The sequence below is a fragment of the Pelodiscus sinensis genome, chromosome 19 (assembly GCF_049634645.1).
Source record: "Pelodiscus sinensis isolate JC-2024 chromosome 19, ASM4963464v1, whole genome shotgun sequence".
Taxonomy (NCBI): domain Eukaryota; kingdom Metazoa; phylum Chordata; order Testudines; family Trionychidae; genus Pelodiscus; species Pelodiscus sinensis.
In genome coordinates this window covers 22,921,487-23,043,382 of record NC_134729.1, presented here as the reverse complement: position 1 = coordinate 23,043,382, position 121,896 = coordinate 22,921,487, and the positions used below count along the sequence as shown (strand labels likewise).

At 53.0% G+C, this 121,896-nt stretch overlaps 4 protein-coding genes, 1 long non-coding RNA gene and 2 other non-coding genes across 11 annotated transcripts; 4 read left to right on the top strand and 3 right to left on the bottom strand.

Moving 5' to 3' along the window:
• The first annotated feature begins 12,943 nt into the window (after nt 1–12,943).
• TRNAV-CAC (transfer RNA valine (anticodon CAC)) lies at nt 12,944–13,016 on the top strand. The gene has a single exon. It is a non-coding gene; the product is annotated as a tRNA-Val (tRNA).
• Nucleotides 13,017–13,238: 222 nt separating this feature from the next.
• Nucleotides 13,239–13,310, bottom strand: TRNAG-UCC (transfer RNA glycine (anticodon UCC)). Its single transcript has one exon. It is a non-coding gene; the product is annotated as a tRNA-Gly (tRNA).
• Nucleotides 13,311–13,693: 383 nt separating this feature from the next.
• DPP9 (dipeptidyl peptidase 9) lies at nt 13,694–43,947 on the top strand. Of its 3 annotated transcripts, XM_075903055.1 has the most exons (22): nt 13,695–13,883; nt 14,605–14,697; nt 15,732–15,821; nt 19,413–19,666; nt 28,105–28,217; nt 29,240–29,413; nt 29,685–29,853; nt 30,037–30,150; nt 30,408–30,536; nt 31,346–31,407; nt 31,688–31,788; nt 34,528–34,705; nt 35,709–35,874; nt 36,016–36,095; nt 38,182–38,334; nt 38,800–38,935; nt 39,573–39,718; nt 40,114–40,260; nt 40,417–40,569; nt 41,246–41,388; nt 42,037–42,148; nt 42,641–43,947. In XM_075903055.1, the coding sequence occupies exons 3-22, from the start codon at nt 15,766–15,768 to the stop codon at nt 42,731–42,733; spliced, it is 2,679 nt and encodes an 892-aa protein (XP_075759170.1). In that variant the 5' UTR covers nt 13,695–13,883; nt 14,605–14,697; nt 15,732–15,765; the 3' UTR covers nt 42,734–43,947. The 3 variants fall into 3 exon arrangements, with proteins under 3 accessions (XP_075759171.1, XP_075759170.1, XP_075759169.1); XM_075903056.1 differs by lacking the exon at nt 14,605–14,697 and having other exon boundaries at nt 13,694–13,883; nt 29,363–29,413; XM_075903054.1 differs by lacking the exon at nt 14,605–14,697.
• Nucleotides 43,948–44,127: 180 nt separating this feature from the next.
• Nucleotides 44,128–59,382, top strand: LOC102463027 (procathepsin L-like). Its single transcript, XM_075903061.1, has 8 exons — nt 44,128–44,563; nt 52,139–52,271; nt 53,043–53,165; nt 53,896–54,054; nt 55,731–55,955; nt 56,044–56,212; nt 57,727–57,841; nt 58,976–59,382. The coding sequence occupies exons 2-8, from the start codon at nt 52,149–52,151 to the stop codon at nt 59,073–59,075; spliced, it is 1,014 nt and encodes a 337-aa protein (XP_075759176.1). The 5' UTR covers nt 44,128–44,563; nt 52,139–52,148; the 3' UTR covers nt 59,076–59,382.
• LOC112544295 (uncharacterized) lies at nt 58,650–63,882 on the bottom strand. Its single transcript, XR_003087632.2, has 2 exons — nt 63,744–63,882; nt 58,650–59,753 (listed from the first exon to the last, which is right to left on the bottom strand). It is a non-coding gene; the product is annotated as an uncharacterized LOC112544295 (long non-coding RNA).
• On the top strand, nt 63,787–72,639 carry MYDGF (myeloid derived growth factor). The gene is made up of 6 exons (XM_006110521.4): nt 63,787–63,960; nt 65,535–65,585; nt 67,949–68,010; nt 69,694–69,775; nt 71,217–71,289; nt 71,771–72,639. The coding sequence occupies exons 1-6, from the start codon at nt 63,811–63,813 to the stop codon at nt 71,848–71,850; spliced, it is 498 nt and encodes a 165-aa protein (XP_006110583.2). The 5' UTR covers nt 63,787–63,810; the 3' UTR covers nt 71,851–72,639.
• Nucleotides 72,640–82,744: 10,105 nt separating this feature from the next.
• TNFAIP8L1 (TNF alpha induced protein 8 like 1) lies at nt 82,745–105,419 on the bottom strand. Of its 3 annotated transcripts, none has more exons than XM_075903062.1 (2): nt 105,261–105,419; nt 82,745–86,624 (listed from the first exon to the last, which is right to left on the bottom strand). In XM_075903062.1, exon 2 carries the CDS (start codon nt 86,617–86,619, stop codon nt 86,059–86,061), a length of 561 nt encoding a protein of 186 aa, XP_075759177.1. In that variant the 5' UTR covers nt 86,620–86,624; nt 105,261–105,419; the 3' UTR covers nt 82,745–86,058. The 3 variants fall into 3 exon arrangements, with proteins under 3 accessions (XP_075759177.1, XP_006110584.3, XP_006110585.2); XM_006110522.4 differs by lacking the exon at nt 105,261–105,419 and adding an exon at nt 93,940–94,110; XM_006110523.4 differs by lacking the exon at nt 105,261–105,419 and adding an exon at nt 93,756–93,901.
• Between the last annotated feature and the right edge of the window lie 16,477 nt (nt 105,420–121,896).

Here is a 121,896-nt window from a genome sequence, read left to right as displayed (position 1 = left end):
CCTCGTTCCACGAGGAGTACAGCTAGTTCGGATTAGGAAGCCTAATCCAAACTAGCTACTCCGTGCCGCGTGTAGCCGCGCGGCACGGGGTTCGAACTGCCGGCATTTAAAAATGGCACCGGCCGGCTTCATGCAAATGAAGCCCGGGAAATTCAAATCCCGGGCTTCATTTGCAAGTGCGGTATGCCTACATTACCCTCCTAGTTCGAATTAGGAGGGTAGTGTAGACATACCCTCTAGGATTAAACTCACAACCCTGGGTTTAGCAGGCCAATGCTCAAACCACTGAGTTATCCCTTCCCCTCAGGGGCTATAGGGACATGCCGGATGCTTCCGGGAGCAGCATGGTACAGAGGCAGGGAGGCACAACAGGCTGGGAGCCGCCTTAGCCCTGCTTGCAAGGAAGGAGGGCAGCGAGTCTCCAGGCACTGCTGCCACCATCAGACAACGCTGTCTCCGGATCCGCTTTAGACCCAACTAGACTCTCCTTAAGATGGGGAGGTTTGGGGGCAGGGGATGCACTAGAGCTCTCCGCTTAATTAGTAGCAATAGCTGAAGCACTTGAGAGACAAAGGCTCATCTCTCTCTGCCCCACTTTCACCAGCACTTGGGAGTCAGGGGTGGGGAGCAAAACGGCTCGGCAGCCAGAAAGCGCCCTGGATTCCGTCACCATGGCTGCACAAACAGCCTCCCTTGTCTGCCGAGCGAGGAACAAAACCCTCCTCCCGCCCCCTTCCTGTCTCAGCTGCAGCTGATAAAAGAAAGAGAAATAAACTAAAACATCAGGAAACAAACACGCAGGGAATAAATCAGCCTTGTTCAACGCACGTCCTATTTACATGAAGGGCCTTGGACCCACTGGGCGCGCCTGATGCAGGCTGTCTAGCCAGACTTGCCAGTCACTGGCATTTCAACAGGCTGCAGCCAGGCCCCCCCAAAATCATGAAATTGGCGTAAACTCAGGAGGGTTTTTAAAAAATACATACATGGGGTCATTTTTATTTGATGTCCAGTTTTGCAACCTTTGGGGTTCACATTTGTCTCCACAACCCCAAGGGATAGAAACGTGCTTGAAAAGCAAAAATGAGATTTTTGGTGAATTCATGTGACACCAGGGCTCCAAGAAAATCTCCAAATATTGCCTGGCTGGAGATAAAGCCGTGAAAACCAGCAACATTAGGGGGCTGGAGCATGTGACCTACGAGGAGAGGCTGAGGGAGTTGGGTCTATTTAGTCTGCAGAAGAGAAGAGTGAAGGGGGATTGATAACAGCCTTCAACTTCCTGAAGGGGGGTTCCAAAAAGGCTGGAGAGAGGCTGTTCTCAGTAGTGACAGACGGCAGAACAAGGAGAAATGGTCTCAAGTTGCGGTGGAAGAGGTCTAGGTTGGATATTAGGAAAAACTATTTCCCTAGGAGGGCGGTGAAGCACTGGAATGGGTTACCAAGGGAAGTAGTGGAGTCTCCATCCCTAGAGGTGTTTAAGTCTCGGCTTGACAAAGCCCTGGCTGGGTTGATTTAATTGGGATTGGTCCTGCCTCGGGCAGGGGGCTGGACTTGATGGCCTTCTAAGGTCTCTTCCAGCTCTACGGTTCTATGACTCTATGACACAGTTGCATCCAGTAACTCATGCTCCAAATTTAGCTTCTGGTTGAACTTAATCTAGCGCAGCTTTTAGTCTAGTCTCAAGAATTTGAGTGATGCAGGATCCACCAAATCCCAATGGCTTTCTTATGTTTAGTCTGTATGTCCTGACTCCGCCTAGGTATATTGACTCGCACTTCCATTACCTACCCTGAACGTCTAGCTATGAGATCCTTGCACATGTTAGACACCAGGATCGAGCCTTCCTGGGGTGAGAAGCCCCCTCCCTCCATGCGCACCTTCCCTTGGCTCAGCTAGTAATGCAACTTTTACCCCTGCTGTTCCAATCTGGAGCATGAGAGGCATCTCCTGGGAGATGTATTAATAGAGGTCACACGGGAGTGAGTGCATGGCTCTTCAAACTCCCCACTAGGAAGTGGACTCACCTACATGCACTTGTTTAGTTTGCAGATTTCAGATCACGATAGCAGCTCCCCCAGGCCAGGCAGCCTTCACGGATCAGGTTCTTGTAAATATCTCTGACTGCCTTGATATTGCCACAGAAACGGCCCCATTCTCTACCACCGGATAAACAGCCACAAAGGCATGGAACCACTAATAACACTCATTATTTGGTAACCGTGTCCGGGGCTGGAACCAAATTTCCAAGGCCCAAAAGCTGGATTCATGAGGCTATTTCAGGCCCATACATGGGGGGAAGGGGTGCGAACCCCCTCCGCCATAGTCCCCCAAGTAAGCATGCTCCGTCAGGCCAGGGGAAGGCAGGAGCAGTGTGTTGCCTGAGCCTCTGTTCCTCATGCTGAGCCGGCCGGTGGAAGGCTGGGGCTGATTCCCCCGCTTACTTGGGGGACCATGGAGGTGCATTCACACCCTTGTGGTCCACATTTACAAAAAAGCAACCCCCCCCCAAATTCCTGTGTATGGGCCTGTATTTTCACTGGATTGCTGATTCTCTCCAATGTCAGATGAGGTGGAAGACATCCCTGTACAGCGGGACCAGAACAAGATCTATCTATGGTCCAGATCCTCAAAGGCACCTCGCTCTCCCTGTTTTCAAAACACCTCTGAGGACCTGTCTGCTTGATTCATGGGAGACATGTACTTTGGTGCTTTTCTCCATACCACAACCATCTGCCAGTCAAGGCTGCACTGTGTGGCCATCTGTAGAGACTCAAAAGGTCCAGAGGGGAAGCCAAGTTATTCTGTAACTGGAAAAACTTAAAAAACAATGAATAGCCTAGCACAGTGGTTCCCAAACTTTTCGGCATCATGCCCCCTTTTTGATTTTTGAGAAACTTGTTGAGCAAAAAAAAAAAAAAAAAGTTGCCCTTTTAAGAGCAGGCATTGCCCTTTTAAGTTGGCCATTTTGAAGTCTGCCCAGGCTGCTCCATCCTCTCCCCCACCCCAGCCAGCCTGAGCTGCAGGGACGGGGCTCTTTCTTGGGCAGGGGATTGACTGGGGGGGGAGCTGGGTTGCCTTGTACCCCCCTGGAATTTCTTAATGCCACCCCAGGAGGGTGCGCCCTCCAGTTTGCGAATCTATGGTCTAGCAGCACCGTAAAGGCTAACAAAACATGTAGATGCCATCATGAACTTTCGTGGGCACAACCCACTTAGAATCATAGAATCATAGAGCTGGAAGAGACCTCAGAAGGTCACTTCTTCAGATGAATGGCACATTAAAAGTCCAGATGCAAGAATAAATAAGGGAAGGCGGGGGGAGAAGGGGGAAAATTAAAAAAATAAATAAAAAAGAGTGAATTAGATTGTTCAATTAGATTCTATTGACTCAGTTAGTCCTTGGCTACGCATGGGGAGGCGTGGGGTTGGCTTATCAAGGCACAGGGTGTATTTCTCACTAGCCTGTTTTGCGCAGTCCATGAAACCCCTTTTCTTCCTGTTAGAATGTTTTTTTTATTTCAGTATCTCCCCCACGAACCTCCTGCCCCTTGCCGCTTGCCGGGTCTTCTTCCCTTTGCCTGCCCCTCTGTGGTTGCGCATCTGCTTCTGGGCAGCCCCTGCCACTCAAAAGCCAGCCTGACCTAATTGGAATCAGGGCTGTTGAATCTTTTCTTGCTTTATCTCCCTGCACAAGGGATGTGCTCTCTGTTCCAGGGGCAGGCCGAATGAATGGCTAATGGGGGGTATTGTGAAGACAGCTTTGTCTTTCAGCCCCGGCTGTCAACATCTCTGCTTGATGGGGCTCTGAGCTCCCCTGAATGTCTCTCCACTCTCTTGTCACAAATCATGTTAGGAGTGTTGGGGAGGGCAGCGATTTTGGACCCATTAGGGTTTGTCACCTAAACAAAGCAGAGCATGACACCCCTCATTTCAAAAAGCCAATTTAGAAGGGGGTAATTCAGTCCCTGCAGTGACTGGAGCAATACACGGGGTCATTACCCCTCACACTTAGCCCCTGCCTGCTCTTTTACTGTTGTTTATGCAACATTGAGAGGCTTGCAATATAAACAGGCCAAAGGCGGAGGGGGAACCACCTGCCCATGGTCACAGACAGCTGGAATAGATTCTAGGTCCCCTGATTGCCACGCCAATGCCCTAACCACTGGGCAGCACCACCCTCTCTATCTTACTCTTTACCGCCTAAGTTGTGAAACTGACCAGAGCGAAGCCTCTTTATGGAATGTGGCAACAATGTGGTGTTGGTCTTTGTGGTCATCTTGTGCTACTCTGGGGTTTTGGGGGGGGAGGGAGGGCCTGATTCTGGTCTTACGATGGCTGCCGGGGTCCACTTGCACCCTGCTGTTATCCGGGCTGCGTGAAGCGCAGCACAGACTCCGCCGTGTCCCTCCTCCAAAGTGTTCATTTATTCGTGGTGTTAATATGGCTTTGGCGGTCAGGTCACAATTCTCCACCTGTGGTCTAGTGCTGTTGCGGCTGTGCTGGGGCGGGCAATGGGGGGAACACTCATGTAGACCGGTCTCTGGTTTTTCACCCCAAGGGACATGTCTACACTGGGGATTTACTTCGAAATAACAAGCGGAGCCTCCACACTGCCAAGCCCGTTATTTCGAAATAGTAACTCCTGCTTGTGAAGACGAAGAAGCTTATTTTGAAATAGTTATTTGGGGAGTTATTATTTCGAAATATCCTGGAAATGTAGAGGTAGCCTAGATGGGCTACGCCAGAGACACCTGACACCCATCGGGGTTCTGTGTGCGGATCAGATTCCGCTGCTTTCTGTCCACCAGAGGCGTAGCGAGGGTGTTATGCGCCCGGGGGCAAAAGCAAAATTTGTGCCCCCTCCCTGCCGCTGCTGCCATATGGTGGGGCCCCAAACCCGGCGCACGGCTGAGCCCCACCCTTGGGAGGAGAGGGAGAGCTTATACCGTGTCTTCCTCCTCCCCCTCCAGTTTGGGGTCAGGTCCCCACACGCACTAACCTGTGGTGGAGGTGGAGGAGGGTGGGGTTGGAGAAGAGGCTCCAGCCAGCGGCGGAGGGCAGAGGAGGAGCAGCCAAGCCAAGAGATGACAAGGGCAGCAGAGGGGGACTAAATTGGTGCCCCACAGCGTGGCACCCGGGGGCAAAATTTGCGCCTCCCCCCTCCTCTCCTCGCTACACCCCTGCTGTTCACGCAGGTTTTCCTACCGGATTTGGTAAAGTGACCCGCACGTTAAGCAAGGGCATGTGAAGGGAGGTGCGTGCTGATTGCTCACAACATGGACTGTGAGGGCCGGGCTCCGCCTTCGCAGCCAATCAAAGTGCCGCTGCGGTGCAATCGGCCACCCCTGCATGCGCAGTGGGCAAAACTACTCTCCCCCGGGAGAGTATCTTGGTTACGATGGCCTAGCAGCCCATTGAGAGGGAGGAGGGCTGTTCCTGCCACCCACTCACTAGCCTAGGTTGCCCATCGCTGGCCCGCACTGTCGCTCTGACTGCTGTTTGCCCGGGGGGGGGGGGGAGAGGCTATGTAGGCAGAGCAGTGGAATGCTGGGACATTTTAACAACGATGCCAATGCAGACAAGATCCCATGACTTGAATTGAAGATTGAGAGCACACTGCAGCTATCCGCCAACCCCCGTCCCTCCCAGATGTAGGGAACGCTGTAATCTATCAGCTCTGTGTTCTTGGGGAACCAGGGTTTAGTATCCAAAGCTTGTCTGATTCATGAAAGACCCTCCCCCCCACATACACCTCCCTCAGCCTCTACTTGAACCAAAGTCAAAGCAATGCAAAGGCAGGGGAAGACACATGTAAACCCTCCGGACACGGGTGATAGGGTTAAGGAAACACCCCCTAGCCTCATCTGCATCAAATATGGGACAGGGCGGAATTTCCATTAACGGAGGTTCCAAGAACCGCACTGAACTCTGGGACACAGAAAGCAGGAAAGCACTGCCTGATGGGAAATCTCTGTTCCTGATGGTAATGAGTCCATGCCTGCCTACCCCCAGATCAGTAATTATCAGACCAATGCTTGTAATTTATCCTCGGTTGGTATGTAAAATACTACAACAGCCTAATTGCTTTATGAGCTCCCTGGAAGGAACACCGCCAGCAATGATCAGTCTCTACTGTCTAGCCTAAACAAAACAACTTTGAAATAGTCTCTTGAACCATTGGTTTACCCATAAACCAGTCCAGTGTCCCCTCTTTCCCAAACCATTGTGGCTTCCTTACAAAACACCCTACCCATGCTCAGGTGTTCTGGTTTTTGTTTGGCTTTCCCCTGGCATGGTTACTCTCTGGAAGTAAATTCCTTTCCCAGTTAAGCTGACGGCGTCTCTCTCTCTCAGCCCCCTTTGGGGGTGTTGTTTGTTGGCTTCCCCATTCGCTCTGCAATAACGTTCCTTGCACCTAAGCTAAAGGTCCCTGTAGCACCCAGAAATCCTGTGGGGTTTGCTCATGAAGCGGTCACTGGCAGAGCGGTTGTGGGGTGGAAGGGGGGATAGGGAGGTGCTGAACTTGGGCTGGCAGCTTAAAGTGCTGTTTAAACCCAGCCTACTGAGTCCAGAGCAGGCCTGCCGATGGGGGGAGGAGGGAACAGCCTGGGGGCCCCGTGATTCAAAGCGGCCCAGGACTCCCGGCCGTTGCTGCTACTGTGGCAATGGCGGAAGCCCAGGGCTCTTTAAATCGCTCCTGGAACGCTACGCGATCTGGGGGAGTGGGGGAGGAGCCACAGTGAGGGACTGAGAGCTGACTGCTCAGGCTCCACCCTTTCTGCTTAAGGCTCCGCCCCTTTTGGGAGTGCATTGCTCCTCCCCCCCCATACATCATGCTCAAGGGCCTGCGGAGGCTGTTGACACCCCTGAGGGGGATCAGCTTGAGAGTGCTGATAACTGGTCCTCTCAGCTCGTGAGTGCTGATAACCGGTCCTCTCAGATGTGCTCTGGGAATGAGTGTGAGCGTGTCTGTGTTCTTCTGATGCTAGGATGGGAAGAGCCCTGGGGAACCTACATCCTGCAGGAGAGCTCCATTGGAAGAGAGCTAGCCGAAGGGAGAAGTAAAGCCCCATATGAGAACACAAGTACCGCGAACAGCACACCGATAGAACTATCACTCCCACCTCCAGAAGAGTAATCCTCATCAATGAGCATACCCCAAAGTAATGGGCAAATGTGGTAACAATTCATGAGCCAGCCAGCACCCCCAAAATCGCAAGATTGGCTTAAAAATCATGAGATTTTAAAATAAACACTTGGGGGGCTCTTTGGATTTCCCTTGGGATACGCTTGCCTGCCATTTGCAGCTTTTCTCAGCAGCCACCAGGGCGAGAAACGTAACTTCTTTTTTTTTAAACAGGGAAGCCAAGATCCTTATGTAACCCCAGGGCTCCAGGAGCGGAGGCGGCAAGAAAACCTCCAAATATGTGGTGAGACTCACCGTGAACTCATGAGAGCTGGTAAGGCTGGGTGTGTCACCGGCTCAGGGACCACGCCGGGTGACTGAGCTCCAGGACAAAGTCGTATTTATTGCCAGGTCCTTAGAGAATGGAGCTTTCTTCAGAAAAATTGTTCAGGACAATGGGAGGGCAGCCCTGATGGCGGCACAGGCTCTGGTTTGGCCCTGGGCAGACCTAGTCATTTGGCCTCAGACCCAGCCAGGAACATAAGGCATATTCAGCACATGAATAACCCCCCCTCAGCTCCTAGGGGACTGCCTGCATGTTTGGAGTCATGCAAGTGTAAGTGTGTCCCTGGATCAGGGGGACTGAGGTGACTGTATGAGCCCAGGTACCATGGTGCCAGGTGAGACAGAAAAGCCTTGATAGACACATGGACATGTGAGTCTCTCTGATGAGTCACTTTCCAGCATATGGTTTTCTTTTCTAAAACCGTGCTGGCACTGGCTTCCTGCGCACATCGGAACATGTCCTTGAGGCGCAGAAAGCACAGAGACTGCCTGAGCTCCCATCTCACCCAGACCTCCCTGAATAGCTGTCCCTGGAGCTGGGTTCACGTTGAGATTACTGCTGGAAGGTGTTCAGATCTCCCGTCTGCTCTGCAGGAAGAGCTGCACTTCCCTGCAGAGACACAGACCCCCTTCCTCCCTCAGTCTTACAACAAGAGCTGGGTTCCTTGTCTTGCCATAACTGTGTCCGCCTGCCGACTGTGTGTGTGCCCCGCATCACTTAGGGGTGCGGGTGTATGCTGCACATGCAGTGCGCTGTTTTGTGCACTCGCTGACTTCCAGCAGCAGGGATAGTTCTTGCGATGGATTGAGAGTCCAGAAGAGATCAAACTGACCGTGATGGGGTTGTGCCTACTTACACCCCGCACTGCGGCTGGTCCTTTGAACTATCAGCATTGATGGAGGTCGGAGTGGGCTGGATCTCAGCAATTCAGTGAGCTATTACTTTTCCTGGGATGGGGCTTCCCCTGGTGCACCAGAATCCAAGCTTAAATTATTATTAATAGCTTAATAATTAATACTAATATATTGGAAGGGCTAGCTCAGTGGTTTGAGCACTGGTCTGCTGAACTGATGGTTATGAACTTACTCTTTGAGGTGGCCATTTAGGGATCTGGGGCAAATCTCTCAGGAATGGTACTTGGTCCTGCTGGGAGGGCAGGGGACTGGACGCGATGACTTCTCAAGGTCCCTTCCAGCTCTCTGAGTTAGGGATATCTCCATATATCATAAGGGACCTCTCCCAACTTGGTATCATCCACAGCCTCGCCCAGCTTGGTATCATCCACCTGCCTCAAAATAAGCTGGGCAAATTGAGCTACGTCAACTGTGCATCTTATTTCAAAATAGCTTATTTTGAAATCGGGCTTGTCTACACAGCACTTATTTCGAAATCGAGCTCTCTTCCGCCGACTTCCCTTACTCCTCGTACAATGAGGGTTACAGGCGTCGGAGTAAGAAGTCCTCCAGCTTGACAGTATTTCAACATTATTTCGAAATAACGGCCTGCTGTGTAGATGCAGACTAAGTTATTTCGAAACAACGTTTCTGTGTAGACGTACCCATAGCGTTCTCTTGATGCCATTGTCTAAATCAGTGGTTCCCAATCTTTTTTATATCGCAGACTGGCAAACCCATTCACAAACTTTTGGCGGACCGGTAGCATTTCATGTGCATATTTGCATATTCATTATGTAATAATGAATATGCAAACATGCACATCAAATGTTACCGGTCCACCAAGGGGCCACCGTGAACAGCCGTGAATTTGGTGGGGCCCTCGTTATGAAGAATGAATGACCTCTTGTTTTGGCCAGTTGAGTGGGCAGAGTTGGGCTGTGGGCGGAGCTTGGGAAAACACCTCCCCTTAGCACATGTTCCACGCTCAGTACTGCTAACTCCTTTAAACATGGATCCCCTTCCCCGCCCGACTAGAAGCATGAGGATTGACTTGAAAATAAATCATGAGATTTAAAAATTAAAATAACCTAAACAGTTGTAGTCCTTTAATTTCTCTTCAGATTTCTGAGCCTTTAGTTTCTGCAAGGGTGGTGATTTTGTTGTCAAGTAGCTAGCACACTAGTCTGGGATGCAGAGCCATGGTTCTTTTCTTGGCTTAACAGGGTGACCTTGGGTAAGTGATTGCCCTTCTCTGCCTCAGTTTCCCTATCTGTAAAACGTGGATAATGATGCCAAGCTGCTTGATGCTGCAATTTGAGATCTACTGATAGAAGGCACTATAGAAGAGCAAAGTTCAGTTTTTATTATTCACACTTTTCTTTGCAGCCATGAGGGCTAGGAACATCGTTTTGTTTATATATGGAAGTTGAGAGTCTCATATAGTTACATGATTCCAGCAGCTGGGGCTTTAATAGAAACATCAATTATCGTGAGACATGGTAAATGAATATGACAAGAGAGCTGGCAACGTTACACGTGCAACCCTGGGTGTACGAATAACCTGTTGGGTGACCTCTCTCAGCCTCAGTCTTCCCATCTGTAGAATGGGGATAGTGACAGTGACAAAAGCGCTTTGAGAACTACTGCTTGTGCTGAGGATCCCCCTTGTGGTGCTGTGTGGTGGCCACAGAGAGCAGATTCCCCCCCCCCCCCCCAAACACACACACCTGGTGTATCACAGCAGTTCTTGCCTGCAGGCAGGGACTTCTGCCTAAGAGTCTTGGAGCAGGCAAAGGACTTGGCTCAGCCCTCACTTTGATGCTCATGCCTGCTGAGTCTCAGATCTGGGGCACCACCTCCCCTATTCACCCCTCTGCAAGTCTTGCTCGGAAGTCCACGCCCAGCTCTCTTGTTGCTGCTGCTGTCCCTTGCTTGGAACACTCGTTCCTGGGCAACAGGGTCCCTGCTGTGCAAGGGGAGGCAGGAGGCCTGGCCTTATTTCTGCTCTTCTGCTGACACCTGGTGGCAGCTGCAACCACACTAGCCACGGCTTGGAGACAGACGGCTGGGGTAGCACCCAGGAGCTATACAGAATGCAAGTCAATCAAAGGCAATGCAAAGCTGAGACCCGCACCTCCCTCGGGCTGTCAGGCAAATTAATCCAGCTGCTGGAATAACATAATGGTCACCTCTTCTCGGGATGTTCACTCTCTCCTGACTGGCTCAGTGTGCGACTCCCAGGCCTAAGGCAAGGAGCTGGGGCCGATAGCGGAGTGGAGGATATGCATGGAAGATGCCTACTCCGGCCAAATTTACAAAGTGACCACTTACCCTCATTTTCAGAGGAGCCCAGCACGACGCAGCTCCCGGTTGCTTCCGTTGGAGCTTCTTTATTCTCAGCCATTCTGAAAATCGGGAGTCCCAGTGGGTGACTAGGGCTGAGGAAGCAAGCCGCCAGCCCCGTCCTGTGGCCCGAGCCCCCCCCCCGGAGTCAAATCTCCCCCACACTGTAGGGACAGGCCACCCACTGGTGGGAGGCATGTGGCCCTAGCCCTCCCTGGCCCCAAGAGAAGAATATGCAGACCCAGTCTTCCCCGGCCCTGGGAGCACAGGGAGGGTGTGCGATCCCAACCTTCCCGGCCCTGGGAGCGAGGGAAGGAGGGCGGCATGCGGCCCCAGGCTCCCTGGCTCCAGGAGAACTAGCAGCACAGCCCCAGCCTTGACAGAGCTAGGAGGCTGCGGGAGCCACACTGAAGGGGGAGTCTGGGGGCAGAGTGTGGGCAGAGCCAGGCAGGCTGTTTGGGAAGGCATTACCTTCCCCTTCCTCTTATATCCGCCACCCATGGGTGGGACACCACAAATATGGAAGCACACCAAATCATTGTCCTCTGTCACTGGCCTCCAGGAGGGGGACAGACGCCTCTCTTCCTCCGCAGGTCAGCCTCCTCCCTTTAGGGTTAGTCACAAAGGGCCAAAAGGGAGATAGGCTGCCTTTGATCTGTGCATGGATCTGCAGATAACCGGCATTTTAACTCTTCTGCAACTGAGCAGTATTGGGTATTGAAATCTCCTGTGTAAACGTACGATCTGCCAATACCATGGGATGGATCCTGCAACACGTTGGTTTCCATTGATGTCAATGGGGATGGAATCCACACTGCACAAGGATATATTGCACTTTGTATTTGTTACTAACCTTTAATAGATGATACTACTAATTAATTGAGATGTAATTACGATGGCCCTGATTCAACCAAACACTTACCCAAGTGCCTAGTGTTAAGCACGTGCTGTGTTGCCCACCATTGCAATTTTATCATGAGTCTTTGCAGTATTTGGTGGTGCTTATTTTTAAAGCACCCCCAGGTCCTGAAGACTCTTCGTTTTCATTTGAAAAAAATATAAGTTTCTAGCTCTCCTGATTGCAAAGGAAATCTGGAAACGTGAAGCAAGAACTCCCTAAAGGTTCTGAAATAAGAAGAAAATAACACCCGCCCCCAAGTTTTTTACTTTCTCTTTTTAATCTCATGATTTTGAGAGCCTATCTCATACATTTTCAGTGCTTAGGGTTGGCAAACAAGTGACATGAATCCGATACATGAATTAATACATGACTGGAAGGCCCTCAGGCCCAGATCCTTAAAAGTATTGAAGCTCATAACTGCCACTGAACATAGAAGCACCCATGGAGTAGAATAAGAATGAACAGAAAATACACTGAAATTCATCCCTTGGCCCTGATCCTGCAATTTTCTATATATATATATATATATATATATGGACATAATTAAATTCATTATTTTAGTAAATTCACACTCTTGAAATTAAAACACAAACATTAGTGTTTGCTGGATTAGGGTTTCTTTTTCAGCAAACCAATATGAGATAAGCACATGCTTATGCTTAAGTACATGCTTAAGTACTTTGTAACATTGGTTCCAATAATACTTAGGACTTGGACTTCACTTTATAATATGTTCAAAGTGTTTTACTAACACTGACTAACAACCAAGCTAAGAGTGTAGTTTAATTGTTACTGATAATTAACATTTATTTTAATAATCAGTAATGAATTTATAAACTTAATATTTAGGAGCCATGAAATTTCATTGCAGTGTTGAGATATTGTATTACTTTTAGTTATTTCCAAAGTGATTTGTGAATTTTTTACATACTATATTAACAGATTCACAGTTTTTGTATTTTATACAATTCATAATGAACATATTTTGGAATCAATCACAAATCTATACTATTTAGCATTGATATTACATCCTGTTTTCATTTTGTGAACTTAAACTTACGGTAAAAACATTAATATTAATGTGGTGTTAATTAATAACAAACCAACCATTAATTACTAAATTAAAAATAATTAGGGCTTACATTGCACATCACATTCCTAAAGTGATGCTGGCTTGTTCTTCTGTGTTTGCTCTGAGCAAAATAAATATCAAAACAACCTGTAAATTCTAATATTTGTATTAAATCTTATTAGTAAAAAAAAACAAAAAAACCCCATTTGATACAACTTGTTATAGAAATATATTTATGTAAACTCTTACTGAGATAGGTTTCCGTAGTGTAGCGGTTATCACGTTCGCCTCACACGCGAAAGGTCCCCGGTTCGATCCCGGGCGGGAACAACATGGCTTTTTGAATTTAATATTCATCACATTTTATTAATCTATAAAAAAGTTGATTTTCATTTAAAATTAAATGCCATGACTCTGCAGAGAGAGATTCCTACCGGCTGCCCCTAGTGTTAAGCATTATTCATTCTTATTCAACTAAGGGTAGATGATTTAAAACAATTTACTAAAACAAATAATACAATTAAAAGGAATTTTAAAAATTAGCCAGACAGCTGCGTTGGCCGGGAATCGAACCCGGGTCAACTGCTTGGAAGGCAGCTATGCTAACCACTATACCACCAACGCGCTTGTGTGTACAAAATTCTCAGATCCCTATAGGAGAGTTCCAGGGAGGTGGGACTGTACCATTTCTCGACAATTAGAAGGGGGTACTTCCTACGAAAGGTATTCTGAGATGTAAACCAGTGTCAGTGTTGGAGAGAGGGAGGGCTGGTAGAGAGATCACCCAAGCTCCAGGAAGAGGACAGAACCCTCTCTTTCTCCGTGGCTCACCCTCCTCTCATTAGGGTTAATTCCCTTCATGGACCCTCCCTTTCCCTGTCGAATGGTTCCTTCCCTTCTGGGATAGCGACTACCCCTTCCCGACCGTGCAGTAGTTCCTCCCACGCCCCCCTATCCTCGAGAGTGGTTCCTCCTCAGCTCTTCTCCCTGATGCCCCTCCCGCGGGCGGGCTGGTCCTCTCGCCCAGACCGGGCACTTCCGCCTCCGGGTTAAAGGTCGCGCGCGAGCAGGCTGCCCCCCCTTTCCCCCTCCCCGTTTCCGGGGCTGCTGTCTGAGTGTCCGGGACATGGAAGCAGCCGCTGCCCCCCCTCCCCGCTGAGGAGCCGCCCCGGCCGGGGGAGGACGCCGAGCCCCGGGGTGAGTGGGGGGAGCCCCTTCCCCAGCCTGAGGCAGCGGGGGGGGCAACACCCCTGTGAGGGGCGGGGTCACGTCCCCTCCCGCAGGGACCCATGGCGCGCGGGGGGGAGGGGGAGCATCTCTGGCGCGAGCCTGGGTCCCCACCGCCCGGGGGGGGCGGCTCCCCCTCCCCGAATGTCCCCGGGGTGATGGGGAGCCGCGACCCAGTCGCCTTGCAGTGGGGGAGGGGGGACATGTCGCTGCCCCCCCCATTCTGCAGGGAGGGGGAGTCAGCTCCCCTGGGCTGCGGGTGGGGTGGGGGCGCCAGGGAGGGGCCGGAGTCGGCTCACGCTGCTGGCAGCCGGGGCGGAGGTTACGGCGACACACGCTGGGGCTTGGCATCGCCTGGGAGGCAGCCGGCTCCCTCTGACACAGGCCAACAGCCGCCTCCTGGGCCTTGCCCGTGACAGGCGCTCGGGCAGGGCTGCTCCCCCTCTGCGCTCAGGCCGGTGGCGGCTGCCAAACCGCTTCTCTCTCTGCACCAATTCTTACTGATTTGCCTGTTTGGGGGAGACGGGTCTGGGAGCTTCCAGCTCACGGCAGGTTAACATTTAAGGCTGTTGGGCCTGGAGGTGACTGCATCCTTGTGGGGCTTGTAAGCACAGCGGTAGTTGAGGATCTTGCTGACAGGACTAGAATTGTCCATGTCCTCCGCCTCTCAGTCAGGTTTCTGATTCCTTAGGTGCCATTAGTTTGGGTCATCTCCATGGGCACAGCTGTGTTTCTTCTGCATAGAATTTGGCCCTCTAAGGCAGTGATGTTCAGACTGCGGCTTGTAAGTAGCAAGTGGCTCTTTAAATGCCTCTCCTGCAGCTTTTTGCAGCAAAACATTGTATGGTTTAATTATTAACCAATCAGGATGCTTTTACTGTGTTATTAATCAGTTACGGTATCAAGTTTTTAATTTATTTGCTGTGAAAATTCTATAGCTATATGACCTAAGCATTTCCTCTTCAATAATGCTGTTAGAAATGAAACAATGAATTCACGCTACTGTGACTTTTTTGGGTAATGTTGATCCCTAATTTGGCTTTTGAAGCATGGAGGTCTGAGCATCACTGCCCTAAGAAATTGTAAAGGGGTATCCCTTAGGTCATTACCCAACGCCAATCATGGGGCGGTTCATGTCACAAAATTACTGGATGTTTCTGCCTAGCCCCACTTTTGAGTTTTCGAGAACTGAGGGAACATTACTGCCTGCAGCTCTCCCTGATAGAGGGGGCAAATGAAATAGCCTTGGTACCTACTCTCCCCTGATGTACTGTTGGGTGGATAAATGGTGGTTGTTTGGATGGGCTCAGGGGTCTGTTAATGAAGGCTATTAATGCTCCAGATGTGGGGTGTGTCCACAATCCAAAGCTCTCTGAGGGCATGGGAAATGAGGGAGGTCCCACTGCACTTTGAGGATTTTGAGTGTAAGAGGAGTTAGGCATCAAGGACACATTCCACCTTATGGTCTTAAGGAACAAGAACATCTTGTAAAGGCCAGTGACCCTGGCCGTTCTGTCATCTCAGAAATCTGGGGATTAAAGATTGAGATCCCTCAGAAGAATTTAACTGGAAATTTGGCAGAAGAAAAAGCTACCGATTACCTGCATGGTTCACTGAGCTTCAGTGCTGAGGAACTAGGAAATCCACCTCTTAAAAATACCTTGATATGAATGTTCCCATATGTTAATTGGGGATGGAACTGGGCTGCTCAATAGGTCCCAGGCTGTGCTGGCAATATGATTGATGGAGGACTCTTAATGCCCATGGCTGGGGAAACTGTGGTTACATGAGGTCTGTTTTTTCTCTCTCCTCCTCTAGTTTTCTGTCCTGCCCAAGGTTTGCTGAGCAGTTAATGCAGAAGATAAAGAGGGTTCGTCTGGAAAACGAGACTGCAGGAAGTTGGAGAAGGTAACTTTCCTAGTCTCTATCTTGGCACATACGGCCTTTGGGGCTGAGTAATCAGAGGGCCACAATCAACATTATGAATGAGTGATGGTTGTGATAAACCAACACCTGTTAATTCTGCCCATGAAGTCCTAAATCCAGCTGTATCCATAGAGCCTGAAACACTGGAAGAAAACTAGCTCTTTGCTACTGAATTTAGATTCCAGGCTTTTAAATGCCTTTCTGTCTGCATTTTTTAAAATCCTAAATCCTTTTTGCTTCCGACCATTGCTGTCCTCTTCAGCCTAAATCTATTACATTTCCCTGCCCTTCCCAAAACCTGCAGCCATGTAACCTTGTCAGATGTAGTGGACTAGGCATGATGGTAAAAGAACATCTGGACATCTTCAGAGTTTTCTGTGTTGTGGTTGCAAAATTCTGAATGCAAGATTAAAGGTGGCCTGTTCTGCTTCTACTGTCATCATTTTGGACCATGTCTGTACAGCAGGGACTAGAGTAGGGATGTAACTGGTTAACCAGTACCTGGGAGCAGCCTGTGGCTTGCCACAGGTGGAAAGCTGCTCAGCCCCAGGATGAGGGCCAGCAGCACTGCGCACAAGGAGTAGAGGAGTAGGAGTGAGAGCCTGCTTAATCAGTTAACCAGTTAAACAGATTAACTGGGATTTTACATCCCTAGAGCAACGTATCTATGGTGCCATTCCATTGCCAGTTTAACCTCATTGTGTAGACACGTTCTGCGGTGATGGAAGGGTATTTCCTTTGCTGTGGGAAAACCACATTCCCCCAGTGACTGTAGTGAGTTTGACAGATACATTCTTCCATGGATCTAGCTGCAGCTATGCCAGGGGTTTGCTGTGGTTCTTGGGAATCTGGATTTTTCTTACCCCCGAATAGTATAGCTATGTCAACCTAAATTTTAAGTGTAGACCAGGCTGCAATCACTGTGTGTTCTCCAGACAAGATTCATCAGGCAGCAGATAAACCCAGGATCTTTTTGAGTGTCTTTTTCTACCCTCCTATTGTTAGCAGTGGTTTACTGTGGGTAGGGTGGCTGCAAATATGTATTTTCTGGGTGTGAATGGACTGTCCTGAATTTAGGTCACTGAAATCTGATCTGGCCTTGAAAGCCCTTCTTGTGAGGAGCAGTATTGTTTGAAGGATCATGTCACTAACCTTGAAGAGATTTCACCAATTGGATGGGAATTAGCTAAAGGGTGGAATGTGTTCAGTTGCATGAAAGTTGTTTCATTTTTCTAGCTGAATAAACTCTTAAGACCCAAGCTGCAGTGAGATTTGGGAAGGAAGGAGTGGGCCCAAATCACTGCTCTTTCTGGTTTTATATCCTGTGATGTGTTTTTGATAGGCAGCTGTTTGCCTTGAAACACAGTATTAGTTGTTTTGAAGGAGAAGGACATTAGACTGAATTTAATTCCTCCTGCCTGGTCCTGGGTGCATACACTGGATGGACTCAAGATCATTGACACATTGCAAAGTCTTAGGAGAATGTTCCTCAAATCTCGTTCCAATGTTTATGTGCTCCGCTGTCTCTGCTTCTGTGGCTTTCCTTGGGCTGCCTGCCGTGGTCTGATTGGAATGTACTTTTCTCTGTTTAATTTTCAAGCTGTGGTTTGTTTTGTTGTTTGGCTTCTGGAGCATGGATCTTAGGAGTCTTGGGAAGAGCTTTATTTTGAGACCCCCTTTCTGTAGCCTCTACGTTGTATTTTATGTTCTCTGCACTACTGAGAAACTCAGGAATTAGAAGCAGCCATTATATGCTCTATAGCTGTAACTAAAGGGAGCCATGCTGTATTTTAGTTCAGTTTTTGTGGCCTCATGTACTGTGGCCTGGTTTGGTAGTTATGCAGAGTCCATTCCACCCACTGGATCTCATGTTGCAGATTCTGTGTTACGTTTGGATTGTTACTTGCCTAATCTCAGGTCTGAGGATGAAATGAGGAAAATAACATTGGAGGAAGAACTGTGAAGACTCTTTCCCTTTGGTTACAGGAAAAGAGGTTTCTGTGTTTGACATCACGAGGTATTGTATTCACAAAGAAGGGAACTTGAGTTCTCATTGTGCTTCACCGTTGAAAGGCATAATTCTCTAGGATAGAATACATGTTTAATTGATGGATGAGATATCAAGACATAGGAAAGAGAACATTCTGAAAAGGCTATTGGTAGGTGTCAGGGAATTCTCCAGGTGTGTGTAGAGATTTCCTGGCAGATTCATTTGAGAGAGACATTGGATTGAGATGAAATGATCTAACACTGGTTTATACATTAACCACCCAACTGCTGCTGGAATCAAACTGAGAGAAGGGGCTTTTTGCAGTTCTGTATGGTACTAAAGCTGCACGGTCAGAGATTTAGTGTCTATTTCATGCAAATTAAATATTCCAGTCTGACAGGCATGTCTGTTCCGTCTGCATTCTGACAGCAGATCTCTAAATGGAAAGCTGCATTCATTCATTTAGAAATATGACTTTAAAATTGAAGCCTTGGTTAACTCAGGGGCCTCATTCTTTAATCCTATATAGACCTTATTTGCTACATTGCTATATTGATACAGAGTCCAAGATGGGGATTCTCTCAAGGTGATGAGATCCCTCTGGTTTCATTTATTTTCCAGCAAACTGAAATGTCCCAGAGGAGGAGCCGTAACTCCGTAAGATGACCATGAAGAAGAATGGTCCAGCGGTTAGGTTGCTAGGGGCTAGTGCTGCAGTGACTTGAGGGAGCCATTACAAGAATGTCAGCTTTTAGAAGAAAAACTCATCTTGCAAATTAACTTACTCTTGGCTCACCTGGATCTGTGCTCCCTGGGCCCGGGTTCCACTGAGAGTAAAGTCCCAACTCAAACTTGTGGGCCTTTGCCTCATCTGGAATAAGTCTGATCCAGGGTAGTGCAGTCTCCTTCATATACCAATGTTGGACTCATATGTTGTATACTTCATATTCAAACAGGCTGTGTGTTGTGGCTGTGCAGTTTTCCATTAGCCAACTCAGTGGCACTGGCATCTTCTTAATTTGTCATCTGTGCCACTTCACTCCTGGTTACTGCAGCACTTCCAGCAAGCCATGTCATGCCTTTACTTAGCCTGTTTAAGATGCTGATCTGATCTGTTTGCAAGACAGAAAGGAGACTTTGCTTCTGTATTCCCACAGGTCAGAAGTTTTTCCATGTGCTCACCTATACATTTGTTACCTTTGAATCAGCACCTATCCTATCTAAATGCCTGGAGTGTGTTTCAGTTAGATTAAATGATTAAGTAACTTGCTACAACAGATGTTCTCCTGCCCTGATTGATTCTAACACTTGGTCTTTTTTCTGGAAGAAGTCCTGGAGGTAAGTTTTGGGCTCAGCATCCTTTACTGAGCTGGGTGTTGTGGATGAAGTATTGCTTTCCATCTTGTACTGCTTATGTTTAATTCATAACCTTTATGAATGTGTTGGTAGCTTTAGGATCTGTGCATTCTCAAAGGGCTCTTGTCCTTAGACATCAGCTAACTGGTCAGAGCTCCCTGCGAGCAGCTGGAATGTGCCTAATCAGATCCCCCACATTAATTCACCTCCCCCACTTTCTTTCCCAGTTTCTTGACCAGTTCCGAGGGGGAAGAGAGGATGACTGCAGTGGACGAGCAGTCGGACAACACGGAAGTGATCGAGATGGAGGACGTGCCTTCCCAGTTCCTGGTGGAGAAGCATTCCTGGGATGGGCTGCGTGACATTATTCACAGCAGCAGGAAGTATTCAGGCATGATAGTGAATAAGGCTCCCCACGACTTCCAATTTGTCCAGAAAACAGAAGAGTCCAGTCCACATTCTCATCGCCTTTACTATCTGGGTAAGCCTTGCTTTAGTCAGCCACCTTGCTTAGTGGGTCACCTTGGTAGGCTTGGCTGTGCCAAAGAACTGTCTTTGTGGCAGTAGTATAATCTTTGTTCACTGATGTCTTTGTTGATCACTAGGTATCTAGGTGCCGGAGAAGAAGTGAAAAAGAAAGGATACTCTTGTGGCTAACGTGCTAGCTTGGGACTCAGGGGGTCTGGGTTCAGTTCCTGGCTCTAGCATGGGCTTCTTATATGATCTTGGCTTAGTTACTTAATTTCTTTGTTTCCTGGGTGTTAAATGGAGATAATCCTGCCTCTCTCCTACTTTTTTGGTTTTGGTTTATTTAGACTGGAAGTTATTCAGGGCAAGGAATGTCTGACCCAAGAGGGCCCCATCTCAGAATCTTTGAGTGCCACTGTGATGCAAATAATCATCACAGAACACTAGAACTGAAAGGGACCAGAAGAGGTCATCAAGTCCTAGTCCCCTGCCCTCATGGTAGGGCCAAGCACCATATGGATCATCCCTGACAGGTGTCTGTCTAACCTCCTCTTAAATATCTCCAATGCTGGAGATTCCACAACCTTCCTAGGCAATTTATTCAAGTGCTTAACCACCCTGATGGTTAGGATCTTTTTCCTAGTATAGCAAGGGAGGTTTAGATGGGACAACTTAAGCCCATTGTTTCTTGTCCTATTATCAGAGGTTGAGGAGAATATTTTTTTCTCCCTCTGCCTTGTGACACACTTTTAGGTGCTTGAAGGATTCTATCACGTCCCCTTTCAGCCTTCTGTTTTCCAAACCAAACAAATTGAATTCTTGCAGTCTTCCCTGATAGGTCTAGAGAACATGACCTTTCATCATTTTTGTTGCTCTTCTCTGGACCCTCTCCAATTTCTCCACATCTTTGCTGAAATGTGGTGCCCAGAACTGGATACACTACTCCAGTTGAGGTCTAATCAACACAGAGTAGAGGAGAAGAATTACTTTTCATGTCTTACAACATTCCTATTAATGCACCCCAGATTAATGTGTGTTTTTTCGTTGTTGGTGGGTTTTTTTGCAACAGTATCAAACTATTGACTCTCATTTAGCTTGTGGTCCACTATGACCCCTAGATCCCTTTCTGCAGTACTTCGTCCTAGACAGTCATTTCCTATTTTGTATGTGTGCAACTGATTGTTCCTTTATAAGTGGAGAACTTTGCCTTTGTTCTTATTGAACTTATTTACCTCAGATCCTTTCTCTAGTTTGTCCGGATTGTTTTGAATTGTGACCCTATCCTGCAAAGCATTTGCAAAACCTCCCAGCTTGGTATCATCTGCAAACTTAATGGCATAGGGAGTATGCTTATTATCTAAATTGTTGATGAAGATATTAAACAGAACCATTCCCAGAACTGACACTTGCGGAACCGCACTTGTTATGCCCTTTTAGTGTGACTGTGAACCATTCATAACTACTCTCTGAGAATGATTATCCAACAGGTTATTCACCTACTTTATAGTAGCCCCATCTACATTGTGTTTCCCTAGTTTATTGATAAAGTAAAGTGAGACTGTATCATGCTTTACTAAAGTCTAGGTATATCACATCTACCTCTTCCCCCTTCACCACAAACCTTGTTATCTTGTCAAAGAAAGCTATCAGGTTGGTTTGACATGATTTGTTCTTGACAAATCCATGCTGACTGTTACTTATCACCTTATCACTTATCTTTCAAATGTTTGCAGATGGATTCCTTAACTATTTCTCCATTGTCTTTCCTGGCACAGAAGTTAAGCTCGCTGGTGTGTACTTTCCTGAGTTGTCCTTGTTTCCCTATTTATAGATGGGCACTAGATTTGCCCTTTTCCAGTCTTCTGGCGACTCTCCTATCTTCCATAACTTTTCAGAGATGCCTCCTTAGTCAGCTCCTTGAAGATCTCTAACTTTTCCTAAGTAATTTTTAACTTGTTCTTTTCGTATTTTAACTTCTGAATCTACCCCATATTCACTGTGTTAGGTGCAAGGGATGTAAAATCCTGTTGAATTATTAACCAGTTAAACATTAAGTTTAACTGATTTACTGATTAAATGGGGGAAGGGGGAGCACTCCAGCCAGGCTGCTCTCGGCCCCTTGCAAGGCTGCCAGCTCCCGGCCGCATACGCAGGGAGCCAGCAGCCCCGCGGAAGGGCCCGGTGTTGCTGAAGCAGCCCTCCAGGTACTGGTTAACCATTGCCCCATAAGCATCACTCTGCCATTTCCACGCTTTCTGTTGTTTTTCCTTCACTGAGCAATGGCCCTAACCTGTCCTTGGTCTTCCTCTTGCTTCTAATGTATTTGTAGAATGTTTTATTTTATCACTTATGCCTGTAGCTAGATTGAGCTTGTTTTGTGCCTTTTCCTTTCTAATTTTGTCCCCTAAATACTTGTGGTGTTTATGTTCATCCTTTTTGCTTTGACCCAGTTTCCATTTTTATAGGATTCCATTTTGATTTTTAGATCATTCAAAATCTCCTGGCTAAGCCAAGGTGGTCTCTTCCTACCTTTTCTATGCGATGGATTGGTGTGCTCTTGAGCCCTTCATGCCTCTTTGAAAAACTGCCAACTATCTTCAATTGTTTTTCCTCTTAGTCTTGCTTCCCATGGGACCTTACCTACCAGCTCCCTGAGTTTACTAAAGTCTGCTTCCTTGAAATCCATTGTCTTTATTTTGCTGTTCTCTCTTCTACCATTCCTTAGAATCATGAACTCTATGATTTCATGATTGCTTTCACTCAAGCTGCCTTCCACTTTCAAACGCTCAGGCAGTTCCTCCCTATTTGCTAAAATCAAATCTAGAACAGCTTTCCCCCCTCCCCCAGTAGCTTTCTTCACCTTCTGAAGTAAAAAATTCTCCAGTACATACCAAAAACTTGTTGAATAATCTGTGTCCTGCTGTGTTGTTTTCCCCAACATATGTCTGGATAATGGAAGTCCCACATCATCACCAAGTCCTGTGCTTTGGATGATTTTGTTAGTTGGTTAAAAAAAAGCTTCATCCACCTCTTCTGCCTGACTAGGTGGTCTGTAGTAGACCCCTAGCATAACATCACCCTTGTTTTACCCCTTTTAACTTTACCCAGAGACTCTCAACAAGTCTCCTATGTCCATCTGTATCTCAATCCAAGTATATACATTTTAATATATAAGGCAACACCTCCTCTCTGTTTTCCCTGCCTATCCTTCCTGAGCAAGCTGTACCCTTCTATGCCAATATTCCAATCATGTGTATTATCCCACCAAGTCTCTGTGATACTGTCATGGTTGTGTTTGTTTATTAGCACTTCAAGTTCTTTCTGCTTATTCCCCTTACTGCTTGCATTTGTATACAGACAAATAAGATATTGATTTGATTTTGCCCCCCAGTTCTGCTTTGTCTCCCCTTTATCCCTACCACTATAACCCATGCTCCCCCCAGTTTCTGATCCATCTCCTTTACCTGTGGACTTTGATCACCAGTCTGCATCAAACCTAGTTTAAAGCCCTCCCCACTAGGTGAGCCAGTTTGTATCCAAATACTCTCTTCCCCTTCCTCAATAGGTGGACCCCATCTCTGTTTAGCAGCCCTTCTTCCAAGAGGAGCATCCTGTGGTGAAGGAAGCCAAAGATCTACTGGCAACACCATCTTTGCAGCCAGGCATTCACCTCCAGGATGCATCTGTCTCTGCCTGGGCCCCCTCTACCTTTTGACTGGAAGGATCAAAGAGAACCCCACCAAAGCCCTAAGCTACCTCACCCACACTCCCAGAGCCCTGTAGTCACTTTTGATCTGCTCAGGGTCACACCTTGTAGTTTCATGAGTGCCCACATTGGGGAATAGAATAGCATGGGCAGTCGTCAGAGGGCTGGATAATCCTTGACAATCCCTTCATAATGTCTTGGATACTGGCCCCTGGCAGGCAGCATGCCTCCTGGGATGTTGTGTAAGTGTGACAGATGGGTGCCTCTGTCCCCCTCAGAGATTTTCCTATCACCACTACCCTATGTTTCTTCTTCACCGTGGTGGCTGCAGGCCTCCTAGTATTGGGGGTACATGGCTCCTCCCCCTTAGAGGGTGATTCCTGATCTCTCGTATCCAGGGCAGCATAACTGTTCTCCAAAACTGTGGTGGGTGGGTTGGGAGCAGGGGTGGAGTACTGTCTGCTGCCAGAAGTAACCACCTTCCAGTGTGGTTCTTCCCCCCTCCTCCCCCCAAATCTCTCGTGTGGACTTGGTTGAGTCAGGTCTCCTATCTGGAGTATTACCTCAAAAAGAGCGGATGATTTGGTTCTTTTAAGGGACCTGATGATTCTACTTATGGTTATTCTATCCTTGCAAGCCCAATGCATATGATTGATTGGCCAGGTGAACAAATTTTTTTCACGGAGCAGCACATCAGTGAACTTTAAAAAAACGTGTTGCTGTTTTTCCCAATAAACTGGAAGAGTCTTACCTCAATGCAGGTTGTGAGGATACTTGTAAAAAGAAAACAGTACTTGTAAATACTTTGCCAAGGGGAAAAATAACTGGATAAGTGTTGGGTATTAATGATTAACGATGGTTCCTAGAGAAATATTCTCTTCCTTGCTGGAGACATGAGAGAAGGCCAATTTTTGTGTTGTACCAGTTTATAGTTATAGACAGAACCGTGATGTCACTAGTAAGCAACAGTTAAATATAGTGGCTGGGTTTTAGAAGGGCTGGATAATTTTATGGTCAGTAATACTTAGCTGTACATACTGTGAAAGGGAACTATGTCCTGCACCAAGGCAAAGGCTGATCATTGCAGGATTTATTAAAGAAATTCCCTGTGTATGATATGCCACACAGCTGGCTGGGTTTCCTGCAGTGGCCCCTTTTTCTTTTTAACCATTGGATATTGGGTTTGATGTGCTCTTTTGTGCCGGTCACTGCTATTTATTGGAGAAAGTAATGCACCAGATGTGTTTGGGGGTAGGGGAGAGGAAAGTATGTGGGTTCCTTAATGAGAGCATATGGACCATAATGGTTCTTCATTAATGAAGCTTGTCCATGTATGGAGCAGAATAGACAAGTTAGACCCCTTTGGTGTAAGTGATAAAAGGTAGCCAGATATTTATGTACAATAGAATCTCAGAGTTATGAATACAGGAGTTCTGGACTAACCAATGAACCATGCATTTCACTTGGCTTAGGAAGTACACAATCAGGCAGCGGCACGTGCACACACGACATACACGCACACAACACACAGTACAGTACTATGTTAAATGTGTAAACTACTTTAAAAATGGGAAGGTTTAAATATTTTTGACAAGCTAAGCAAACTTTCTGTACTTTCATTTAAGTGGCTAAAAGCAGCATTTTTGTTCTGTTTATTGAAGATTCAAAGTTGTTTTAAGTCAGTGTTCAAATGTAAACTTTTTTTGAAATAACAACCGTGCCATTTGATTCAGAGTTATGAACAGTTTAGGAAAAACGAGAGTTCCTGTAGCACTTTAGAGACCAACGTATTTATTGGAGCATAAGCAAATAAATTATAGTCTCTAAGGTGCCACAGGACTCCTCATTGTTCTTGCAGATACAGACTAACATAGCTACCCTTTTGGAACATTTTAGAGTTATGAATAACCTCCATTCCCAAGGTGTTTGTAAACCTAGGTTCTAGTATGAGGAGACTCTGATTCATCTTCCTGGTAGGGATGTTAAAGTGTTTGGGTTTTTTGTTTGTTTTGCACATGCGTAACTGCTGACATTTTCAGTGGTTACACGTTTACACACGGGGTGAGGAGGTGGCTCCCACGCCCGCAGCCGCTGCTGCCTCTCATGCAATCCACTTGCATGTAACTGGCGGTTAATGGATGAGTCTAGGATCATCTGTTAACCATTTAATTGTGTCCCCTATCACATCCCTACTTCCTAGCTGAAGTTATGCAGTAGAATGACAATGACTTGTCAGATGATGTTGAGCTTTTATTGCTCCAACAAAATGTGTGGAACACAGAGGCAGATAATAGTTGGTGTTGTCTATTAATAATATTCCTAATCCATTACAGCCCCATTAAGCTGGTGTTGAGTTGCCCCTTCAGTTGTGAAGAATTTGGTTCTCAGTTCAGGAATGTGCCTGATGATGTTTCACTTACATGCTTAAAAGCAGCGTGCCAGTTTTTTCCCAAGTTTTAAGTATTGCTTTCCAAGCTTCGATGTGGATCTTCTAGGTAGAGCCCTGTGTGGATACAAAATTTTGTATTCACATCCACAACTGTATACACAAAAATGAGTTGCAATGCACAAATACAAATATCCACAAATTTGCAGATTTCTAGGTGCGAAATTTGTATCCGAATCTGTATCAGCAAAAATGAGCTGTGAATATCTGCATCTTCAGATATGGACATCCTTGGTATAAAGTGGATATCTGCAAATTTGCAGGGCTCTACTTTTAGAGAGAGGGGAGAGAGAGTACTTTTTTTTTTTTCTTAACCTTTCAAAATCTTTGATAGCAGATTTTGGGCATTTTTTCTACTTCACTTAGGGACCAAAATATAAAGTACTGAAAACCAGGGGACAATTCTTTTGCAGCTAGTTGTCATAGGCAATACGAGTACAGTACAAGAATATCCGTAGATGGATTATTGTAATCATGGCCTTAAGACTACATCTGTAGTAACATCTGTGTGTCTGACTGTAGCCTGTTTGTGTTTTGAACATGTTAGATCTTTCCTGGGCTGTTCTCATTGACTCTCATGTATCATGGCAGATGCTGCTTATATAAAACACCACATGCTCACCATTTCGTTGTCTCTGCGTCTCTGAAAATTGTATGCTTATATGTTGCTTTGATTCTTGAGTACTTATAAATACATTTAAATGTTAATTGTAGTAAAGTGAATTTGATAGGTTAACAGGCTTGGAGATGGAAGACTTTTTTTCCTGCACAGAATACATGAAAGAGGGGCAGTAGCATGGTCAGCCCCTCCCCCCGACACTCCATCCCATCAACGTACTGCAGCCTTGATCTAGAGCGCTCCTGCCAGCAAGGGTGAAAGACGAGTTCATTGTCTTGGGTACTTCTGCTGAATCTGCCAACAAACTTGCCTGCTGTGTTGGGGTTTTGATGTTACTACTGGAAACTGGACTGGCAGCAATAACTCATTTTACCACGGCCACTGAACAGCCATCCTGTAGCAATGCCTTTGGCCACCGTTAAACTTAGTCACATTCAAACCTGGTCTCTCGCACCAAAGACTTTGCATCCCTCCTAGTAGACTTACCGGCGTTCCCTGGTCCTTCCCCTTCTGCCCATTCCCCCACCCACCTAGAGCCATTTCTCTCTCTCTCCCCTAGCCTTGTTCTCTCCCCTCCCCCGCCCCCATCCTCCAGGCTAACAGCCCACTTGGGGCCTATTCTTGCCCCCCTGCCATCCCACTTGGACCTGTTCTCTCCCCCATTTCGGCGCTGTGGCCAGGGTTCGGGTAGGGGGCAGGTTTTGAGGCAGGAGGGGCTATTAGTGTGCTGGCAGGCAGGAAGCAGAGCCCCAGCCCTGCTGGGCACCCCTTGGTGGTACGAGTGCCCCAGTGGATAATCCACAGGATGGCTCTCCCCTGCAGGCTCACTGCCTCTGACGGCCATCTCATAATGCGTCCCTCGGAACAGGAGCCCCTCGCTTTGCATGTTCTGGAAAACTGTCCCTTTCCCGGGGCTTCTGGTTCTCCTGGCACAACTGAACTTGCTTTAATTTAGGAGAAGAGGACACTGCTTACCAAATTTGGTGGCCCTAGCTCTTATGTTTAGGAGGTGTTCTTGAACAAATGGACTTGCAGTCGGACGCATTCTAGTACATATAGATAAGTGTGTGTGTGTGTGTGTGTGTTGGAATGCACTATCTTGTTAGCAATGCTGCTAATGCAATCGTATGCTTCTACAGGGGTCAGTTCTCTGGAGTGTGGCTCTAGGGTGGGGGCTGAGCAGAGTGTTTGAGGGACCCTAGGAGCAGCCAAATGTGGAGAAAGCTCGAGTACATCTTAATCCTGTTGAAAAATGTTGATGTTAATAAAATTTAAGTGTTTGGAGTAGGTGGATGGACTGTGTGAGTAGGTTGAGAAGCACCCTTAAAACGCCCCTGAGCCATTTAGTCTTCCTGAATAGTTAATAAATGGCCTTATCTGCCTTTACCTGGATTAGTCCTGGCTGATTGGCAGAGGCCCTGGAGGTTTTTTGCCTTCCTCTGTAGCATGGGGCACAGATCACAGCTGGAGGATTCTCTGCATCTTGGGGCCTTCAAAGTATTTGAAGGCTTCAATATCTGAGATATAGGTGAGAGGATTATTCTAAGAGGGGTGGGTGAGATTCTGTGGCCTGCACTGTGCAGGGGGTCAGACTAGATGATTATAATGGTCCCTTCTGACTTTAAAGTCTATGAGACTTCTCTGAAATTGCCATTTTTTTTGGCTTTGTTTTTCCAACAGGGATGCCGTATGGTAGCCGGGAGAATTCCCTTCTTTACTCAGAGATTCCCAAAAAGGTACGGAAAGAGGCCCTGCTACTCTTGTCATGGAAGCAGATGCTGGATCATTTTCAGGTGAGGAGAAGCAACATACCCTTTGCTGTGGTGATGCTTGGGGTCCCAGACTGACAGTCAGATGTTGGAGTGGTTGCTGGTATGTTGACTGCCACTCTGGGCTGTTGTAGAGGGGTGACGTGGCATGTAAGGCAGGAAAGTTGTGCCATGCTCATGGCACTGATGGAATAGCCATGTAGGGAGATCTCTTTGAAAGCAGCTGCCAAGTATGGTGGGGCACTGAGTATCAACCAACAGCTGATGGGGCAGGAACAGGTTTCACTGTACATAAATGTTCTGTAGCCGACAGTCGACCTCCAGGTATAAAAGAGTAAAATTAAACTGTTGTGGTCAGACTCCCTTTCCTCTCCCCCCCTCTCCGCCCTCCTTCCATTTATACCTTGATTACCATGTTTATTTTTGATAACTTTGTTTTTATCACGTGTGGAATATGGATCGATCTGCTGCCTACATTGCCAGTTACTTTCATAAACCGGATGGAATTAGGAAGAGGAACAGATTTCCCCCTTCCCTTTTTTCATAGTAGGTTGGTGTTCCGGTGCCATTAAGAATTAGCCAGCCTCAGCAACAAGAGGATGGAGGGTATTGGACTGACTTGTCACATCCCAGACCTTCTGTTAAGCAGATTTCAAGAGCTTGGAAGTACGCTTGGATCCTCTGAGTCCCTTTGAAACAAGCTCAAGATCCCTGGAATAGCAGTTGTTTGTGCTATCTGACTTGTAAGCTGTATGTGAAAAGACATGGATAATGTCATTAGGTTAATTGGCATATGCGTGTGGCAGTTGTTCCTCAGTTTTAAGATGGAGGTGCCATTTATAGACGATAGGTCCAAGCCTTTGGCTCCGATCTCATTGGGGGCAGTGCAGTTGGTCACAGGTCTTCGGGGCTACGCTTTCGCACTAAGAGGATGGTGGCTGCATTTGGCCAGTGCATTACATTCTGGTCAGTCCTGTATTAGCTGGTGTCATTTGTCGCCGTTCCTTCAGATATGCAGATTGTGTCTCTGTGTCCTTCACCACCAGGCTACGCCTCACCATGGGATGTACTCTAGGGAAGAGGAGCTCCTGAGGGAACGCAAGCGTCTTGGGGTCTTTGGAATCACGTCCTATGATTTTCACAGTGAGAGCGGCCTCTTTCTTTTCCAGGCCAGCAACAGCCTTTTCCACTGTCGAGATGGGGGCAAGAATGGCTTCATGGTAGGTCTGCTGGTGGCTGTGTGGGAGGTGTGTGTGTTTGGGGGGGGGGGGGGTCTCCAGCTGTGTGTGATGTTCGCATAGCAAAAGGCTTCATGTTTGATACTGTTTCATGCTTCTTGAGTTGGACTTTAGCAGTGGTCTGCCAATAAGTCCTGTTTGCTTGGGCTTGATTCCCTTGTGTGTGGGCTGGTTCCATTGAGAACTATGTGGCTTCGATTAGCAGGAAGTTGAAAACAGAATAGGGGGCACATAATGGGCTTTATTTCCCCAGGTCTCTCCAATGAAGCCGCTAGAGATCAAGACCCAGTGCACAGGACCTCGAATGGATCCCAAAATCTGTCCTGCTGATCCCTCCGTTTTTTCATTCATCAATAACAATGATCTGTGGGTAGCGAATATCGAGACAGGAGAGGAGAGACGGATGACTTATTGCCATAAAGGTAACCAGAGTTGCTCCTTCACATCTGGAGGAGACTCCTCTTACAGCTAGAGTCTGACCCAAAGGATTTACTCCTGTGTTGCTCTTCTCCCTCTCCCACCCCCCGCCCCATCTGAGTCTCATTCCCTTTCTGGATCAGCCTTTGCAGCAACTTCAACCGTTCTCTGCTCTCTTTCCTCTTCAGGTTTATCCAACGTGTTAGATGATCCCAAATCGGCAGGTGTAGCCACGTTTGTCATTCAGGAGGAGTTTGATCGATTCACAGGGTACTGGTGGTGCCCCACAGCCACCCTAGATGGTTAGTGTTCTGCTTGGCCATGCTGTGTTGTAACATAATTATTGGCCCCTTTAGGATGCTGAGTTCCAGGTTATTCATTAGGGGATGTGAGCTGCGTGCTGGTGAATATTTGTGTGAATGGTTAGGAGGTGCTGCCGGCCCTTAAAGGAAATGTGGAAAACTAGTCGGCCCATTATGTGCTGCTGAGGTGGTCCTGGCAGGCTGATACAGTTGGGAAACAGCGTGATGGCAAACCTACCTACCATGTCTTGTCCTAGGGTCAGAGGGTTGGAAAACGCTGCGGATCTTGTATGAGGAAGTGGACGAGTCTGAAGTGGAGATAATTCATGTTCCTTCACCTGCCCTGGAGGAGAGAAAAACGGATTCCTATCGGTACCCCAGGACAGGTCAGTGAGGTGCAAGGGAGTGACCTAAATGTAGCTGCTGCCTCATGCAGGCTGAAGCAGCATCTGGTCACCATCGGCTTTACATTTTTAATCTAGACACGTCCCAGGATTTAGGAGAAGGTCCATAAATATTCAGGGCAATTTCAGAATCTGTTGGCACCAAGTTGATTGCAGGAAGACTGTCCAAAGTCACAAATTAAACCCCAGAAAGGCCAATACAGGTCTGTAGGAAGATGAAGGCCTAAAACATAAGCCAACTCAGCACAGGCCTGTCAGACCGACGGACCAACAAGCCCAGTATCCTGTCTTCTGACAGTGGCTAGTGCCAGGTGCCTCGGGGGGATGAACAGACCAGGTGATCATCAAGTGATTCATCCTCTGCTGCTCATTCCCAGCTTCTGGCAAACAGAGGCTAACCTTATGGAAGGGATTGCTGTTGTGAAATGGAGAAAGAGTAGCCCTTTGACACATTGCTCAATACGCTCGGAATCCCACCTTCTCCATGCTGGAAATGCTTGCACATGCATAGAGCCCTGCCCAAATACAGAGTTTGTATCGGCACCAGCACGGTTGTGGATGTCCAGTGGATAGCCACGAATTTGCAGAGCTCTACACCTGCATTCATTTGCATGGGCGAACCTATTTCCCCACCCATTGAATCTCTTGCATCCACGCCACCAACCTCTTCATTGCCATTCCACAGATCGCAGCAGGCTCAGACTCTGGTTCTTTGCAAATGTGGGAAGCACAGACCACTTGCCATCTGATAATGGCATTTTCTCTCTCTCTCTCTGCTGTTTCCTCTGCAGGTAGCAAAAATCCCAAAATCTCGTTAAAACTGGCAGAGTTTAAAATGGACAGCCAGGGAAAGGTGAGTATTGATCACTATAACGCCATGACTGCAGTAGGAGAGTTCTCCCCTGGGCATAAGTCATCCACCTCCCCACCGGGCAGTAGCTAGGTCAACAGAATTCTTCTTTCGTGAACCTAACTCTTGCCTAAACCCAGCATGTGTTTGGCATAACTCGGGGATGTGGGGTTTTCACACCCCAAGAGACATGGCTGTGCTGATACCAATTTTCATTGTAGGCCAGCCCACAGTGTTGGAACATCCTGGGTTTTTAAAATTCTCTTTTGGTCTTTGATTGCAGATTGTGTGCGCTCAGGACAAGGAGCTGGTACAGCCTTTTTCCTCATTGTTCCCTACGGTGGAGTACATCGCACGTGCTGGTTGGACCAGAGATGGCAAATAGTACATAGGTTTTTCTACCTTGCCTCACCCCCACCTAACCTGCCAGTTTACGGAGCTATTGCAGCCACTAAATGAAGCCCCACACTTTTCACAGTAGAGGCCTGGCTTTAAACTGAACAAAAGCCAGAAGTCTTGGCTGCACATGACTCAGCCCCTGCAGTAATACGACCTTATATAGCACATCTAGTAATTGCCCAAGTGGAGTACAGAGCAAGGGGCTTCACCTTTTCTGTCTTTTTTTGTGACTTTTGAGCAGTGTTCCCTCCAACTTTTTTATGTCCATGTACGGAAGGACTTTCATTATGTGCACCAATACGAAGGGAATGTAACATATAACAAGTCATCCTGCACATGAACATTGTGTGGTGGTGCTGAGAGGTTGGGGTGCAGGATGGAGCTCAGGGCAGGGGTAGAGGGTTGGGAATGAGAGGTTTGGGGTGCAAGCTGTCCCAGGGAGAGTGCTGTTTCTAGATCCCTCTCTCAGCAGCAGCTTGAGGACTAGGTGAGAGGCACTTCTCCGTGGCCGTCACAACTCCAGCAAGCACAGCCAGGGGGAGGTCCAGGCTGGGCTGGGGAAGGGACGCCTGTCCCCTGGCAGCAGCAGCTCCAGATTGGGCACTGTGGCTATGGGGGAGGTGCTCTCCTCCAGCCCTGGCATGGAGCTACTGCAGCTGTGGGAATAGGCGTCCCTTTCCTGGCTGTTGCCCAGCCTAGTTTGGACCTCCTCCCTGGCTGTGCTCGCTAGCCCTGTGGCAGCCATGGAGTGATGCCTCTCACTCGATCCTGACTAGGTGCAGTATGGGAGCTTTCCACCTTCCTCTATTGCATCCAGCATTGGTCAGAGGCAGGACAAATCCAGCCCCGGCGCAGAGCAGCTTAGCGGGCACGCAGGTTTTGAGCCAGAACCATGACGCTGCTGCAGTGTAAATGACATTGGTGCATGAAATGTATTTCCTCTCCCTCGGGGAATTCAATTAAAATGCACTGACTAGGACAGCCGGCCCCTGGGCACATGGACAAGACACTCCTGATAGGAAATGAAGACTTGATACAAGCTTACGCTGTTCAATGGAACAGTGATTTGCCCTGACCCGTCTGCGCCCAATGCCAGATGCATTAGAGGAAGATGGAAAATTCCCACAATAGTTTTGTGTGCGTTCTGTACATCGGGAGAATCCCGTTGTCCCCGTGAGGGCCCGGCAGCCACCTTCGGAACTTGAAGAGCTATAGAAGTTATTAATGATGGTCATAGCAGCCAGCTCTGAAGGACTGAGTGAATCCGCATTGGAGACCTTGTTGCTTGGCTCAGTGTAAGGGGCTCCTCTGCTAGGGTGTGTGCGTTTTCCATGGGATGCATGGTGGACTTAGCTACATGGTCCCTGACATGCGTTCCCTTGACAGTATATCTTTGTTTCCAAGGACAGCAGAAAAATCGTCCAGAGACCTTGGAGGGGAAGGTCCCAGCTTAGTGATTTGCTTTTCCAAGTACAAGAACCACGTCATGTTCATTTCCCCTTCCTTCACGCAAACCTGGATGATTCTCAGATGTGTTTTGATTTTTTTTTCTTTAAAATTGTTACAGGACCCCAAAATAGCTTCTGAAAAATCTTTCCTACTAAAATCTCTTTATTTGTGCTTGAAAAGCTTATTACGATTTTGGCAGGCATCAGTCCAGAGCATTTCTGTTTTGACTGTTGATAAATTGTTTTCAGAAGACCTAATTTTGTGGCTGATCAGTAAGTGGACTATGATGCTGCACTTTTCTTTGGGCCCGAGCACTGGGTTTACCCAGCTTTACATAGGATCCACAAGGCAGCCGTCCATTTAATGACACAACTGCCATGCATGAAGGCTCATGTAGGTAGATAGCATGTTCCATGTAAGCTGAGCACTTGTGTGGCCACCCAGGAGAGAGAAAAATGTCACCCAACAGAGCTCCCATGGCACCCATTGCCGGCAGCTTGTGTTTCTATGGGGTGGTGCACATCCGTCCATGCATCTGTACACATAACAAAATTTATTCTGCATGTGAATGGAAAAAGTTAGAGGGAACATTGGGAGACAAAGCTCATTAGTTTATGAAATCAGGTCATGGTCGGCAGCGTATTGGGTGTGTGTGTCCTGCTTCTACAAGTTTCCTGGTTTTATAAACCTCTTCTGCTATGTGCACTGTCCTGAGGGGTGTCCAGACCACGCTGTGGTAACTTGCTTCCTCTGTAGCCAGGAGAGTTGCAATAGGGCACCACTCCTGATGAATCAGGTGTCTCCCTTGAGGGACATGAAGCTGAGACTGGAGCGACTCCTTCAGTTTGTGCTGATCTTGGGCCTTTTCCATTCCCCAATAGTCAGGCAACAAGGAACCTGCAAAGTGGCCATTTCAATTTCTTTTGTTTTAGGAGCTCGTAATGAAACAATTGGCCCTTGCTACCCGAGGAGAGGGCCTGCCCAATGAAAAGTAACATTCTAAAAGGCGAGCTCTGCTAATTGCGTGTATCTTTGTAAATGGCTGTTCTAGCAAATCTCCCAAGCAACCCGCCTGTATGTTATCCATGCACGTAGCATGGATGCCTTGGGACATATTTATTGGAAAGACTCCATGCAAGTATGAAAGGCAAGGATGGGGGAGGGGGGTCTAAATCCCTTCTTCAGCAGAGGGAAAGCAAGGATATTCTTGGCACAAGGAACCTTCTGTCTGCCATGCTGTCAGTTTCACCTTTGCTAACTTTCTTTTTTTCCCAGTGCCTGGGCCATGTTCCTAGACAGACCTCAGCAACGGCTCCAGCTAGTCCTCCTGCCTCCCGCACTCTTTATCCCAGCACCAGAAAGTGAGGAGCAACGTATCGAATTTGCCAAAGCCGTGCCAGAAAACATCCAGCCATATGTGATCTATGAAGAAGTCACAGATGTGTGGATAAATGTAAGGCCATGGAGCCGTCCAAAGTTAGGAACAGGACTCTGGGTTTTTCCCCATTTTCGAGTGTGGCTTGTGTATCTAGGTTGGCCTGTGGAGAAGCAGGTTGCCTAGGAGACGGTTAATGTCCATGGTTACTTTGGTGAGAGGACTGGTAGTGGAATCATCACAAACTTTTTCTTCTGGGTTACTGGTTTGAGCCTAGTTTGGAAGAGACATTTCGTGGCAATTCAGTGGTCAGAGTGAAATGAGTTAGTGGGTGTGAATAGGGACCCTTCCATGGAGCTGGAGCAGGGGGGAACCGGCTTTTAAGATGGTTCTGCCCAGGACCCCCTCTTCTTCCCCCCCCCCGCCTCATTGTGATAGTCGGTAAGGGGGGGAAAACAACTAGTCGACTAGCCTTTCCTTTTGCATTTGCTTATCGGATAGTCAATTAGTCACTTACACCCCTAGGTCTGAATCTTAGTAGACACAGCTCCAAGGTGGGTGCCTTAACTGTAGTGCTAATTGACTTCCTCGTGATGGCCTGAGCAGAGGGGTCAAGCAGTGAATGGATCTTGGAACATTAATTGTCCTCAGCCCTAGACTTGGTTCCCCTCTCAGGGTCTCGATAGTTGATGGACAGAGTTTGCTCTACCTGTGCTATGCTTGGTCTGTGGATAAACAGGACTTCAGTCCCTGCGGCTGCTGGTCTGATGCATCTTGGTTCCAAAAATGATGTGGGAGTCGTCTGGACATGGGCATTGTATGTTCACTTGTGTCCTGTGTTCTGTGGTTGGACGAAAAAGCTTCTGTGCCTGTTTTTTTTGAGCACTCTGGGCTTTCTTTGGTGAAACTGATAAGCGAGGACCGGGCTTTTCTCCATCTCTCATTTAGATTTCCCATGAAATCACGTGAGTTAGTGTTGACCCCCTAAGCTATGTCTCTGCTGCTCCAGCATTGATTGGCATACGGGCCTTGCAGGGGCGCTGCCTTGCTCATGGTGCTTTTGTCCGTCTCTTTCTGCTAGGTCCATGATATTTTTTATCCTTTTGCCCAACGGGCGGGTGAGGAAGAAGAGTTCTGCTTCATCCGAGCCAACGAATGCAAGACCGGTTTCTGTCACTTGTACAGAGTCACAGCCGTCCTAGGGCAGAGCAGCTACGACTGGACTCAGCCATATGTCTTTAGCGAGGGTGAGTGCAATCCCCTCCCGACTCTGAGGAATGTTCCCTGCCCTTTCTGCCTCACCCTGGTTAGGAGGGCATTTCTGAGTGTACTAGTCTTGTACGCTGTCGGGGGATCGGTGTCTCATCCTTGCACTCCCCCTTTTCTAGAAGATTTCAAATGTCCTATCAAAGAGGAGGTCGCCCTGACCAGTGGGGAATGGGAAGTGTTGGCGAGGCATGGATCCAAGGTACTGGCTACTTTTATTGTCTCTTTATTGCTCTGCTTCTGTACTTGCTGTCCACAGTCCTGGCATGTGCCTTGTGCTACAGGCTCTTGGGACCAGCTAAAACCACTTAGGCTTCATTTTATTTCTAGTTTCTTATTTTATTGCTGCCTTCGCTTTCCCCAGGAGCATTGTAGCTGGTTGCACAGGCAGCCGATTGCCTTCAGACGGGTCTCATATTGCTCCTTTCTGGGAAACCACGTGGGGCAGGCCATAAAAAGGTTCTGAGTCTGAGGTGCCGTAGCCACAAGAAGACCTTCTGTGCCAACCCAAGAGGCATTTGAGAATCGGGGACATGACCTCGTGCTTGGAATGATCTGCTTCCGTCCAGCTCTAGCTGATCCCTCTGCAGTGTCTGAGGGGTAGACGTGTTAGGCTGTAAATTCAAAAACTGCCACGTGTTTAGAACCATTCTCGGCCTGGGCGTCATGAGCGATCAACCTTCACCTCCAGTGTTTATCAACTTACAATGTCTATCTTTATAAGAGGGGGTGTCCCCCTCCATGGCTTGCTCTGTGAAAGGGGTCACCGAAACAAAAATGTGAGAACCCACGTTTAGAGGTACTGTCTGGGGGATTTAGCGTAATGGGAACGTGGGGAGGAGGGACCTGTGGATCGCTTGCCAACAGAACAGCCAAAGCGTGGTGGTGGTAGCCTGCTATGGACTTGTGGCTGCCCAGTCCCTTTCTGCTTTAAGAATGAGGTGCCCTCAGCCTAATTTCTCTCACTTTGTCTGTTTCGGTGTTAATAACGAGCCCCTCTGCTCGGCTCCAATTAACTTGCATTTTCTCTCACCTCCAACTCTTGAGGGCAAGCAGCTTTTCTCCACTTGGGACTCAATCTTCTGTCCATCCCATGTGGATTCTCTGTTTGGCCACAGTACTGCTCCATCAAGCTATGGTTCACATTGTATTCGCGGCAATTATGTGCATGCATTTGTTACTCTGCAAGGTTCTATGCCGTTGTCTTGGCCAGTGTATGGGGATTTATTCTTTCCTGAGAGCCATGCTGGTCAAACTCAGCTGCAGACCCCCAACTACCGGGCTAGGAGCATCATTCACAGTTGAGGAATCTTCCATTCCACATGAAGTTTCTAAAACTGGCTAGCTAAGCTCTGCAGAACTACGCTTAAAAGTCCTATTCTGTCTAGTGTTACAGCTCTAACGTGGTGTGACCTCATCCATGCTGGCTGGCCCTGGAGAGTTTAAAAACTGCTTGAGCTGAACCTATGTTTAAACAGAGAGCTGCAGTTGAGTGGAATTTGGGACTCTGTCATGGGGTAGTGGCTATAGTCTCCCCTCCCCCTCCTCCCTCCCCCTCTGAGTCCAGAGCATGAATGTTTGCATGGTTGTTAGAGATGTGTGTGGCCTCTCATCAGGGAAGCAGTATTGGAATGGGGGAGATGCATCTGTGGTTTTTGCTATAATGAACAGAGCCAGAATATCCTTTGTCTTGGCTTTATGCTCCTTAGCCAGCAGTCTAGTCTGTGCCTACGTGCTGTCTCCTCCAGCGGGAAGGGCTTGGCTTTGTCCTGCCCTTAACACACCAGATCAACAGACGTTGTATCTAAAAACCACAAGCACTTTGACGTGCTCCAACCTTTTTAAGCACAAGATCACCTTTTGAATTTGTCAGTCCAGGATCTACATCAAACCCAAATACCCTTGCGCCACCCCTTCGCTGAGGCCTTGCCCGCCTCACTCTGTGAAGATGGGATACAGGAGAGGGACAGACACATCAGTGCCCCCCTTTCTCTGCCTCCCCCATCCTGCAAAACAAGCAGGAGGCTCCCAGGAGCAGCTCTAAGGCTCTGGGCAGGAGCCAGCATGGCAGTGTGGAGAGGGGCAGATGAAGTGCCAGCACTTGACAACCTCCCAGCCAAACCAGTCAGGATCCCCTGTCAGAGGCTCCAAGATCTACCGGTTGATCCTGATCGACTGGTTGGTACCACTGATCTAAGCTGACTTTGCCTGGTGACAGATGGTTGGAGTGGGGGGAGGGAGCAGTCAGCTGTTTTCCTTTGGCACCGAGCCTTCTGTTCTCCTGGCAGATCTGGGTGAGCGAGGAGACGAAGCTGGTGTACTTCCAAGGCACGAAGGACACCCCATTGGAGCACCACCTCTATGTGGTCAGTTACGAGGCCCCTGGCGAGATTGTACGGCTCACCACACTGGGCTTCTCTCACAGCTGCTCGATGAGCCAGGTCTGTTTGCCCCGTCCATGTGGGCTTCCGACTAGTATGGGTCCTGTCAAGTAATGGTCCAGGAGGGCTCCCTTAGATGTCACGGCTACTGGGGACTCTGCTCTGCTGGACTCTGAGCCCTGAGGGGAGTGATCTAGTGCCTGCTGGGATCTCCTGATGGGACTCCAGAGGTGCCATCATGGGGAGTTGAGATCCAGGGCTGGGTGCATCGGGACAGCTTTGCAATGCACTTACTGCTCTGGAGGAGTAGTGTGATGTTAACAGGCTCCAGAGAGCCGTCCTGTCTGGCTCATGTGGCAGGGTGGGGACTGGACCATGAAGGTTTTGGAGCGAGGGGGTTTGGGATGGGGGGGAATAAGGCTTGGTTAGTTCTCAAGGCCCTGATAGAGATACAGAGCCCCCGCTGAAGCAGCTTGAGGGACTAGCCCTCTTCATGTACCCACACCATCTGTTTCTTGCCTCTAGAACTTTGACATGTTCATCAGCCACTACAGCAGCGTCAGCACCCCACCCTGCGTGCACGTCTATAAACTCAACGGCTCGGACGACGACCCACTCCACAAACAGCCCAAGTTCTGGGCCAGCATGATGGAGGCAGCCAGTAAGTCTTTCTCAGTCCCCTCTGAGCCAGGCGAGCGAGCCAAGAGAGCATCGCACGTGCCAGTAACTGCCCGGGATGGAAGGGGCAAGGTGAAGACCATCAGACAGCAAATTGCTGAATTCCACCCTGCTTGGTGAAGTTGCGAAGTCCTTGGGGGGGGATCTCTTCAGTGGGTTGCATGTTTTAGTGGGATTCTTTACTGCGCTGGTCTGCAGAGATGGGATGGGTGGGGATTCACTGACTGCTTCACCCAAGGAATGTGCAGCTCCTGCTTTGGGTGCCCATAAGGAATTATTTTCAGCCAGCAGCTGTAGCACCCTGCTGGGAAGGCTTTCTGCTTCCTCTTCCCTAGCAGGGTCGCACTAGAGTGACAGTGGGCTGTGCATTGCACAAGGCGCTTGGCATGCAACTTGGTGGGGTTTTAGTGAGCTGTGGGAGGCTCACTTCCCACGTAGCTTCTAGCGAGAGGGGCTCCTGTAGAGGAGAGTTTGCTGAGATCTAGGTTGGTCCCTGTATCCTGGGAAGGAAGGAAGGGAGGGAGGAACTGCAGGGCTGAGTCAGGGCTGTGGCTGGAGGGATTATGAAAGCATGTTGTCCTTAGCTTGGTAGCGAGCGTCTGAACTCGTTTCTCCCTCAGGCTGCCCTGCAGATTACATCCCCCCTGAGATCTTTCACTTCCAGACCCAGTCGGACGTTGAGCTCTACGGGATGGTCTACAAACCTCATCACGTCCAGCCGGGGAAGAAACACCCCACGGTGCTGTTTGTCTACGGAGGCCCTCAGGTAACGGCCCAGAGCCAACAGCTGATTGGCTGGTGCCTTGCAGGACAGAGTGCTCCATAGCTCAGCGCTGCCTGGGGCCCGGCACGCTGCATGGCAGGCACTCGACAGCACTGCCTGGAGTTTGGTAAACCTGCTTTGGTGAACTGCGGCTGGCTTCTCCCATTTAGCCCAACCGGCATGCACCGTGGACTTCCGAGTCAGCGGCTTTTTCCCATCCGGCAAACTCAGTAGCCCCGCTCAGGACCCGGTGGAATGGCCGAGTCTGCTTTCTGCCAGCGCAGAACTCAGCCGTGCTCAGTTGCTACTGCGGGTGGCCTCTGCTAGCATGTGTAAGGTAAAAAGCAAAAGTTTCACCGGGGGACGTACCAGGTGACTTGCCCTTTCTCCTGTGCTAGGTGCAGTTAGTGAATAACTCCTTCAAAGGCATTAAATACCTCCGGCTCAACACGCTAGCGTCGCTAGGCTACGCTGTGGTGGTGATTGATGGAAGGGGGTCTTGCCAGCGAGGACTCAAATTCGAAGGGGCTCTTAAAAACCAGATGGTAATATTTCTCTTTTGCCTTGTCTCCCTTCGCGTCCTTTCCTCTTCCCCTTTCTTAACGCAGCTCGACTGCATTTGTGTCTATTTCCCTCGCTGCCTTGTTGGGTGACTCTTCAATGACCAAACCAACTCATGCGTTCCTGATCCCTCCTTCTAGGGTCAGGTGGAGATAGAGGACCAGGTGGAAGGTTTACATTATGTAGCAGAAAAATACGGGTTCATCGACCTGAGTCGGGTGGCCATACATGGCTGGTCTTACGGGGGCTTCCTCTCCCTCATGGGCCTTATCTGTAAGCCCCACATATTCAAGGTGAGTGTGGCGTGGGTCGGTGTCCTTCTCTAAGCCCCTGTTGTGTCGATGAGAATAATGCCGGGCAGGAAGGATGAGGGGTCTGCACTTAGCAGCCTTCGCTACAGCCTGGATCCCCAAGCCACTTAGGGCAAAAAGCCCCCTTGCTCGGGCAGTTGCTGCCCAGAATCAAGCAGGCACCTCACGCCGTCTGGGTTTGAGACCCGGCGTGGCATGCGGGGACCCAAGCAGACAGGGTTTAGGCACCGCGTAGAGGGAGACTCGTGTTTGGAGCCTGCCGAGCATGTCAGTTGAATGGTGCGATCGGGGCACGTAGGAGCCCCAGTCCCAGGCCGGGATCCCGTTGTGCCAGTTGCTGCACAAGCACAGAACATAGACCGTCCCTGTCCCAAAGAGGTGAATGAGTTTTGCATCCACCCTACACCTGACTGGAGCCTACCTTCCCGTGGGACGGGTACCACCAGCACTGCAGAGTGCTTTGAGGAGTTGAATGGGAAGGCAAATAGGAAATGGGGGAAGAAATGCACCAACTATCCAGACCTCTCAGTCCCTGCCTCCCTGGCTGTGGGATACTCCAGTGCATATGACCAGGGCTGGAAGGAGAGAAAGGCCATATGCAGGCACAAGTGGGCTGGTCCAAGAAAGAGAGCTTAACCCCCCCATACCTGTTTGGCAGGTTGCTATAGCAGGTGCCCCTGTCACCGTTTGGATGGCGTACGATACAGGATACACCGAGCGGTACATGGACGTCCCAGAGAACAACCAGCAAGGTTACGAGGCCGGCTCTGTGGCGCTGCATGTAGAAAAGCTCCCCAACGAGTGAGTACTGTGGGTTGGATTTTATAAGTAGGCCTTTGCGGTGTGAGGCATGATAGGGACTCTGTAGTGTAATGCTTTCTTTGGTGGGGGGGGGGGGTGCACGGGTGTGGTTGACATTGTTAAAAAGCTTACGGGAATAATCCTTCCTGCTCTGTTGATTGGGCCTTGGATTCTCCTCCCTGGTTCCCGAAGCACAGCCAGCGCTGGCCTGCAGACGGCATGTCAGGGTGCTAGCCAGCAGTTAGCACGGTGGGGCCTAAGTCCTCCTGGGAGAAGAGTCCTGGCCAGAGCAAGGTACATCTGATGGTTGCCAGCCACCTGCCCTACTGGGCCGAGCTGCCTCACTGAGAAGGCAGATGAAGGTGCCAGAAGGAGAGTAAGGGGAGAAGGAGAGCAAGGGGGGCTGGTTGGGGAGGAGCCTGTTCAGCGCAGAGAACATCCGTCTGAATGTGGGGGTAGTTCCAGGCTCTGGGTAGCCTGATTGCTGCTCGGCTTATCTGCCTTCTGCAGGTGGCCTTGTGCTCGCTGACCCTCCTCGCCCCTGCCTGGCAGAGCTCCCTGCCAAGTGGGCGAGGTGCTGGCTGGCAGCTCCCTGCTAAAGGGCTTCTGCTGGGCTTTGCTCTGACTCTCCTCCTGTCTCATCTCCAGGCCAAACCGCTTACTGATCCTCCATGGGTTCCTGGATGAAAATGTGCACTTTTTTCACACCAACTTCTTGGTCTCCCAGCTAATCCGGGCTGGAAAGCCTTACCAGCTGCAGGTAGGGGGCACTGGCTTGACGGGGGAGGGGGAGGTCTCGTTAGCCTGGAGGCAGTGGGAAAACTTCCCCCTCCCTGACACGTGGAGTGTGGATGTTGCTAAACCTGGAGAAGCCGTTCCTGCCTGTGGGAGACTTTGGCAGCTGACGGCACAGGCCCGGCCAGTAGGTGGCGCTCTGACACCGCTTGAGCGGCCCTGTGTTCCCATACGGAAGAGTGGTTTGCAATCTGGACTCACCCTCTTGCCTCCTGTTCGGCCTCCTCTGCTGGGGAATTATTTCCCCAGGTGGCCTCTGCCCCCTGGCTGCTCTGACCACTGAGTGGGCTTCTCAGGCCTTTGGCTTGCAGCTAGCCTGCCGCAGTAAGGGAGCGCGGGGTCTCTCCAGACCTTCTCCTCCAATGGACTCAGCCCTGAGCATCGAGAGGCAGGCTGACGGGGGGAAGTCACAAACGCCGTGTTCCTAGCTAACTGCCGCACCTTTGCTTCTGCGCAGATCTACCCCAACGAGAGACACAGTATTCGGTGCCCCGAGTCCGGAGAGCATTATGAAATCACGCTGCTGCACTTTCTACAAGAATACCTCTGAGCGCACAGGCCTCTGCAAACTGGACACTGACAGTTCAGCTCTGCCCTGCCACTCCCCTCCGAAAGCCTCCTCATCCGGGGCACGTACCACCGAGTGCCCATCTCCAACGAGGGGGGAAGGGGAGGGCACCCAACCTATTTCCTCTGGACAGTGTCCCCTTCCTTCACTTTCCAGGTTGGAGCTCTGCTCAGCCACTCACCTCTCTGGCCTGGCTGTTAATTGCTTTTTTTTGCTGCTACTCCCCCTCTGCTGGGATTTCAGCGGACAGTGGCCTGTCTCTGGAGGCAGAGCTCTGCGTCTCTCCCTTTTCCTTCCGCCGCACCTCAGCTGACCCTGTGCACTCACCTGCGAGCCCTCCAGACCTGGGCTGGAGATGGAAGAGCCGCATCAACCAGCTGCCTTAAGCCAGGAGGGAGAGGGGAGAGAATTACCCACTGCCACGTCCTACGGGGTTTGATCGCTGCTGCTGCTTCGTGGCCCGTATGTGATGAGCGTAGGAGCTCTGGGATCTGAGGAGAGCGCCGCGGAAGCATGCAACACTAGTCGTTCGTTGTTGGTTTTTTATTTAATTTTTTTGCAGAGCAGATAGGAGGAAGCAGCCGGGGCTGGCAACAGCATCCTCTGGCACCTTTCTCCGCTGCTCCTGGGCAGAGTTGTGCCAACAGGTAGCATGGCAGCCGAAGCAGCTGGCTACAACCAGATCAGCACTCTCCTGTACAGAAACTGCAGCGTCTGGATTTTGCCCCCCACGATGGATATTTATGCAACTATTTACTCCCCCTTCTCCCTCCTTCCCTCCCCTCTACCCTTCTTTGTGCTGTGTCCCCGCCCCTGCTTTCCTCCCCAGTGCCCTGAGCTTTCAGACATGCACTGAAATTGGCTGTGCTTCAGTTCTCTGCGGGTCAGTGACTGTTTCCCTCGCGCATCTATTTGGCGAACACTCTCCTCTGGTTTTTATTTTCCTGCTCAACAGGAACTGCAGTTCCAGAGAGAGGGGGTCGAGCAATTGCACCTCAGGGGAGCCACCCTCCCTCCCCCACGCCAAGGGTTCTGTCAGGGGCAAAGCAAAAGAGAAACCCACCCTAATGAACCACATGGATTTGCCCTCGAGTATTTTAAGTGCGTATTATGAAAAGAAAATATTTTTATGGATTCTTATTCTTTTATAATTATGAGTGTACGAGGTAGCGACTCATTAAAATATTGGAAGCAGACCCAGCTGTGCTCTCTCTGGTCTTTGAGCTCCCCGGAAGGGGGAGCAGCAGGGTCTCGCCTCCTCTGGCCTGACTGCAAGAGGAGCTCAGCCCCCGGCATCTCCCACCGATGGCTGTTCGCAGGCCATGTAAGCACTTCCCATTTGATATCTGAGGCCTGGTACTGCCATGAGAGGTGGGCAGATGGGGAGCACGGGCCTGTCTCTGCTCATCTCGCTGCGCAATTGGGGCAGCGAGTCTGAGAAGGCGGCCCTTCATCCCTCAGTCTGACCCTCTGTTCAAGGGAGCAGCGGGTTAATTAACCTGAGAGCGCGAGCCACAGCTCCTGGGTAAGTGCGAAGCATCATCTGCCTGAGCTTTGAAGCACCTCCTGCCCATGGCTATTCACCCGTTGTTCCCCTTTGCTTCTGCCTTGCCTGCCTGTGCTGTAATCACGTTCTCGCTGCTCCCGGAAGTCCTGTTGGGTAAGAGGCTGAGCAGCACTGGTGGGGGAGGGTGGTGTGATGAAGGAAGTTGCACACATCTACACTTCTCGGAGTGAAGGCGCTGGCTGCCTCCTAGCGCAGTGAGAAGAGGACTGGAGTTGCTTGCTTTCTCCTAGCCGCCGGAGACCCAGGTACGTGAGAGTCCATCGAGAACAAAGCCCTTGTGCACTGCCAGGATAGTTCCTTTCCCCTCTTTAATCCGAACAGCTTCCTCACTCTTGAAAGAGCAACAGATTGCAGAACACTTTGGATTGGTCCTGCCTTGGGCAGGGGCTCTGGACTTGATGACCTGCTGAGGTCTCTTCCAGCTCTGATTCTATGACAGATCCGAGCCCGTCAGGCCCTTATTCCCAGCCTGCTGCATCCTTTCCTTTTCCTCCTGACTCTTTAGACTGTGTGGTAGGAAACCAGCAATGTCCAACCTGCCTCGTAAGCTCTCTAGCGCTCAGAGCCCAAGGCAGTTTGTCATATTGTGCGCTAAGTGGACTTAATGCTTCTGCAGCATTTTTTTTTAAAGTCCTTCTGCAGCGTTTCCAAATCTCTCCGCTGTTGTGATCATCCAAGTTCACTCCTTGAATTTGTAAGATTCTTCCATGCCATGAAGAGGGGCTCGTGTGTGCTCTCTCTCTCTCTCTCTCTACAAGAGGGATTGAGAACTTGCAGTAGCTGGGAGATTGACCGTCTCCAATCTGTTACTAGAGCCTATTGGGCTCTATGGACAAATTAGGTAGCGTTCCCACCGTATTCCTCTCAGCGGCCCCTCACCTCATCCCTACCTCTGTGATGCTGAGGTTGTGCCTCTCTTCCTGTATCTCATGAGGTGTGGCTGGCGTGTTCAAATGAATTGCACCTGGAAGCACGTGGTACTCGTGGACCGAGTGTGGATAATATTCCACGAGAACAGAACTGCTCTCCAGAGCTGGTTGGGAAAGGAATTATTTCCTTATGGGAAAAATAGGAAAGTCCTTTTCTCCCTGTTTTTTCTTTCTTTGTTTAAAATGTTCTGCTCTGAGGGGCCAGAATGTTGGTTTTTAAAATCACACTTTTTTGTTCCAGTGTTGGGGTTTGAAAAGTATCTACTGGGGAGGAGTTCACAAAAAATTCAGCTTAATCCAAAAGCCACTTTCTGCCCACCCCCCCCATGGAAAACTTTCTAGCATCTCCCTTGATTACTGCACCGTGTTTTATTAGTCTCAAGTGATGGGCAGCCATGAGGGTCCCTAGAGATTGAGACAAGCTGCGTGAGATAATGAAATCTCGAAAGATTACATCTTCCATCTTGACTCTAATGCTTAGTGGCCCGACGGTGATGGGTCTTTGAAAGCCATTAGACAATGCTACGTTAATGGGAGGGTGTGTGTGTGTTCAGGGGCTAGAAACTGTCTGTCTGTTTTCTTTCAGGGGCTAAAAACTTTGTGCCCTTTGCTTACTCTTTCATGACTGAGCTATGTTGGAACAATATTGCCACATTCTGAAGAGCTGTGTTGCTGTGACGCACAACCCCCAGCGCTGCATTATTTACAACACTGCAGTAGTTTAAGGGGGAAAGAAAAGGGCCCTCAGTGTGGTGTCTGGAAGACAGATGCCTAGGGGCAGAGCTCTTGTTGCATCGTTGGGGAAAATTATAAAGTATCAAATGCACCAGAAAATTCTCCCAAAGGGAGTTCGCCGAAACCTACCTGCCAGCTTCTAACGTTCAGCGAGCCCCCTCCCACCCACGGCACAGCTATGTTTAGCCCTCACATTTGTTCTCCATTAACACAGTGGCATTACAGTGCCTTATAGTTCCTCCCCCCTAACTGGTAACCCTTCCACTCTTTCTAGGCTGTTAGGCTGGCAGCCTTTGTCCGATAGACTCACTGTTTTGTAGAAATTCTGCCGCAGCCCCAGATCTAACCTACGAACTCGATGGCTGATGTGGCTGCTGCAGCTGTCCTAGCCAGACACGTGGCCTCACACACCTGTTGCAGCCTTCGCTTGCTTCAGGGTGTAGGCTCCTTCAGGCCGAGGGGCTGGACTGGCCAGCACATGCAGTCATTTGCCCAGTGCCACACGTGTATCCTCATTCTGAGCTGGTGCCATCTTACACTGGCTTGGCCTTGGGGTAAAGGATGCACAGAGGGAAATGGAGAATCGAACCCACTTCCCAAAGGGCGTGCTATGGAGTCGTGTGTGTTGTTTCCGCCCACCAACAGCAACACTTACATAGATCAAGGGGCAGAACCAATTCAGGGAGGGCAGCTTGCTGGAGTGACAGATCCAGGGTGTCCCTGACCAGCCCAGCCGTATATGCTCTGGGAGGAAGTGGGAGAGGAAATCCTGTTCCTGTGAAGCTGACACAGGAGTAATGGGCTCTTGGGGGGTGTCGGTACTAAAGATCAGAGGGGTAGCCGTGTTAGTCTGAATCTGCAAAAGCGACGAGGAGTCCTGCGGCACCTTATAGACTAACTGAAGTGTAGGTACTAAAGATGCATCACATGGGGTAGGGGGAGAGGTGGGAGAGCTGGATTTTAGCTCTGTCACGGGCTTCCCAGTGTGAGATGTGCCTCAGTTTCCTCTCTCTGAAATGGGCCTCACTGATATTGCAACAAAGCCAGGAGGCCTCCAGCTAGGGAACAGGCTTGGAGCTGTAGGCAGGATGGTCTTCCAGATCCTTTGCCTGCTTAAGTAATTGGAGGGAGGGGACTGTTCGATCTGCCTCCTCTTAACCCTAGGCATTAGCCACCACCTTCCTGCTCTCCTGAGCTCCTGTGGGAAGGGCCCTGAGCTTAGAACCCAAGGAGCAGTGCCTCACACACAGCTCTGCGATCGCCCACGCCTTGCGATAAACCTTGATGCAAAGTAACAGCCTTCTCTCTTCCTCCCCCGGTTTCTCTGACCTTATCCATCACACATGCGATTTCTGCCTCCCGTCATGCTGCTCACAAACAGCTCTACTTATCAGCACTGCGGGAGGATGTGTGAGAGTCTGCGGCAGCCACAGCCCAGGGAGAGAAGGGAGGGGCTGAATGCTGAGAGAAGACGCCTGCAATATTTTCAGTCATTTTCAAATGGGTCTTGAGGTTGGGCTGGACTGTGGCTTACTGGCCAACAGGAAAACCAGCTTCCTAGAGAAACAAGAACATAATGGCCGTACTGGGTCAGACCAAAGGTCCATCTAGCCCAGGAGCCTGTCTGCCGACAGTGGCCAGCACCAGGTGCCCCAGAGAGGGTGGATCGAAGATAATGATCAAGCGATTTGTTTCCTGACATCCCTCTCCAGCCTCTGACAAATAGAGGCCAAGGACACCATTTTATCCCCTGGCTAATAGCCTTTTATGGACCTAACCTCTACGAAATTATCTAGCTTCTCTTTGAACTCTATTATAGTCCTAGCCTTCACAGCCTCCTCTGGCAAGGAGTTCCACAGGTTGACTACACGGTGTGTGAAGAAGAACTTTCTTTTATTAGTTTTAAACCTGCTACCCATTAATTTCATTTGGTGTCCTCTAGTTCTTCTATTTAGGGAACTCATAAATAACTTTTCTTTATCTGCCCTCGCCACTCCACTCATGATTTTATAGATCTCTATCATATCCCCCCTCAGTCGCCTCTTTTCTAAACTGAAAAGTCCCAGTCGCTTTAACCTCTCCTCATATGGGACCCGTTCCAAACCCCTAATCATTTTAGTTGCCCTTTTCTGAACCCTTTCCAAGGCCAAAATATCTTTTTTGAGGTGAGGAGACCACATCTGTACACAGTATTCAAGATGTGGGCGTACCATAGTTTTATACAGGGGCAGTAAGATATTCTGGGTCTTATTTTCTATCCCTTTCTTAATAATTCCTAGCATACTATTTGCTTTTTTGACCACCGCTGCACACTGTGTGGAAGTTTTCAGAGAACTGTCCACGATAACTCCAAGATCTCTTTTCTGATTTGTCGTAGCCAAATTAGCCCCCATCATACTGTACGTATAGTTGGGGTTATTTTTCCCGATGTGCATTACTTTACACTTATCCACATTAAATTTCATTTGCCATTTTGTTGCCCAATCACTCAGTTTGGTGAGATCTTCTTGGAGTCCCTCACAGTCTGCTTCTGTCTTGACTATCCTAAACAGTTTGGTATCATCTGCAAACTTTACTACCTCACTGCTTACCCCTTTCTCCAGATCATTTATGAATAAGTTGAAAAGGATTGGTCCCAGGACTGACCCTTGGGGTACACCACTAGTTACCCCTCTCCAATCTGAAAATTTACCATTTATTCCTACCCTTTGTTTTCTGTCTTTTAACCAGTTCTCAATCCAAGAAAGGACCTTCCCTCTTATCCCATGGCCATGTAATTTATATAAGAGCCTTTGGTGAGGGACCTTGTCAAAGGCTTTCTGAAAATCCAAGTATACTATATCTACTGGATCCCTCTTGTCTGCATGTTTGTTAATCCCTTCAAAGAACTCCAAGGCTATGTCTAGACCGGCATGATTTTCCGGAAATGCTTTTAACAGAAAAGTTTTCCGTTAAAAGCATTTTCGGAAAAGAGCGTCTAGATTGGCACGGATGCTTTTCTGCAAAAGCACCGTGGCCAATCTAGACACGCTTTTCTGCAAAAATGCCCCGATCGCCATTTTCATGATCGGGGCTTTTTTGCAGAAAACAAATCTGAGCTGTCTACACTGGCCCTTCTGTGCAAAAGGGACTTTTGCCCGAATGGGTGCAGCATAGTATTTCCGCAAGAAGCACTGATTTCTTACAGTAGGAAGTCAGTGCTTTTGCGGAAATTCAAGCGGCCAGTGTAGACAGCTGGCAAGCTTTTCCAGAAAAGCGGCTGATTTTCCGGAAAAACTGGCCAGTCTAGACACAGTCCAATAGATTAGTAAGACAGGATTTCCCTTTACAGAAACCGCGTTAACTTTTGTCCAACAAATTTATGTTCTTCTACATGCTTCACAATTTTATTCTCTACTATTGTTTCGACTAATTTGCCCGGTACTGAAGTTACTTACGGGTCTGTAATTGCCAGGATCGCCTCTAGAGCCCTTTTTAAATATTGGTGTCATAGACATTTGTCCATGATGCGTCTAGACTCTTGCTCATGAGGAGGCTTGGAAAGGTACATTAATAAATGTCGGTAATTGTAGATTTCATCCCAGACACACACTGATCCAAAACCATCCCACAGATGATGATGGAGATGGACAAAGCTTGTTCGTGTCTCAGCACAGAAAGCTCTTGACTTTGGGTATCATTTCACAGGTCTTGTTGCCACTGGGTGTTTGAACGGTTCTAAGAACATAGCTGCCATGCGGGTCAGATTATCCTGTCTTCTAGCAGTGGCCAGTGCTTTGTGGCCCAGAAAGGACGAGTAGAACAAGCAATAAGTGATCCAACACCTGGTGCCCATTCCTAGCGTCTTGCGAACGGAGGTGGGCGCATGTCATCCCTGCCCATGCTGGCTAATAGCCATTGAGGGACCAGCCTCCATGAACTTGTCTGGCTCTTTTTATGAAGCGTTCACTTGTGGAAGCTTAAGTTATCGGTTGAGGGAAACAAAGCGAGTGGTACGAGCTGAGTTGTGACCTCTGCAGTTTGCAGCATCAGGCCCTGGGAGGCCAGTACTGAACCCCCAACCTCTTTGTAACCAACAGAGCTGCCAGTGCAGGCTGTGGGGCAGGGACTGTGCCCCTAGAAGCTGCTGCAGCGGAACGGGAGTGCCTCTCCCCCGAGCTTGGATCCCAGCGGGCAAACAGGCTTGGCCGCTCAAGCTAAGTGAGTGGGAGTTCGGCTGCTCGCCCTGGGAAGCCTGCCCCTCCTCCATGCAGTGTAGACATACCCTTCGAGTTTGGCCAAAGGAGCTGGTCCTAGAGGGGAACCAAGGTCAAGGCTTCTGTGACACCTCCCAGCAGCCTGGGCAAGAAGTGAGAGTGCTAGTTGGGCAGCTGACCCGAAGGAGGCAGCCCCAAGATCAAAGAACTGTTGGTAAGAAGGGGTGCAGAGGAGAGCCAAGGCACTGGCGTAGCGATGTGTGTTAAAGATGAGGCAGAAACGAGGAGTGATGGGATGCATGAAACAGTCGGGGCTGAAATCCCTTGGGGAAAGCAAGCTACTCGAGGTTCCTCTGCACTGGTGGCTCCAGGATCTGCATTGGACATGGCAGTGAAATCAAGACCGCCGGGAATTGTGTGTTTCTGGGCGATTTTAACTTCCCAGACAAGTGCTAGCAGGGCCCATGTTTACCTGGGTGTGATCGCTGACCTTCACCAAGTAGGCCCTGAGCCAACAGCAGGAGAAGCCTTTTCCAGCTTGGTCTTGGTGAGCAGTGAGGACCTCCGAGAAGAACTGGTTGTAGGGGACCGCCTCGGTTGCTGCTGAAACTAAATGGAAGGATCCACCAAGCTGGACCTGCAAGTAGGCTCCTTGATTTCCAAAGGGCTAACTTGAGCAAATGAAGGGGGTTAGGGCAGTGGATCGGACTGAGCAGCTCCAGGATCGGAGACCCACTAAATGGAACTCGGGAAGATCCAGCGCGGCAGCATCGATTTTCCACGTAGTGAAGAAAACAACACGGCTGCTGTCTATGGGGGCAGTAAGGAAAGAGCTGGGAGAGGCAGAACCTCCTAGAGTGGGGAAAGAGGGTCTCTGTTTCCTACCTGCTCCCAGCCCCTCAAGGGGCCTTGCCCCTGCTCCCACCCATCTGGCTCCCACTGTTGCCTCTGCATCCCGCCCCCCAGCTGTGCCCAAGCTTACATGGGGGCAGAGCCCCCTGAACAGTCCCATTGCTGCTTTGCTTCCCGCTCTCTTCCGACTGCTGCCACTGCCCTGGGCTGCAGCTGTGGCAGCAGCGACCCTGCCTGGCCGGCACCTCGCTTTGGCAGCCGCGTTTCCTGTTGATCTCGGGCAGTGGGGAGGTGCCCATCGCTGGGCAGCCCTGGTGCTACGGTGTCCGCACAAACCGGGCTAGCCCCGGGAAGAGCTACCGGGCAGTGCGGCGTTGCCAGAGTGGATCAGGCGGTCCTGTCTCCCAGCTCTGATGATGGTCAGTGAGCGCCGGCCCCACGCTGGACCCTGGAGAAAGCCAAAGTGCAAATGCAGCTCCGGGCCCAGGGAGCCTGAAGTGCAAAGGGCACGTGGACAGGGCCGGCGGCCCCCACGCTCTGCTGTGATGCAGGGCGGCGACGCCGTGCTGGAGAGCCAGAGCTCCAGCCTGCTGCACCGCGCTGTCTAACCCTGGGTTGAATACGGGGCAGGCAGGGGCCCAGGTGCAATCAGTAACCTTGCAGCTGGTGCAGGGGTGAGGGAAAGGGCTCAGCTCTTGGCCCTGAGCTTGGATTCCCGTCTGCCCGCCAGACCTCAGCAGGACCGGCCGACCTGGGGGAGGGCTTGGTTATGGGTTTGCTGAGACGGCACGCAAGGGGATCCTGGGCAACGGCTCCATCGCTGAGGTGTAACCAGCTAGGAGCTGGACCGAGAGCCCCCACTGCCTCCTGGGAGCCACTCGGTGGCTGTTCCAGCGCCAGCACTTTTCAGCCTGGCCTGGAGAGGAGCTGCCGGGCAGAGGGGGCTTTTAAATGAGTTTCCTGGGATTCGGTTGCCAGGATCGCGGGAAGGGGAGGGACGTCCTGGCCCATGTTACACCGGGGACTGAAGGCAACTTGCTGCTGCGGAGCCAGGAGCCAGGAAGAGCAGCCGGGATTAAACTCTAACGGGCGCGTTTTAACCCACCAGCCTGGGAGCGATGCAGCCACCGCTGCTGCTGGGGGCCCTGGCGGTCCTGCTGGGCGTGGTTGGGGCACTGGATCCGGCCCTGGAGGAAATCTGGAGGGGCTGGAAGAGCTTCCATGGGAAGCAGTATCCTGATGTAAGTCCCGCAGCCCTGGTGGCTCCGACCACAGAGAACGGCTCCAGCCGGCAGTCTGGAGGTTGGGGGGAGGGAATTAGCCAGCAGGGCCCCCTTGCAATCCCATGCACCCAGCCTCAGCTGCCTGAGAGCAGCAGCCGCCGCCGGGCCATGGGGCGAGGCCGGGGTGCAGCCAGGCTGCCTGTGAGTCGGCTTGGCCAAGAGGCTCTGGGTCTGGCTGCCGATTGCCCCTGTGGGAGTGTGTGTGTGTGTGGGGGGGGGTTTTCTTCTTTCCTTCCTTGCTGGGTGGTGGGTTGAGCCTCAACAGGTGCAGGACTGTGGTCCCCTCCCCTCTCCTCCCCCCCTGGCTCCTGGAGGGATTTGTGCCCCTCGGGGGGATCCAGCCTCTTTGGCTAGATTTTGCCACAGCTGCTCCCAGCTGGAAATAGGGAGACTTGGGGGTTAATGGAGACGGGGAAGGGGGCGTTTTCAGGGGTGCCCTGTTTCGCCAGGCCTGGGAGAGGAGGGGACGTCGGCCCCTGGAAGCAGCGGTGGAGAATTGGTGAGGGCTGGCGGGGGGGGGGGAAGCCCCACGTTTCCCAGCACCTCACACCACACGCTTGAGGTGACGGGGTCGCTGCGATCCCCTAACCTCACTGCTCTGCCCTCCCCGCCCCGGTCAGGCTGGTACCAAGAACAGCTCCCATCGCGGCCCACCCCGCTGGGCGTCGGCTTCCAGGGAGCTGGGGCCGCGGCCACGCGTAACCACGCTGTCGCTCTGTCCCCGGGCAGGAGGCGGAAGCTTTCCGCAGGGCCGTCTGGGAGAAGAACCTGCGGCGGATTGAGCACCACAACCTAGAGGAGGCTCTGGGCAAACACGGCTACCGCCTGGAAATGAACCACTTCGGGGACCTGGTAACCTGCCCCCGGTGCAGAGTCTGGGGCTGGGCTGCAGGGCAAGGCACCCGCAGGGCCAAACCCGAATCTTCCTCCCCTGCCTCGTGCGGCTCCTTGCTGGGCCTGGCACATGCTACGTCGCAGCCTCCCTCCTTCCCAGGATGCCCACTTGTGACCCTGCTCCTCTGGCCCCACCCCCCTCCATACCCACTGCTGCCCCCACTGGCTCCAGAGCCCCACGGTTTTATAACTTGCCCTCCTTCCGCACCTGCCTCTTCATCCCCCTCCTGGCTGCTGTCGGTGCAAGAGCCGCCTCCTGTGCAGCTCCCTGCTCATGGGCCTGGCTCCCCTCTGAGCACCATTGACTGTCCTCTCTGTCTGTCCTCCCAGGGGTCAGGTACCAGGGGCAGGCCTGGTTTGCAATGGGTCCGGGACCTACCCCTGCTGCAGTTCTGCATTTAAAGTGTCTTAGGAGCCGGGTGGGCAGGCAGCCCGGCTCAGTTCTGGCTCATGCTGGGTCGGGGAGCTCAAACCGCCCCCCAGACGGGCTGCTGCCACCCCACCGTGCTGCCTCTTTCTCCAAGGCAGCAGCACAGGGCAAGAGGCAGCCGGTCCGCAGGGGGAGCTGTTTTTTCAACCGGCTCCCCTCACAGATGCAGGTCTCCTGTCGGCCAAGTGGTTCTCCGTGACACTGGCTAGGCGTTCTGTCACCCGCCTTCCAGATTGAAGTTTTCCTTGCTCCCTGCAGACGGACGAAGAGTTTAACCAGCAGCTGAACGGTTTCCTCGCCGACGCCCCCGAGCGACACGGCGGGAAGGCGGCTCTTTTCCACGAGTCGGCTGCTCGGGAGACTCCTAAGGAGGTGGACTGGCGTGCCAAAGGTTACGTCACGCCTGTGAAAAACCAGGTGGGCGGAGCAGAGAGCACCCTGATGGAGACCTAACTCCTCCTCCCAGCCTCCAGCCATAGCAACCCCCTAGCCCTGAGCTCCTGGCCGTTGGCCCCCGAGGCCGGGACACGACAACCCTCAGGCAGGCCTGGCCACTGTCAGGACGGCACCGCTGCCTGCGGCTTGCACCTGCCCCTCTGGAAAACGAGCTCAGCCCAGGGCCCTAGTGCCCAGCCAGGCTGACGGGGCAGGGATGTAACAGTGTAACCGTCGATTAACCGAGAAGTAAAAGTTTATAGGCTAATGCTATAGACTCCATGTATTTCCCTCCCCTTCCCCCCCACCAGTACATTTTTTAGCAGGCTGGCCCCCTCCTAGCTGCTGTCGGTGCAAGAGCCTCCTCCTATGCAGTTCCCTGCACATGGGCCTGTCTCAGCTCTGAGCACCATTGATTGTCCCCTCTGTTTGTCCTCTCAGGGGTTGGGTACCAGGGGCAGGCCTGGCTCAGCCCCGGTTTGCAATGGATCCCGGACCTACCCCTGCTGCGGCTCTGCATTTGAAGTGTCTTAGGAGCCGGGCAGGCAGCCTGGCTCGATTCTGGCTCATGCTGGGTCCGGGAGCTCAAACCGCCCCCCAGACGGGCGGCAGGCAGCCAGTCCGCGAGGGGAGCTGGTTTTGAAACCGGCTCCCTTCACAGACCAGCTCCCGCCTGGCGCCCTGAGGCAGAGGCGGCAGCACGGAGTGGCGGGGGCCCCGTGGGAGTGAGGCCGGAGCGCGCTGGCTGCCAGCCCCACCCCCAGGGCCTATAGACGAGTTGACTAACCAATAAGAATTCATGAGGTTACTCGACTGTTCAATTAACCGAGATTTAACATCCCTCCGACGGGGCGGTGGCAACTAGCCTGCGTGGAGCTGGTCGGCCCTTGGCCTGCCCCAGTTTTCATGAAGTGCCCTGGAATGAGCCTTCGCCCCCCTGCTTCTTCCGGGGTGCAGGCAGCCCCAAGTGCCACGCCCGGTCGAGCAGCAACCCCCAGAGGGAGGCGAAGTGAGTCCCCCGCCCCCGCTCTGCCACACCAGAGCACCCCGGCTGCTCCCTGCGGGTGCTGCAGCTACTCCAGTGTCCCTGGTGCGAGACCCCGACGATTCTCTAGCCCGCCCTCCTGCACCACGTTGCCTCCCGGAGACTCCTGCACTTCATCTGGAGCAGGGGTTCTCTGCTGGCCGGCCAGTCAGCACACAGCACCTGCCCGTGGGACACCCTTAGGCCACACACTTTGGCTATGTCTACACAGCTTCCCTCTTCTGCAAAAGCCTATGCAAATGAAGCACAGATTCGCATATTACTGCACTTCATTTGCATAATTAATTAGGAGCCGCTTTTGCATAAAAAGGTGCCATCTACACAGAGCCTTTTTGCGCAAAAAGCCCCTCCTGCGCGTGAGCCGTTCTTTTGTAAAAAAGAGGAAGAACGGTTCTTGTGCAAGAGGGTTTTTGCACAAAAAGGGCTCCTAATTAATTATGCAAAATGACGTGTGGCAATATGCTAATTTGTGCTTCATTTGCATAGGCTTTTGCGGAAGAGGAAAGCTGTGTAGACATAGCCATTGTGTGGCTACGGCCCAGGTCACGCAGCGAGCGGTAAACAGGTTCCAGCTGAGCGATTCTCCACCTCTCCCCGCCTCCCTCCCCTGCAGGGCCACTGCGGGTCCTGCTGGGCTTTCAGCGCCACTGGAGCCCTGGAGGGCTTGGTCTTCAAGAAGATGGGCAAACTGGTGTCGCTGAGCGAGCAGAACCTCATGGACTGCTCCCGGAGGCTGGGGAACAGCGGCTGCCACGGGGGCTACATCACCCGGGCCTTCCAGTACGTGCGGGACAACGGGGGCATCAACTCGGAGCTCGTCTACCCCTACCTGGAGAAGGTAACATAGGCAAGCGCGGGCTGCGGGGCTGGGCAGCTCCCGGGAGCAGTGCGGGAGCTCCCGTGTCGTCCTCTTTCTGTCCACGCAGGATGTATTCAGCTGCCATTACAACCCCCAGGACAAAGCCGCCAACTGCACCTCTTTCCTGCTGGTCCCTCAGGGCAACGAGACGGCTCTGGAGCAGGCGGTGGGCACCGTCGGCCCTGTCTCTGTTGCCGTGGATGCCAACAACTTCGCCTTCCACTTCTACAAGTCAGGTGCCAGAGGGCCTCAGGGGGCTGTGGCTAGAAAGCGTCGCTGCGATGATCGAGTTCAGTGCCTTCCAACCTGGTTTCGTTCGCAGACTCTGAACCTTTTGAAGGGAGGCCCCTTTGGAAATCGAAGGCCTAGTCTGCAGACCGCATGTTGGAAACCACTGACCTAATCTTCTGTCATAAGAACGGGTCGCACTGGGTCAGACCAAAGGTCCATCTAGCCTCTATCCTGTCTTCTGACAGCAGCCCATGCCAGATGGCCCAGAGGGTGTGAACAGACCCAGGGAATCAAGCGACCCCTCCCCTGTCATCCATTTCTAGCCTCTGACAGAGGCGAGGGACACCATTCCTATCCACCCTGGCTAATAGCCCTGGATGGATCTAACCTCTGTGAATGGATCTAGTTCCTGTTTGAACCCTGTTAAAGTCCTGACCTTCACAGCATCCCCTGGCAAGGAGTTCCACAGGTTGACTGTACACTGTATGAAGAAAAACTTCCTTTTGTTTGTTTTAAGCCTGCTACCTATTAATTTCATTCGGTGACCCCTAGTTCTTATGCTATGGGAGAACACAGGCTGAATGAATTGCTAGCACGGCTCTTTTAAGAAACCTTGATTTTAAAAAAAACTGCCAGTGAGGGAGAATCCACTGTGACTCCTGATTAAAACTGTCCCAATGGTTAATTGCCCTCCCTGGGAAAAGTCTCCCCCTTATTTCCAGTCCAAATTTGTTTAACTTTCTCTCCCAGCCATTAGCTTGTGTTATGCCTCTGTCGACTAGACTCGGGCGCCCATTATCAAATATTCATTCCCATATAGGTACTTAGCTTGCACTTGAAGCTAAATAAATTGAGCTCCTTGAGTTGATTGCCCCGGGAAAGTGTAATCTCTCTCACCTCCCCTCTGCCATATGGGGGCCTGACTATGGGGCAGGTTTTCTGCGCAGCGGCGTTATATCAACATAGCCCCCAGCATACCCAGCGCTGCCCCGACAGGAGGGCTTCTCCCATTGACAGGGCTGCCACGTCCCAGGGAGGAGGAGTGCCTACGCCAGCGGAGAGCCTCTCCCAGGGACATGGGAAGTGTCTTTGCAAAGAGCTGCAGTGGCAGAGCTGGAGACAAGCCCCAATTCTTTTATCGTGGTGACGGCTCTTCTCTGAGCCCTCCAGATCGACATCCCTCTGGGACAGTGGGCACAGAATTCCAGCCCTTCGGCTCAGGGCTTTTTCACTGAGCCGGAGCTGGGCTGTCCGGATTCCCACCCAGAACAACTCGCCTCGCCTCCCAGGGGGCCTTTATTTCCTCCTTCCACAGCTGGGCATGCTGAGAGCTCCTGGGACCTCGTGTCTCACAGCCTGCAGGGACAAAGCAGCCCTGGCGGCATCAGTCCAGTGCCCTGCGGGAGTTTTCCCCTCTTAGCTTCTGGGACCTTCCTCCAGAGTCTGTTTCTACTCCGAGGGGGAGCGACACCGCCTCCCCCCCCCCCAGTCCATCTCACTCCTGCTTTGCTCTTCCCAGGTGTCTTCGCCAGCAGCCAGTGCAGCAACATCGTGAACCATGCGATGCTCGCTGTTGGCTACGGCACGTCCCAGGAGAATGGGAAGAGCGTTGCCTACTGGCTCCTAAAGAACAGGTGAGGGGGAGGAGCTGGGCGAGAGAGAACTCTTCCCGAGACACTGTTGGGGCACACGCACGTCGGGCTGCACCTGACCTGCTCCCACTGTGACTGTGCTCACCCCGCTCCCATCCCACCCCCAACTGTGTGCGCAAAGGCATCAAAACGCCCTCCCCGGATGTGCTGAACAAGCCTCAGTACTACCGTGCCACTTAGCTACTTTCTCTGCCTGCTCCCTGGCCACTCCTGAAAGGAGAAGGCCAGGCTTGCTAGACAGGTCATTCTGGAGCAAGGTCTTGGTGGAAGCTGCCAGATTTAGTCCATCTGGGTACATCTACACAGCAGGGCTAAAGCTGGAATAAGCTGAGCCACTTGCGTGACGTCAATGGCGCCGCTTAAGTCAAAATAGCTTTTATTGACTTTCGGCGCTGTCTACACAGCAGGAAGTCTGAGAGCTGCTGCAGCCGGCCTCGGGCCACTCCTGGTTACAGGAATCGGTGTACGAAATCCTCTGGCTCACCGTTATTTTGACATTATGTTGAAAGAACTGCTTGTAGTGTAGACGTGGACTTTATTTCGGAATAACGTCAGTTATTCTGAAGTAACACTGCTGTGTAGCCAGACCCTTTGTGACCAAGGCAGAGGGCAATTCAAAACGACAGAAGGGAAAGACCCAATGCATATCTGCCCAATGCAGCCATGTTTGGCCCTGCCAGGCCAGCCAATAAAGAGACCAGATTAAGTCCTGTTGAGGCCCTAAGCTATGTCAAGTTTTAAGAGGCTCCATAGCATTACCAAAAAAAGTATTGTAATAAAAAAGACAATGAACATAGAAATAATAAAGCTTTATATTTGCATAGATACTGGTACGCAGGCGAGGCTGCAACTAAAGACTAGTGATAGTTTGTATTCAGAGGTCCCTAATAATCTGAGGTCCTCAGATAAACAAGCTTCCTTGGCTTGTGCATAAATCCGGCACGATAGCCTGGAGGTCCCAAAATCAGTTGGGTAGGACAGCTGCCCGATGCATCCTTGCCGCTGGCCTCTAGCATATTGGGGCAACTCTTTGGGTTTTTTTTTTCCTCGTGACAATGTTCAAAATTCCTTCTGTTCCCACCCAGATTCTCTCACTTTGACTTTATCTTCCCGCAGCTGGTCTGAGCAATGGGGCGAAAAAGGTTACATCCGCCTGGCGAAAGGAGTCGACAATCACTGTGGCGTGGCCAATCAAGCAAGCTACCCTGTCTGGTAGCCAGTGCTGGGTTTTCCTCCTGCCGCAGGCCTACATGCCCGACGGGCTCACGTGTGTGGTTTTGGTTTTTTTTTCTTGATCTTCATCTGCCGGCTGGAGATTCTTCTGCTTCCTGGCAGTAGTTTCTAGGCCTTTCCTTAGCTGCCAAGGACTATGATTTACCTGGGTTTAGAAGCCATTAAAAATGGTGCAGCAAATTGCTCTTGCACGCCTGGGTAAGTCATGCTCAGGTCACGCAGCAGCATGGTGGAAGGTGGCTCAGTGCCCTGTCCAAAGTGTTCCTAAAATAAAGAATGTTTTCCTCTCAGTGGGAAAAGCAGACTTCTTGGGGGTTTGAAAGACTATTTTAAAGACACTTCTCCAGAGGAGCTTGCTATAGATCTTACAAGTTTAGCTCCTGCGCTCTGTCCCATTCATCTCTTTAACTGAAGCCTTCGGAGCCGGTGCCAAATGGGCTGGTGCCAAACCACAGTGACAGGCCTGAGAGGTGTAGCAGTATCTGTGACCTGAGTCGGTCGCTATTATCTGAGCACTGGCTTAAGGGCAGGCCCTGTCCCACATGCCCTGCGGAGCTGGCTTTCCTGAAAAGATGCATTTACATAGCAACCAAAGGGGAACAAATCAAGAAGCAGCATAATAGCCTCCGTTATGTGTACTCTTGGGCTGCGTGTGCTGTAGCTGTGGAGAAAGGAAGTGATTAGAAGCCCATCACATTCGCTCTCTAATTTTTCATTTGCTTTGTGGGGGACAGGGTAGTTTGCAGTGCAAGTCTACCCCATGCACACAGTGTGGCAGGGCTACTCGGGTCTAGGGTTGCCAGGTGTTCTGTATTCACGTCCCCCATCCAGTAACCCCCCCCCCCCCCCACAGAAAATACCAAATACAGGACTATGCAGCACTTTAAAGACTAACAAGATGGTTTATTAGATGATGAGCTTTCGTGGGCCAGACCCACTTCCTCAGATCAAATAGTGGAAGAAAATAGTCACAACCATGTATACCAAAGGACTATTTTCTTTTTTTTTTATTGTTACTATTTTCTTCTGGCCCACGAAAGCTCATCATCTAATAAACCATCTTGTTAGTCTTTAAAGTGCTACATAGTCCTGTATTTTGTTTCAGCTACCCTAGACTAACACGGCTACATTTCTATCACCAGAAAATACCAGACATGTAAAATGTCCGGTATTTCCTGTTTCCCTAGGACAGAAGCCTGGTGGGGACAATTTTTTTTCCCTGCTGTGTTGGGGAAGAGCAGGGGAATGAAGCGCGTGGGGTCATTTAAAGGCGCAGCGTGGTTATGTTGGCTTTTTTTTTTGTTGCTCAACTTTAGTCCCCCACTCCTTTTTTCCTCAACAGAATTTTGTGTGTGTGAGAGAGCGAGAGAGAGCGAGAGCGAGCACACTGGCAGGCCAAAGTTGAGGGAGCGGCATTACCGCTTTGTCTGCCAGCCTGCAATGCTAGTGGCTTAGATTTAGCTCACCTGCTTCCTGCAACAGCCGGACAGAGGAACGGCAGGGCCCAGCCTGAGTGCTGCTGCCACAGGGTCCCCTGGCTCAGTGCTGCAAGCAGTAGCTGCCATGGTGTGTGGGGGAGGAAGGCGAGGGGTGGTTGTTTTACACTGTGTTTTTACCTAGCAATGGTAATGTCTGAGTAAGGCAAAAGGAGAGTGCTGTCCGTGGCTGGAACTGGAAGGCAGGAGACCAGAGCACCTTGGGCTGGTCAGAGACTTGTTCTATGCCTCAGTTTCCCGTCCCCAGCAGGTGGATGCTAATACTGGCCAAACTCCCCCCAGCTCCTGTTGCAGTGAGGTCTCATGCTCAGATCCCTTTCCCATCAGCCTCCTGTCACTCCCCACCCATTGATTGTGCTTGGGCCGAGGCCAGAGATGCCTCTGTTCGAGAGAGAAAGTTCTTGGCCGAAAGCTGGACTCGGGGAAGGAGCCCCCCGGGGAGGGCAGTGCCAGGGAACACCAACGAAGCCAGCAAGTCTAGTGCTGTGTGCCTGAGCCTGTTCCTGGCTGTCAGTGCCCCCAAGGAGCAAACGGCTGTCACCCTCCGCACCCGCCCATGCAAACGGCAGCTGTCCGCCAGGATCCAGGCAATCTGAACAGCATCAGCATGTGTGAAGGGCAAGGGGAGCCACACTGCTGCTCAATGAGCCTTTTTATGGCTGTGAAGTTGTTCCAGCCCATTCTCAGGCCGCGGTCTAAGCTGCCCTGCTCCTCCGCAGCCGCGTTGGACAATTTGCTTTTGCAGCACGACTCTCAGCCCAGCTGGTGTCCTTCATGCTAAGCCTCCGGAGATTTATGAGCGAATTAGCAGCTCCTTCAGCTTTATTTGCCCCGCACTCTATGAAATCGCAAGCTGCACTTTGGGTATAAATCAAGCATTGCGCAGCTGGCGGCAGGAACAGCGAGGAGATTGATTTCTGCGCTTCCAGCCAGGAGAGCTACTCTCCACCGCACCTCTGTCAAAGAGCAGCCAGTCCTGCAGGTTTAGCAGGGGGCCTGGGCTAGTTAAGCTTGTTGTATGAGCTGGAGCCAATGGACAGTCACCTGAAAGCGGTGAAGGGGAATGGAGGGAAGAGAGAGGTTTTTTTTATGATTGTTTTATGGCTTTGGGACAGTTGTGGAAATGTAGTGTCAGCCTATTTGACAGCCCTGCAGAATGAAAGCTTCTCTTTACAAAACACTAGAGCAGGGGTTCCCAACCTTTTTCGGTCCCCGTACCACCTTGGCTTTTAGTAAACCTGCCCGTACGCTCCATTCAATTTGAAAGGAAATACATTCTAGACTCTAGAATCCACAACTTTTTTCACTAACACTACTACTTTTGGACTAATTCAATTAGGATAATTAGTTATTTACCAAATATTCCCCGTACCCCCTTGACAAGCTTCTCGTACCCCCTGGGGGTACGCGTAGCCCAGGTTGGGAACCCCTGCACTTGAGGATTTACCCGGCTTTGCGTCCTTAGTAGGGATGTTAAATTGTGAGTAAACAGCTAATGGAGTAGCTCATGGAATTTCCATCAACTACTCAATTAGTTGATAAGGGGGAAAACTGCAGCACCGCAGAGGGGTTAGCTCCCGGCCCGGGTGCTGACCCTGCTGTGGCTCTGCCTTTTAAATGTATTAAGAGCTGCCAGGCGGCTCTTAATACATTTAAAAAGCAGACGTGCAGCGAGGGGACTGGGAGCTAGCTGGGAATCAGCTGATTCCCAGCTCATGCCTGGTCCCCTGCTACACCTCTGCCTCCCGTGTCAGCCCGGAGACGGTGCTGGGGGGAGCCGGCTTGTCCCCTGCTTTCCCCCCCCCCCCTTGTTGCCTCTCGGATAGAGACAGCAAGGGCGGGGGAAGTGACTAGTATATGCTTATCGGCTAGTCGCTTACTTCCCTAGTCGTTGGAAAAAAAGCAAAGCTTATTTAGCTATTTCAATCATTGCACTAGGGTGGGGCTGAGGATTTCAGTGGGGGAGAGAACAACCCCAGCCCTCCCACTGCAACGGTTCGGGGACTACTGAGAAGTGCCTGTCCATTACCACTGCAGCGGGTACAGCCGGGGCAGAGGGACATGTCCCCTAGCTGGGAGACAGTCAAACTCTCTTGCCAGACCCCTTCCTTTCCATGTTATGAGCAACATACCATGGTCCTGGGCCAACCAAACCCTGACCTTGCTTTAAGTTATGCAAAGAGGAAAGCGGCACACAGAATTTGGTGGTCCTAGCTCGTACTGTTTAGGAGGAGGTTTTTAAACAAAGGACTCAGAGACAGATACACATTTCTAAAATCTACAGTAAGAAGCTTCTCTTCTGGTGTATGGCCAACATCCTGACCTGCGGGGTGAAAAGGTATGCAGTTCAATCCCCGCATGTAGTGTTTTCATAGCTGTATTGGTCTCAGAAAATTAGGGCGAGAAGCTGGGTGAGGTAATATTTATTGGACTTCTGTTTGTCCAGAATCTCACCCATTCATGCCCTGATATCTTGCAGGTCCTGTGACATTCCCGAAGGGCATCATGGCACTGACTAAACCCGTGGCATTCCTATGGTATTGTTCCTAGAATAAGATCAATGTCACGATGCCCCAGGCCACCTCCTGTGTGCTTGGTGCCAGTGCTGGCAAAGAAAGCAGTCACTGTGGCAGACGGAAAACGCCGTCCCTGCTGCACGTAGGGTGCCGCTGCTCTACAATGGCGCACGCATTGCTGAAGAAAAGCTGTCCCCATGTCTCCGCTTCACACCAGGCAAACATTGTGGCCATGCTGGTGCTGCACAAGCCCTTCATGGTGCCGCTAAGCAAACAGCGCCCCACCCCCATAGCCCCTTCCAATGTGCTACTACAAGCGGCCATTACTGCTGCAGAACCACACCGAAGTGCCTCCGTGCAAACACTGCTGTGCAAAGTCGCACACCTGCCACACTGCAGTGTCAGTTGTGCACCTAGTGTGCAAACGCCACCACCCTTGTGCTTGCCCTGGGTCACCACCCTCATGCACACGTAATCCCCCTCACACCACGCAGATGGGGATTGTGGGAGGGGGCCCTGGCCTCCCCTTGCTCCCCTGAGGCCTGCAGGGAGTAGAGAGAGAAGATCCCCCAAAGGGTTAATCTGCCACCCTGGCACCTCTGCCCACATCCAAGATGGCGGCTTGGGGATGCTGCTCACGTGGTCAGGCTCGCCCTCGTTCTGAATTGACCCCTCCGGCTTGCCGTAGGCAGGCTGCTCTTCCAAGATGGCGGCGCCCACCGGAGCAGGCACCCGGTGGCTCTGGGCCGGGCTGGTCCCCGTTCTCTTCCTGTTCGCCGCGGCCGACGAGGGGCCCAGCACGGCCGAGTTCGACGTGCGGCCCGGCGGGATGGTCCATTCCTTCTCCCGGAGCCTGGTGAGGGGGAGGCGGGTGGGCGCGGCGGCCTGATTGGCTGAGCCCCACGTCGTTCAAACAGTCCGCCGCTTGGATTGGCTGAGAACCAGGGCGGGATGATGAGGCGATGTGAGGGACACGAGGGCGGGGCGGGCCGCTTCCGGCCAAGTGGCGCCCAGGAGGCAGGCTGAAGGGGGCGGGGCATGGGGCTTGTAGCCCCGCCCCCATGCCTTAGTCTGCAGCCCCTCCCCCAACTCCAGTGGAGGGGTTTGCTGCATGCCCCCCCACAGGGGATGCTGGCACTGGGGGTGCTGAGGGGGGGCAGCTGCACCCCTTGATTGACGTGGCTTCCATCCTAGAGGGGTTCACACTCAGCACCCCACTTAGCGTTGCCCCGACAACCAAACACGCGGCCCCTGCCCTTTCCCCGCAGTCCCAGCCCTGCCTGGGCTCCTCGTCCGAGTCCCCTGGTGCCCCTGCACCCGCCCTGCTGCTCGGCAGCGTCTCTGCTCCGATCGCCAACCACCAGCAAGGGCCTGTCCCCACTCACATCCTCCTGTGGCTGAGCCCTGCAGGGGCTGGGGGGGCCCAGCCTGCAGAGCGGAACTCCCACTGCATGGAATGGTAGAACCCCAGGGCTGGAAGAGACCTCGGGAGTCCTACCCCAAAGCAGGACCTACCCCAAATCAATCAGCAGAGTCGCCACGTTGAACTGGACTATGCAAATCAGCTGCAGCGCCCAGATGACTTGCAGTAAGGCCCCTGCTTGGGCATAAACCCAAATAATCTTAATCTTGTACATGTGGGAAACGGGGACAATGCCACGATTAACTGATAACCAGTAAGCCTAGGCTTAATCTTGTTGACACACATCCGCCCCTTGCTGCCTCAGTATCTAATAGAGGCAGCAGCATGGGGGGAAGCTACCAGGAAGACGCCTCTGTCCGTTGTGGGCCCGAGCTCTACACAAACAGAGGCTGCTCCGCAGTTCACGGAGCAGCAGTCCGAGGTCCCCGTGGACAGAAGCTGCTCCACAGTAGGGGCTTCTGCTGCTGCAGAGCAGTCTCTCAGACCCTCCTAGCCCCCCGTGGACAGGGACTGCTGCCACCCTGTACTGCTGCCTCTATATCGGAGACAGCAGTGCGGCGTGGCAAACAGCCGAAGCTGGTTTTGAAACTGGCTCCCTTTGCAGACCAGCTCTTGCCTCTGTATCAGAGACAGCAGCGCAGGGTGGCAGGGGGCTCCCTGGGAGTGGGGCCAGGAGCTCACTGGCTGCCAGCCCCGAGGAACTATCGAATAGTTGTGTAACTGATAAGATTTCATGCAGTTTTGCAGCTATTCAATTACATGATATCTTACATCCCTAGAAACAATTATAGCCACGTTCGGGGGGAACTGTAAGTACTTCACGACTTCTCACGCTTGGAAAGAAAATGTAAGGGCTTTTGGCAGCTCGGAACCTAAATTCCCCCAGCTTCCTCAAGTGAGATACGTTTTGTACAAAGCCAAGCAAATTGCTTATGCTCTACAAATAGCTAGTAACATCGTATATCCTGTTTGAGAGAGACTGCTGACTTTTCTCTGCTGTTTTCAAGGGGGATTACACCTGCTCATTCACATATGCTTCTCAGGGAGGGACCAATGAGGTGAGTTATTTGAACACTTGGTTTAAGAAATCCTGACACAGACTCCATGACAGTAGAACAAGAAACCTCCCAAGAGGTCTGTATGTCAAATGACTTTGTTCATCATTTTTCGGAGACTCTAGTGAATAGTAGATTTTGTCTACGCTTGTAAGTTTGAAGCGCAGCCGCGGCAGCACTTTAACGTGGCAGTGTAGTCACAGCACTTGGGCTGGGAGAGAGTTCTCCCAGCACTGTGGGTAAATCACCACTACGGGGGGAGCAGCTAACAGTGCTGGGAGCCTGTTTATACTGGCGCTTTCCAGCGTTCACAACCCTAAGCAAGAAAGTTACAGCCTGGTAAAGTGGCAGTGTAGACAAGCCCTGGTGTATTTAGATTCCTAGATCTTACAGTGTAGGAATAAGGAACGATTGCATCTCTCTTCCTGTATGTAGAAACTCTCTTATAAGAAACCTGTATCACAGCAACCCAAAGTGTTTAAAAATCTTGAGAAGCCCTGTGAAGAAATTACAGGCGTAAATTAATAAGTGTTGGGCCTTTTTCATTGCCTTCTGGTGGTTGTGCCTTTAGGATTTGGCTTTTCTCCACAACCACAAGGACTAGACACTTGCCTAAAAAAAAGAAAAAGCCAAGAATCTCTGGTAATTCCCTGACTCAAGGAGCTGGAGCTTTAAAAGATCAAACAAATATCATGAGTTAGAAACACTGCATGTCTGCATGAGAGGTTTGTCTGTTTTAGCCTCACCTACGGACGAGGGCTGGGTGTGCTACACTAAGGCTTTGTTTAGTAAGTCCTGGCTACCTATAAAGCTTATATCACTTGTTGTTTGTTTTTCTATTTTTGGATAACGGTTGGTGTCTCCCTAGAATAGCATGGCATTTTCAACCTCCTTACTGGTGCTGGGGGAAGCTATGTGCAAATAACCAGCAAGCTCCCTGCTCTTAAAGGGCATGTCAATGCTAGGAAACTCTTTTGAAATAACTACATTTGAAATAACGTGTGATTTAACAACATAGAAATAGCGTGTCCCTACTATGGGAGAGCCTCAACATGAGTCCGAGGCAGGCTCTGTTATTGTGGACACGCTACCTTGACTTAGAGACCCAGGAAGCACTGGGGAGTAATTACTTCAAATGACTCTGGGGAGTTATTTTGAAATAGCAGCAGCAGAGCGTCTACATTACCGCCATTTTGAAATAACTATTTCAAAGTAAGCGTTATTCCCCAAGGAAAGCGGGAGTACAGATTTTGAAATGACCAACTTGTTATTTCGAAATAACGGGCTTGGTAGTGTGGACGCTCCGCTTATTATTTCAAAATGGGGGTTATTTCAGAATCACTCCCTAGTGTAGATCAGAGTAAAGAGACTTGAAGACTTTGTGATTGTTTATATTGCAGTAGTACATAGGCCTAACTCAGATCAAGGCCCCATTGTGCTAGGTCCTGTACAAACAGAACAAAATGACTTTCAATTCGTGTGCAGCTTCCTCTGGAGAAGGATCAGCCCCAGGCCCTCTTCCTGTAGCATGAACAGGGTCGTTGCTTTTTCAAAGGGGGGAGGCTTCTGCTGCTCCATCCAATTATTGGTTCTGATAAGCAGCGGAGCTAGAGGAAAGAGTGTTTCCTGAGCCATGGGCAGTTAAATGGCAAACGGTGTGTAATTGTGTATGTGCTGTTGTATATGTTGAATTTGTAATGAACAAGATGTCGGGGCTCACGCAATTTTACTTTCATATCTGATGTTCATAGCCCAGAGGTATCAGGGCTGTGAACTGCCAGGCCCAGAAGTGCCTTGGCTGAAGCACAAAGTAAGCACGGTCTTTTGTTTGACAATCATATTGGGCCCTTCTCAAGTTTTTTCTCCTCATGCAATAAAATTGCAATCTGAAGAAAGTGACTTTCAAGTTTACAAGGTTCACCTTTCTAATGAGATCCCTCCCCTGGAATGTCGGTTGTGTTGGTGAAACAAAAGACAGGACTATGTAGCACTTTAAAGACTAACAAGATGGTTTATTAGATGATGAGCTTTCGTGGGCCAGACCCACTTCCTCAGATCAAATAGTGGAAGAAAATAGTCACAACCATATATACCAAAGGATACAATTACAAAAAATGAACACATGTGAAAAGGACAAATCAAATTTCAGAACAGAAGGAGGATGGGGGGGTGGGGAGGCAAATGTCTGTGAGCTATAGAGGTGATAATTGGGGAAGCTATCTTTGTAATGGGTAAGATAACTAGATCCTTTGTTCAGACTCAGGTGTAAAGTAGAGAGGCTTGTGATGTGCTTAGCTAGTACCATTGCTTTGGGCATGACTGTAACTGCCACCCAGGTTTACTGTTCAGACCTCTTCTCTCCACAGCGGTGGCAGATGAGCACTGGAGTCAGTGAAGACAACAAGCTCTTCTCCTGTTCAGTGTGGAGGTGTGTGGAGCCTTTTAAGAGTGTGCCTTGTTCTCTGTACCTCAGCCCTTGAATTCCCTCGGCTCTCCGTCTTCAGTTCTCCACAGACCCGCTCTGTTTGGAAGACTCGTTCCCACTTTACACTCTCGTGCAGAAGTCTGAAGGTTTGGGGGTAGTTAGGTAACAGGTTTGCATCTGTTAGGGCCTATTTTAATGCCAACTGTGGCCCTTCTCGTGCGGTAGCTGGGATCGTCTGTGCCAAGGCCTGGTTTACACTAAAAAGTTAAGTCAACCTAGTTACATTGCTCAGGGCCCGTAGCAACTTAGCTATGCAGACCTAACCCCCAGTGCAGAGATGCTGGAAGTAGGGGTGCTGCAGCACCCCCTGGCTTGAAGTGGTGTCCGTTAAGTACATGGTTTATAGTTTAGTTCAAGGGCTCTCAGCACCCCCACTACGCACATTGTTCCAGCACCCCTGCCCCAGCGTAGACACTGCTAAGCCGACAGAAGAATTCTTTTGTCGACCTAGCTGCTGTCTCTCGAGATGGATTGCCTATCCCCTCCCCTCGGCACAGGTAACATCTGCACTGAAGCACTCAAGTCCACATGAGCCTTCAGACTTATCTGGGAGCCAGTATTCAAGGTGTAGATAAACCAGTCTGGAGATCACACACTTTCATGCCAGATGGTATTTCCCCTTTTCAGTCCCTCCCTAGTGTGATGAGGCCATGAACCCCTGGATATTACTGTCCCGGTTAAATAAATACACTGGTAGCTGGTAGGGATGTTACATATCGGTTAACTGAATAGTCGAGTAACCTCATGAATTCTTATTGGTTAGTCAACTATTCTATAGTCCTGGGGGACAGGGCTGGCAGCCAGTGTGCGCCGGCTCCACTCCCGAGGAGCCCTCTGCCAGTCTGTGCGGGGTACCAGGCGAGAGCTGGTCCTCGAGGAGAGCCAGTTTAAAAACCAGCTCCCCCCATGGATCGGCTGCCTGTCACCCTGTGCTACTGCCTCTGATACAGAGGCAGCAGTGCAGGTGTCCAGGGGAGTGGGGGGTGGAAATGGGTGTAGTCTATAGCATTAACCTATACGCTTTTGCTTATGGGATAATCGGTTAATCGACTACACTAGTACATCCCTAGTAGCTGGTTTGCAGAATGACCATTCTTGGAGTCCTTGGTCCCAGATTAGCCTCGCTGGATTCAGGTCAAACCCTGTGCCCGTTATTAAGGGGCTTTTGTTCCCAAAGGAATCTGCGGGCTTCCAGCAGCCTCCTTAGATTGGGGGCAGTTTGTAAACTCCACCATCTCCCAGCCTTTTCCCACTCGCCGAGATACAGGAGAAAGGTGAGGTCCCTTCCTGAAGGGACAGTACATGCTGTGATCACTCTCCTCGTATCTCTGTCCTTTCTTGTGCTGTCCCAATTCACATCAGGGACAACCAGCCCCCAGCAGACTGCTGCTTCCTTTCAGAGCCCCGATTGGCCGGTAAGAGAGACACCCTTGTCCGGGAGCCTGAGCGTGATGTCTGTAATGCTCCCACCTTGTGCTAGCTGCGAAAGCCGCAAACACAATTCCGATCCCTGTGCCCCCAAGTGTCAGTGATGGTCTAATCGCCGGGCCAGCAGCGTGCTCCTGTTCTGTCTCTGCATGACCTTTTCCTTCTTTCAAAGTCAAAGACTGTGCTCTTCCTTTGCAGGCCCCAGGGAAAGTCTTATCTCTTCTTTACCCAGTTTAAAGCTGAAGTGAAAGGAGCAAAGATAGAGTACGGCATGGCTTATGTAAGTCCTGGCTGATTACTTTGAATGGGCATGTGGGAGAGGGGCTGCAAAATAAGAACGATCAGACAGCTGTCCTATAAAATGTGTGCGACGAGGTCATTGCTCTGTGGTGCACTTAAAGCGAGGGTCTGGTCAGAAACATGGCTACAAAGGGGCCCTCGCACAGCGTAAAGTACCTGCTCCCGGAATGGTTTTGTCCGGTTGCTGGACGCCAGTTGGCACTTTTGTCAGTAGCTCAGAAGCACTGCTCTTCTGCATAGGGAGGGGGAGGGGACTTGTGAGCCAATCCATCCACTCATCCATTGTGCAGTAGGTAAAGCCTCTGATGGACCCGCTAAAAGATGCAGACGGTTTCTAGGGAACCATAGAAATTAGAGCGAGAAAAGACCTTTCAGTTCTGTGATTTGCAGTTGCTCCGATATTGGCAGCCCATTCTCCAACAGAAACAAAGTTCCTTCCCTCCCCCGCCTCTTTTTAGGCAGCCATAGAGCAGTGGCCTTTTTAAGCAGGAGATCACTTTTTGAATTTAAGTGCAATCCAGGATCTACCTCAGTCCCAATACCCCTGCCCCGCCTCCTTCCCGCCCCGTCTCCGAGGCCCCGCCCCTGCTCACTCCTCCCCCAGCCTCACTCACTTTTATCAGGCTGGGGACAGGAATTTGGGGTGCAGGAGGGGTTCAGGACTGGGGCCGGGGTTCGGAATGCAGGCTCCAGCTGGGTACCACTTATCACAGGAGGATTCTGGGTGGTGATGCAGGGGGCTAAGGCAGGCTTACTCCTACCCTGCCACTGCACCACTCACAAAAGCAGCCAGCAAACTCTTTCTATTCCTGCCCTCCTCTGGTCTATGGAGATGGGGTACAAGGTGGAGGGAAGGGCACCCTGTGATCAGCACCCCCCCTTCCTCCTGCACAGCAAGCAGGAGGCTCCCACGGGTGGGGGGCAGCTCCAAGGCAGAGGGCAGGAGCAGCATGGCAGTGCTGAGAGGGGCAGATGAAGTGCCGGCACTTAATAGTCTCCCGGCCAAACCTATAGGATCACCTGACAAAGGCTCCAAGATCTACCAGTAGAGCCCGATCTACTGGTTGGTGACCCCTGCCATAGAGAAAGGAAGGGTGTGCATGACCCCCCTGTCCAGTCCATTCCTCACAGCGCACTCCTGGCCAGGCAGAATTGTCCCTCTCCCAGTTCTCAATGACTCAAATCACGCGGCTTCCCATCGCCTCCCCAAGGGGAAAATTGTAATAGGAGCGAGGACAGATTCCCAGAGATTGGCCTTTAAATGTGCTTTGCCAATGTAATCCCTTTCCTCTAGTTGTTATAAGCTGCAAGAGCCCAGGCAGTCTTTGGCAGCGAAGCCGGTTGATGGGCTTGTTTGTTTGTTTAACATGGTTGCTCTCTGGATTAGCTCATAGGGTAAAAATTCTTCCTTCCCATTTCAGTCCCAGGCTGCAACCGGTGGGCAGAGCGACGTTCCCTTAAAGGCAGAGGAATTTGAAATCACGGAAACCACAGGTCTGTAGCATCTAAAGAGAAGAGTGTGAGAGGGATTCCTGTGGGGGATGAGATCACTTAGCCAACAGGAGAGAAAGCTCTGTGTCTTTGGGGAACGGGCATCTAGACTAAATGCAAATAGGCAGCAGGAGTCGGGAAAGAATGCCTCCGCTACCCAGGTGGATGGGAAGTCACCCGACTCCTGGAGGATTCAGAGTCCCAGGTGGTGTATTAATAGCAACAGTGGATCATGAACTCTTTGGGGAAGGAACAGTCTTTTTGGTGGTTGGCTGTCTGGCAACTAACAAAACGAGACCCCGACCCGTAGCTGGATCACTCTCTGTATGTGCCGTGGGACTGATTTATTAATAACCTCTGGCACTCTCCACATGTTGAAGGTGATCAGTGCAGCTCAGTTTTCGATTTACCCCTCGATCTCTTGGAAGGAAGCAGGGATTCAAACCGTCCACTGACTCCCTGCTTGTGTGTTTTCTCTTTCTAGTGGCTCACAAAGAAGGCAAGTTCCGCTCCGAACTGTCCAAACTAGTGATTGTAGCGAAAACGCTCCATGACGAGTTGTGATCCGGAGACCAAGAGATGGGGCTTGTCTTTCGGCTGGAGATGTGTGATGGATAAAGGGGACTTTTTTCTTAATTGCTGGGTGTCTAGGGTGTTCTTTCCTCTTTCCCACCTAGGAGTATGTCAGGGTCCAAATATGAGCTGGACTCGGAGGTGTTAAGATAGACACCCTCTGTCTTGTGTCAGAGTAACCATGTGCCTGAGGTGCTGGAGGGCTTTGCAGCTGGAGACCTCCGATATTCTTGATTTGTAGCCAGCCATTCTGTTGCCTGCTTTCTGCTCCAATGATTAGCTGAATACGGCAAAGCTCTCCTCCAGCAGTGTCTTCTTATCTTCCTCGCTAAGCAGAGCAATGCAGAAAGATAAGGAGCGGGATTTAAGCAAGACTTGCTCAAGGAAAGTAGTTAACGCTTTGGATTTCTGTCCAGGAGTGGGACAAGGACTGATTCAAGGGGTAGCAGGAGGGGGGGTGCAGAACCAGCCAACCCCATTCACTTTCCTGCTTTGGTCACCAAAGAATAGCATTTGGTGAGCTGAAAAGGAAACTGTCCCTGTTGCCCGGGTCTGAATTTGGCACCTTGGCATAAGAAAAGCAGAGCTGTGGAGGCCACATGGGCCTTGTTTATTCTGATATGACACGGATATCCATCCAGTGAGGCAGCCGTTATTCTGTACAGTTCCAGGCCTATTTTCGTATCTACTGAAGTGATTTTCTTATTTAGTCTAATAACTGTGAAGGAATCGAGAATTCCCTTCATGTGTATAAAAACCAATAAAGCATCATGTCTCCAAGTTGGCTTTGATCTGTCCCTCCTGCTGTTCCAGCTTCTTACTGTCTCTGAGTAGGAGCCCAGAGTGTGGAATAGCTTTTGCTCTTCAGTTTGACATCCAATCAGCAGACGCCTGCAGATCCTTATGCTGGATCTCCGTGGTTGGGAGAACATAAGAACGGCCACGCTGAGTCAGAGCTAAGGTCCATCTAGCCCAGGGGTGGGCAATAATGTTTTACCGGGGGCCACTTTAGAAATTTTTGAAGTGGCTCTGGGCTGCACAGGATGGGGCGGGGCCTCAGGCGGAAGGGGCGGGGCAAGGACACTTCCCTGGTTCCCCACCCACAGACCATAATTGGTCTGGCGGTGGGGGAGCACGAGAAGTCTTTGCCCCCCCCACAAGTTCCCCCTAGGCGCCCATGCCCCTGGTGGTGGGAGGAGACTTCGTGCACTCTCCCTTCAGCCCTCAAGCCAATCAGTGCTTAGAGGTGGGAGAGCGTGCAAAGTCTTCTCCTGCCCTGCCAGGAGCGCGTGAAGTGCCACGCTCTCCTTGTGGGGCAGAGAAAACTTCATGTGCTTCCCCCCCACCCCCAGACCCTGATTGGCTTGGAGGCAGGGGAGTGGCAGGGCCTCTGCAGGCTGGATGCACCTGCTTGGGACGGATCCAGCCCACGGAGGCCCTTTTGCCCACCCCTCTCTAGCCCAGTATCCTGTCCTCCGACAGCGGCCAGTGCCAGCTGCCCCAGAGGGAGGGACCGAATAGGCCACCATCAAGCGATCCCTCCCGCCGCTCATTCCCCGATTCTCACACCCTCCCTGCCCATCCTGATTAATAGCCATTGATGGGCCTAACCGCCACAATCCTATCTAGGGAGCGGCTGATGTGTCACAAGAGAAAGGCCACTGAAGATCACCTGCTTCTATGCCCAAGGAGCCCAGCAGTTAGCAATGCAGGGCATCTATTGCAGCCCCAAATCCATCCTCCTGCGAGAAGCTGTATCTGACATTTTGTCCTCTGTTGTAGTCCCCAGCCGTGCTGCCGACGATCTATGAATTTGCTCCATCCTTCTAGTAACTGTTGCTGGCTCACTTGTCTGTTGGGCAATAGTTAGGGGCTGGTTGGCCTACCTTCTGTAGAGTCCACGTGGCCTTTGGAAGTCTGTTGCTCCTTGCACTTGAGGTTTTTAGACGCCGGCCTGATTTCCAGAGGTGCTGGGAACCCATGGCTCTTAGAGACAGAAAAGGGAAAATTTGGGGGGGCAAAGGGAGGTTTCAGGCAAGGCCCAGGTCTGAGAGGAACCTCCTTGTATGGTTCCTCCAGATACTTTCCTGTTGCATTCTGAGGTCTGCTACCTCACGCGCTCTGACTCATGCTTAAGGACACTTGCTGGGTCCCGAGAACGTTACACCAGAGATGTGCCAGGTACTCTCATAAATGGTGCCAAGACCAGAGCAGCAAAGCATTTCTCTGTCAGCGCTGCAGCCCTCCGCGGCCACATCCGTCGGACCTGTTCTGCTTTGGTTTTTGGATATCGACAGGCTGTTCCAGGCCTGGGCCGCTCGTCAGCGCAGACTGGCCGGGGCCGGAAGGTAGAATAAGAGGGATTCAGCTTCTACAACTTGAACTGCAGTCCCGGGAGTTCTCAGCAGGCTCTGGGCTGTCTCTTCTACTCTGCAGCTGTAGCCACCACTTTCCGCTGCATCCCCTGCGGCTTCCTGCAATTGAATTAGCTGCGCTAGTTTGGAATAAGACCAATTGAACACAGGAGACTGGGGCTTTGCAATTTTAAAAGGCTGAAGCTTATCAGCACCTCGACCCACCAGCAGCAGAGCTGGTATCAGAGGGGCACAGAAGCTCTCTGCTCTCAGGCTACAGGGTTCGCAAGCCCCGACAGCCAGAGCTGCTGCTCCTGGGGATGTCCCTCCGAAGCGGAGGCACGCGGGCAGCGAGAGAAGGCACGGCTGCCTTTTGGGAGGCTTAAAGGACAATTTTCAAAGCACAACACAGCATCCGGAGTGTGGGAGCCAGGCCCTGAGCGCGCGCTCCGAGAGAACGGTGCGCTCACCCTCCACCTTTATTCCAGCCTTGCAGCGAGACAGCAGCGTTCAGGGGCTGCGCTCTCAGCTCACGCATCCAGGCAGAGTTCCAGTGGCGGGGTCTGCTGGCTCTCGGCCCCGGCGAGGGGCAGTGGGCGCTATCTGGGGCGCTCTGCGTGGTGTCCCTGTCCAGTTCCCTCGTTCCTTTGACCCTCGCACCTACCCCTGTTTTGCTTTGATTTGTCCCCTGGAATTACAGTAAAACTCCAATTGTCCGGCATCCAGTGGTCCGGCACTCCTGATAGTCCGGCACCAACAACCCAGAATGCTCCAGCCAGCCGGACAATTGGAGCTGCTCTGCTCCTGGCTTCCCAAAGGCTACCGCTGGTCAGTTTCAGCAGCGGTGGACTTGGGGAAGCCCTGGGGCAGAGCACCCCTGCTTCCCCCAGTCCACTGTTGCTGAAACTGACCTGCGGCAGACTTGGGGAAGCCGGGGGCAGAGCTGCTGGGGTGCTGCCAGGTTGGTCCCACAGTGCTGCCCTCTCCCACGCTTCATAGTTCCCCGCCAAGCCCTCCACCCCCACCTCAGACCCCTCATAGCTCCCTTTCCGGTACTCCAGCATATCTGATAATCCAGCACCCTCCTGGGTCCTAAAGATGCCGGATTATTGGAAGTTTACTGTATTTGGTGTCTGGGGCTCTGTGACTTCTCTCTGTAGGTTGGGGTGGGGCCTTCAGGCATGGACAGGTTTATGCCGGCCCACCTGGACCCCAATAGGATGAGGGGCTGTGCTCGATCTCTTCTGGGGCATGGCAGCGGGACTCCGGCAATACCACTGCAGAAGGCAGGCCCTGTAATGCCTCCCCCTGCTCCCAGAACCCCTCTGCCGAAATGTTCTCGTTTGCACTGAAAGTCCAGCCCCTGAGTCGTTGCTGGCAGCATGACCAACGCTGCCAAACTTTACTTCAAGGAAGAAGGGTGGCTGGCTGGCAACGGGATTATGGAATCCCCTAATTAACTGGAATGCAATGGCCTGTGCCCAACAAACTGGTGTCAGGGCTAATTGCCCAGTTATTAGGTGACCAGCTCACCCCCCCCCACACACAACTGGAATCATTTTTGCATGTTTAACCAGTTAGCAGGGGGTGAAGACCCCACTACCTCTCCCCCCAGAACCAGCCCCTCCTCATTGGGTGGCAGTGGAAGGACAAAGGAAGCTCGCCCTGCCACGGCCCACCAGCTACCTGCTCTGTGGACACCCGTGGATGGTTAAGGGCTGGTGCGATGGGAGGGACTGTGGCTTTATGAATAGCGCAGTGGCCTGGGATGCAGTAGAGCTGGGCTCTTGTCTCAGCTCTGTTGGTGCCTTTGGGCAGTTCACGTCCCAGTCCGTTGCCTCAGTTTCCCTGTCTCTAACATACTAACAGTGATACTGACCTCCTTTGAAGACATGCAGCCAAAAAGTGCGAGGTGGAAGACTAGGCGTTGTCAGCAGGGTTGTGGTTCAGTTTCACACATGCCCTGGAGGGGAGGGGTCAGCAGTGACCCAAGAAAAGCCTGATCTCAGCTCCTGTGGGGGGATTAAATGCCCTCCACTCACATGAACTAGAACTGCACCGTGGTCACCTGCAGGTCACCTGGGGTACAACTTTATTTCAGTAACTCACCAGGGCTACATGGCTGTGTGATGAACTGTGGGTTTTATTTACCTTGTTATGTTGCATGTGAGTTCCACTGTCCTTTAGTAACCCTCTCTCTGTGCCTCAGTTTCCCAAGGCACTGCACCAACACCTAGGGCAGGGGTGGGCAACCCGTTACAGACAAAGAGCCAAAATAGTGATAGATACAGTGCAAAGAGCCAGGGGAAAGAAGTTGTTGAGACCCCCCCGCTGTCCCTTTAAGAGCTGCATGTGGCCCAAGCAGGCTTCTGTAGGCCGCAGTGTCAGATCTCTTTGTCCCAACAGGCATGCTGACCAGACAAAGTAAAAAGGTCAGCGCAGGGGAACGCAGAACAGGTGCGGGAGCTGAACTGCGGGCGGGGGAGCCACAATTTTTCCTTTGAAGAGCCGCATGTGGCTTGTGAGCCGCGGGTTGGCCACCCTTGACCTAGAGGGTGATGGGAATTTTGGGTGCGACGCGCATGGAGGGAAGCCACCCCAGCAGCCTGCACGTACACACTGGCCGATGCTCTTTGTAACCAGCGTGGGGGGGTTCGGCCAGGTGACACCTTTTGCTTGGGAAGCAAGACAAAGGCTGGAGAAGGGGCCTGGGACGAGGCTGCTGGGGGGTGGGTGGGTTAGTCTTGGCTGGCTTGGGATACAGGGAGGGGGTCGGAGCGCTGGCTCTGGGTCCCTCCTCGCCCAAGGATGGACTGTACTGACTGCTTCTGGTTACTGTGCTGACAAGTCTTCTATGCTGTTTCTGTCGACTAATAAACCTTCTCTTCCACCTGCTAGCTGAGCGTCTCCTCAGACTGCGGATGGGTTTGCCGGGCCCAGGGATTCCCCCATACTTCAGTGACGCTGGTGGCAGCAGTGGGATATGCCCCATGGCTGGCGCAGTAAGTGACTGGGGTGCAGTAGAAAGAAGGGGAACTAGCAAGAGCCAGGTATATGGAAGCCCAATGAGGTGCAGTTCCAAGAGGTGGAGGAGTCTGTGGCTTAACCTGAGTGAAAATGTGGTCCTCGAGAATGGCGGAGGGGTTCACATCCAAGGAGGGTTCCTCCTGGGGGCCATGGGAATCGGTCCCAGGAGGCAGAGGGGCCTACGATCTAACCTCCAGGAGGGGCCGTGACTCTCAAGGAGGCTGGCAGACTGAAGGGATTTTTCCTGGGGTACTACAAGCACAGGCCTGTGAGGCTGCAGGCCCTGGGGAGCAGCAGGGAGATGGCCTATAACCATGGCCTATAAGGAGGACATTGTTGAAATGTGCAAGGAGAATGGGCTAACTGGGAAGTTCACCAGACCCCAATTAATTGCCCATCAGGAAGAGAACGATCACTCCACAGAGCTGATTCCTGTCCCAAAGGGGAGCCACTAGACAGCCCCTGAGGGCACCTCAGGCTCCCACCTGGCTGAGGATGGGGAAGGGGCTAAAGGCAACCAGCTGATCCTATGGACCACTAGGACCCACTTGGCCAGCAGAGGCTCATCACGGCCGCGTTTCCCCTTGGGGAAGCAGAGGCGGCTGCAAATCAGAAGAGAGCAAAGGGTAAAGGAACGGGAAGATTCTGAGAAGGGTTGTCAGAGACAGCGGCAGCATGAGCTGGCCATGGTGGAGCTGAGAGGCAAAAATACCCCCTGCTGAGTGGGAAGGGAGTGCATGGAATGGGGGGGGGGGGGAAGGAGGTGCATAAATGCATTCCTTTCTACCTTTGAGAGAGCCTGCAGGCTGCACCCGATTGGCCCTGCAGACAGACTCCAGCATCTCACCCTCCTATTGGATCCCAAGGCCACAGGGATGCTCAGCAAGACGGACAGGGTGGATGCGGGGAAATATGCAGAGGTCATTGCGGAGAAACTAAATGAATTCTTTGCTTGGGTCCTCACGGCTGAGAATGTCGAGGAGATTCCCAAACCTGAGTCATTCTTTTTAGGTGACAAATCTGAGGACTTGTCACAGATTGAAGTGTCATTAGGAGGAGGTTTTGGAATTAACTGATAAACTTAACAGTAATAAGTCACCAGGACCAGATGGCCTTCACACAAGAGTTCTGAAAGAACTTAAATGTGAAATTGCAGACCTATTAACTATGGTTTGTAACCCAGCCTTTAAATCAGCTGCTGTACCAAATAACTGGAAGATAGCTAACATGACTAGAAAGGGCTCTAGAGGTGATCCTGGCAATTACAGACCGGTAAGTCTAATGTCAGTACCGGGCAAATTACTTGAAACTATAGTAAAGAATAAAATTGTTAGACACACAGACAAACAATTTATTGGGAAAAAGTCAACATGGTTTCTGTATAGAGAAATCATGCCTTACTAATCTACTAGTTTTTTGAGGGGAGTCAACAAACATGTGGACAAAGAGGATCCAGTGGATACAGTGTACTTAGATTTAGAATCATAGAATACTAGGACTGGAAGGGACCTCGAGAGGTCATTGAGTCCAGTCCCCTGCCCTCATGGCAGGACCAAATACTGTCTAAACCATCCCTGATAGACATTTATCTAACCTCCTCTTAAATATCTCCAGAGATGGAGATTCCTCCCTGGGCAATTTATTCCAGTGTTTGACCACCCTGACAGTTAGGAAGTTTTTCCTAATGTCCAACCTAAACCTCCCTTGCTGCAGTTTAAGCCCATTGCTTCTTGTTCGATCCCCAGAGGCCAAGATGAACAAGTTTTCTCCCTCTTCCTTATGACACCCTTTTAGATACCTGAAAACTGCTATCATGTCCCCTCTTAATCTTCTCTTTTCTAAACTAAACAGACCCAATAACTTCAGCCTTCCCTCAGGTCATGTTCTCTAGATCTTTAATCATTCTCATTGCTCTTCTCTGGACCCTCTCCAATTTCTCCACAGAAATGTGGTGCCCAGAACTGGACACAATACTCCAGTTGAGGTCTAACCAGTGCAGAGTAGAGCGGAAGAATGACTTCTCATGTCTTGCTCACAATACACCTGTTAATGCATCCCAGAATCATGTTTGCTTTCTTTGCAACAGCATCACACTGCTGACTCATATTTAACTTGTGGTCCACTATAACCCCTAGATCCCTTTCTGCCGTACTCCTTCCTAGACAGTCGCTTCCCATTCTGTATGTGTGAAACTGATTGTTCCTTCCTAAGTGGAGCACTTTGCATTTGTCTTTATTAAACTTCATCCTGTTTACCTCAGGCCATTTCTCCAATTTGTCCAGGTCATTTTGAATTATGACCCTATCCTTCAGATTAGTCACAACCCCTCCCAGCTTGGTGGTATCTGCAAACTTCATACACATATTTTCTATACCACTATCTAAATTGTTGATTTCCAGAAAGCCTTTGACAGGGTCCCTCACAAAAGGCTCTTAAGTAAAGTAAGTTGCCATGGGATAAGAGGGAAGGTCCTTTCATGGACTGAGAACTGGTTAAAAGACAGGAAACAATTGTAGGAATAAATGGTCAGTTTTCAGAATGGAGAGGTAACTAGTGATGTCTCCCAAGGGACCAATCTTATTCAACCTATTTATAAATGATCTAGAGAAAGGGGTAAAAAGTGAGGTGGCAAAATTTGCTGATGATACTAAACTGCTCAAGGTAGTTAAGACCAAAGCAGACTGTGAAGAGCTTCAAAAAGATCTCGCCAAACTACGTCTACACTGGCATGATTTTCCGCAAATACTTTTAACGGAAAAGTTTTCTGTTAAAAGCATTTGCGGAAAAGAGCGTCTAGATTGGCACGGACGCTTTTCCGCAAAAGCACTTTTTGAGGAAAAGCGTCCATGCCAATCTAGATGCGCTTTTGCACAAAAAAGCCCCGATCGCCAGTTTCGTGATTGGGGCTTTTTTGTGCAAAACAAATCTGAGCCGTCTACACTGGCCCTTTTGCGCTAAAGCATTTCTGGAAAAGGGCTTTTGCCTGAATGGGAGCAACATAGCATTTCCGCAAGAAGCGCTGATTTCTTACATGAGATCGTCATGTTCTTGCGGAAATTCAAGCGGCCAGTGTAGACAGCTGGCAAGTTTTTTGCTTTTGCGGAAAAACTTGCCAGTCTAGACACAGCCCCTGATTGGGCAACAAAATGGGAAATTAAATGTAATGTTGAAAATATAAAGTAATGCACATTGGAAAAAATATACATACAAACGAATGGGGACTAATTTAGCTATAACTACTCAAGAGCGCGGTCTTGGAGTCATTGTGGATAGTTCTTTGAAAACATCCACTCAATGTGCAGCAGCAGTCAAAAAAGCAAACAATGTTGAGAATCATTAAAAAAAGGATAGAGAATAAGACCAAAAGTATCTCATTGCTTCTATATAAATCCATGGTGCGCCCACATTTTGAACACTGTGTACAGATGTGGTCACCTCATCTCAAAAAAGATACATTGGCATTGGAAAAGGTTCAGAAAAGAGCAACAAAAATGATTGGGTGTTTGGAAGCGGACCCGTATGAAGAGATTAAAAAGACTGGGACTTTTCAACTTAGAAAAGAGAAGACTAAGGGAGAATATGACAGAGGTCTATAAAATCATGACTAGTGTGGAAAAAGCGAATAAGGAAAAGTTATTTACTTGTTCCCATCACATAAGAACTAAGGGGTCACCAATGAAATTAAAAGGCAGCAGGTTTAAAACAAACAAAAGGAAGTTTTTCATCACACAGCGCACAGGCAACCTGTGGAACTCCTCGCCAGAGGATGTTTTGAAGACCAGGACTTTAATAGGGTTCAAAAAAGAATTAGCTAAATTCATGGAGGATAGGTCCATCAATGGCTATTAGCCAGAATGGGTAGGGATGTGTCCCTAGCCCCTGTTTATCAGAAGCTGGAAATGGGTGACAGGAGAGGGATCACTTGATGTTTCCCTGTTCTGCTCATTCCCTCTGGAGTTGCATTGGCCACTGTTGGAAGACAGGATACTGGGTTAGATGGACCTTTGGTCTGACCCAAAGTGGCCATTCTTATGAGCTGGGCAAACAAGCCGTGCTGCACAAATTTGGGGGGATCCCCCAAGGCAAACAGGAGAAAGCGCAAGAGTTTGCAGAAGGCCCCAGGGGAGATGTGCCTGGAACTGGCCCTCGAGGGGCGGGGGGGGGGGGGGGGCTGACAAGCCTGCAAGTGGGCAGATGGGGCAGGGGGTCCAGCCCAAGGAGGAAACGGTTGAGCTGATGATGCTGGACCAGCTGTATGAATGCTGCCCCCATGACCCGAGAATGAGTCTGGGGGACAAGAAGCCAAAAGCCACAGGGCAGCTGGCTGACAAGTTTACAGACAGCTGGGCCAGGTGTGGAGGGGAATCCCAGAGGGACCGGCTCACAACAGCGCAGAAAGGGGACTCCAGGAGAGGACAGCCAATGCCAGGGCAGACCAACCAGGCCAAGGGACCCAACAGGACCTGACTGGTCATTCCTGCCAGTGGAGGGGCCACAAGTGGGCCCAGTGCCCCAAGACCCAGGACAGGCGGAGCAAACCGAGACCTCACAAGGTTAACTGGGTGGGGCCCAGCTGGAGGAGGGACAGGCTGAGCGGGTGCCTCATTCCCTTGCCGGTGGCTGGGAGGAAGGCCACAGCGCTGAGGTGACGCCGGCCCGTCCTGAAGTGGTGGCACTAGACCGGAAAGTGCCCAACACCCACCTGACCCTGATGGGCATAGACAGGGCCCTATTCAAGGAGCCTGTGATGAGTACATCTGAAATGAGGGGGCCCTCCCGGGACATGGTGGAACAGGGATACTGAGGGGGGTGACTTGGAGGATTGGTCAGCTGGACCCCGAAGCCAGAGCCAGCAAGGGGCACTCTGCCGTGGCCTGGGGAGGGCTGCGTGCAGGGCCCTAGCTTGGCAGACAGCTTGTTCCCAAGGGCCAGCTTGGCTGGGCTATCCCTCCAGATCCAGGCAGTCCCCACCCCTTCCCCGGCTGCTGACTTCCAGGCCACGTTGCAGAACGTTCCCTCCTTGCAGAAGCTGAGGGACGTGGCTGGCCCCAGAGCAACCCCACCCCGGGGGGGAGGCTGCCAGGAGAGGTTCCTGTGGGAGAAGAGATTCCTGTACCGGGACTGGGTCCCCCCAGGGACAGTGGAGTTGCGGGGGTGGGGTGGGGGGCTGGAGGCAGCTGGTGGTTCCTCAAAAGTACCACTGCAGGTCTTTGATGCCGTCCAACACCACGGCAGGGCCTGGCCCCCGGCCAGAAGGTGGGGAAGGCTCAGGACAAGGGGAAAGCCACCTTGAAACCACTGCCCACCATAAAGGAGCCTTCCCGGAAGGTGCCTATGGATATAGTGGGGCCCAATCTGGGAAGCAATACATCCCGGTGGCGGTAGATTTTGCTACTTTCTACCCCTGGGGGCTCTGTCCTCTATTGAGGCAGACCAAGTGCAAGGTGGGGATGACAGAGGTGTCTTGCCTAAGTCATACTGTGGGGAGTGGTGTTTAAAGCTGACCAAAGTGGAGCCCATGGGAGATTGGCCAGTCCCCCAGAGGAAGCAGCGGGCGCAGGCCTTCATTGGGATGGCGGGGAACGACCGGAGGGTTGTGCCTCTCTTCAGCTCCATCACTGAGCTGTCAGAGGGGTGAGCCAGGCATGACGGTCTGGACCGAGCAGTGCTCCATGGTCGGGCCCCTGTGCCGGTAAACCCAGCCTGCGACAAGCCCTTTAGGGACTTCCCGGATAAACACGGCTGGGCGCGGTGCTAGTGCAGGGACAAGGGGAGCGACACCCCATTGTGCACTGGAGCAAGACGCTGCTCCCTCAGGAAGAGCGCCGCCGCCTGAGGGGAGGATTCCCGGCTCTGGTGCGGGCCCGTAGGAAGCTGGGGGACACTGACCCCTCTCCCCTGAGCTGGCTGCCCCAAACGGAAGGGCCAATGCCCAGCTCTGGAGGTGGAGCCTGCTCCTAAAGGTATACCACACGGAGGTAGGTCCATGTTAAGGGGAGCGCTGCTGAGACAGCCCACACCTCATCACGGAGCAGAGTCCAGAGGCCACCGGCTAAACGGGAGAGAGGTGACAAACTAGGGGCGTTTATTCACCTTGTTGTGCTGCATGTGAGTTCTACTAGCCCAGAGTAACCCTCCCTCCCACCCCCTGTGCCTCAGTTTCCCAGGGCACTGCACCAACTCCTAGATGGCGATGGGAGCTTTGGGTGCGACTCTCCCTGAGGGGGGCTATCCCAGCTAGCGGCCCGTCCACATTGGCTGATGCCTGTTGCAACCTGCACAGGGAGGGGGTGCAGCCAGGTGACACCTTTTGGCTGGGAAACAGGACTAAAGCCAGGGAGGGGCCAGGCTGGCAACTAGGATGAGCCTCCTGCGGAGAGTTCTTGGGGGGGGGGGGAAGGGCAGGGCGCTGGCTCTGAGCCCCCACCCCCCAAGACGGGCTGAACTGACTACTGCTGGTTCCGGTGCGGACAAGCCTGTTCCATGCTGTGTCCCCGTCTAATGCGCCCTGTGTTCTACCTGCTGGCTGAGAATCCCCTGACTGCAGAAGGGGGGGCCTGGCGACCCCCCCCCAGTTACCGAGTTGGTTTTGTGTTTTGTTTTTTAATGTAAATGAATCCAAGACATTTCACGCCTACAACACGCGCGCCAGCCTCTGAGGGCCACAGCTGGCCGAGTCCAGTGATGTGAGCGGCCGGAGCAGCCGGGGACAGAGAAATTCAGCGTGGCTGTCAGCGGCGGAGGAAAGTGCACATCTGGTTTGAAACTACACAGCCACGCACGCCCCACGCCTCTCTGCTGGGGGAGGGGGAGAGGCTGCCTCTAAGTGGCCCACACTGCCCACTGGGCTGAGCGGGTTAGCGGTACCTGGCGCACACCCACCTCGCTCCTGCCCTGGGTTAGGCCTGACTCGCATTAGGCGTCAAACTACACTGGGATCGCCCTCTCTGCCGCCTCTCCGCCATTCAGGAGTCCCCCTTGGGAGCTGGTGGATGGAGCCGGCAAATCGACAGTGGGACCGTATTTGCGGATGCAGGTACAAAGTTTGTATCGGTGCAAGGCTCAGGTTCTGGGATGATCCATCCATAGGGGGAGCCTATTTCTCTATGCCCAATACGGGACCAAGGTGGGTAGCTGCCGGCACTCAGGGCTTCAGCCCCATATTCGGGGGGGAAGGGGGAAATGGGATGCCAAGCTTTAGTCCCAAGGCAAGGGACACCCCAGACCAGGGATGAGCTCCATGGTGGGGCCACCCTGGAATGGGGCTTCAGCCCCCCACTGAGGGCTGCCCAGGAACGGGCTGATCATCACAAGCAGGGGGAGGGAGTCCGAGAATGGGGCTGAGCCCCATGACAGGTGGGGGTCGCCCGGGACCAAGGCTGTTTGCTGCAGGAGGGTGGAGGTGGGGAGAGCTGGAGACTGAGAATGGGGCTGGTGGGGGCTGCCCAGGAACAGAGCTTGAGCCCTGCCACAGGTGGGGGCTGCCCAGGAACCAGTCTGAGCCCCATGGCGGGTGGGGGCTGCCCAGGATCGGGGCTTCAGCCCCACGGGGAGGGTCGCTGGGGAACGAGGCTGCAGCCCGCAGTGGGGGCGCTTGAGAAAGGGCTTTCAGCCCAAGGGGAGGGGTACCAGCAGGGGCTTTAGCCCCATATTCCTGGAAGGCTGGCAGACACCCCTCCTTCTTTAGGGTGCACAGGGAGGGACATTACTACCTGGTTTCTCTCTCAGCTTCCTGCCTGACTCCACCCAACACACCACCGGGGCCGGGGCCTGCTTCACTGCCAGCCACACAGAGGAGGCTGCTGCAGCTGCACTTGGCTGGGGGACTCGAGGACCAGCAGGGGGCGTGCAAATATGGGACATTTTGCCCCTTTTAAGAAAAAAATGTCAGGACACCTGGGAGACCACTTAAATACGGGTCAGACCCGGTTAAAACGGGACAGATGGTCACCCTATACAGTACGCTGTACAGTTCCTGGCCTCCAAGGAGACAACAAATATTAGTAACCTCCGCTATCCAATTCTTGCTTGCAAGGGACGAATATACTTTCCCTGGCCTAGGGGGCGCTAGACCATGCTAGACGCGGGCCAGAGAAACTAGATTTAAACACAGCCATCCTGGATTGACCTCAGGCTAGACCGCCTTGTATCTTGGCAGAGGCAGAGCATCTAAACGACTCTTCCATGCTCTCGGCTTGAGTCCATCTCACTCGAGAAAATTAAAAGTTACACACAAAGAGGTAGTGGGTTCCCCCTGCCAGGATTAAGATAGATTTAGGAGCGAGAGACATTTACAAGTGGGTTTAAGAGCACTTGGTGGTTAAGAATATATACAGCAAGCCCAAGGAACTTTAAACAGCGAGCTCATGGATTCAGAGGGGCTGGCCTGCGCTGAGTTAGACGCTGGATTGGCTTCCGAAGCGGAGCTATCACGCTGGGGCTCAGCGGGAGCATTTTCTCCAGTCTCGCTCCTACAAACAAGCCCTCCTTCGGTGGGATGGTGCCCCAGCAGGGTAGAGACGGAAGCGGCTTGCCTCATTTTAATTTCTGGAGGGAGCTAACGCGAGGGGAAGAGATTCCAGCTACCAAGACAAGCAGCAGATTGCAAAATCGTGTAGCCAGAAATGTCCCAGGTCTTTATGAAAAGAGAAGGGAACCAGAAGTTTAGCACCGTGGAGAGAGCGTAAGGCCAGGTCCTACTGACAGCGGACATCTTGCTGTTGAATTCACGGCTAGCAGAATGCAGCCTGGGCAGTCCCGGTGGAAGAGAACCATGCGAAGAGCCAAACAGTTGCTCTCAGACCTTGTCTTTGCGGGTTCATATGTTGTCCTCATCTAGCATTTTGTTGACCCCTTCGCAGATCCTCTGCAGGTGGGTGCGATAGGGCTCGGAAGGTCCGTACAGTGCCGAGAGGAACTCGTAGTCCGCAAAGTGGTTGAAGACGTGGTTGATCCGGGAGTGGGACTTGGCCGTCAAGTGGGTGTTGATGGCCTGGTGGAGCAGGTCCCGGCACTCGTTGAGCACGCTGGACATGACCCTGCGGTCGAAGGTGAAGTCTATCTGGTAGAAGCTGACGGCGGTCATGGCCAAGGTGTGCACTTTCTTGCGGAAGAGCTCCATCAGCCGCAGCTCGTCGGCATTGAACTGCCGGTTGCGGTACAGCACCCCCAGCTTCATGACGATCTTGATCAGGTTCTTGATGATCTTCTGGGCCTCCCTGCGGTTGCGGGTGAACTCTTTGGTGACCCGGTACAGCTCATCCAGGACCTCGCTGCTGGTGTCATCGATGAAGACGCTGGCCATGGTCTTGGAGGCCATCTTGCTCAGGAGCTTCTTCTGAGCCTGCAGAACCAAGTTCTTGGTGCTGAAGGTGTCCATCTTCTCTGGAAGGGGGGGGAAGAGAACATGACAATGTGATTCAGCCCTGGCCATGCAGTCATGAGCCCTCCCCTCCCGGGCGCACACCTGCCAAAAAGCACCCTGCTCTAACAGGGCCTGGGAGCCAAGACTCCTGGGTTCACAGAATCATAGGGCTTAGAAGGCCATCAAGTCCAGCCCCCTGCCCAAGGCAGGACCAATCCCAACTAAATCAACCCGGCCAGGGCTTGGTCAAGCCGGGACTTAAACACCTCTAGGGATGGAGATTCCAACGCCTCCCTAGGGAACCCATCCCAGTGCTTCACCATCCTCTTAGGGAAGTAATTTTTCCTAATATCCAACCTGGACCTCTCCCACCCCAACTTGAGCCCATTGCTCCTTGTTCTGCCATCTGTCACCACTGAGAACAGCCTCGCTCCATCCTCTTTGGAACCTCCCTTCAGGAAGTTGAAGGCTGCTCCCAAATCCCCCCTTACTCTTCTCTTCTGCAGACTAAACAGACCCAAATCCCTCAGCCTCTCCTCATAGGTCACATGCTCCAGCCCCCTAATCACTTTGGTTGCCCTCCGCTGGACCCTCCCCAATGTATCCACACCCTTCCTGTAGCTGGGGGCCCAGAACTGGACACAATACTCCAGATACGGCCTCACCAGAGGGTTCCTTCTCCCTTTCTGGAAACAGGTGTAACTGAGTATTCTAGCGGGGCAGAAGGAAGGCAGGGGCACTGAAAAGGCCGAGTTGGCTCGCATTGCTCTCTTCCCACCTGGGATCGGTACGGCTGCCTCTGCAGCGGAAGGCCCATCACCCTGCCATTTTAACGAGCCCTCCTTAAAATGGGGCTCATTTCCGCGAGAGTACAAGGGGGCGTTTGTTGGTCAGTGTGTGGCCGGTGAGAGACCCTTTAGCACAGCAGAACCCACACCACAACCAGCGTGATTTTGTTCCGTCCCTGCCAGAGAGCAGCTCTACGGCTGCTTCGCTTTTTTGTTTGTCAGAGCACCTCAAAGCCGCCTATTTCTCCAGCCCCCTGCTATGCCAGGGAGGTCTGGGCTCTGGAACCAAGTCAGTTTCCTGGCCGGATGAGACACTCCCCTCTATGCAGGGACCAATCCTCTTGCCACATCCCACCTGGGAGGGAACTGGATTCTTGCAGATCCGCCAAGGAAGGAAGGGGGAGGGGGGTTCATAAACTTGGTTACCAGCATCACCAAAGGCTGCACATTGCTAACTACAGAACGTCAGGAGAGAGAAAGGGCTGGAAGGTCACAGCCTCCTAGTACTCACTAGCACAAAGCGAGCCACTTAGCCAGCGACTGTTAAAGGCCGAAACGAGCGAATGAAACAGCACGGCTGGTGGAATAGCAACACGCAACAGGGGACTGCAATAACAACGCGCTCCCATGCTAAGGCGGAGGGGGGAGAAAAGCGGGCTGGCGATGCAGCCGTCTGCATTATGCTACATTTGGACACATTTACTCTGGCGCTTTCATTGGCTCAAGAGATCGGCATTTAAGTCCCAGCTGGGCCACAGGCTCCCTACGTGATCGTGGGCAAGTCACTGACTTGCTCCATGCCTCACTTTCCCCATTGGAACAATCCTTCCTGTCGCCCACCCTTGGTCTGTCATGTCTGTTGGATGTTAGTGCTTCATGGCAACTTAGAGGGGAGTTGCAGCCACTTAGAGGAGGGTTGTGGAATCACAAAGTTTGAGACCCCTGGGTTAATAGAACCCTAGGGCTGGAAGAGACCTCAGGAGTCAAGTCCAGCCCCCTGCCCAAAGCAGGACCAATCCCAACTCAATCATCCCAGCCAGGACTTTGTCAGGTTGGGACTTAAAAACCTTGGGGGATGGAGATTCCAACGCCTCCCTAGGGAACCCAGCCCAGTGCTTCCCTCCCCTCCTACGGAAACAGTTTTTCCTAATATCCAACCTAGACCTCCCTCGCTGCAACTTGAGACCATTGCTCCTTGTTCTGTCTTCTGCCACCCCTGAGAACAGCCTCTCTCCATCCTCTTTGGAACCTCCCTTCAAGGAGTTGAAGGCTGCAATCAAATCCCCCCTCATGCTTCTCTTCTGCAGGCTAAATAAGCCCAAATCCTTCAGTCTCTCCTCATAAATCCAGTCTCCTAGCCATTTTGGGTGCCCTCCGCTGGACCCTCTCCAATGTGTCCACATCCTTTGTGTAATGGGGGGCCCAGAATTGGACACAGTACTGCAGATGTGGCCTCACCCTGCTAATGCACCCCAATATGCCGTTAGCTTTCTTGGCTACAAGGGCGCCCCGTGGACTCAACCAGTTAACTGGTAGGGGCTGGACTAGCTCCTCGCCTGTGGCAGACAGGGGCTGCTCTGGTTGTCTGGAGCAGCCTCTGTCTGTGGCGGCCGCCCCCCCTCGCCCCCGACCCCTCTCCCTTTACTAAGTTAACTGCTTAAAACAGGGGCGGAGAACCTAAGGCTGGATCCAGCCCCGGATTTGCATGAATCCAGCCCATGAGGCTCCTCCCCCCTCAGCATCAGGGAGCTGGTGCTAGGGCTCTAGCCCTGTGGCCCCACTGCAGCCCTCCCCTGTGGGGCTGAAGCGTGGGTGGGAGCCAGGCAAGCGGGGACCGGATCCAATAGGAGCAGCAGGGGGCAGTATTTGGGAGCGGCAGGGTACACGGAGCCATGGTCATCGCCGGGGGCTGTGCCAGGTAAGTGCCCCCCCCCCATTGCCCAGACTCCACCCCCCCCAGCCCGCTCCTGCACCCTACCACTCTCCCAGATCCACCTACCCCCAACCCAGCCCTCCCATCCCAGCTCTCCACTGCGCCCTTCCATCCTCACCTACCCCCAACCCTGCACCCCTCCCTCCCACCTGTTTCCCAGCAGTCCCCTCCCACACACTGAACTCCTCATTTTGACCCCACCCAAGAGCCGAGGGGGCCAGCAAAATCTGTTAGCCTGGCCCCCCCAGGCTCTGGTGCGTGAGCGGAATGTGAGGAGTGTCCTTCTGCTTCTCAGCCCCCCCCTGATTTTCCTGTGGGTCAGTGGCTCCTGACCCCAAACGGGTTCCCCACCCCTGGGTTAAACAATACTGACCTACCTGACATGGGGGGAAGGGCGTGAGCTCCCGTTTCTAAAGCGCTGAGACGCTCCAGTGGGAGGCGCTGTAGACCGGCCACAGCACAAGGTCGCCTTATCCTAGGGTTTAGAGAACATCTCTCTGGCTAGTACAACTGCTGACACAGGATGCTGCAAAGGTGCCAGGGGACAGAGCCCTGCACATCCTTGGATTAGGGATGTAAAATCCTGTTTAACCAGTGAATCAGTTAAACTTTATGTGTAACCAGTTAACCACGTAAAGGGGGGCAGGGAGCCACGAACAAAGGCTGCTCCGGCTGGCTGGTCAGAGCAGCGCCTGCCTGCAGTGGGGCTGAAACAACCCCCTGCTCACAGCCTGCTACAGACCCTGCTGGTTAACGAGTCACATCCCTGCCATGGATATCCACTCAGTATCTGCCGGTGTCTGCATGCACGGCTACCGATGCAGGTATCAGCAGCTCATTTCTGGGGAGGCAGATACCAATTCTGTATCTAGATCCCTGCAAATTTGCAGCTATCCACTTTGTATCTGCGAGTATCCGCATCCGTGGATGTGCATACCAGCAGCTCAGTTTTGTGGCGACAGATACAAATTCCGTTCCCGCGCCGGGCTCTACCGGTGGGAGCCAGCGCATGGAGCTCCGGCACGGGCAAGTTCTAAACCCCTGCCAACAGGGGGCCGTGGCAGACAGGCCGGCCGGGCTCACCTGGGCTATAAATTAAGCGAGCAGTAATAGAGCAGTCAAACCCCGGCCTCTGCAAGATGTACCACGCGGCGTTATTTACAGCCCTTGGGAAACGCAAAGGTTTGCAAGTATTTCCTTTTATGCGAAAACATTGATTGTAACAGCATGAGCCTGGAGCTGGAGGGCTCTCTCTGCACTAATAAAGCCAACGGAAAAAATACAGCCGGAGCTGTGGGCATCCTCCTAACAGGACAGATGCCTTTGCTGCCCGGCTGGCCTACGGGAGAGAGGCCGCTTCCGAGCGAGGAAGCTGGGGAAGAGAAACAGAGCTGCTCCGTCAGGGTGTGGGTGGCAGTGCAGGAGTTCCGACGTCGCATCTGTTTTTCAGAAAGTGAACTCTCCCTGCTCGTGGGAATCTGCAATTAGCTTTGCAGGGGCAGCTTCACCGTCTGCCGGTGCCTTTTTGCCCAGGGATCTTTCTAAATACTACAAGAAGTTCTGTGGCACCTTATAGACTAACAGATTTATCAGAGCATAAGCTTTCATGGGCAAAGATCCACCCCGTCAGATGCATGTAGTGGAAATTCCAGAGGCAGGTATAAATATACCTGTATATTTGCCTGTATATTTATACCTGCCTCTGGAATTTTCACTACATGCATCTGACGAAGTGGGTCTTTGCCCACGAAAGCTTATGCTCCAATAAATTTAACAAAACATGTAGATGGTATCATGAGCTTTCGTGGGCACATCTCATGATACCATCTACACATTTTGTTAGCCTATGAAGTGCTACCAGACCATTTGCTTGCTGGTTTTTTTCTGAAAGGGTATGTCATGCAGCAGTGAAACGGGCGTTCGAAATAAAGCCCTAGTTCAAACTACCTGTTAAACCTCATTGCAGGAGGAATAACAGGTACTTCGAAATAGGGCTTTGTTTCGAACACCCGTTTCACTGCCGCGTGTAGATGTAGGCAGTTATTCCGGGCTTGTAAATTTCAAAAAAGTGGCGCCCAGCTGGGAAGATGCAAATCAAGCACGGGATATTTAAATCCCGAGCTTGATTTGCAATTCCAAATGCCTACATTTGCAGCCCTATTCTGAAATAGGCTGCAAGTGTAGACATACCCTAACAGACTAACTCGGCTACCCCCTGAAGCTCCAATGAATCTGTTAGTCTAGAAGGTGCCACACGACTTCTCATTGTTTTGGCAGATTCAGACTAACACGGCTACCCCTCTGATACTTTCTAAATACTGACACCCCAAGCTGGGTGGGCAAGCGCGGTGCTGTGACAGCTACAAGGACCTGCCTTTGGAGATAATGCGGTGCGTAGATGTTGGCTTGGCAGCTCTTTCCCCTCCATGGTGGAACCTTCATACCCTGCTCTGCTGCCCATTTCACAGATGGGGGAACTGAGACTTGGAAACTGCCGGGAACTAATTTACCAGAGCGGTGCCTGGTTTGGAAGAGCAATAATTTGAGGCAAGTTGGGCATCTCCCCGCTCCCAATCAATATTCAGAACTTCAGATCAATCAAGCCCCTTTATGGTGTCCCTGACTGAGCCCCCCCAAAAACGGGGGCTTCCAAAATCTTTGGTCACATCTCACAGCCTTGGCCTAAACACTGGGAGGCTGACTCATCCATTTGGCCCACCAGAGCAAGCTGACGCAGAGCTCTGAGAAACACCAATTGATAATCAAGCTCAACTTCCTGCAGAGCCCAATGCGCCCCGCAGAAGAGAAAATGAATCTCACACATTTTTGAACAGGTGACCTTAAACACGGTCGTCCTCTGTGCTCTGCAGGGATGTTAAACTTCCCAGGGTCTTCTCGGGGAGAATCACGCTTTGCCTCCCTGCCCTGGTCCAAAATGTCCACCCCTTCCAACCCGTGGATGCTTTATCCCTCTCCCGCTCGTGGCTCCACCCCAGAGGTGGCTGCATGTCAGTGCGGTTTGTAGGCCTGCAGTTTGCAAAGTGCCTTGAGATCGTAGCAATGAAAGGCAGCCGTATAAATAGCAATTCCCACGCGTTAAAGCTGTGTCAGCTGAGGTTGGCTAAGTACAATCCCTACCCACACGATCCTTTCAAAACAAGGAAATGCCCAGGAAAGAGAAGCTTTTTTAAAGAGCCCACAGCACCCACGCATCCCTGCGAGCAACCATGGCAACAGGTGTCAAACAACACTCCCTCGTCTTATTAATTGAACAATGCCTGGTTCTCCCAGAGCGCAGTTCAGCCGGAGATCTCGAGGTAAGTACCATTGATAGAATCATTGTACTAGAGCGGGGGTGGGCAATAATTTTTTTTATAGGGGGCCACTTAAGAAATTTTTGAAGTGGCCCCGGGCTGCACCAGAAGGGGCGGAGCCTCAGGTGGAAGGGGCGGGGCCAGGACACTTCACTACCCACAGATCCTGACTGGTCTGGCGGTGGGGGAGCATGTGAAGTCTTTGCCCCCCACAAAAGTCCTCCCTAGGCACCCAGGCCTCTGATGGTGGGAGGAGACTTCACACGCTCCGCCTTCTGCCCACAGGCCAATCAGGGCTTAGAGGCAGAGGAGTGCGCAAAGTCTCCTTCCGCCTTGCCAGGAGCGCGTGAAGCTTCTAAGTGCCACGTGCTTCTTACTGGGCGGAGGAAACTTTACGCACTCCCCCGCCCCCACCCGATTGGACTGGGGGCGGAGGAGCAGCCGGCCTGCGGAGACCCTGATCAACCCGTTTGGCGGGCCAGATCCGACCCACAGAGGCCTTTTTACCCACCTCTGTACTAGAGGGCTAGGAAGAGATGTCAGGGGGAGGGATAGCTCAGTGATTTGAGCATTGGCCTGCTAAACCCAGGGTTGAGAGTTCAATCCTTGCAGAGGCCATTTAGGGATTGGGGGCAAAAATTTGTCAGGGATGGTAGTTGGTCCTGCTGTGAAGGCAGGCGGCTGGACTCAATGACCTTTCAAGGTCCCTTCCAGTTCTAGGAGATAGGCAATCTCCATTAATTTTAGGTCCAGGGGCTTGCACGGAGGAAGGATCAGTTACCCTGACAGATTGTCCACCCTGTTCTTAAAAACCTACAGTGCCAGGGATCCTGGGACCCCTTTGGTCACCCGTTCCAGAGCCTGATCACCCTCAGAGTTAGGAAGTTTATCTTAATTACCAAACCTCAGTCTCCCTGCCACACATTGAGCCAACACCTTCTTGTCCTGCCCTCGGTGGACACGGAGAACAATTGGTCCCTGTCCTCTCGACAGCAATCTTTCACATATTTGACGACTGTTGCCACCCCCTCCTCCCACGGTCTCGCCTCTTCTCATTTCTGTTGCTCCTGGTTGCAAAGCCAGGAACTCACAGCTCTCCAGTGCCAGTGTAATCACCTCACCGGAAAGCCATCCTGCTTCATTCGTTCGAATGCTCACTCCACGCTGCTCCAGGGGACTCGGGGCAGAAGGGGATGAATTCGGGCTCCTTCCCTCCGTGCCGAACCCTCTCCCGCTCATCTCTGCCCATCCTCTCCCCCCGCTCCCCCACATGGCTCACTTCCCCTGGGGCAGATGCTACCGTTTGGCGAGTGCCTGGAGATTTCCCTCGCGTGAGACATTTTCCTGCTCAGACAGCGCCTCCGGCGCGGCCCATTGTTCACCGCGGCGCTGCTCGATCAGCCGGCGGCGGAAGAAGCAGTTTTGCCCCAGCACAAGTTAGAGACGGAAACAAACCAGCAGATTTCCTTCCTGTAGCTCACGCTCCCAGCCCGGCTGGAGTTTGAAAACACCTCTTCAAAACCAGCCCCGGGTGCTGAAAGCGCAGCTCGCTCTGGGACAGGGGCGCAGAGAAAGGAGCCAAGCCTGGGAAGGGGGGTGAAGCGGCTGGAGAAGGCAGCGCCCAAGACAGCAAACCCGCTCTGCCTTCCCTTCTTCTTCCAGACACTTTCCGAGCTCTCTCCGGAAGCCAGGAGCCTTGGCCCCACAATGTACCCCTGAGGGAGGAGGGCCTAGTGGTTAGATTGCTCTCCGAGGCAGCAGGAGACCAAAATTCAATTCTCCGCTCTGCTGCCGACGTCCTGCGTGAGCTTGGGCAAGTCACTTCAGGGGGAGCTCCGCGGCTCCCCAAGGGGTTGCAGAAAGGGTGTATATGGGGGGGGGGGGGGTCACAGGTCCGGTGTGGAGGTATCACACCCAGGTTGCAATGGCCAGAGCAGGGACCCAGGGTGATAGTACCTAGGGCTCTGGGTGGCTACTGCAGCTACACTGCTCCCTTTCTCCAGCTAGCTCAATAGGCAGTCCTGGGACTTTTGCGATGGCTACCAATACAACAATAGCAGAAGCCCCCCAGCACTTCTCTGACACGCCTACCCCATGCTGCAGTCGCAGCCCCCATCACCCTGTGCCTCAGTTTGCCCAGAGGCCCAATGGGAAATGGCGAGTCCCTCCATTGCAGGGCTGCCGGGAGGGCAACTAAAGATCGTGCTGTGCTCAGATGCCACGGGGACCAGGACCAGACAGAGCCCTTCGTACACAGACAGATCTCCCCAGGGAAGATGGAGCCAGCTGGGTGACGTGAGCCAAGTTCTCTGGTCACGGACGCTGATCCAGCCGCATGACTCTGCAGCGAAGCAGCCTTTGCTTTTATTGCCCCGAGTTAGCGCGGAAGGACTGGGCAGAAGCTGCTTTGTGCAAAGCCTTACAGGGGAGACCGAGAAGCGTGAACTAGACGTGGGGAGCAGGGAGAAGCCAGCACGCCCCGCGCTGTGGGCAAAGACGAGTCCAGTGAACACGTTTCTGATTTCCCCGTTCATCTATAGTATCCCACGCCTCTGGGCCCCACAACCCTGCAAGCCCCTTCCCAGCTCTAGGGCCGGGGCTTGGAATACGAGGCCCGGTGCAGCGTTTGCAGCTCTGGGGCGAGGGCAGCTTGCAGGGAGGGCGAACAGAAGGGCGGAGACAGCATCCCCGAATGCCACCCCCAGAGATCAAGCGACAGCAATGACCCGGCCCGTGGAGCACTGAGCCTCCAGCTTCAAAACCAGCCGTCTCTGGTGGATCCAGCCCAGAGGGAAAACTGGGCTTGCGTGGGGGAGGGAGAACTCAGGCTGGCAGTGTAGACCCGGCCTGAGTTTTCACCCTTTCACTGGGGAGGACTCACTGCGCAGGACACAAGCCATTTTCACCCTTAACCAACACGGCACGTGGGAACCGCTGCACATCCAGTGACAGCTTCACAACCCTGGTCCGGCAGCCCCGCCTGCTCCTGAGGGGGCATCTCTGTGCTGACGCAAGCCTTCCCCCACAGAGGTGATGCCCGCTTGCCCCTCCCCCACCGCAGCGGGGTACATCGGGAAGAACTCCCGCGGCGACCAGAATCAGGCCCGAGCATTGAAACGCATCTCTCTGCGATGAACCAGACAGCAGGCGCGGCGTGCACGCCGGCGGAACCCGCAACGCTGTCATCCTGCCAGCCCCCGGCGGAGCCTGGTGACATTTCAAAGGGACCAGGCAAAACTGACACATACAGGTGTCTGCCGAAAGCTAATTTGCAGCACCGCATCCAGCTCCGGGCTCCTGCTATCACCGAGGACGGGGGGGGGGAGGGGGGGGGGGGGAGGGAAATCAGGCTTCAGAAGCTAAGCCAGCCCCCCCCACTACCATTCCACAAGCTGGATTACTTCTTATTTCCCATTCTGCTCCTCGCTTCTCTCTTCCACACCCCCCCCCCCCGCCGGTGCGTTCCAGACGCCGCACACCTGCGCGCTTCCACCAGCCACGATCCTGCTCTCAATTACTGGCGCAACTGTCAGCCGCTCCCCTTCTCCCGCCGAACCCCCACCCACCGCTCCCTTGATGGGGGGGATGAATATTTCATACGGCAGCACAAAGGCACTTGAATAATGTATGGGGCAGCCTGGAGAGGGAGCAGGCAGCATGCGGAAAGAGGAGCCGAGAGCAGGCAGGCGCCTCCTCCTCCTGGCCCTCGTTAGCCCACAGTCATACGCCCCTCGAAACAGCCGCCCCCCACAACGTTTCGTCTCGATTTAGAACTTGCCGGAAAAGTTTCCTCCAGCGCGAAAGTTCTCCATGCAGCGGGCGCATTACATGGAGGGGGGAGGGGGGGCGGCGCATCTGTCCAGCTGGCTGGGAAACTAGCTGAATGCAGAATGGGTCTAGAAGTGCCCCAGAACTCGGCTGTTCTATGCTCTCCCTGCCAGCGCGAAGCCTCGCCGCCCAAGTGCCTCATCTCCTTTCTGGAGAGCAGTCTGCCATGCCGGGGTACATCTACACTCTGCCACGTCCAGGGAATGCGTTTGGTCTTCTGCGTTATTTTGCGGAAGAGCAAACGCGCTCTTTCAGAAGCTCTGTCTTCCTTGTTCTGCAAGGAAGAAGGGATCTTCCGAAAGAGGAGGATTTTCCAAAATTTGGCCCGGTGTAGATGGGCCAAATTTCGGAGAAGCCTCTTCCGAAAGAAAAATCGGAAAAAGGTGTAGTGTAGACCTAGCCCAGATCTAGACAGGATTCTTCCCTGCATCATTATCTTGTCTACATTGGGCAAGGCACCCTGCTTGGATCCGGTTCTCCGTTACACCCTTTACGCCAGAGCCCCGGCTTGCCTGGATCTGGCCCCCGAGGTTTAGGGCTCCCACCCCCACATGGGCGCTCCAGCCCCTCTGTCCACCCACCATGGGGTTGGGGCACACAAAATCTACCTGCCTGGGCTCCCCATGCTCTGGCACGCATGGGGAACGTTGTGGGAAGTGTCTTTTTCTTCTCCAGTCGGGGGTCACATCAGCGAGGGCTTGTTGGTTTTTTTTGCTTCTCACTTATGTGCGGCCCCTGGATGATTTTTCGGTGGGTCAGCAGCCCCCCACCCAAAAAAGATTCCTCGCCCCTGGTTTATGCCACCCTGGCAGTACAAAGGGGTCTTGAGTTAAGCGGACAGAGTCCGTCAGGGAATAGCCCTTCAGCACCGGGGGACGGAGCAGCACAACCCCTTTCACACACATTTAAGCTTCTGCCTGAGTTTGCGGCAAGCCAGCTTGTCTCTATAAAGGAGGTTCAAAGATTTGCAACAACTCTCCTTCCTTTGCGCTTCTCTTTGTCAGGCTCTGCCCTGTAGTACCGCCCAGCGGGGCTCGGCTTCTAACAGACGTTCATTTAATTAAGCTGTATCCCCGCTCCCCCCCAGGGAAGCCTTAACATGACCATGAAAGAATGGGAAAGAGAAGGAGCGAAGTGCTTGGTCATACAGAGCAAGACCTGGAGTCACCTGCTCTAACCGCTAGGTAACACTCCTTACAGCAGCCATCTCCAGATGCCCTTGCCATGACAGCTGTCTGTGTCTTTCTCCCTTCCGGGCCTGATTTTTACCGGCATTCGTGTGTGTGGGGAGGATAAATAATTAAAGAGGCACCTTATCCTCCCCCTGACGGCTGTTTGTTACCTGTTGCCATGGGCGCAAATAGCCTCGCTAGCGACTCCCTCGCCAGCAGCCCCATTGCTAACATTTACCGGCTGCTGGAGAAACAAGCCGGGCTCCTTGCAGGAGTTCTCCATGCCAGTAACCAAGTGGAAGAGTTGATCAGTAGCCAAGCAACCTGGATCTCAGAGGCAGGCGTGTGTACAGAGCGGGGAGGGGGTCCGAGGTGGCGGCAGAAGCCGCGGCGTCAAGCCCCTCTCCCCGGAGAAGGAAGCAGGAATCCGGCGAGCCACCCAACGTGTACACACAGCAGTGGCCTGTGCCATAGTGCGCCCTGCGCCGATACAACATTCTGCATCCACATTGGCAGCCACAAACGTGGGCCGCGGCGATAAAGCCGATATCCACGGATTGGCTGGGGCACTAGGACACCCCCCCCCCCCCGAGTCACTGTTACTGCCATCTATGTGGGGGAGGTGGGTGGCGTACAGGGCCTGGAGTCGGGGACCAGACCTCTGAGGTGTCTGGCGCTGTTCGGACATGGAACAAAGGGTTAGTGGGCCAGGACTGGGGGGAGAAGATGTGGGATTCCTCTATTCTGGGAACACAGGCTGCTTTGCCTCCTAGGCCTGGCGTCAGCCGGGCCCCTCACAGCTCCAAAGCCAAAACCGGTCAGTGGATGCTGTGAAATGGGTTCAGCAGGCCTCAGTCCTGAGCCCTGGAGCATAGAATTATGACAGGGGGAGCCTGGCCTGCTTTGGCCAGGCCTCCTACTGCTCACCCTGGCTGTGGCTTTGCCCCCAAAGGGCCGACGTGCAGGCTCCAGCCAGGCGGCAGGGGACTGATTAGGGTACCGGTGGCTATTCTGCAGCAGCACAAAGGGAAGCGCTAATCTGTGATTATAAAAGGTCCTTGAGGTTCCCGGCCCTTTGCTGAGCCCCTTTAATTAGCCCCCAGCAGTGGCAATGGGAGCCCCTCCCCCCACCATGGCTTGGGGCTCATTCTGGGATTCCCCATGTCCAGGATGTCCTTTGGTTTCCTGTTGCTCAGGCAGCAAGGGGCCAGTTACTCCAGCAGCGAACGGGCCGGACTGCTCAGGGCCGGACTGAGAACTCACCAACTCATTTCACACAAGCCCCCAGACGGCCTGTCTTCACACTCGCGCCGTTCCTGCCACCGGCTCGTCAGCCCCTGCTCTGGGCGTGGAGCGGATTAGAAGTGGCAGGAAGCCAGCGGACACAGCAGGGCGGAAACCAAACGCCATCTGAAACAGTTCTGAGGGTTTCTTCTTTGTAACAGCCCACAGCCCTGCTCCATCTGGTAAACAGGCAACCGAGAGCAAAACCCAGCGGTGGGCGTGGACCCCTGGAGCCGGCTGTGGGCTTGAAGCTCCAATGTATCCCCATAAAGAGACCATCCACCTAAATGAAATGCTCCGCTATAACCCTGCACAGATCCGACCGTGTCATGGAGCACCCGGGCGAGACACAGCCGGGACCCCCAATCAACTGCACCAGGGAGAAGGCTGATTGGGGGAGGTGCATGCTAATTAGCTGATCTGGCCGGGAAGCTGGAAGTCCATCAGCCGAGGGATGGAAGGACACAAGAAGGAAGTCACGGGGCTGGCCAGAATGGAGATCCCAGCTCGCGAAGCCCCCGGTGTGGGCCGAGAGTTCAAGGACTGCCCCTGCCCCAGCGTTGCAATATTATGGCAACCGGGCCTGGGACTGGCCATCGATCACACAAAGCTGCCACTCCACAGAGGGAGTCGGAGACGCTCCGGGGGCATCCGAGGCTGGGGGAAGAAGGGGGGGGGGGCAGATCACGCCCGGTGACAGCCTGAGTCTCAGTTACTCCCGCCCTTGGAATAGGGATGCTTTCCGTCAGCACTGCGCTCTCTTCTGGGACTAGGGATGTTACATTTCAATTAATCTGACTAATTGAACAGTCGATACAATTTGCATCGACTCCTCGATTAGCGGATAAGGGCACCTCCGCCTCCGAAGTGTAGAAACAGCCCCAGGGCTCTTGCGACACTTCAAAGGCGAAAGTGCTGCGGGGAGCACGGGGCCAGCAGGGCAGTCCCTCACTGGCCCTGTGCTCCCCGTGGTGTTTCAAAGCGGCAGCCCCACGTGGAGCCTGGAGTCAGCGGGGGATCCCCCTCCCCCACTGACCCTGGGCTGCGTCTGCCGCTTTGAAATGCTGCAGGGAGCCTGGTGTCAGACTCCATGCGGCATTTCAATGTGGCAGTGCCCTGTGAAGCCCAGGGTCAGCAGAGGACTCCCCCATTGACCCCAGGCTCCATGTGGCACTGCTGCTTTGAAACGCCACATACAGCCTGGGGACTCTCCAGCTGGCCCTGTGCTCCCCGCGGAGTTTCAAAGCGGCAGCGCTGCATGGAGCCCAGGGTCAGCGGGGGAGTCCCCAGCTGATCCCGGGCTCCACAGGGCACTGCCACTTTGAAACACTGCGCAGAGTCTGCTGATAGAAACAGCAAAGGGCAGGGGGAAATGACTAGTTAGCTACTGTGGTGACTAGCCTAGAAGCATTTGCTTCTCAGATTAGTCGTTCACATCCCTATCTGGGACTAGAGGATCCTGCTCAGTCCTGGTAGAAGAGCCCTGGGGCTGCTCTGATTTATACTCCCCATCCCACAGCCTTCATGGGCTCCGAGAAAGAGAGATCAGCTGGGACGCAGGGCACTTGGCTGTGCCCCCAACCACAGGGCCAGGGAGCAGGATCAGCCTCCTGCTTTCAGGCCAGTCCCACGCAGCCCGCCGGCGACAGGGAGAGGAGATCCTTGTCGGGAAGGGGTGCTTCCTTTCACCTTACGATCCCTTTCCACCAGCCTTCTTGTTAATATCACAGGGGCACCCTTCCAGCTTTGGGCAGAACTCCCTGGGCAGGAAGCAGGACAGGATGGCTCAAGCTCTGTCGCAGAACGGAGGGAGGAAAAGGAGGGGCGGGTTATTCCGAGGCATTTCTCTTGCCTTCGGCTCCCTCCCTTCCTCGTGGAGCTCAGATCAGCAGTTCTCTCTTCTGGAGCAACTTCCTCTCTCCCTTGCTCAGGAGGATGGTGATTAAGGAGGCTCATTAGGAAGAAGGAGCTTTTAAGCTTCTACCTCCCCCAGGCAGGGAAGCTTCAACTGACTGGCACCCTGCACGCCCCGGGCTGAGCGGGTCTGTGCCTTTGAAAGGAGCATTGTGAAAATGAAGCCATTTAAAAAGCAATGTGGCGGGGGGGGGGGGGGGGGGGGAGGGCGGGGGCTTCTACTAGGTGCACCCTAAGTCGGGTGTAATGGGGGGCTGGCTGGGCGGGGGGGGGGAAGAGAGCAATCAGCATGGCTCATGGTGCAACTCCTGCCGATTTCACTGTTCCCCGCTGGTTCAGTGACCTTGTTCCCCACCTCTGGGCTGTGCCCCCAACCTGCAGAAGCTGGTCAGGGCTCGGTCTGTGTAGCTGACCTGTTCAGGGCCTCTAGCTGAGACTATCTTGCAAATAATGAGCAACAACATTACAGGTTGTATTCTGGGCTTGCTGCATTTGTAGGCTTGCTTTTAAGCCAACTGATGGTCTAGGAATTATTAGGGAACGGGTCTCTGCAGCCCCAAGGGTCTATTCCCAGTTCTGCCACTGTCCTGCTGCCTGACCTCACTGCCCCCTTTATACCTCAGTTTTGCTGTCTGTAAAATGGGGTGATACAGCTCAGGGGGACTGAGAAGGTTAGTTCTTTGAAAAGAGCTTTCATGTCCCTGAATGGAAGCTGCTGGAGACACAGGACCACAGAAACTGACAGACTGGATAAGACCCAAGGTCCGTCGTACCCAGTATCTTCTCTCTCACAGTGGCCGGCACCAGACCCTTCACCGAAAGACTTAAAGAACCCACAGGAGCAGCCATGGGGAAATTTGGCTCTCACAGCAGATCTCACCCTATAATCTCTAATAGCTAGAGGTCGTCTTAAATCCGGAAATGAATGATGCCTTTCAAAATGATTAGCAGTAATGATGATCACTCATATACACTTATCTCCTTCTGAATCTTGTGAAGTTCTCGGTCCCCATGAAGGATGTTAAACTGCAGTTATCTGGCTGATCGTGACTACACGATTGGTCTATAAGGGCCACTCTGCAGAGTCGCAGTGGGGGTAGCTTCAAGAACTCGCTCAAGCCGGGAACGGGCAGTCCCAGCTCGTGTCGATTCCAGGAGCCACCCACACTGTGTCTCTGCATTTTAAATGTAGTAAGAGCCGCCGGGCTCTTACCATATTTAAAATGCACAAGCGCAGCATCCTGGACCAGCACTAGCCAGGACTGCTCGGTCCCAGCTCATGCTGAGTCCATCAGCCCCTGTTCAAGGCCAGCCTGGGCCACCGTGAACAGGGGCTTCTTGGGGGCAGCAGCCCCCAGCTACGGAGGGGCCAGCTCCCCACTGGGACCCCTGTGGACAGTATCGGCTCCTGTCCCCCTCCCCCGCTGCTTCTCATAGAGGCAGCAAGGGGGGGGGGGAGGTGAGTAGTCGATTAGTTGACGAGCCAATAAACATAAGCTTGTCTCCATGACTCCTTGTGGGAATGAGTTCCACAGTCTAATTACGCATGGCGCGAGAAAGTAGCTCCATCTGTCTGTTTTGAATTTACCACCTTTTAATTTCTGTGAGTATCCCCTAAGTCTTGTGTTACAAAGACCTGGATAAGAGATCCTTAGTCCAGGGCTACTCAACTCTGGGAGTCCCGGGGGCCACAATGACACTTACAGCATATGCTGAAGGCTGCAACTTAAGAGTGGTTGCATATACGTGCACATATATATGCAAATCACTTCTTTCACGCTGACTGCAGGAATACAAAGATTAAGGCAAGACTACACAACACACAGGCCTCATTTAAGTCAGTTCTGCTGATATTAATAAAATGCAATTTTTCCCTGATTTCTACCCATATGACAGCACTTTTAATGAGCAAAGATAGTCCAGGAATTTAACTATGAAAACACCTATCAACAGAAGACCATTATATGGACTACTTTTTTGTTCTGGTTCCCACCCGCAGGCACATGTTGAGCCCCGTCTAAACCCGAACAACATCATGGGCTGCAAACAGACGGGCTGTGGGCCACGTGCTGAGAAGTCCTACCCTAGACCGCTCATTATTTTATAGGACCTTATAACATCCCCTCTTATACAGTGGTAGTTATAATAATCCCCAGCTCGAATAGAGATTTTCATGGTTGTACATCTCCATGAGCTTTTAAAGCTCAACATCATGATCCCTGTTTTACAGATGGGGAAACTGAGGCACAGAGCTGGGAAGTGACGTGCCCACGGTCACCCGAGGGGCCAGTGACAAGGCTGGGAATAGAGTCAGTGCCAGTCTAAAGCTCCCTTCACCAAACAATCCCAAACTTTTCAGTAATAGTTTCAGCCAAACTCTTCAATCTCTCTTCACAGGAAAGACTTTCTAGGCCAGTGGTGGGCAACCTGCGACCCCCTGGGGTTCTATGTGTGGCCCACAAGACATTTTGTTGACCACTGCCCGTGCACAAGCCTGACCGATTCTGCTGGTGTTCATCCGTGTAAGATTTTTTTCCTACCTGTATTACAAAAGCGACATGCATGTCAAGCCAGGGCAATCGGCACTCCCTGCAAATTCTAGGCATGCCAGCAACGTTAGCAAAACTACCTTATCCCATGAGGCCATCTTGGTTATGCTGCGGCCCACCGAGGTGAAGGAGGGGCCACTCACTAAGCTAGGTTGCCCATTGCTGTTCTAGGCCATTCATCATTTGTGTTGGCTCCCTGAGCCCCTTTTAATTCTGCAATACCCTTTCAGAGAGGCGTTAAATGGCTCTTTTTCCCCTCTCCTGCTGAGCTACTTTTTTTCACTGGGTGCACACGACTTCAGAAGACAAATCATGCCACCCGGTCCCCCGTTCCAGGAGAATCCACTGATTCGGAACAAGGAGCCAGCGTTCTGTTCTCTTCTTTGATCCTATCAAGCCAGCCAGGGCACGGGGCAAGAAGTTACACGGATTCCGAACAATCACGGCCTCCTCACATCCTGCGGACAGGCTAGCTTCTTCTTGGACTGGAGTCCTACCTCTGTGCTCTCCCCGGAGCCGGATCAGTTTACTCCCCCGGGAGCCGGATCATCCACAGAATGCCGCTCCCCTTCAGGTGCCCACGTACGTAGCCAGGTGCTCGGAGGAGTGCAGCATGGTGGGGGGGGGGGGCCTGGCCCCACGGGGAGCTGCGGAATGCCAAGCCCTTTGGCAAACCCAACCCCCCAGTGCATGGTAGTGAGCCCTTGACAAACGTGGGCAGGAGAGCTGAGCTGGTTGGGGGATGCCACGGGGAAAGCTCTGTAGGAAGGCCGGGCCCTGAAGGATCATCAACCGTCCCGCCGATCCCTTTAGTCACCCCGGGCCAGGGAAATATTAGCAGATTGGGTGATACCTCAGGAGAACAAGGCAGCTTCCCATATTATCCCCGCTAGCACCACACAAGGGAATGCGTTATCGGGGGCCGTATCCGGGCATGATGGAGGGAGCCATCCAAGGGGCTTTCCACTCTCTGATTCCTAGGAGGGGAGCGACGGCCCTCTGGAACCCACTGGCAGGAACAGGGAGAGAAAGCCCCTTTGCCTGCCCTGGAAAGCTGCCAGCACTGACCGGAGATAAGTGCCCAGTGGCCCCAGAGGCTGGGCTGAGGGTCTCCTGCCATGGGGGAAGAAAGAAAACGGAACTGGGGCACAGGCCCTGGCGGCCAGGGATGGACTGGAGGGTGATGCCTGGTGGGCAGGTCCCCCTGGAGAGGGTGATGCCCGATGGGCGTCACGGGGAGGAAAACATGGCCAAGCCCTGGCATCAAGGGGCAGACAGGAGGCTGATGCCGGGCGGGGGGAGGATCTGGCGGCACAGTAAGAGGGCAGAGCTCGGGGGAACAGGGTGATGCCTGGCAGGGGAGAAGGGGTAATGCCCAGTAGGGGCAGAGGGAGGAAAGGGGTAGGCAGCAGGCCCCAGTGTAGGTTCAGGGGCGATGCCCGGCGGATGGCCCGTGGAGGGGGGCAGGGTAATAACCCTAGGGGGGGGGTCTCTAGCAGGGGGGAAAGGAAGAGGGGTAGGCCTTGGCGGGGGGGGGGGGGAGGTACGGGGGCGATGCCCGGCAGATGGCCCGTGGAGGGGGGCAGGGTAACAGCCCTGAGGGGGTCTCTAGCAGGGGGGAAAGGAAGAGGGGTAGGCCTTGGCGGGGGGGGGGGGGGTGCGGGGGTGATGCCCGGCGGGGCGGGGGGAGGAGTTGGAGGGGGCGGGCTGACCCTGGGGGCCCTGGCGGGGCACGGGACGATGCCCGGCCCGGGGGGGGGGGGGGGGGGGGGGGATGTCCCAGACTCCCGTCGCGTGGCCCGGGGCTGCGCCTGGCGATCGCGGGTTCGGGTCTCCAGGCGGCCCCGCTCCCCCCGCGCGGCGCCCGCACTCACCCTCCGCCAGCGAGGAGCCGGCTCCGGCCGGGCGGGGCAGCGCGTCCCTGGGCGGCGGGCTCGGCTCCGGAGCGGGGAGCCCCACGCGGCGCTGCGGGTCCCGCTCCCCCCGCGCGTGAAACCCGACCCGGCGCTGCGCGAAGTTTCAAATTCAAGGAGAAGTCGAGGCCGTGCGGGGGGGGCGGGGGGGTGACGGAGCCGCCAGCCAATGGCCGCGCAGGGCTAGCTACAAAGTAACCAATGGGGCAGGGCGTGGGGAGGCCAGCCCGGGTCTGTGGGGGCCCAGCCCCCTTGGTCCCCTGTCCCGTGGGGGGGGGGTCTCTGGCCCCAGGCCCGGCCCCACCTGGGGGGGGGGGTCTCTGGCCCCAGGCCCGGCCCCACCTGGGGGGGGTCCTCTGGCCCCAGGCCCTGCCCCACCTGGGGGGGGGGTCTCTGGCCCCAGGCCCTGCCCCACCTGGGGGGGGCTCTGCACATAGAGGCTGGCTTGGCAGGGGTCCCATCATACCCAGGGTTTGCAATTGTGTCCACTGGCTCTCAGCACCCCCCTGGCCCCGCAGATGGACCCTGAGAGCCAGGGGCCCCTACTAAGGCCTTGGCCTCTGCTGTCTCCCCGCCTGTGGCTTTTCCTTGCTCTTCCCTCTGGATTGACGGCCCTGGTTTGCGTCCGCCCGCAACTCCCAGGGCGCTTGGCAGCTCCCGGCCTGGCCCGGTTCCCGCCTTCCCCGCGAAGCGGCGGAGGCGGCAATAATCATCCTAATTACCCGCCAGGAGCTTGCTCAGCCCTCGGCCGCACCTTGTCTCTGTGGGGCCCCAGCAAGAGCCAGGAGCTGGAGAGACAGGCCTTGCTGAGCCCCATTTCGCAGCTGGGGAAATGGGGAGGCAGAAAGTCCCCGGCCTTGCCATGTGTCCAGGGCAGAGCCGCCCCCCGGAATCCTCATTGTCATTCGCCCTCTCCAGCCACCAAATTACATTGTGTCCCACAGCTGGAAAGGACCCCAAATAGCCCCTCTGACCCATCCACCAAGGCCTGGGCTAGAAGTGAGTCAGGGTAGGCCAGTTCTATGCTGGTCCAGGAGGCCCTGTGCACACGGGGCCATTTCAGCCCCCTTTAAGGCCACGTTATGCTGCCAGGATGTTTGGGGCTAGAAGAAGAGTTGGGACAGCTGGAGGGAAGTAACCCAGCTTTACCCCGCCAGCGTGGGGCATGCCTGCAGGCAGACCTACCCAAGCCAGCTTGGCTCCTGGAGCTGTGAAAATGCAGCCCACCCAGAAGCCAGGGGAATCGCTTAGGCACTTGGCCCACGCTGCTGCTGCGGCTTCGCTGCTCCGGGACCCGAGCTGGCTGGAGTAACGCTAGCACGGGCAGACCCTCAGCTTGGTGAAGCAGCCGTCCCAAAAGCCTTTTCTGCGGGCTGGCCACTGCAGGGAGATGAACGGGAGTGTTCTGGCGGGAGCGGCACCAACACCTCTGAACAGCAGGACCTAGCGTTCCCTGTTCTCTTCTCCAGCACATCATCTCTGCACATCATCTCTGTGCGACCTACCTACCTCGGGTCACCCCGGCTCCTAGAGCCGCCCTGTCACCAGATGGGGAATCACCCCAGAGAGTCCCCTCAGACATAGACTGCTAGGTCAGAAGTGACCATCACAGGAGAGGCCACAGACCTTCAGGCCCCTGGGCAAAGGGGTGGGTGGGCTGGGAGGCATCTCCGTGTTCCCAGATGGGGTGGGATCTCAGGTTGAAGGATGGTTTTAAGACTTCACCCTTTGCCCTCCCTGTTGGCAGGTCTGGACCATCACGACCGTCTAGTGCATGGGTTCCCAAACTGAGGGGGTGTGAAGAAATTCCAGGGATGTGTGCAAGATGACCCAGCCCCCCCCCCCCCCCCCCCGGTTAATCCCCCTCCCTCTGTAAGTTTTCCTGATATTTTTGTTTTTCGGCCTCAGTCAGTTTTTTTTCCCTCAAGTTTTGCTGCTATTTGGGGAGGGGGGGGGGGGTGAGGGTTTCTCAAAAATAAAAAAAAAAGGGGGCGTGATGCCAAAAAGTTTGGGAACCACTGGTCTAGTGTGACTTCCTGCACATCACGGGCCATGGAATCTCAGCTACCCGCTCCTGTAACAGACCCCTAACCTCTGGCTGAGTGACTGAAGTCCTCCAATCACCGTTTAAGGAGAATCCACTATTGACACTAATTTAAACCTGTAAATGTCCCGCATCCAGTGTCCCATGCTGCAGAGGGAGGCAAATATCCTCAGGATCTCTGCCAATCCGACGTGGGGGAAATTCCTTCCTGACCCCATATATGGCAACCAATTAGACCCACGTGGGCAAGGCCCCGCAGCCAGACACCTGGTAGGTTTGCCCTGGCCTAGATTTTGACCCCAGGAGCTTTTCTCCATATCCATTGGGTCCCCTGAAGAAACCTTCCCTGCATTCACCATTCCATGCCTGAAGTTTAATCAAAATGCAGGACAATGTAGCACTTTAAAGACTAACAAGATGGTTTATTAGATGATGAGCTTTCGTGGGCCAGACCCACTTCCTCAGATCAAATAGTGGAAGAAAGTAGTCACAACCATATATACCAAAGGATACAATTTAAAAAAATGAACAAATATGAAAAGGACAAATCACATTGCAGAACAGAAGGGGGATGCGGGGGGGTGGGAAGGGGGAGGAAGGAAGGTAAGTGTCTGTGAATTGCTGATATTAAAGGTAGGGAGAGTGGGATGTTTGTGAGTTAATGGTATTACAGGTGATAATTGGGGAAACTGTCTTGGTAATGGGTGAGAAAGTTCAAAGACTTGTTAAGTCCTTGTTGGTAAGTGTCGAATTTTAACATGAATGACAGTTCAGAGGATTCCCTTTCAAGTGCAGATGTAAAAGGTCTTTGTAGCAGAATGCAGGTGGCTAAGTCATTTAGAGAGTGTCCTTTCTGGTTAAAGTGGCAAGAAACTGTTTTCTCTTTGTGATCTTGTCTGATATCTGTTTTGTGGGCATTAATCCTTTGGCGAAGTGTCTGAGATGTTTGTCCAATGTACATAGCAGACGGACACTTTCGGCACATGATAGCGTAGATTATATTTCTGGATGCGCAGGAATATGTGTTCTTGATCTTATAACTCACTTGGTTAGGTCCAATAATGGTATCAGCAGAATGAATATGTGGACAAAGCTGGCAACGGGGTTTGTTGCAAGGGAAGGTACCAGGGTTGGTATTAGTGTGGTATGTCCTGTGGTGGTTGGTAAGAATCATCTTGAGGTTAGGTGGTTGTCTATAGGAGACTATGGGTCTGTCTCCCAGAGCCTCTTTGAGTATGGTATCCTGTTCCAATATAGGCTGTAGTTTATTGATAATGTGTTGGACAGGTTTAAGTTGGGGGTTGTAGGTGATGACAAGTGGTGTTCTATTGTTGGTTTTCTTGGGTCTGTCTTGAAGTAGATGGTTTCTAGGTATTCGTCTGGCTCTTTCAATTTGCTTTTTTGTTTCTCTGGGTGGGTAGTTGAGATTTATAAATGCTTGGTAGAGATCCTGAAGCTTCTGGTCTCTGTCAGTGGGGTTAGAGCAGATGCGGTTGTATCGAAGGGCTTGGCTATAGACGATGGATCGTGTGGTGTGTTCTGGATGGGAGCTGGATGCATGTAGGTAATGCATGTGAAGTTTAATCACCTCTTTCTCTGCTGGTAAATTCAAATGTTTGGGGTTTGTTTGTTTTTTTCAACTTTCATCTTTTATTTTAACTCCTCAGATTAACTTCACCAAAGCAGCCGCTCCCTGGAAGTTGGGTCTGAAGCCAGTTCAAATCCAGAGAAGAGAGCTTTGTTACTTTGTGGTAGTTGGGCCAGAGGGCAGGATGCAGCTGGAATATTTAGAATCACAGCTGTAGACAATGTTCTGACCACTCCTGGTGCCTAGAGGAACAACAATATTCCCTGGCCAGGTCATGTACATCCAGTACTGGGCAAGTTACCCCAAGGAGCAAGAGAATTTTCATTGACTTTAGAGCACAACACATGCTTGTGTTTGTGGGTGTCTTGTATGCACGTGCATGTATGTTTAAGTTATGTGCTTGTATCTCGGCAAGTGTGTATATGTACACATGTGTGACTATATCTGTGCATGTGCATGCACAGGGGTGTGTGTCAAAGGGTGTATGTGTGTAGGTGTGTGGGAACCAATGTCAGTGAGAGTATATATTTATATGGGCTCCCAGGGTGTGCGTAGCTGTGTAATTATGTGGAGGGGTGTGAACAGGAGGGTGTGTGCATATGGAGGTAGATACACGTTTGTGTGTGCACATGTGTGGGAAGAGCATTTAGATATTTCTAACATTGTGCGTGCCTGTGTGTGTTTGTATGGGCTGTGTCTGTATCAGCATGTTTGCGCATGTAGAGCAGTATATACATAGAAGGTGTACACAGATAGTGCTGTTTACGTGTGTTTGTGACTAGAGGGGGTGTGGCTGGGTTGCCTTTAGATGTGGGAGGGGATATATGTACATTTAGCTGTGTGTGCTTCAGGGGTTGTGCCTCTGTGTTTGTGTGTGTGTGTGTTTCTATGTGACTATAGAAGGGCCCATGTGTATGTGTGTGTTTCACGCATGAGTGTACAGGGATGTCTACGCAGGTGAATGGACACATGGTAATTCGAGTTACCAGTGTGCCCAGAAGTAGCATGGACATGGCTTGGGCCAGCTGCCTGAGAACACACCACATGGACCCCGTGGGTGCTGACTGTGGGAGCTTGCCTGAGATCCCGGCCAACTAGCCAGAGCTGTCTCCAGTTCTACTCCCAGCAACACGGCTGTGTTTACCATGCTAGCTCCCAGATGGGGCGTTGATGTACTCTGTGGCTGTGTCTAGACTGGCCAGTTTTTCTGGAAAATTAGCTGCTTTTCCAGAAAAACTTGCCAGCTGTCTACACTGGCCGCTTGAATTTCCGCAAAAGCACTGACTTCCTACTGTAAGAAATCCGTGCTTCTTGCGGAAATACTGTGCTGCTCCCGTTCGGGCAAAAGTCCCTTTTGCACAAAACTTTTGCGCAAAAGGGCCAGTGTAGACAGCTCAGATTTGTTTTGTGCAAAAAAGCCCCGATGGCGAAAATGGCGATCAGGGCTTTTTTGCGGAAAAGCGCGTCTACATTGGCCACAGACGCTTTTCTGCAAAAAGCGCTTTTGCGGAAAAGCGTCTGTGCCAATCTAGATGCTCTTTTCCAAAAATGCTTTTAACAGAAAACTTTTCTGTTAAAAGCATTTCTGGAAAATCATGCCAGTCTAGACGTAGCCGGTGTGTGTCCCTGAGTGTTGGGTGTGGGGGCGTGTGTGTTTGCACATATGAGTGTGTGTATTGACGTGTGTGTGTTCACAATGTGTGACTGCACTTGTGTGCGGGGCGGGGGTGTATTTGTATGTGTGCGTGTGCCTGTGCAGAGGAGTGTCTGGAGCTCTGGAGTGGAGCCAATGGGCATGGAGAGGTGCACCTTTTGCCCTGCTTTTCCCAGGGTGGCACTAATAGGCTGTCAGGCTAACCTGGACACCCTCCCTGAACAGGGCCCCTTTCCGGCCGGCTCACACACATTGCACACAGAGGATCATTCAGCCAGTCAGTAGGGTGCAGACTGGTATGCTGGGAGCCGGAGTCCGCTTTGCGCTCCTCTGCCTTTGCAAGAATGTCAGACACCATCTCCAGGGGGTAGCTAACCGGGCGGCATCTCTCCAGCGTGCAGAGAACCTGATCTCCCAGGGACGGATCACACGGTAACAAACGTCCTTGCCGCAAAGGGCGCCATATGTAGAACAGCCCCGATTCACGTCTCCGGCTCAGTGGCGAGCGATAAAAAATAGATGATCTTGCATTACAAAGCTGGCTTGATCCCTCCACGCTGGCCTCAGAGACGCTGATGCCCTGAGCAAGATTAAATCAGAGAACTCCACATGGGGCCAGAGAGAGAGGGTTTAGGTGGAATATCTTAAAGGACGGTTTTAAGACTTCACCTAGCTTCAGAGGAAGGAGGCCAATAGCAGCACATCACTGTCTTCTTGTGCTGTGCTAGACACGGACCCCTCTGGCTGCTTACAGCCAGTTCCAAGTTCCTTGTGGTTTTCTTTGCCACTCGTAGTTCCTGTCCTGCAGCTCTAGCTAGCTATCCGTTCCAAAGACAAGACATCACAACATTTCATTAAAAAAGCCCGACCCGGTTGCTAGGTGACTGCCAGTGTGCTTACCTTTCACATCACTTACAAAACTGTAGTACATAAATGAATCAGCGAGGAAATCATAAACCTCACGCTGCTCACATGAGAAACACAAACACCCTGACATCAGACGCCCAGCAGATGTAAATCAATCTAACTCCACTGAGCTTCATAATAACACCTCGCTCGCTCCAGATCTCAAAGCACTTTGCAAATTAGGTCAGCATCATTATCTCCGTTTTACAACTGGGGAAACTGAGTCAGAGGGTGGGGAGGTGACTTGCCCAAGATCACCTAGCAGGCCAGTGGCAGGGCCAGGAATAGAACCTACTAGGCTAAGTCCCAGGCTAACCACTAGGCAACACTTCTGGAGCAGGTTGGGTTTATGTGCAAGTACAAGGAGATGCTTCTCCTACCAGAGCAGAGACAATATCTCTTCCAGCATATGTTGGACTGGACAACCCTGGGCATCTCTAGTCCTGGCAGGTAAGTTCCATTTGTGGTTGTAGCCAAGTGCCAGCCAAGCCAAGGCTCCTTGGCCCCTAAGCCTTCCTCTCGTGCGGGGAACAGGGACTGCTGCTGGCCCCTGGATTCATTGCCATGCAGCAGAATCAGAGACTGAAAAGACCTTTAGGCTCTCCCCCAGGCAGGTGCTGTGCCGAGCTGTGGTTTCCCACCTCAGGCTATGGGCCTGGGCAGACGACCTCACGGCCTAGCTAGTCTCAGGAGCTGGAGACACGTTCCTGCCATTTCACCCACGTTTCCCTTTTCTTCACTGTGTCCTGTCGCCCTACCTGGAGTCGCCTTTAGCATCCCCCGGCCTGAGGCTCCACCTTGCAGCAGACCTCGCTGTGTCCCTTCTCTCCCCATCGCGGCCTGTGCACCCAAGCACCCGCCGGCCCCAGGCCATCCTTAGCCAGTCGCAAGGGAGCCCATAGTCGCAGGGTTGCTGGCTGTGGCTGTGAAACGGGCAAGAGCTCGGCCCAGCGCTCAGCCAGCTTGCCGTGGCCACAGCTCTGGTTGGCAAGGACCCAAAAAGGCAGGGTTGCCAGATGGTGTAACTAAAAATACCGAAACCCTCCCCCCAAAAAAAACAATGGATGGGGCAGGGTTCCAATGGAGCCAGCGGGCGGGACCAACGGCAGAATGTGACCCCTTAACGGACGTGTCTCCTGTGAGGGCCCGGTGCCTCTTTCAGAGCTGCTCAGCTTTGACGCCCATCGTTAGGTGCATCAGCCTAAGGGGGCTGGCTCTTTCTGGCACTAGACAGACGGCTGGTCTGGTTCAGCCTGGCAGTTCCTGGGCACCGAAGCTGGGAAAAGGGAGATTGCTCTGCCCGAGGGAGAGCAGCAGTGGAAGCTCGGTTGTCCCAGGCTGGTGTGACTTCCGTGACACAGTGGTTAGAAAGTGCCTGAGCCCTGCAGTTCCCCCGCCCGCCTTGTTCCCCCCGGCAGGTTCTGCTTTTGCCCAGGCAAGGCCCACATGAGTCAGGCAGGGCAGGTTTCCCGGGGTGGGCATCTCTGGGCTGTGTGTGGCTAATCAGGGTAGCTGCCGGGAGCGTGGCCGCTAGGAAGCAGTTGAACCAAATCCAATCGCCTTGCAATTGTTCTGGGTGATTTTGTTGATTCTCAAATGACTGAGCCCCAGCGGGTCCTGGTGCGTTGCTGAATGCTGATTGCTCGCCGGCAGCTGAGCTGAACGGCAGCGAGGGTGCATTGTCACAGCTCCTGGTCAGCGTACACGGCCGCTTAGCCCCCCGCTGGCCGGCTGTCGGCCCCCTCTGTCTGCAGGGAGGCTAGCAGAACCGTGGCAGGGTCCAACGGGGGAACGCAAGCCTGGGTCTAACCTCCTTGACTACGCTGCCTGGGGAATTTTCAAAGCTGGTTCTTTGCCTAGGGTGGTGGGTCTCAAACTTTTTGGCCTGTGGCCCATCCCGTTCAACGCAGACTTTTCCGTGGGCCACCAGCCAACCACCCGTGATGACAAAATGGGTGCAGGTGGGGCTGGGGGTCTGACTGGGAGGTTGGGTGCAGGAGCAGGTTATGGGTGGGGGCTCTAGGAGAGAGGGTGCAAGAGGGGGATGGGGTGCAGGGTCTAGGCATGAGGGTGATGGGGGACACTTACCTAGCTCTGTGCCTGCCGTTGCTCGCAGGCACCACCCCCTGCTGCTCCCATTGGCTGTGATTCTGGCCAATGGGAGCAGTGGGGAACGCCTCCAGGTGAGTGGTTTCCTGCACTACCGTGGTGGGGGGAGGAGGCGCAGAAGCATGCAAGCTGGATCCGGCCCGTGAGGCTCACCCCCCGCCCCTGCAGTGGGAAGCCGGCACTGGCGCTCCAACCTGGCAGAGTGGGGTGGGGCTGGATCGCTAGTGCAGCCCCCCTCTGCAGGAGGGTGAGCCCGGAGTCCACAGCCCACCTGCAAGATGGTCATGGACCACTAGTGAGAACCCCTAGCCTAGGGGAAGGGAATGTTTCCCCCATCTCGTCCCTCTGAGCCGGTCTAGCTGGGTGTCCCAGCTTGGTGCCGGCAGGAAAGAAGGGGTGGGAAAAGCAAGGGGAAGGATGCGTGTGAAAGCCTCTGCCATGCTTGGCTGGAAGGAGAGCCCTCTTTGAAGAGACCAGCATGGCAGCTAGGGGAGGCTGGACCTGCCTATGATCCTGGATTTGGGGTCCATCCTCTCCCAGCCTCTTCTCCCCACTCACTGTTGAGAATATAAACCTGGGAGATGCCCGCCCCTGGAGCTGGTGGGGCTTCTAAGAAATGGGGCTGGGGCGCACGTCTGCAGCCGTTCAGGTGCGCGAGGATCCCAGGGATCCAGGATGGAGCTCTAGCAACTCTGCGACTGTCTGGATGCCCCAGCTGCCTGGCTATAAAGGGCCTCCCTTCGCAGAGCCAGGAGGGGGAACACACAGCCCTGGGAAACACACCGAGAGGACATTCAGCTGCTTGGGTCCCCCTCTGCCTCCTGTCCGTTTGCTTTTTGCTCCGCCCTTGGGAAGAGGTGGGAGTGGAGGGCTTGTATCCTGCCCCTCTGTGAATCACTCTCCCAGCCAGAGGTTTTGGGGACCCCCAGTTTCACGGAGGAGGTTCAATTGACTCCCCCTCCCCCCGTCATTCTGAGGTCTGTGCAACATCATCTCGTGAGGCAATGGTGCAAGGGGACAGGCCAGAATCACCTGGATTCTGTGTACTAGCTGCACTAATTCCCCCAACGATCACCTTGGACTCTGCCTTTTTTTGTGTGATGTCACCACGTGGCCCCACAGTACAGCCTCGGCCACGGGGGAAGTTTTTCCCCTTCTCTGGTTGCAGGGAGGAGAGGCCTTTTACAAAGCCGGAGGCGAGCCAGACCTGCTGGCAGCTGGCCCAGGAGGGATGCTCCTGTCATTGTGCTTCCATCAATACCCCTCGGGGGGCTATTTCGGGGGAATGGATTGTTGTCTGATGTCGTCTCAGCTCCTTCCGTGTACGGTTCAGACGCTGGGGTTTCTCTGCTGGGTCTCACCTTGCAGGCAATGCAGAAGAGTAACAACTTTGCAGCTGAAGCCTGGGAGAGGCAGGGCTTCCTGTCCAGGACGTAACAAGGGCATCCTGAGGGTCACTTTAGGCTCCGACAGGAGGCAATGGCTGGAACTGTGAATAGAGGATCCGGTCTCCAGGAAAGCCACACAGCTTCCTATTGGGTGAAATTCTCTGGTCAGTGTCACAATGGAGCTGAGGCTGGATGATTAGTGTGGTCCAATCCAGCCTGGAAATCAACGGGTCAGACCCTTGGCTGGCAGACATCAGCCTAGGCTGGTGAATTTCAGGGGGCGGGGGAGTGTGTTGAGCTAGACCAGCTAAAGCTTTGGGCCTCGGAAGCCAGAAAAAGTTACCCTTGGGTACGTAACCCTGAGCACCACACTGTGCTTTGCTTCCAGAGAGTTCAACAGAGGATCCAGCTGGGGAAACTGAGTCGCACAGCAGGAAAGTGATTTGCCCAAGGCTGCGGAAGGAGGCAATAGCAGAACTCAGCCCAGGTCTCCTGACTTCCACATGTCGCCTGTTGCTGCTTGTGTGGCTGCTGATTGCAATGCACTGCAGGCTGGCACGTGCGTGGGACTGCTGGCTGGCACGTCCATGGCATTGCCAGCTCACAGCCTCTCGGGAACTATATAGCCCTGCTCCAGAAGCAGCTTGGAATGACGCAGAGACCTCAGCCCATTTGAGAAGCACTCGTCCCCCTTCCAACGCTCCTTTTTGGCCCTGAAGGGGGTGGCACCCGATGGGGGCAGGGGGCGAGGCATCGTTTGTGAGAGCCAGAAGGTTGGCAGGGAGACTCCTGGCTATTGGGTGGGGGCAGGGAGTTGATTCAGAGGCGCCCAGAGTAGCAGGTGTAACATCCCTGTCAATACTAGAATGAGCCATGAGACCATGGGCGAGATCAGTGCCCAGCTGCGCTAGGTGCTGTACAAACTTGGGTGGGAGCAGGCCGGTGGGGTGTCTCATGCACATCCTGCCTTAGCGGCAGCCGGAAGCCTGGGAGTGGAGCATGCCTGTGATTTGAGAAGGGAGGGCTGGCTGCAGTGTGCAGGACAGGGAAGAGTGTCCCCGACCTCTACCCCCTGCATCGAGGTCGGCCCAGGCCACGCGCCCCGACTGAGTCCTTGCAATGGAAGAACTTGGGCGCTGTCTTATGGCCCCTGGACGGGAAACAGCGCTGGGCACGGGCTCTGCCCTTCCTCGCAGAGCAGGGGAGGGATGTGCTCGCTCCGGTCCGGCTGGCCGGGAGGACAGAATTCACCTGGGCTGCCGAGGCAGAGGGGGATGGATCACACCCCAGGGCTGGTTCTCCAGGGGCGACGTTTTCCAGGTTTCTGCCTGGCTTGTGGAGCTGCCCCCAGCCCCCACCCCGAATGAGTCTGTCCCATCCTGAGGCCCACGTCTCCGCAGCCTGGGGCAGCCTCGTGACACCCCTGTGGCCCCCCTAGAGCATGAGCTCCCCCGCCTTGATCCGCAGCTGGGCTTTGCCTCTGGCCCATCTCCCGTCTGGGCCCTGCCCCACTGGGGCTCCGTGGCGCTAGGGCGGCGTGTGGCCAGGTTGATAGAAGGGGCAGGAGTCACATGCCAGCTCCAGAAGTAACACTGGCTGGCAGGCCCGTTCCTCTCTCCCCCAGGCCCTGTTGTGCCCTATTAGCCGGGGGAAATCTCGCACACGCTCTTTCCGCCTATTAGGTCCATGCTCCCTGGAGATCCGGCCATGAGGCTGGGAGAGCCGGACTGCCCGGCTGGCCCCCACCCGGCAGCACCCTTCCTCTGAGCTGTTGATTTGCGGGCGTGACTGTGGGGCCGGAAGACCAGCCCCAGGTCTCTGCTAAGCTGGAGCAAGGCCTGGTGCAAGGGAACCTTCCCCCTCGTCGCGCCAGTCTCTGCAGCCCTGTCTGTGCATGGCCTCTCTGTGGGGCACGGCCAGTGGTCATGGCAGCTTGGTATGGTGGAGACCTAGCCAGTGAGACCAGCAAGCTCCTGCCCGGGACCCCGAGAGGCCCTCTAGTCCGGCCCTCTGCACTCCCAGCCAGTCTGTGTGTTTTCTAGGTCATCCCTGACCGGTGCTTGTCAAACCCGCTCTTAAACATCTCCAGCCATAGAGATTCCACAACCTCCCCAGGCAATTTGTCCCAGTGCGTCACACCCCGGACGGGAAGTTTTCCCTTGTGTCCAACCTAACCCTCCCTTGCTGCAGTTTAAGCCCCTTGCTTAGTGTCCTATCCACAGAGAACAATTTTTCTCCCTCCTCCTTGTCACAAGCTTTTCAGTACTTGAATCTATTTTGCTGTCACCCAGCCATCGCCCAAAGAGCCCCGGAGCTAAGAACACAGAACCCTTCCCCCTCACCTGCCTGCCGGAGGGAGCAGCCACGCCGGAGCCTAATGCTGAAGGGCGGCATTAAACGGATTACAGTCGGGATTTAGAACAGAGCAAAGGCGGGATTAAACGGATCCTTGAACGGAACCTCAGCATCGCGCAGAGTTGGGGAAGCAGGCAAGCGCCTTGCGGGAATCGTCGCTTTCCTTGTGAGGTACCGGAGGCCGCCGCCAACTCCACGCAAGGACACAGCGGGCACGACCCCACTCGTGGCCTTGTCTTTGACTTGCATTGGGGCATTATCTCCGGCAGAGGGCATCCTCCCCCTGTGATTAGCTCACGAGGCTACAGCCACAAAGAGGCACCTTCTGGAGCGCTCACTCCAGGTACCACAGCCCAGCATCTCCTCTTGCTCCCGGGCGGCTGTCTCTTTGCTGTCAGTTTAATACAGACATTTCTCCCACCTGTGTGCCTTCCACCTGTCTCCGCTGCTGCACTGTACAGCTGCAAACGCATCCACAATTCCGGGGGAGGCAAGGAAAGAGGCAAAAGTCAGAGCGATAGCTTGATTAGGGGGATAAAAGCAACCAAGCCAGCTTCAGGGAGGTGGTACCTCTGCTCTGGCAGCCCTACAGCTGTACTGCAGGCACCATCCCCTTGTGGCCACAAGCTCAGCCAGGCTATGCTGGGCTAAGACCTAGATGGGAGATGGCCGTGTTCCTGCTCTGACCTGTGTCCTGGCGCGGAGAGGAGGGATGCTGCTTCTTTCAGTCCCGGGAGTGCCTGGAAGTCAGTACTTGGACTGGGTTTTGATTCACAGAGTTTAAGGCCAGAAGGGATCATCTGATCCTCTCGATTCCAGGCCTTCCAGTGACACCGTTACAGAGCCCAGCAACTCGGGTTTGGCTAAAGCCTAGAGGACACCCAGAGCTGGAGGCTTCACCGCCTCCTGGGAAGGTTTCTTGCCATGGTTAATTACATTCTGCCCTCACTCTCACGTTTGTGCCTGCAAGAGGCTACGCCTGGAGTCCTCGGTGGTTGTTGGTGCCAGTGCCCTATAGTGCTGTTCCCATCGGGGAGCGTGCGACACTCACTTTGCACAGCCACCCGTGACGGCCCAAGATGCAGGGCCCGGCTCCTGTCCCGACTGATCGGGCATGGTCGCGCCGTGCGGCAGAGACAGATGCTTTGCTCGCCACGCTGGTATTAGGCTTGCGAGCCGTGTTCCCTCCTTCGGAACAGGGGGCCTTATTGAAGTGGGAGGGAGCTCCAGGCGGCCCCTCTCTTCATGCTGATGGAGAGTGAGGTGCTCCAGGGACTATAACCTGGGCATTTCTCTCTTCTTCCAGGAGCGGGGAGGCAGCACCCCCCTCCCCAGCTTTACCTACACTGGCATTCTCCCCCCCCCCCCCCGTCTCGTTCGCACTGTTGCACAGCTGCACCGGTGGCAGACCCAAGAGCCCTCGTCTTGACAGATTCCCCGTGTTTTAACCCAGGGCTGCTAAGGAGGCCAGAAGCTGGTCTACACAGCGCTACCACGAGGGGGTGCTGCCCCAGAACAGGAGGGGGGTGTGGAAGAAACAGACCAGTGTAGACGAGGCCTCGATGAGAACTCGGTGCCCAGTGTCTCAGGGGAAGGCTGTGTGGCCGGGCAGTTCTAGGGGAGGGGAGTTAGTAAGGAGAAAAGAGCAGGTGGGGGATGGGGTGTGGGGCTGGAATCCTGCCTTCTTTGTGCCCCCCCCCCCTGCATTGCCTTCGCAAGGAGAGCAGGCTGCCTGCAGCCCTTCCCACTCCTCGGGGCTGCAAGGTGAAAGCTGCCTTACCCAGCCACGGTCCCCTCAAAGCCCCTGCAATTTATGAGCTCCGGTCCCTCCGAAGGGCCCCTCACCCCGCTCAGATCCCAGCTCAGAACCTCCGCCCCCCCCCCTCCCCCGGAGGCCAGTGCAGAGGCTGAGGGGGCCGGTCCGTGGGGCGTTTGCTTCCCTCGTCCCGTTGCACAGTAACAGGAGTGGCAGCTGCCACCCAGCTCCGGAACAGTTGCCGCGCCAACCTGCGCCGCATAAATCACCCGCGCGCTCATCTGTTGCGTTTGGCCACGTGCGGTGATGCAACCCCCCACGCCCAAGACAGACCGGCACAAGCGGGAAGCCCGAGGAGCCGGTGATAGATCGTCTTGCAGCTGGCCCAGGAAGTGTCAGCGAAATGCAGCTTTTTTCCGCCAACAAAGGCGGCTTTTCCTGGTGCCTCAAGAGCCCTCGTCTTGACAGCAGCGTGGGGAGCGTTCACCGGTTCTCGTCTCCCGGTTACGAGCTGCGCCGCCCCGGCGTGCTGCGGGCAGGATGCAGAGTTTCTTGTGATATAGGGACAGGGGGGCAGCGACACCCAGCCTGTCAGTGCATGTGGGGCCGCGTTCCCACTGCCATCCAGTGCAGCCGGCACGTGGGGCCACGTTCCCACTGCCATCCAGTGCAGCCGGCACGTGGGGCCGCGTTCCCACTGCCATCCAGTGCAGCCGGCACGTGGGGCCACGTTCCCACTGCCATCCAGTGCAGCCGGCACGTGGGGCCGCGTTCCCACTGCCATCCAGTGCAGCCAGCATGTGGGCCGCGTTCCCACTGCCATTCAGTGCAGCCAGCACGTGGGGCCGCGTTCCCACTGCCATTCAGTGCAGCCAGCACGTGGGGCCGCGTTCCCACTGCCATCCAGTGCAGCCAGCACGTGGGGCTGCGTTCCCACTGCCATCCAATACAGCCAGCACGTGGGGCTGTGTTCCCACTGCCATCCAGTGCAGCCGGCACGTGGGGCCGCGTTCCCACTGCCATCCAGTGCAGCCAGCATGTGGGGCTGCGTTCCCACTGCCGTCCAGTGCAGCCAGCACGTGGGGCCGCGTTCCCACTGCCATCCAGTGCAGCCAGCATGTGGGGCCGCGTTCCCACTGCCGTCCAGTGCAGCCAGCACGTGGGGCCGCGTTCCCACTGCCATCCAGTGCAGCCGGCACGTGAGGCCGCGTTCCCACTGCCATCCAGTGCAGCCGGCACGTGGGGCCGCGTTCCCACTGCCATCCAATGCAGCCGGCACATGGGGCTGCGTTCCCATTGCCGTCCAGTGCAGCCAGCATGTGGGGCTGCGTTCCCACTGCCGTCCAGTGCAGCCGGCACGTGGGGCTGCGTTCCCACTGCCATCCAGTGCAGCCAGCACATGGGGCTGCGTTCCCACTGCCATCCAGTGCAGTCAGCACGTGGGGCTGCGTTCCCACTGCCATCCAGTGCAGCCGGCACGTGGGGCTGCGTTCCCACTGCCATCCAGTGCAGCCAGCACGTGGGGCTGCGTTCCCACTGCCATCCAGTGCAGCCAGCATGTGGGGCTGCGTTCCCACTGCCATCCAGTGCAGCCGGCACGTGGGGCCACGTTCCCACTGCCATCCAGTGCAGCCAGCACGTGGGGCCGCGTTCCCATTGCCATCCAGTGCAGCCGGCACGTGGGGCCGCGTTCCCACTGCCATCCAGTGCAGCCGGCACGTGGGGCCACGTTCCCACTGCCATCCAGTGCAGCCAGCACGTGGGGCCGCGTTCCCATTGCCATCCAGTGCAGCCGGCACGTGGGGCCACGTTCCCACTGCCATCCAGTGCAGCCGGCACGTGGGGCCACATTCCCACTGCCATCCAGTGCAGCCGGCACGTGGGGCTGTGTTCCCACTGCCATCCAGTGCAGCCAGCACGTGGGGCCGCGTTCCCACTGCCATCCAGTGCAGCCAGCACGTGGGGCTGTGTTCCCACTGCCATCCAGTGCAGCCAGCACGTGGGGCTGTGTTCCCACTGCCATCCAGTGCAGCCGGCACGTGGGGCTGTGTTCCCACTGCCATCCAGTGCAGCCAGCACATGGGGCCGCGTTCCCACTGCCATCCAGTGCAGCCAGCACGTGGGGCTGTGTTCCCACTGCCATCCAGTGCAGCCGGCACGTGGGGCCGCGTTCCCATTGCCATCCAGTGCAGCCGGCACGTGGGGCCGCGTTCCCATTGCCGTCCAGTGCAGCCAGCATGTGGGGCCGCGTTCCCACTGCCATTCAGTGCAGCCAGCACGTGGGGCTGCGTTCCCACTGCCATCCAGTGCAGCCAGCACGTGGGGCCGCGTTCCCACTGCCATCCAGTGCAGCCAGCACGTGGGGCTGCGTTCCCACTGCCATTCAGTGCAGCCAGCACGTGGGGCTGCGTTCCCACTGCCATCCAGTGCAGCCAGCATGTGGGGCTGCGTTCCCATTGCCGTCCAGTGCAGCCAGCACGTGGGGCTGTGTTCCCACTGCCGTCCAGTGCAGCCAGCACGTGAGGCCGCGTTCCCATTGCCATCCAATGCAGCCGGCACGTGAGGCCGCGTTCCCACTGCCATCCAGTGCAGCCAGCACGTGGGGCCGCGTTCCCATTGCCATCCAGTGCAGCCGGCACGTGGGGCCGCGTTCCCACTGCCATCCAGTGCAGCCGGCACGTGGGGCCACGTTGCCACTGCCATCCAGTGCAGCCAGCACGTGGGGCCGCGTTCCCATTGCCATCCAGTGCAGCCGGCACGTGGGGCCACGTTCCCACTGCCATCCAGTGCAGCCGGC

What these genes read in the sequence shown, in the direction of transcription:
- DPP9 (XM_075903054.1), top strand. Translation starts at nt 15,766, where the DNA reads ATGCAGAAGATAAAGAGGGTTCGTCTGGAAAACGAGACTGCAGGAAGT. An exon ending in AGATGCTGGATCATTTTCAG is followed by an intron (nt 28,218 to 29,239) that starts GTGAGGAGAAGC and finishes CTTCACCACCAG; the next exon opens with GCTACGCCTCACCATGGGAT. An exon ending in ACAGCTGCTCGATGAGCCAG is followed by an intron (nt 38,335 to 38,799) that starts GTCTGTTTGCCC and finishes TCTTGCCTCTAG; the next exon opens with AACTTTGACATGTTCATCAG.
- LOC102463027 (XM_075903061.1), top strand. Translation starts at nt 52,149, where the DNA reads ATGCAGCCACCGCTGCTGCTGGGGGCCCTGGCGGTCCTGCTGGGCGTG. An exon ending in TGAACCACTTCGGGGACCTG is followed by an intron (nt 53,166 to 53,895) that starts GTAACCTGCCCC and finishes TGCTCCCTGCAG; the next exon opens with ACGGACGAAGAGTTTAACCA. An exon ending in TCACGCCTGTGAAAAACCAG is followed by an intron (nt 54,055 to 55,730) that starts GTGGGCGGAGCA and finishes CCTCCCCTGCAG; the next exon opens with GGCCACTGCGGGTCCTGCTG.
- MYDGF (XM_006110521.4), top strand. Translation starts at nt 63,811, where the DNA reads ATGGCGGCGCCCACCGGAGCAGGCACCCGGTGGCTCTGGGCCGGGCTG. An exon ending in ATTCCTTCTCCCGGAGCCTG is followed by an intron (nt 63,961 to 65,534) that starts GTGAGGGGGAGG and finishes GCTGTTTTCAAG; the next exon opens with GGGGATTACACCTGCTCATT. An exon ending in CTCAGGGAGGGACCAATGAG is followed by an intron (nt 65,586 to 67,948) that starts GTGAGTTATTTG and finishes TTCTCTCCACAG; the next exon opens with CGGTGGCAGATGAGCACTGG.
- TNFAIP8L1 (XM_006110522.4), bottom strand. Translation starts at nt 93,979, where the DNA reads ATGTCTCACGCGAGGGAAATCTCCAGGCACTCGCCAAACG. An exon ending in CTCCAGGCACTCGCCAAACG is followed by an intron (nt 86,625 to 93,939) that starts GTAGCATCTGCC and finishes CCCCCCTTCCAG; the next exon opens with AGAAGATGGACACCTTCAGC.